Below are 121,896 nucleotides of genomic sequence, written 5' to 3'. Positions count from 1 at the left end.
AAAAAGTAATCAGAGGGTGACAAGAGGAATGGAATATTACAAAAAAAACAAAGAAATGAATTACAAGAGTAAACAGAAGATGACTTCCAGACACTTGATGGCCCCACATTTCAAATTTCTTTTACTAATACAAATGCTCTCTTCTCAGGACAGTTGTTGGTGCAGATGAATTTTTTACTAGCAGCATACTATACAGACACACCAACGTTTTTCTTAGTACATTTTAATTAATGGAAACACAAATTACATATGAAAGACAATGAAACACAAATTACATATGAAAGACAATGAAACACAAATTACATATGAAAGACAATGAAACACAAATTACATATGAAAGACAATGAAACACAAATTACATATGAAAGACAATGAAACACAAATTACATATGAAAGACAATGAAACACAAATTTTTATTACATTACACGTCAGGAACTTAGCTGAATCACTGTATACACTTTGCCACATATTATTCAGTTTAAAATGGTGGAATGATTATCTACACAGTGTTCACTATACATTTGTAAAATAGAAATAAATAATAGTAAAAAACACAATTTAACTGAATAGTAAAAAGTTATGATCTACAAGTACATTAACACACATGGAACAACAGTAAACATATTTACATGAAATGCAAAAGGGGTGGCGCACAATCCTTACTGTGTGTCCAGCACATCCGATTCATCAGTGCACATGTCACTTGGGGATGGCAAGTCTTCCCTGGAAAAAATCGTTTACATAATAATGGAAACAAAGATACACATTAATTATTCAGAAATAAATGTGTCTACACTTACCAATATTAACAACTGATTGTACAGGCAAAACAAGGCTTCAAGATGTATGTTTGGACTAAGATAGCACAAAGAATAAATTGGAGAGGGCAAGTTAATGAATTTAAAGTGTATCAACACTATGGCTGTTAACTCAATGCCCAGGAGGATAAGGAAAATGTTGGCCATGTTCTCTTTATCAGTAGGGTCACAACCAGTACTAGAGCAGACACCAGTGAATGGAAATTATAGCTAAACAGAGAGACGAAGCAAAAGATGGAGAGTGGACTTTGTGAAGACCTGACACACAACAACATTCAAAATCATTCATCCCATGTTTTCATTGCAAAAACATCTACAATTGTGTGATGTAGACAAGTATGTTAATTGTTTAAAGAATTATAATTTACATTTGAGAATGGCTACTAAGACAAAACTACATAGTAGTGAACAATATGAAATAAAAGAATGGTTTACTCAAAACACTAACTGCACAACAGTGATCTTATACAATCTGGACAGAGAACTCTGGGCAAAGGACTTATGCACACTTGGAGATTCTTGCTGCCTGCACTGTCTGTCTTACTGTCAGTAAGGAAACAGTTTCAATCCATCTGTATGTGATTAAGGAATATTTACTTATTTCTTGCAGTAAAAGTGTAAGAAAACAGAAATTACCAGATTAGTATAAGATTAAATTACTTCATTAGAATTTGTTCACATAGCCAGAATAATTCCTTCCATAAGATAAGCCATTATTTTTACACACTCTCTCTCGTGGTATCATTCCTGAAAATGGTAGAAAAAAAATTAGTGCTCCAGAAATATTTCAAGTTCTTTGTGTTTTCACTCTGTGTATCCCACAGAAACTGACAAGCATTTGCACAAGAAACCCTGAAATCTATTATTGGTCATGTTGTACATGTATCTCTGTTGTCAAATCACGCTATTTAATGTACTGTTGAGAGAAGATATTGCTGTGTTTGCAGTAACACAAATGTAATGGCAAACTTGACAGGTCTATGTGACATGTAGTGGTAACATTAATACTGAGCACTTGTTTAGTACATTCATAATTTTTATAAGCAGAGGCAAACCTGAGCAAACAATGTCAATTAAACGTCTATTTTATTTTCAACACTTGAATTTCAAACAACACATTCTTCAAATGTTTGGCCAATAATATAAGACACAAGTGCCATGTGCAGACAAGCATTGTCCTGTTGAGAAATGGCACATGACAATGACAATTATTTTGGATGCAGGGCACTCGACATCGAGGTCAACAGCGCCCTGATAAAAAGTTAACACACTATTCCCATAAGGGGAGGGGTCGGAGGGGGAGACGAAGGCTGCCTCATGTGTGGAGTGGTTTACAATAGTTTAAAGTCCATCTCCCCTCCCCAGCACTTGAGTGATGAAGTCTAAATGACAATTCACAAAATTTCATAGCCCGTGTGTGGGCAGATTTGCAATCAAGCCGATGGTTCCCTTCATGTTAGTAAAGACACAAGTAGTGACAATATTCTGAACTGAAACTGGCACCCCTCAAACCTCACAGAATGGTGGATCCTCCTGCCAGAGGACGAAAACCTGTTTTAAAGGACTATGTCCTATGCACAGTCTGGTTAGCAGCACTTCCTTCCATAGGTGAAGTTGGCATGAAGTCTGCCAAGCCTGTCTGGTTGTCTGAGTGACTGCAGTTTATTTTCTGCCACCTCCAACCATTGTTTCTCACTGGTGCACAATTTGTCTATTGGATAATGAGACAACGACTTACAATACCACCCAAATATACTTCTGCGTTATTGCTGGGTTGTTTCCATGTCCCCCAACATATCCAGATACCAGAAAAAGGTGTTCATCTATTCGTAAAGCACCTGTAAGGATTAATGGATGAGCTGAACCAACTGGTCTACTGGATACATTTGGTGCACTGAGCGAGTCAGAACACATCACATGCCTTGTTCTTGAGGTCAGATATGTTCTATCAGTACCTTAACAAGTATGACTGCCCTCTCATTCTCATCCAGTCCAACAATGGGCCACTGTCACACTCAAATGCCCCATTAATCTGGATTCTGCACAATTCAACCAGCTGGCCCAACTTTATCAGGTGCTTATAACACTGTCTCAAATGAATATGTGGCATCTCTGTGTCCTCCACAGTGATCTTGTGACATCTGCTGCTGTTCATGCCCCTTATACACAGTGCGTTTGAAAAGGAACTCCCTAGTTTTAATGTGTCCTAGAATCTGTACATAGTGACATAAACTATTCTAGTTTGTGGTGTCTGATTCATCAATTCTCCATGTTTGGCTCCCCTGTAGTTGGCTGGTCTGCTTGACCTTGAGATGGCACCAGTGCTGTTTTTTTCCTCTGTTTCCTCAATTCAGTCCAGGCATGCGTGCAGTGCAGTGCAGAGCAGAGCAACTCAGCAAAACTTTTTTTGTCACGTTGTGGAGTATCCAATTTATTGATCCACTGAATCTCATGGCACTGTATGAAGCAGAATCAATTTTTTGTTCATCCTGCGTCATCAAGCATTGAGAGCGGAGCACGTAGTATCAAGCACCATAGAGATACTGTACACTGTACAGCAAAGCAGTATCACGAGCAACCACTGAGATGCTAGAATGAAGCTGCGCATCCTGTGCCTCTGCCCTGAAGTAGCGGCACTAGAGGCCAGGTGTCCCCCTCTGTTCAAGGTTGGATCCTGCCCACTTCCAGGAAGTTTCTGTTGGAGTAGCACTGTTGTGCTGTCTACTCACTGTGACACAGCCCATGTCAACCATTGAAGAGTGAGGAGACCTCCGTTTCCTGTGAACTGTGTCTACTTGCGAATACTATCAGAACTGTGTCAGCAAGTGTCTACGAACTTGTGTTTTCTAGTGCCTGTAGTGATACCACAATAAGGCTGTTCCGAACTTGTATTAATTTGTCTCTCAGTAATTGGAGCTCATTTAGTGCATTCTGAACTGCAAGTCCACTTATGCAGTTCCATTGCTACAGCTGAGTCTGGCGAACAAAGATATGTTTTGTTATACTCAATAAAGTAATACTTATTCAGAGTACTTCTAATTCAATGTATTTTAATAGCTACCTTACCTCAGTGTCCAAGACGTGTTTAACAGAAACAAATGATGTATTGCATATATTCATGCTATTGTTATCTCATGTTATCTCAGCTCTCTTTTTTCTTTTTTTTTTTAAAAAGGACATGTTCCACATCCTCGAGGATCTCCTCAGCACGGATCATCTATGGAACGAAAAACTAATCTAATATAATCTAACAAGTAAAGTGATGCCAAGGATGCTGCTCATGGTTAGCTCACTGGGACATACTGTGTAACTAATGCTCTCTTACAGCAGTGCTATATTTCTGTTTGTGTGTGTTGATATATTGAGAGTTCAAAGAACTCAACAAACGGTTAGTGCCAACATTCAGAGTAACCTCTTGACGCCCCCCCCCCCCCCCCCCCCCATGACATGTTAGTTGACAAATTGTCAAATCATCTTAAATCACAAGTGTATGTAGCAGCTGCTTCTTGTAAGTTATTCAGATTAAAACAGCAGCCAGGACAATTCACTTTCAGTGTTCATGAGGGGTCAAGTTACAGTGACATTACGATGAGAGATGCAATTACTCAGCACGTGAGAGTCCCATATTTGTGCTGCCATACTGAAGCATCCAAAACCTGACTTTAGTATAATATTGCCAATTGCAGAGTCACAGGACATTGTCAATAGAACTGAGCATGCATGATTTTTAAGCACCTGTAGTATCTGCTGTCAAGAGTAAAGACAGTTCAGGGGCCAACAATATCCCCCTCCCCCCAGGTCAGATTTTGGCCGATGTCTAGGTCATACGCACAATAGTCACACCATCAGGCTGCAGCACAGCCTGCACAATAACGGAAGTACTGCCCATATTGCTTTCAAACATGTGATAGGGCGCAGTGCCTGTGCTGCAAAAACAATGTGTTTCACATGTGACAAACAAGGCCACACAACACAGTTGACATGTTTAAGTATACATGGTGAACAGCAGCTTTCACATTCCATGTCAGACACTGATTCTCATGTGCATGTTGTGTCTGCTGCCTTATGGTCCACTGATTATGATGATGGCGATAATTTTAGGTGAGGGGCTTTCAGCATCATGGTCATCAGCACTCTGACGAAAAGTCAGCACACCAATCTCAATGTGTGGGGATAAAGGCTGCCCATCATGTGAAGCAGTTTACAATGCCTTAAAAGTCTGTCTCCCTTCCCCACCAATTTAGGGATGACAGTTCACAAAATATCACCACTCTTGTAACACTGGAATCAGTATCAGCGAGGATGGTGGATAGATCTCCATTGAGACACTGAGGGCTGCCCTGATATTAGTATATAAGAAACGTGTTTAAAAATAAGCTGAACCAAAAATGGCACACCACATACCTCACAGAGTGGTGGATCCTGCCACCAGAGGAGGAATCTACGTGTTAAAGAGTATGTCCAATTCGTGGCCTGGTAAGCAGAATCTTCTTCCAGGGGTGAGACTGTCATGGAAGACTGCCTAGCCTGTGTGGTCAATTTGAGTGACTGCAGTTTGTTTCTGCCACCTGCAACCATTCAGTCTCCCACTGACACACAATGTGTGTGTCAGAAGAAGAGATGATGGCATGCAATGCAATGGGACACTGATGGTCAACACTTCATGACATGCTTCCTTGGCCACTTTGTCAACCATGTCATTTCCCTATATCCCGACTTGGCCAGGTACCCAGCAAAAGATCATTTATTTACCACAGAGTTGGAGCTGCTCTAAAGAATTGTGGATGGGATGAATCAACTGGTCGACCGGATACATTTGGTGAAATGTTTTTAGTGGACTAAGTGAGTCAGTATAGATAAGAAACCTTGTATGATAGCATCTGTGAATCCGCTCCAGTGCCACCATAATGCCATATAACTCCACACAGTAATTTTTAAATTGTTCCAGAAGACGCACTTTGAGAACCCTATCAAGGAAAACAGCGGAACAACTGAGGACATTCTCTTGCTGGGATCCAACTGTATAAAGAACTATGAAATTGTGGTGTGTACTTAAAATGGAAGAAAACAAAGCTGTAAAAACGTAATCTGGAGTACTAGTTTTCTTGTACCGCATCACGCTTAAAATAAATTTGGGCTTCTAAAGACATCTAGGCGGTAACGCATTCCATCCCTGGCTGTGTATTCAGAGGTCTGATGGCTCAAGATCCTTGAGACAGACAGCAGTACATATCCTAAATGGTCACATGGAACCGATTCTGGAACAGCCGTTCAAAGTTGGGTTGGATCACTGTACTAAATGTCAATAACAGGTGATGCTGAGATTTTTCAGTGTCTGTTGAGCCAAAAGGATACCTCACTGAACCCAGAATGGTGGTTCACCGTCCTCTGCACACATACTCTGAACTGGGCTGGTCCAGTCGATATCCAAATCCCTCATGGTAGACAGCATCTAACATCCTGAGGTAGGAAATATGGGCTGATTCATTAACCACACTGCCCTAATGTAAATGTGATCAAACAGATTCCCTATAAAACTGCAGGAGGTGAGACCTGTCAGCTGCCCATGCTTTTCCACTATGGCATTTCAAAATATTCAGTGACAAAGCCCTGTGTTTGTAGGTCTTTCAGGTACAAAAACGAAGTTAATTTCTTTCCATAAAACATAAAATATTGTCTCCCACTGTTAGTACTGGTTGTTTAAAACTTCAACAAGCATGGTTAAAACTGACACATGTAGTCTTCCCTGGTGAGAACTGAAAATCATTTGTCTTGGCCCAGGTTTCCAGCCTCCTGAAAGTCAGCTGTAGCTGCCTTGTCATCACTGTAAGGTAGGACGAAGAGTAGAAGATGGCAAAGTCATCCACAAACAAAGAGCATTTGACAGTGTTCCCGACTGTGGAAGAAATGCCATTGACAGGAATGGAAAAGAATGTGACACTGAGTACACTGCCTTGGGTGACCCCATTCTCTTGGACATAGCAGTCAGGTAAAGGATCACCAGTTTGGTATCTAAACTGCCGGTCTTTGAGAAAGGATTGGATAAGAAGTGGCAGAAGACCACGTAGTCCCCACTCTGGAAGTTTGTGAAGGATGTTGTACCTGCAAGTAGTGTCATATGCTCTTTTGAGGTCAAAAATGCACAGATCAAATGATTTCTGTGTAAGGATGACTTACATAGCACTATCTCCAGTAGAATTAAGTTGTCAAGGGTGGAACGGTAGTGCCTGAAATGGCACTGGAAGCAGCTCAGGTGACCTCAGGATTTGAGGAGCCAGATGAGGTGGCAGTTGACCATGTGTTCAAGAGTCTTACCTATACAACTGGTAAGGGCTACACCCCAGTAACTGTTAGGGGTGCTACGGTCCTCACTTGGTTTCCATAATGGAACTAATAATGCCTCCTTCCAAGTCGTGGGGTACTGTCCATCAAAGCAGATCTGATTGAAACAAGACAGGAGCTGTTCTTTAGCTTCGGGGCACACATGACGGAACATGACATAATGAATCTTAATCAGGTCCTGGAGTAGCATCTCTGGCCATGGACAGAGCTGATTCCAGTTCCCACACGGAGAATGGAAAGTTGTAGGCTTCCTCATTATGTGAGAAATGGAGCTTCCTCATCTCTCCAGTTCCGTGGGACACCTGAAACACAGGAGCTTGTCTGGATGAAGCAGTGACTGTAAAAAAATGTTCAGCTAGGCATGTCCACCAAAACCCTATTTCCATAAAGGGATGTGTACTACTCTTGTCTGAAATCTGCCTTATTGATTCCCAAACTTGTGCAGTGGAAGTGGACCGATTAGATCCTGTTGTTGTTCCATCAGATTGGCAGTACACGAACTCTGAACTTACTAATCAGCAATCCAATAAGTTGTATGTTTGGTTGCGGGTGTTCACCAAGTGTTACAGATTCCACTTAGATATTGGTGCTATGGTTACACTGCTCAACTGTGATATGTATGAATGGTTAGGTAGCCTACAGCTTCAGGAACCACATAGCTCATTGTCAGCATACAATGGACAACTTATTCCAGTGATTGGAGTGTGCAGTTTGCAGCCACATTCCATGGCACTATTAAAACAGTGTTATTTCAAGTGTTGTGTTTTCGTCAGCCTACTAACAGTTTCGGCATGGGTAGCTCTGACCTTTTCAGATTCTCAGTCGTTATAAATTAAGTCATCTGGGTTTCTGGCCAATAATAATGCATTATCTGACCAGAACTGTTGTCTGTTCCATGGTAGTTTAGGCAAGGCTCAAGGGTTCAAGGCCCATGCGACAGTGAAAGACAATGCGCAGCCCAAGCTTTTTAATGCTCTTACTGTCATTATGCATTAAGGGACTGGGCTGCACAGAGTTGCAGGACAATGACATCACGAGACCAGTGTCAACCATCCAATGGGCGTCATCCCTGGTGGTCCTTACTAAACCGTAAGGCAGGTTGAGATTCTGTGCAGATTTTAAATCAACTGTCAGCCCACAAACTACTGTTGATTCTTTCCTGTAGCCCCACCCGGAGGATCTGATGGACAAATTGGATCAGGGTCATTTCTTTTCAAAAATTTGTCTTCAGGACGCCTGCCTGCAACTGCTTTTACATGAAGAGTCAAAGAAGATTTTTGTCACACATGAGATTACTCCAGCTTTGATGGTTGCCATTTGGTAGCACTTCTGCCTCAGCTATTCTCTAAGGATACCTCAAGCAACTGATGTTGAAAGTGCCTTCGTGTTATAACTATTAAGATGATACAATTGTCTCTGGTCGTATGCCAGCAGAACACTTACAAAATTTAGAGGTATTGTTTCACGTTTTGTCCAATGCAGGACTGATGTGTAACCATTTAAAATGTTCCTTTTTTTTCACTGAAATCGAGTATCTTGGCCATATGATTATATGCACATCCTCCACCCATCATCACAGTTGTACTTAGTGGCCACTTATGACTTGACTGCATGAACCAACGTGTCTGAATTAAAAGCTGTAATGAGGACGCTAACCTATCACGTCCATTTTATCCTCAATGCCACTCAGATTGCGGTGTTTCTAAATCAAATGTGCTGCAAGGGCTTTCCAGCAGCTAAAAGATGCACTACTAAGTGATCGGTGTTTGGTCCACTTTGAGCCCAGCAAGCCTGTCATTCTTGCAGCAGATGCCTCACCTTATGGCATTGGTGCAGTGCTGCCACATTCTGACACTGCATTTGATTCCTCTGAAGGCTTCTGTCCTCACACTGATTATAAAGAAATCAGGCTTTTGGAAGTTTTTCTGGTCACTTTGCATTATGTGGCACAGGAGACTGAATTTGACCTGGCGTTGCAGAATGTGCTCAAGTTTGTCTGTCATGGGTGGCTGCAGAGTCTGTAGGAGATCCTCCAACCAGTTGTTCATTGCTACTTTGCTCATCAGCTTGCCATCTCTGTACAGATGGGCTTTGTCCTGGCACACACTAAAAGTAGCAACACACTTATCTTGGTCCCTCAGTCTCTCTATCAGAAAATTCTTTGGTTGTTGCACCAAGGGTTTGAGCCCAGAGTGTGCAATGTGTGCCGAGTCTGAATCTGCTCCTCCACAGTGGCCACGTCCTGATGTAACTTTGGCAACTTCTGCACATAAGACTTTGCTGGGCCATACTGGTGATGGTGTTTCGTTGGTGGGGTGCTCAACTGCACAGTCATCAGCACCTGTACAAAGACCCAATTTTTTCACAGTCCAATCTAGCCACTGTCACAAATGATGAGGAAAACAAAAACACCTAGTCCCCAGGTAGAGAAAATCCCCAGCTCAGCCAGGAATCGTACCAGGGACCCCGAGGTAGCAATGCCAGCCACTAGACCACGAGCTGTAGATGCTATGTCATACTGGAACATACACTGCCTAGTGGTTGTCAATGCATACTGCACGTTTCCCTTGATTGTTCCAATGAAGTATAACACATCACACAGCGCAGTATCAGCTCTTACATTGATCTTCTGCATGTAAGTCTTACTTGAGGTGATAGTCTCATAATGGGCAGCAGTTCACATCTCAGGAGTTTGAACAGTTTTGTGCAGACAATGGTACTCAGTTTGTCCTACAACGATCTTTCACCCACAGTCGAATGGTGAAGCTGAATAATTTATAAGGACTGTCAAATTACAGAGGGACAAGTTGTGAGCCACTCACACATGGGACCAGGCTTTGAAACTTTTTCTGTTGTCTTACTGCTCCCTGCCCAAAGATGGAAAATTGCCAGAGGAGCTTCTGCATGGTTAATGTCACAGGACTCTGCTCCACTTGTTACTTCTGCCACAGAGACCTTATGTTCCTACTTCTGAGTCACAGCTTTGGCCTCAGCGACCAGTGTTCTTTCGCTTGTTCAGCGGGGATCGGAGATGGGAATGAGGTGTAATGTCTGAGGTGTTGTCCTGTTCCCATGTCATCTCCAGCAGCATGGTTGTCTCCACAGCAGGAGACATCCATGGACGTCAGCCTAGCTCTAACGGCAGTGTTGCAGTTTTGCTGACGACTTGTGACACAGCCGGTAAAAGGGTCGGGCCTGGCTGGATGCCACGGTGGGTGGGTGGGCGGGCAGGTGGATGGGGGGCAGAAGTCGTCTCCAGTAGCCCACCTGTTTCACAGTCTGCCTCTGCGCCTATGACCGCTAAAGTGCACCCTGTGGTTGGTTCCCTAGTAGGTATTTCCTGCTGTGCACAAGGTGGATACTGGGCAAGAAGTACCTATCACTGCAAAGTTACTGCCAAAAAAAAGCAGTATCACAAAGTGCCAATTAGATGCTAGGAAGAAGCAGTTCCGAGGTGCCACTGCTGTGCCTCTGCCCTGAAATTGCATCGCTGGAGGCCAGTTCTGTTCGAGGTCAGATCCTGCCCACTTCCAGGAACTAGGCAGAACAGAGTAATGTCGTCATGCTGCCTACTCACCGTGATACAGTTCATGTCAACTTTCAGGGAGTAAAGAGACTTCTGTCTCCTGTGAACTGTGCCTATTCACCAACGCTGTTAGAACTGTGTCAACAGGTATCTATGAACTTGTGTTTTCTGCTGACTGTAGTGAAGCCACAGTATGGCCATTCTGAACTTTCATCAATTCGCCACTCATTAATCGTGCTCATATAGTGTGTTCCGAGCCTTATGTCCATATGTGGAGTTTCATAGCTAGTTTCATAGCTACAGCCGAGCCTGGTGAGTAAAGATAAGTTTTGTTGTAATTAATCAAGTATTACTTATTTAGAGAGTTGTAGTTAACTGTTTTATTAGTAACCAGATGTTGGACACAGGTGTTAGCCTGTCTCTGTCTGAATCTCTCCCATGTTTTGAAATTTTACAATAGAATTGCAACAGCATTTTACCCTAATTTTGCAATAGTTAATTTTTTTATCTTACAGAAGCAAGGTACATCTTTTATAGAAGGCTCATGTGGGTGTAGAATCAGAAAGTATTTTCCTTCACGTTCTAGTGTCACTTCGTGGACATCTGGTTGTAATTAGGCAAGAAATGAAATTGAAGGATCTTCAGCTGGCATGCTGAGATAGCCACATTTCAGGAAGTTATCTTAATACAAAGATGCTTCTTATGCATGGAACAATAGTACAGATTGATATTGTTGTTGTTGTTGTTGTTGTGGTCTTCAGTCCTGAGACTGGTTTGATGCAGCTCTCCATGCTACTCTATCCTGTGCAAGCTTTTTCATCTCCCAGTACCTACTGCAACCTACATCCTTCTGAATCTGCTTAGTGTATTCATCTCTTGGTCTCCCTCTACGATTTTTACCCTCCACGCTGCCCTCCAATACTAAATTGGTGATCCCTTGATGCCTCAGAACATGTCCTACCAACCGATCCCTTCTTCTGGTCAAGTTGTGCCACAAACTTCTCTTCTCCCCAATCCTATTCAATACTTCCTCATTAGTTATGTGATCTACCCATCTAATCTTCAGCATTCTTCTGTAGCACCACATTTCAAAAGCTTCTATTCTCTTCTTGTCCAAACTATTTATCGTCCATGTTTCACTTCCATACATGGCTACACTCCATACGAATACTTTCAGAAATGACTTCCTGACACTTAAATCAATACTGGATGTTAACAAATTTCTCTTCTTCAGAAACGCTTTCCTTGCCATTGCCAGCCTACATTTTATATCCTCTCTACTTCGACCATCATCAGTTATTTTGCTCCCCAAATAGCAAAACTCCTTTACTACTTTAAGTGCCTCATTTCCTAATCTAATTCCCTCAGCATCACCCGACTTAATTAGACTACATTCCATTATCCTTGTTTTGCTTTTGTTGATGTTCTTCTTATATCCTCCTTTCAAGACACTGTCCATTCCATTCAACTGCTCTTCCAAGTCCTTTGCTGTCTCTGACAGAATTACAATGTCATCGGCGAACCTCAAAGTTTTTATTTCTTCTCCATGAATTTTAATACCTACTCCGAATTTTTCTTTTGTTTCCTTTACTGCTTGCTCAATATACAGATTGAACAACATTGGGGAGAGGCTACAACCCTGTCTTACTCCCTTCCCAACAACTGCTTCCCTTTCATGTCCCTCGACTCTTATAACTGCCATCTGGTTTCTGTACAAATTGTAAATAGCCTTTCGCTTCCTGTATTTTACCCCTGCCACCTTTAGAATTTGAAAGAGAGTATTCCAGTCAACATTGTCAAAAGCTTTCTCTAAGTCTACAAATGCTAGAAACGTAGGTTTGCCTTTCCTTAATCTTTCTTCTAAGATAAGTCGTAAGGTCAGTACTGCCTCACGTGTTCCAGTGTTTCTACGGAATCCAAACTGATCTTCTCCGAGGTTGGCTTCTACTAGTTTTTCCATTCGTCTGTAAAGAATTCGTGTTAGTATTTTGCAGCTGTGACTTATTAAGCTGATAGTTCGGTAATTTTCACATCTGTCAACACCTGCTTTCTTTGGGATTGGAATTATTATATTCTTCTTGAAGTCTGAGGGTATTTCGCCTGTTTCATACATCTTGCTCACCAGATGGTAGAGTTTTGTCAGGACTGGCTCTCCCACGGCCGTCAGTAGTTCCAATGGAATATTGTCTACTCCGGGGGCCTTGTTTCGACTCGGGTCTTTCAGTGCTCTGTCAAACTCTTCACGCAGTATCGTATCTCCCATTTCATCTTCATCTACATCCTCTTCCATTTCCATAATATTGTCCTCAAGTACATCGCCCTTGTATAGACCCTCTATATACTCCTTCCACCTTTCTGCTTTCCCTTCTTTGCTTAGAACTGGGTTTCCATCTGAGCTCTTGATATTCATACAAGTGTTCCTCCTTTCTCCAAAGGTCTCTTTAATTTTCCTGTAGGCGGTATCTATCTTACCCCTAGTGAGATAGGCCTCTACATCCTTACATTTGTCCTCTAGCCATCCCTGCTTAGCCATTTTGCACTTCCTGTCGATCTCATTTTTGAGACGTTTGTATTCCTTTTTGCCTGTTTCACTTACTGCATTTTTATATTTTCTCCTTGCATCAATCAAATTCAATATTTCTTCTGTTACTCAAGGATTTCTACTAGCCCTCGTATTTTTACCTACTTGATCCTCTGCTGCCTTCACTACTTCATCCCTCAAAGCTACCCATTCTTCTTCTACTGTATTTATTTCCCCCATTCCTGTCAATTGCTCCCTTATGCTCTCCCTGAATCTCTCTACAACCTCTGGTTCTTTTAGTTTATCCAGGTCCCATCTCCTTAAATTCCCACCTTTTTGCAGTTTCTTCAGTTTTAATCTACAGGTCATAACCAATAGATTGTGGTCAGAGTCCACATCTGCCCCTGGAAATGTCTTACAGTTTAAAACCTGGTTCCTAAATCTCTGTCTTACCATTATATAATCTATCTGATACCTTTTAGTATCTCCAGGGTTCTTCCATGTATACAACCTTCTTTCATGATTCTTAAACCAAGTGTTAGCTATGATTATGTTGTGCTCTGTGCAAAATTCTACCAGGCGGCTTCCTCTTTCATTTCTGTCCCCCAATCCATATTCACCTACTATGTTTCCTTCTCTCCCTTTTCCTACACTCGAATTCCAGTCACCCATGACTATTAAATTTTCGTCTCCCTTCACAATCTGAATAATTTCTTTTATTTCATCATACATTTCTTCAATTTCTTCGTCATCTGCAGAGCTAGTTGGCATATAAACTTGTACTACTGTAGTAGGTGTGGGCTTCGTATCTATCTTGGCCACAATAATGCGTTCACTATGCTGTTTGTAGTAGCTTACCCGCATTCCTATTTTCCTATTCATTATTAAACCTACGCCTGCATTACCCCTATTTGATTTTGTGTTTATAACCGTGTAGTCACCTGACCAGAAGTCTTGTTCCTCCTGCCACCGAACTTCACTAATTCCCACTATATCTAACTTCAACCTATCCATTTCCCTTTTTAAATTTTCTAACCTACCTGCCCGATTAAGGGATCTGACATTCCACGCTCCGATCCGTAGAACGCTAGTTTTCTTTCTCCTGATAACGACATCCTCTTGAGTAGTCCCCGCCCGGAGATCCGAATGGGGGACTATTTTACCTCCGGAATATTTTACCCAAGAGGACGCCATCATCATGTAATCATACAGTAAAGCTGCATGCCCTCGGGAAAAATTACGGCTGTAGTTTCCCCTTGCTTTCAGCCGTTCGCAGTACCAGCACAGCAAGGCTGTTATGGTTAGTGTTACAAGGCCAGATCAGTCAATCATCCAGACTGTTGCCCCTGCAACTACTGAAAAGGCTGCTGCCCCTCTTCAGGAACCACACGTTTGTCTGGCCTCTCAACAGATACCCCTCCGTTGTGGTTGCACCTACGGTACGGCAATCTGTATCGCTGAGGCACGCAAGCCTCCCCACCAACGGCAAGGTCCATGGTTCATGGGGGGGGAGATTGATATTAAGGAACTGTTTCCATGCAAATATTTGATTTGGTGTTTCATAAAAATTTAATCATTTATTGTAACAGGTATTTCATTTTTAAAGTTTTGTGTGTGCTTGTTTAGTAATCAGTTATATAAAAAATTCATTCCATGTCAGTAACGACATTTATTAAGCACTCTATGACCGAGCAGAAATATTGGTCTAATTGGTACTGAATGTCCATCTACTTTGGCCACACTTATATTACGGACTGCACTCCTTTACTTGGACCTTTGAGACCACCCGTGGAGATGCTATGATGTTTATATTGGCACTTTTATCATCCATATTATTTTTGGATAACTTTTGAGTCTTTTTTGAATTTATTCTTTTGCTAATTGTGTTACAGTCAGTAAGCAGTTTGTGTGACTTTTTATTTACTTGCAGATGACTGAAATATGTTTATTATAAATTCCACATTTGGGAGCCATGCAATATTAAAAGGTCCCAACTAGGTCAAATTGCTGCTGGACAAAAGCTGTAATAATCAGGTAAAATAAATGTACCTTAATGTGTAAAGTCAGATGCATTTATTTAGACTGTTAAGTGTAGTAAAATAGTCTTACCAATGACAATATTTGGATTTCATAGATACCTTCATTACCTTAAAGGAATGTCACTTTGAGGCATAGTGTTGGTGTTACGTTCAGTGTGTACACAACTGTTAACGAGTATAGCTCTTAGATTAAATAATTTTATGGAAATCAGATGGGACTTTGGCAATGCTGTGTACCATTATCTGCCTTAGCAATCAGAGCTTATATCGCCTATTCCAGAGGAGAGTGATTTTTACATACATTGAAACACCCAACAAGGACCACTTCAAGTGACAGATTAAACAACTGAAGCATGTGTTCTAAAAAAATTGTTGTGGTGATGGAGACATTAAGACAGCACTCTCCTAGCGACAGAAGCACTAATGCGTTCAAATATGATGAACAGTCTGCATATTCTGTGCATATAAGACTTGAGACCAATTTCTGACTGTCCAAGAAAAACAGAGATTCCATGATCAGGAGGGTCTTGGCTTGGAATTTATGGTAACCTTGTTAGGGTGTATGCCACTGTATCTGTCAATTTATTAGTCTGAGTGCAGACTCGTGACTAATATAAAATTGTGTGTGATGAACAAACCTTGTCCTATGCATCAACCTACAGGGACTCCATCATCAAACACATCATGCAGATCAGAATATTCAACACACCTTAAACTGGAACAACAGCTATACTTTTAGTGGTACATGGGAGCAAGCTCCTGAAATGATGACTGCAGAAAAAGTTGGCGACCTGTTGCAAATGAGGTGGCACCACAAGTGACCCTGCATCACAGATATTGACAGTTTCTGGTAGCATGAATTCACAACCAATTCAACAATCACCGGCTATTTGTTTTATAAAGCTTTCTCTCAGCAGAGCCACGACAACTAACTGTTCCTGAAAAAGATAGGTGGCAATACTTTTGACCCCTAGTTTTTACCCTAATTTTACATGGGAGAAGACTGAGAATGTTTTACACAGTTACTGACAAGGTGAAACTGACATGTTTTACACAGTTACTGACAAGGTGAAACTGACATGTTTTACACAGTTACTGACAAGGTGAAACTGACATGTTTTACACAGTTACTGACAAGGTGAAACTGACATGTTTTACAGTTACTGACAAGGTGAAACTGACAAAGGTAGTACTGTGCATAATTCTGTTATAAAATTACATTTCAATGACAAATGAAGATGGTAGGATTCAACACATGCTGCAATTCCTCTGTTCGCACAAAAATAGTTTATTCTTTTTACACTTTTTAAAAAAATACAGATATATTTAAATACACTTTTTTGTTGAGGAGCATTTAATATTTACTAATGCTAATGGCAGTTTGAAACTTTTCTTATGAAGATTCATTATGAGCTTAATGCTGCTATAGACACTGATCCAGCATGGTATGTAACAGTGGTATGGGCGTCAGGGGCGTATAACTTACAGAACTCTCACTGAAACTGTAAATTATTGTTTGGTTTTCAATGTTTTGGTGTCGAGTTGTATAGTCACAGTAGCCTCTATACGTACACTCTGAAATTTTAACTCCTAATTTTTTCTACTCATCTTATGTAAAAATAAACTGGTAGACTTTAAACAACTGAATATAATACAAAATGTCAAAATTCTTCTTCAAGCATTGGCAGCCAGTCTGTAGAAACCTTCCTTGTACTTATCTGAATAAGATACAATATATTTATGCAATGATCATTTACTGTCCTAAAAAGTTGAATTATAGTTACTGAAGCTAAAGTATTGAAATATTACACAAAATGCTTACGTTTCAAGTACAGACGTGACAGTACACAACTCTGCAGAGGTTGTCAGTGTTCCTGACCTGCAAATAAAACATACCAGCAATTTCAGAACTTCAGAAAAAAAATTATGATTGGTGTTAATAGAAATTACATTGTTTGGTATTTATTAACAACAAATGAAAAAAGATGATAATTTTTCCCAAAGTACTATTCAATGACAATAAATCTGTGTACTAACAACAATCAGTTCTTGAAAATATATAATATAACTGAATAGATAAAAAAATCTACTGATGAAGTGGCAGCAAGAGAACACACACATAAAAAGATACTGAAATTTGCAAGCTTTCAGAGCCGGTGGCTCTTCCTCTTCCTCCTCCTGGCAGAAGGGTTGACGGGGAAGAAGAGGAGTGAAGGAAAAGAACTGGTGAGCTGTAGGAAATGGGGATAGTTTGGAAAAGTTACCAAGAACCCTGGGTTAGGGGAGACTAAGCGGACAGGATGAGAAGGCTAGACTGATGGTTGGGAACTGCACCAGATGAGATGTGAAAACCTGAGAGCTTAAAAGTGCAAGGTACAGTAATAGGCAAGACAGAAATTACTGATTAAACATTGTACAGGGGTTAATAAGAGTGGAAAGCCAAGTGCATTGCATGTGGTAGAGGTGGGGAAAAATAGAGGTGTGAGAAAAGATATAGAAATCTAAATGGGAGTGAAGAATGAAATAGTTATGGAGATGAAATGCTGAGACTGAAGAAATAGACATACATTATGGCTAGAACCAAGGACATGATGTAATGCCAGTTCCCACCTGTGGAGTTCTGAGAAACTGCTGGCTGCCATGGTGAAACAGGCACTGAGATCACAACTTATATGCTGTACAGTATGATATGCAACAGAATATTGTGTATTGCCAGTATACACCCTCTGACTGTGCCCGTTCATCCTTACTGATAACTTGGTGGTAGTCATGCCAATGTGAAAGGTCGAACATTGTTTACGTAACAGCTGGTGAATGACGTGTGTCATGTCACAGGTGGCTCTCCCTTTGATCGTATATGTTTTCACAGTCACAGGGCCGGTACAGTTGGTGGTAGGAGGGTGCTTGGGGCAAGTCTTACAGCGGTGACAGTCACAGGGAGGCCATAGGGTAGGGAAAGAGTTGAAGGAGCATCAGAGCTGACAAGGATATTATGGAAAGGACAAGGATATTACAGAAACTGGGAGGGCAATGTAAAACTGTTCTTGGTGAGGTGGGAAATATGGTGGGCAGACTAAAACCCATTCCAGGCCATGATTTTAGGAAGTCAGTATTGCTGAAGTAGCTGATTAATACATCCAAGTCTTCCTAAAGTCTTGCCCTGAAATGAGATCCATTCTGTCTGATATTCTGTCCACTGCACCTAGAATAGCTTTTCATTGCCCTTCCAATCTCCACAATATTGTTCTCAGACTCTATGCTCCCTGTGACCGTCCCTGCTGCAACATTTGCTCTGTACACCCTCCTATCACCACCTATACCATCTCTGTAACTGGCATAACATATATAATCAAATGGAGAGCCACCTGCTAGAAAACACTGTTCAACCTTTTACACTGGCATGACTACCACAAGGTATCAGTTAAGATGAATGGACATTGGCAGAGGGTGTATACTGGCAACACACAATATTCTGTTGCAGAGATGCTCTACAACATAACAGTCATGATCCCAGTGCCTGTTTCACTATGCAGGCTATCTGGTTTCTTTCCCCAGAAACCAGTGTCTCAGTAATTTCAAAGGTGGGAATTGGGATTACATGTCCTTGGTTCTCGCCTTAATTTACATCTATTTCTTCTGTCTCAAGTATTATTTTTCATAACTATTCCTTTCTTCACTGTATCTCTTATTTTCTGACCTGTCTATTTTTCTCCAGTCCCCCACCTCTAACACATACAATGCACTCATCTTTCCACTCTTATTACCTTGTTCACAATGTTTAGTCAGTAATTTCGGTCTTGAGTGTTACTGCATCTTTCACTTTTAAGCTCTTGGGTTTTCAAATCTCATCTCTTGCAGTCCCCAACAATCAGTCTATCCTCCTCATACTATCAGCTAAGTCATCCCCAATCCAGGATTCTTGGAGACTTTTTGTCGAACTCTCCCCATTTTCTAAATCTTGCCAGTCCTTTTACTTCACCCCTCTTCTTCCCCTTCAACCATTCTGCCAGAAGCAGCAGCCACTGGCTTTGAGAGCTTGCAAATTTCAATACCTTTTTACATGAGTGTTCTCCTGCCGTCACTTGGTGAGTAGATTTTATAGATATCTAATTACATTATAAATCTATATACTGGTATATAAAAGGAAAACCACTATGTGCCACCTTATCATCTGGTCCTAATACATAAAATTTGAAGGAAATCCTTTGTGAAAGGGGTTGTCAAAACTTTTTTGTGAATCTACATCAGGCCTTAATCACTGGTCACACAAAAATGAAATTTACTGGGAAAATTTATTGAACATTTCCAATGACAAAGGATTTTTATGTTTAGATGGACGTGAGTTATAATCAAATAATCAGTGCCTAGCCTCTAGCATTGGTCCTAGATACCATGATAGGACTTTACACATGTTGACTCACGCTAAGATCACTGCGCAATAATAGTGGCACATTACTAGAAGACAGTTGTGTGTTTGGCATTTCCTTCACAAACAGCGTTGCTCCAGTATGGATAATAGGTGCATCACAGTGAAAGAGAAAAATTGTGCGGCAACTGGAAACATACTCAAGTGGGACAGTACAATTATTGTTGACACAATATCTAAATTCCACACACATTCACAATGGAATTCTTGCGGTACATGGACCAAATGCAATGTTGCAGCCACATATACTGAATGGTGCCAATAATTTGACCAAGGCCACATAGACACACGTGATGCTAATTGGGAAGGAATTAAACACAGGCAACAATATCCAAGAAATTGAGGAACTACTTTGCAACAATCGCACATTTTCCAATGATGAGAACATTCACAAAGCAGTTCTCAAAGGGCTCGATGACCAAGGAGCTGATTTTGCATAGTTGATGAATTGAACGACTGGTAGATGTATACAGAAACTTGTGGACTACATTGAAAATTGGACACATCCCTGACTCTCTCCCCTGTTTCATGATAATACAAAATGTGCAGTACTTCTTTGCACTTTTTCGATATTCTCAGTCAATCCTATCTGATGCGGATCCCACACCACGTAGCAGTACTCCAGAAGAGGATCGACAGGCATGGCGCAAGCAGTCTTTCTGTAGACCTTTTCGGTCTTCTAAGTGTTCTACCTACAAAATGCAGTCTTTGTTTAGCTTTCCACACAACATTATTTATGTGATATCATTCCAGTTTTAATTGTAATCTGTAAGTACTGAGTTGAATTCACAGCCTCTACTACAGGCTGTGAGATTTATTGTGTAACCAGAATTCAGCAGACTGTTTTCTGCATTCAAATGGACGAGTTCATACTTTTTATTATTTAGAGTCAAGTGCCACTTTTCGCACCATATGGATAATGTGTCAATCATTTTGCAATTAGTCTCATGACTATGCAAGATGACAATGTAAGAGGGCTCCTCAGATAGTCTCCTACATTGTTTATATAGATTAAGAACAGCAGAGGGTGTATAACACGTCTTTGGAGAACCCCAGATATCACTTAATCACTACATGACTTCCTGTCAGTTACTACGAACTGTGACTTTCCTCACAAGCAATCATGAAACCGGTCGTGCAACAGGGACAGTACACCAGAGGCACAAAATTGAATTAAAAGTGGCTTGTGAGGAATGATGTCAGAAGCTTCCTGGAAATCTAAAATACAGAAAATCTATTTGAGATTCCCTACCGATAGCATTCATTACTTCTTGTAAATAGAGAGTTGTTTTGTTTCACATATTGATATTTGCAAAATCTGTGCTGTTTGTTAATAAATCATTTTCTGTGAGATAATCAATAATGTTCGAACACAGTATATGTTCCAAACTCCTACTGCACATACACATTAGCGATATTAGTCTGTAATTCAGCTGATTTCTCTTATTCCATTTCTCAAGTATTGGCGACACCTGTGAAGCTTTCCAGTATTTGGGTACAGATCTTTCGTCAAGTGAATGGTTGTATGTGATTGGTAAGTAGGGACTATTGTATCAAAATTCTCTGAAAGGAGCCAAATTAGTATGCAATCTGGACCAAGTTGTCAGCTGTTCTTGATTTGAATCCTCTAACAAAACTCAAAAACCCAACTGGGTTTCTCAATTGAGCATGTTGTTCAGAATAATTTGGACTTTATGGCTGCTTCACAAACTGCGCCATATGAATCCGCCCTCCTAACACTATCTTTACTGAATGGTGTAAAGGGAAACTGCTCCTCCAATGTATCGTTAATCCCTGTGAGCACCCACTGCCCATTTGTCTTGAGCTTTATCAGGCCCAATACTTCACTTTTCTCTGCCCTTACTCTTGTTCCCAACCCATTTCATCCTCATGTCCTTATACTAGATTCAGACATCCCCTAGTAGTTTTCTTCTGCATCACTATACTATTTTCTTAGTACTCTCCTATCCTGCCATCTGCTCTCCTGTATATCAGCCACTTCGTCTACAAACGATGTAAATATTCCACACTTGCATGATCTTTCTTAACTCCAAACCATATTTTTTCTTTACCAAACTCCCTTGTGCCCACCTCTCACCACATCAAAAATCACTACTGTCCCATTCAGCACATTTATGACAAGGAAATGAGAGAGTGACAATTATTTTTTCCTTAGTTCCTTTTACATTCAGTTGTCTACAAAATGCCAGAATTTTTAAGATTTCCAAACAATTCCCAGCAGCACATAATGTGAAACAAGTTACGTTGTATTAGTTTTGCAACATGAAAGTACTGCCATGAATAATAAATATCTACTAAGAACTCTCATTTTCGTACACACTTTCTGTAGTGAAATTGTTTCTGAACAGTATTTTGAGGTGTGCAAAAGTAATAAAATGACATCCCATTATAATAACTCTGGTGTTTCATATATAGCCCAACATAAATCAACAGTGAAATTTACTGTCAGTTTTATGCACTTCCATTTCAAAGATTGTATTCACTAAGTCCATTGAAAATAACTGTCTAGCTATTTGCCCTTATATTTTTGTTGAGACAGTCTCTGGAACTGTACCTCCAGAATAAGCATGTACTGCTCTCTCCAATATGCCTTTTTTATTGATTTTAGTTGCAGTCAGAAACTCAACAAACACAATTAAATACACAAATAGAAAGTAAACAGACGTATCATACTTGGCTGCTGTTGTCAAGTAGCAGTTTCCATCAAGTACACAACTAAACTTTGACACTTGGTATCCATTTTGTACAAAATCCTTACACAGAAAATGCATGCCTTCCTTATGCTGTGAAAGTGTCAAATGCATTTATGCTTGTGCAACGTGAAGCAGAAAAAAAATTGTGGCTGCAGCTTTAAATATTCAGATTGTTGTACTTTTAAGTCAGATTGCACAATTTTAATATTTGTGTTTGTATGAGGGCATTACAGAAGGTAAATTACACATTATTATACCAGACCAAGTAACTGTTATTGAATTGTGCACTGCACTTCAAAGTGATACAGATATGTGACAATGTTTCTCAACATAGTCCACAAGTTTCTCTACAACATTAGTTGGGGTGGCAATTGTTGAAAGAAAAGCTTTTCCAATGCGGCAGGATCTTTTCACGTAATTTCAGTCACTAAATTACTCCTCAGAAAGGGGTAACATTTTGCTGGCATCCACCAACAGGGGGACAAATTATCATTGTAATAAAAATAGGCGGAATGAGAGCTTGCATGGAAAGACTTGTGTGTTTGTCTTTCCTGCATCCTTTTCAAGAGTAGAACGATAGAAAATAGCTTGAAGGTGGTTCAGCAAATCCTCTGCCAGGCACTTCATTGTGAACTGCGGAGTACTGTAGTCATATAGGTGTAGACCACAATTTATCTGTGGCCATTCATTCATTTAGTTGGTTGGTGGACATAACCACACAAAATGCTGCACAATGGTTGCATCAAAGTTAGTGGATGACATGGTGGCCCTCCCAATGATATGGTGGGAAAGGCTGATCACAGAACTGGAATGGATGGTAGCTTACAGATGTATGGGATTGATCTTGTATATGGTTATTACACAGAGATATCATCTATGACTCAGGCAGTTGGAAGCAGTTTTGCAGTTTTACGACAAGTTCATCTAAATGTCGCATTGCAGTGCCCTCACCTCAATAAAACCAGCGCAATCTCCAACGCTTACTTCAGTTTCCCTTTCACCATCATTCTGTTGCTTTCATACCTATGGTCCACAGGCAACAATTCTTTAGAAGATCCAGGTTCAAAATCTGTCCCACAAAGCCAAACACTGCCTCCAATTACAGTACTATTACTACCTTTCTCTATCCTAATAGAGGGAGAGGCATTCATTCATACAATTCAGCAACATCTACAAATTTTCTCTAACCAATAAACAGCATTCTGTGTAAAAGAAAACACTGTTTGTTGCAGGCTGTATGTTTATGTGATTTATTTGCTGTAATATTGATCAATTTCAACTATCATGGCATTATCAAGCACTTATATACGTAGCTTGTTGTCTGGTGGACTCAAAAACATAATGACAGAGTTTTAAAGTTGACGTAAGTTAGCATACATAAACATCAACAGTATTCAATGTGTTAAACGAGATGTAGCATACAAATCAAATTGTCAATGTGCAGCCACACATTAGTAAAATTATGCTCTGAATTGAATACAAATGAAAGAGCAGTAAACTATGTAAAAACCCGTATACAGTATTACTTGAGAACAAAGATTCTGTCTTTTCACTCCAGGACCACATTGTGTCATGTATGCACCACAACTAATCTACCACTAACATCAACATACAGACTGAAATTGTAATCAACTGTTCTAACTTATGCCAGAGATACACTCAAAGACAATAAACAAGTCTATCAATAATGTATGCCCATGCATATTACATACTTTGCTGGTGTGTTGATTAATGGTAGTTAAATATAACATTCTAAAATACATTATATACAATACTTGTTACAATGTCGAAATGGTACAAACTCAAATGAATGGGAACAGTATTCACATATATAGGTAGAAAGCTGTGATCTATATACATTCCTATGAAGCAACCTTTTAATTCTGAACAGCTCCTACAAAGACACAGTGCTTCAGTATTACAAAATATGCAATATATTAGTCTAGTCATGGGTGAGATGGGAATCGGAAGGGATTGGAAATTACCAAACTGCTTGTCTACGTTGTAATGTACATAACATTGGCATGGAGATATATCATCAATGCAGTCCTAAAAATTCGAATGTCATTTGTGTGTGTCACATACTTACGTGTCTCATTTACTTAACTATTAAGTACATTTATAAGGGGAACTACAACTGAATATATAATAATATACGTTCCAAAAGTTTACAAAGAGTGTTACAGATACAGGTGAGGAAGAGACTTTCAGGTATAAGTGATGAATAACAATATCATAAAAATATTCTCAAATATTGTCTATTACAGGATGAATAAATAACATTTTCTGCATCAACGGTCTACACTCTCATGTAGTGCATACATCTGCAAATTTTGTTACTTCAGCAAATATTTGCAATTTCATTTTCGCGTTGCGTAGGTGGAATCAGCCCAATTACTGCTCGACATGTGTTTCATGCAACGCCCAGTGACAACAGAAAGCATCAGTTTGCTTCCCATTACAAACAAAATTATTTTTAAATTGGAGTACTGGTTATTCTTTGTGATTTACTGTTCCTGTCAATATATATTGACAAAACAAATACCAGATTAGACAATCTGGGACCACTCTATTGAATGGGTATGTAAAATTCAACTTTAAAAATTATATTGTTTGTAATGGGAAACAAGCCGACACTTTCCGATGACACTGGTCATCACATGAAAGACATGATGAGCACTACTTGTGTGAGTTGACTCCAGCTACACAACACAAAAATAAAATTAGAAATACCTGCTAAAGCACCAGAGGAAATGTGCCTGATGATTCTTAAGAGAGAGCTGCTGTATATATTGGTGATACAAAATTGTGCATCAGGTAACTGAGCAAAGGTTATTGAGAACAAAATGAACACTAACAAGTACAAAGGCAAATTCAACTTGATTATTAAGTGTATATTGTTATCAGGAAAACATTCTAGCTAAAATGTTATTAATAAAAATTTGTTGTTGTTGTTGTGGTCTTCAGTCCTGAGACTGGTTTGATGCAGCTCTCCTGTGCAAGCTGCTTCATCTCCCAGTACCTACTGCAACCTACATCCTTCTGAATCTGCTTAGTGTATTCATCTCTTTGACTCCCTCTACGAGTTTTACCCTCCACGCTGCCCTCCAATGCTAAATTGGTGATCCCTTGATGCCTCAGAACATGTACTACCAACCGATCCCTTCTTCTAGTCAAGTTGTGCCACAAACTTCTCTTCTCCCCAAACCTATTCAATACCTCCTCATCAGTTATGTGATCTACCCATCTGATCTTCAGCATTCTTCTGTAGCACCACATTTCGAAAGCTTCTATTCTCTTCTTGTCCAAACTAGTTATCGTCCACGTTTCACTTCCATACATGGCTACACACCATACAAATACTTTCAGAAACGTCTTCCTGATACTTAAATCTATACTCGATGTTAACAAATTTCTCTTCTTCAGAAACGCTTTCCTTGCCATTGCCAGTCTACATTTGATATCCTCTCTACTTGGACCATCATCAGTTATTTTGCTCCCCAAATAGCAAAACTCCTTTACTACTTTAAGTGTCTCATTTCCTAATCTAATTCCCTCAGCATCGCCGACTTAATTCGACAACATTCCATTATCCTCATTTGGCTTTTGTTGATGTTCATCTTATATCCTCCTTTCAAGACACTATCCATTCCGTTCAACTGCTCTTCCAAGTCCTTTGTTGTCTCTGACAGAATTACAATGTCATCGATGAACCTCACAGTTCTTATTTCTTCTCCATGGATTTTAATACCTACTCCGAATTTTTCTTTTGTTTTCTTCACTGCTTGCTCAATATACAGATTGAATAACATCAGGGATAGGCTACAATCCTGTCTCACTCCCTTCCCAATCACTGCTTCCCTTTCATGCCCCTCGATTCTCATAACTGCCATCTGGTTTCTGTACAAATTGTAAACAGCCTTTCACTTTCCTGTATTTTACCCCTGCCACCTTTAGAATTTGAAAGAGAGTATTTAAGTCAACATTGTCAAAAGCTTTTGCTATGTCTACAAATGCTAGAAACGTAGGTTTGCCTTTCCTTAATCTAGCTTCTAAGATAAGTCGTAGGGTCGGTATTGCCTCAGGTGTTCCAATATTTCTACGGGATCCAAACTGATCTTCTCCGAAGTCGGCTTCTACTATTTTTTCCATTTGTCTGTAAAGAACTCTCATTAGTATTTTGCAGCCGTGACTTATTAAACAGATAGTTCGGTAATTTTCACATCTGTCAGCACCTGCTTTCTTTGGGATTGGAATTATTATATTCTTCTTGAAGTATGAGTGTATTTCGCCTGTCTCGTATCTTTCTCACCAGATGGTAGAGTTTTGTCAGGACTGGCTCTCCCAATGCTGTCAGTAGTTCTAATGGGATGTTGTCTACTCCCGGGACCGTGTTTCGACTCAGGTCTTGCAGTGTTCTAACAAACTCTTCACGCAGTATCGTATCTCCCATTTCATCTTCATCTACATCCTCTTCCATTTCCATAATATTGTCCTTAAGTACACAGCCCTTGTACAGACCCTCTATATACTCCTTCCACCTTTCTGCTTTCCCTTCTTTGCTTAGAACTGGTTTTCCATCTGATCTCTTGATATTCATACAAGTGGTTCTCTTTTCTCCAAAAGTCTCTTTAATTTTCCTGTAGGCAGTATCTATCTTATCCCTAGTGAGATAAGCCTCTACATCCTTACATTTGTCCTCTAGCCATCCCTGCTTAGCCATTTTGCACTTCCCGTCGATCTCATTTTTGAGACGTTTGTATTTCTTTTTGCCTGCTTCATTTACTGCATTTTTATATTTTCTCCTTTCATCAATTAAATTCAATATTTCTTCTGTTACCCAAGGATTTCTAGTAGCCCTCGTCTTTTTACCTACTTGATCCTCTGTTGCCTTCACTACCTCATCCCTCTAAGCTACCCATTGTTCTTCTACTGTACTTCTTTTCCCCATTCCTGTCAATTGTCCCCTTAAGCTCTCCCTGAAACTCTGTACAATCTCTGGTTTAGTCAGTTTATCTAGGTCCCAATTCCTTAATTTCCCACCTTTTTGCAGTTTCTTCAGTTTTAATCTATAGTTCATAACCAATAAATTGTGGTCAGAGTCCACAACCGCCCCTGGAAATGTCTTATGAACCAAGTGTGATCTATGATTAAGTTGCGCTCTGTGCAAAATTCTACCAGGCGGCTCCCTCTTTCATTTCTTACCCCCAATCCATATGCACTTACTACCTTTCCTTCTCTCCCTTTTCCTACTACGGAATTCCAGTCACCCATGACTATTAAATTTTCGTCTCCCTTGACTATCTGAATAATTTCTTTTATTTCATCATATGTTTCTTAAATTTCTTCATCATCTGCAGAGCTAGTTGGCATATAAACTTGTACTACTGTAGTAGGCGTGGGCTTCGTGTCTATCTTGGTCACAATAATGTGTACACTATGCTGTTTGTAGTAGCTTACCTGCACTCCTATTTTTTTATTCATTACTGAACCTATTCCTGCATTACCCCTATTTGTTTTTGTATTTATAACTCTGTATTCGCCCGACCAAAAGTCTTGTTCCTCCTGCCACCGAACTTCACTAATTCCCACTATATCTAACTTTAACCTATCCATTTCCCTTTTTTAAATTTTCTAACCTACCTGCCCGATTAAGGGATCTGACATTCCACGCTCCGATCTGTAGAAAGCCAGTTTTCTTTTTCCTGGCCCGGAGATCCGAATAGGGGACTATTTTACCTCCGGAATATTTTACCCTAGATGATGCCATCATCATTTAACCATACAGTAAAGGTGCATGCATTTATATGAACATAACTGTGATTATGCTATGAAGTATGGAAACACATGCAAGTGTGGTATTACAGGCTACAAGGGTTAAAAAGAAGATGCAAATATCACATATACAAATGTTGGTGTTACTGGTGGATTAGGTATGGTTTGCACATTACACAATACAATCCTGGAATGGAAAGATGGAATCTTCATCCTCAAGTAACACTGTATTGGGATCTTCTACATAATTTACTGCACTTTTGTTTGTATTTGATACAGAGTATATGGTTACTCATGTGTGGCATCACATGTGGATTAATAATTTGATTTGAATGCCATGTCTTACGCGACATGGTGCATACTGTTACTGTCGGTGGCAGCTGGTAGTATTTGAAGTTTGGTGTTGCACCGAAATTTCAATGTTACATTTTTATAGCACACACTTACAATGGAGAAAATTCTTTATCTTTGTATCTGCCTCCTCACCCCCCCCCCCCCAAAAAAAAAAAAAAAAAAAAAAAAAAAACACACACACACCCATAGAATTCATGGTGTATCAAGATCACAAAATTTATAAGCTACATTCCTAGTAGAACTGAAATAAAATCATTTAACAAACTGGAAATACGACACAAAATATACACTTATTCTTACCTTACTTGTAATGAATATTTGCCCTCCAGACATTTTCCGATGCAAACTTGTCAATCACACGCTGACTGAATCTAAAATTTCCATCATGAGATCTCCTTCAATGGAAAGCATCACAATGCTGACAATCCATCTTGGCTTGTAGAGTTGCATAAGAACGATTTTATTCTTTTCAAAGTTGAAAAGCAACTTTCTGCTTCAACCGACGTCATGGGAATTGTGAGAATTAGCTTCAACAGTTTAGAGCACTCACTGAATGTCTACCCTAGGTTGTTGGCAATAACGAACCTTGCAAGACTAACAGCACAAGACAATGATCCAATTTCACATGATAGGTGGATAGAAAATAGGTCATGACAATAGAACATGGTTCATGAAGGAGTTTCACCATATCTGAGAACTTCAGGAAACTTAGAACAGTACGAGGGGAACTTTTCTGGAAGAAACAACGATGAAGGTACAAAATGACCTGAGAAACTAAAACAATCTTTAGCCTTGAAATTATACTGGATGCCTCCTCTGCTTCTATTTTCCACTCAGTCTTGTGCAACTTCCACTTCTTGATTGAGCAGTCAGCAGATTCATTGCCACCGATTAAATAAATTTCTTCTTGGATCTGGATATTATTTATTTCAGATGCTGAAACAGTTTTATGGTCTGAGAATGCATGTGTATCCACACTGTAGCTAACTAAAGAGTCCTTCCACTAATGACACAACTTTACTGAAGTATTACAACCAATAATAATTGAAGCTACAACTGGAAAGCATTTTTTATGACCAAGGGTCGGACAAATTATAGCTTCACTCATACAGTTATCTTACAATGTGTGTTTCAAGCACTCACTGTATTTCTTGCAGTCACAAACTGGGTTTATGGACTGAGGTTGAAAATTCCACCTAATAGAACAAGGTCAAGGCAAACACTTTGTCACCATTTCATCAAGGATCGCAGTCGGCTGTGGCTGTTTCAGAAGAATGCACGAAAAGAAGAAGTAGAAGATGAAGAAGAGCTATAATGGACACCCCCTCCCCACACACACACACACACACACACACACACACACACACACACACACCCTAGGTCTGTGCAATTAACCCTTCATTAGAAAGGTTGGTTCAATAGACCTTAAGGGTTTTACTTTCATTTACAACAGCTAGATGGAGCCCAGGGTACCGCTGTGGTTCTGAATTGCTATCCATGGCAATTACCCAGGCACATTACACACGTTTTCCTTATTTACACGCTAGAGGCTGATGACGAAACATCTCCGTTGGGGTTTATTGCATCCCGCCTTTCTGTGTTCTTCCTGGTTTTTCATCACTGCTGTGCTAGTCTTAAGTGACACATTCTTCTTGTACAACAATGTAGGAAAAGACAGACTGCTATGTACCATAAAGAAGACATGTTCAGTTGTGGACAGGCATAATTGAAGGACACTTACCTAGAGCTTTTGGCCATAGCCTTCATAGGCAAAATAGAAACATGCATCATTCATACATACAAGCAAGCAAACTTCATGCATACATGACCACCAATTCCAGCATCTCGGGCTACAATGTAACTATCACATGGGATGCAAGCAGCAATCCGGAGGGTGTGGGGAAGTGGAAGGGATGGCAATGTATGGGTGAGAAGAGAAACGAATGCTGTCTGGCGGAGTGTGCAGGGTCTAGAATGCCAATAGGCGTAACGTCAGGAGATTGTGGGGCAGGGAGATGGAGAAGAAAGGAGCAAAAAAAGGAGAGAAGCGGAGAAGGATGGGCGGATGTGTTGGCACAGAGCGGCAAGCAAAGAGAGTCGGAGATAAGAATGGGGAGAAGGTGATAGGACAGAGGAGGTGGAAACTGGGTGGAGGGTGTAGTGAGAGTAGACCAGGATAATTATGGGAGTGGAGAATGTGTTACAAGGATGACTACCATTTGTGCAATTCAGAAAAGCTGGTGACGGAGGGGAGGATCCAGATGGCTCAGGTAGTGAAGCAGCCACTGAAATCAAGCATTTTATGTTCAGCTGCATGTTGTGCTACAGGGTGGTCTACTTTGCTCTTGGCCAAAGTTTGGCATTGGCCGTTCAGCCTGGTGAACAGCTGGTGGGTAGTCATACCAATATAAAAAGCTGTGCAATGAGTGCAGCAGAGCTGGTAAATTAAGATGGCTGCTTTCACAGATGGCCCAGCCCCAGATGGGGTAAGAGAAACCTGTGACAGGACTAGAATAGGAAGTGCTGGGAGGCTGGATACAGCAGGTCTTGCACCCAGGTCTTCCACAGGAATGTGATCCTTGTGGCAAGGTGTTGGGACTGGGAGTGGCATAGGGATGTTGTGGAGGTTGGGTGGGCAACAGAACACCACTTTACGATGAGTGGAGAGTATTTCAGGTAGGCTGTCCCCCATTTAAGGGCAAGATGATAGGTAATCAAAGCCCTGGTGAAGGATGTGGTTCAGTTGTTCCAGTTCATGGTGGTACTGGATGATGAACAGGACACTCCTTTGTGGCTCATTCTTGGGGCGGTGCGAGGACTGGCGATGTGAGGGGAAATGGCATGAAAGAGATTTGTATGCAGACTAGGTCTGGGAGATAGTACCTGTCTGTGAAGGCCTAAGTGAGACACTCAGTATACTGGGCAGAGGAGCTCTTGTCACTGCAGATACGTCATCCTCGGGTGGCCAGACTGTATGGGAGGGATTTTTTTTTTGTGTGAAAGGGATGATACCTGTCAAAATGCAGGTACTTTTGGTGGTTTGTGGTTTTAATGTGGACAGAGGTGCTGATGGAGCCATCAGAGATGAGGTGGTCAAAGTCCAGTAAGATGGTACGCTGGGTCAAGGAGGACTAGGTGAAGCAGATGGGAGGGAAGGTGTTGAGGCTGTGAAGGAATGAAGATAGTGTCTCTTGGCCCTGATTCCAGATCATTAAGGTAACACCAATGAACCTAAACCAGACTAGGAGTCTGGCATTTTAGGAGGTTAGGAAGGTCTCCTCTACATGGTCCATAAACAGGTTAGAATAGGAGGGTGTGATGCAGATGCACATGGCTGTATATCTTCCCTTCAAAGGAAAAGTAGTTTTAGGTTAGTATAAAGTTAGCAAGGTGTATGAGGAATGCGTAGTGGGTTTGGAGTCTGAAGGACAATGGGAAATGTGGTGTCCAATAGTGTTAAGGCCATTGGCATGAGGGATGTAGGTGTATGGGGAGGTGGAGTCAACAGTGACATGTAGGGAAGCAAGAGATAAAGGGGTGGGGGTGGTAGAGTGTTGGTGAAGGAAGTGGTTGGTGTTTTTGATGTGGGAGGCTACATTTCGGGCAACTGGCTGGAGGTGTTCGTCAATGAGGGCTGAAATTCTTTCAGTTGAGGCATAATAACCACCCACAATGGGGTGTCCAGGATTGTTGTGTTTGTGGATTTTTGGGGAGCATGTAGAAGATGAGTGTGCAGGGTGTCATGGGGAGAGGAGGGAAATAGATTCTGGGGAGAGGTTCTGGGAAGAGCCTAAAGCTTTAAGCAGGGACTGGAGGTTGTGTACTGCTGTAGATGCTTCTTACACCTGTACTATTGTATCACAATACACTGAAGGACCAAAGAAACTGGTGTAGACATGCATATTCAAATCCAGAGATAAATAAACAGGCTGAACACGGCACTGGAGTCGGCAACACCTATCTAAGCAAGAAGTGTCTAGTGCAGTTGTTAGATTGGTTACTGCTGCTACAATGGCGGGTTATCAAAATTTGAGTGAGTTTGAACATAGTGTTATAGTCGACACACGAGTGATGGGACAAACATCTCTGAGATAGGGAATTTCCCGAATGTACCTTGAATATCAGGAATCTGCTAAAACATTAAATCTCCAACACTGTTACGGCTGGAAAAAGATCCTGCAAGAACGGGGCTTATGATGACTGAAGAGAATCATTCAACAGGACAGAAGTGCAACGGTTCCATAAATTGCTGCAGATTTCAGTGCTGGGCCAGCAACAAGTGTCAGCTTGCAAACTGTTCAATGAAGCATCATCGATATGGGCTTTCCTAGCCAAAGACCCACTCAGGTATTCTTGATGACTGCATGACACAAAGCTTTATGGCTCACCAGGGGCCGTCAACACCGACATTGGACTGTTGACAACCAGAAACACGTTGCCTTGTTGGATGAGTCGTTTCAAATTGTATCAAGTGGGTGGGTGTGTACAGGTATGGAGACAACCTCATGAATCCATGGACCCTGCATGTCAGCAGTGGAATATTCAAGCTGGTGGAGGCTCTGTTGTGTGTAGTTAAAGTGATACAAACACCTGATACATCCAGATACGACTGACAGGTGACACGTACGTAAGTATCCTGTCTGATCACTTGCTCATGCCCATTGTGCATTTCGACAGAACTGGCCAACTCCAGCAGGACAATGCGACACCCCACATGACCAGATTTGCTACAGAATGGCTCCAGAAATACTCTTCTGAGTTTAAACACTTCTGCTGGCCACCAAACTCCCCAGACATGAACATTATTGAGTACTCCTAGACAAATTGAAATTTTATGGGATTGGTGGTACAGCCAACCAATTGATCATGTCATATCTATCAAAAAGAATGCAGAAAGTTGCACTTTGTAGTAATTCAACCAACAGAATACAGGGATGTTCCCAGAATGAGATTTTCACTCTGCCACAGAGTGTGCGCTGATATGAAATTTCCTGGCAGATTAAAACTGTGTGCCGGACCGAGACTTGAACTAGGGACCTTTGCCTTTCGTGGGCAAGTGTTCTACCAACTGAGCTACCCAAGCACGACTCATGTCTCGGTCTGGCACACAGTTTTAATCCATCAGGAAGTTTCATAATACAGGGGCATAACTCTGACTGGGGAGAAATCACTTATGGGGTTCCCCAAGGCTCAATCTTACATCCAGTACTGTTTCTCATATATGTAAATGATCTACCATCTAATGTACAGCAAGAAGAATTAGTTCTTTTTGCAGATGACAGCAGTATTGTAATTACTCCCAGAATACACACAGAAATGTAAGAAATGGTGAATAAAGTTCTCAAACGTATCATTGACTGGTTTTCAGCGAATAGTCTGCCCCTGAATTTCACAAAGATACATCATATTCAGTTCTGCACCTCTAGCGGTACTGCACCAGTGGTAACATATGGTGATGAAATAATACATAGGGTGGAAACTTCAAAATTCTTAGGTGTCCTTATTGATGAGAATTTATATTGGAAGAAACACATTTTGGAACTTCTAAAACAACTTAGTTGAGCCACATTTGCATTTAGAAACATAGGAAATTTTGAGGAGACAGAAATCAGTAAGCTGACATATTCTGCTTATTTGCATTCAGTAATGCATCTAAGAGGTTTGGTATTCTGACTACTGCTTCACAGTATATATATTCCCTCTTGAAGTTTGTTGTAAATAATCCACTTCAGTTCAAAAGGTACGTAATTACAACACTAGAAGAAAACATGACATCAACATTAAGGTTGTCTTTAGCACAGAAAGGAGTGCAAAAACACTGCAACAAAAATTTCTGACCACTTATTCAGTGATATAAGATGTCTAACAGACAGCAAGGTAAAATTTGAATATAAATTGAAAATGTTTGTCCTTGACAACTCCTCCTATTCTGTAGAAGAATTTCTATGTTTGTAATGTGTAAAAGGTTGTGGGTAGGAATTGCTACCTCAATCTGTATACCCCGTTTTCATTTCAGGGGGGGGGGGGGGGGGGGGGGGAGGAAAATAATAATAATAATAATAATAGCAAATTATGGATACAATATTACTGGAACATACCCACACAAAATCACACATTTGCTACACATGGATGATCTAAAACTACTGGCAGCAACAAATCAACAACTCAACCAATTACTAAAGATAGCAGAAGGATTCAGCAATGATATAAGTATGGCTTTTGGAACAGACAAATGTAAGAAAAATAGCATAGTCAAGGGAAAACATACTAAACAAGAAGATTACATATTGGATAACCACAGCGACTGCATAGAAGCGATGGAAAAAACGGATGCCTATAAATATCTAGGATACAGACAAAAAACAGGAATAGATAATACAAATATCAAAGAAGAACTAAAAGAAAAATATAGACAAAGACTAACAAAAATACTGAAAACAGAATTGACAGCAAGAAACAAGACAAAAGTTATAAATACCTATGCCATACCAATATTGACCTACTCATTTGGAGTAGTGAAATGGAGTAACACAGACCTAGAAGCACTCAATACACTTACACGATCACAATGCCACAAATATAGAATACATCACATACATTCAGCAACAGAAAGATTCACATTAAGCAGAAAGGAAGGAGGAAGGGGATTTATCGACATAAAAAACCTACATTATGGACAGGTAGACAATTTAAGAAAATTCTTTCTAGAACGAGCAGAAACTAGCAAAATACACAAAGCAATCACTCATATAAATACATCGGTTACACCACTGCAATTTCATAACCACTTCTACAACCCTTTAGATCACATAACATCAACAGACATGAAGAAAGTAAATTGGAAAAAGAAAACACTACATGGCAAGCACCCGTATCATCTAACACAGCCACACATCGATCAAGACGCATCCAACACATGGCTAAGAAAAGGCAATATATACAGTGAGACAGAAGGATTCATGATTGCAATACAGGATCAAACAATAAACACCAGGTATTACAGCAAGCATATTATTAAAGATCCCAATACCACAACGGATAAATGCAGACTTTATAAACAACAAATAGAAACAGTAGATCACATCACAAGCGGATGTACAATACTAGCAAATACAGAATACCCCAGAAGACATGACAATGTCACAAAAATAATACATCAACAGCTTGCCTTACAACATAAACTTTTAAAACAACACGTTCCTACATACAAGTATACACCACAAAATGTACTGGAGAATGATGAATACAAATTATACTGGAACAGAACCATTATAACAGATAAAACAACGCCACATAACAAACCTGACATCATACTCGCCAATAAAAAGAAGAAATTAACACAACTAATCGAAATATCCATACCCAATACAACAAATATACAAAAGAAAACAGGAGAAAAAATTGAAAAATACATCCAACTGGCTGAGGAAGTCAAAGACATGTGGCATCAGGATAAAGTTGACATCATACCAATTATACTATCAACTACAGGAGTCATACCACACAATATCCACCAGTACATCAATGCAATACAGCTACATCCAAACATATATATACAGCTACAGAAATCCGTAATTATTGATACATGTTCAATTACCCGAAAGTTCCTAAATGCAATATAACACATACCGTACAGTTAAAAGGAAGTGACGCTTGATCAAGGTCCGCGTCACTCCATTTTTAACCGGACTTAACGTCTGAGAAAGTGAAGACAATAATAATAATAATAATAATAATAATAATAATAATAATAATAATAATAATAATAATAGATCCCGCGGAGGCCCGGGAAAAGAATAGGCCTCCGGTATGTTCTGCCAGTCGTAAAAGGCGACGAAAAGAACAAACCACTAATACGGCTAACCCCCCTTTTAGTGTGATTAGTTCGTTCAGGACAGAACTAATGAAGCCTCGGACAAGCGCCATCATGGTCGGGGACGACGCTTGAACCCTATGCCCGCCCACAATGGTAACGACACTGCTAACCAACTGGAAAATGATTAAAATCCAAATAGAGGTGTTTTGCAGGATATGCTTCCTGCAACCACCCTAGAAGGAAAACAAAGACAGAGGATGAGATGGTCAGATGAAGTTAATCGACACCTCATGTTCTGTTATTACCAAGCAACAAACCTAGGAACCAACACAACTGGATACACATCACAAGTATACACAACATTTATTACCAGATACCAAGAATTAAAATTTTTAACAGAACAACGACTAACTGATCAGATCCGTGTAATAATCAAAAATAACAGGATACCCCAGTCAGAATTAGAAAACGTCAAACAACAAGTACAACAAATACTGGAACAAAATAATGTGCAATCAGAAGAAGAAGAAAATACAGTAATGGACTCAAACATCCCAGAGCAAACAAACAAAGGACAACACGCATCAATTAAACAATCAGAGGAAAACGAAATCTTAAGACAGCCACCAGAACAAGCACAAATAGAACACGAAGTGACACACATGTTAGATATAGAAGAAAAATTTCAGCTGACATATATAAAATACAAAGACACAAATACAGACATTAGACCATTCTTGCATAGACCACCAAATAACCTACAAGTCGAAACAACAATAAAAACTATCAACACAATCATACACAACAAAATAAATGAAAACACAACTATGGAAGAGTTACAACTACTGGTTTATATAGGAGCACTCACTACACTAAATATACACACCAGGCAGAGATCAGAACCAACCAACACACAGAAGAAACCCACAAAACCAGCATGGCAACACAGGCTACAGATCAGAATACAAAAACTGAGAAAAGACATTGGACAGCTAACACAATTTATAAGAAATGAAATGTCAGAAAAAAAATGAAAAAGGTTAGGTAAAATCTCACAAGAAGAAGCGATAGAGCAATTAGATGAAAAGAAGCAGAAATTACAAGCATTGGCCAAACGACTTAGAAGATACAAAAAAAGTGAAAATAGAAGGAAACAAAACCAAACATTCAACACAAACCAAAAGAAATTTTACCAGACAATAGATAACACACACATTAAAATAGACAATCCACCAAACATAACAGACATGGAACACTTCTGGAGCAACATATGGTCAAAACTGGCACAACATAACAGGCATGCACGGTGGATACAAGCAGAAACAGACACATACAAGATGATACCACAAATGCCTGAAGTGATAATTTTACAACATGAAGTCACCCAAGCAATTAATTCTACTCACAATTGGAAAGCCCCTGGAAAAGATAAAATAGCAAATTTCTGGTAAAGAAGTTCACCTAAACACATTCACGTCTAACTAAATTACTTAACAGTTACATTGCAGACCCACACACATTCCCTGGTACACTTACACATGGAATAACTTATCTGAAACCTAAAGATCAAGCAGACACAGCAAACCGAGCTAAATATCGCCCCATAACATGCCTACCAACAATATACAAAATATTAACTTCAGTCATTACACAGAAATTAATGACACATACAACACAGAACAAAATTATAAATGAAGAACAAAAAGGCTGTTGCAAAGGAGCACGAGGATGTAAAGAGCAACTGATAATAGATGCAGAGGTGACATATCAAGCTAAAACTAAATGAAGGTCGCTACACTATGCATACATTGATTACCAAAAAGCTTTTGATAGTGTACCCCACTCATGGTTACTACAAATATTGGAAAAATACAAAGTAGATCCTAAATTGATACAGTCCCTAAACATAGTAATGAAAAATTGGAAAACCACACTTAATATCCAAACAAATTCAAATAATAAAACATCACAGCCAATACAGATTAAGCGTGGAATATACCAAGGAGACTCAAAAAAGTCCTTTCTGGTTCTGCCTTGCTCTGAACCCACTACCCAACATGCTAAATAATACAAATTATGGATACAATATTACTGGAACATACCCACACAAAATCACACATTTGCTATACATGGATGATCTAAAACCACTGGCAGCAACAAATCAACAACTCAACCAATTACTAAAGATAACAGAAGTATTCAGCAATGATATAAATATGGCTTTTGGAACAGACAAATGTAAGAAAAATAGCATAGTCAAGGGAAAACACACTAAACAAGATGAATACATATTGGATAACCACAGCAACTGCATAGAAGCGATGGAAAAAACAGATGCCTATAAATATCTAGGATACAGACAAAAAATAGGAATAGATAATACAAATATTAAAGAAGAACTAAAAGAAAAATATAGACAATGACTAACAAAAATACTGAAAACAGAACTGACAGCAAGAAACAGGACAAAAGCTATAAATACGTATGCTATACCAATATTGACCTACTCATTTGGAGTAGTGAAATGGAGTAACACAGACCTAGAAGCACTCAATACACTTACACGATCACAATGGCACAAATATAGAATACATCACATACATTCAGCAACAGAAAGATTCACATTAAGCAGAAAGGAAGGAGGAAGGGGATTTATCGACATAAAAAACCTACATTATGGGCAGGTAGACAATCTAAGAATATTCTTTATAGAATGAGCAGAAACTAGCAAAATACACAAAGCAATCACTCATATAAATACATCGGTTACACCATTGCAATTTCATAACCACTTCTACAACCCTTTAGATCACATAACATCAAAAGATACGAAGAAAGTAAATTGGAAAAAGAAAACACTACATGGCAAGCACCCGTATCATCTAACACATCCACACATCGATCAAGACGCACCCAACACATGGTCAAGAAAAGGCAATATATACAGTGAGACGAAAGGATTCATGATTGCAATACAGGATCAAACAATAAATACCAGATATTACACCAAGCATATTATTAAAGATCCCAATACCACAACAGATAAATGCAGACTTTGCAAACAACAAATAGAAACAGTAGACCACATCACAAGCAGATGTACAATACTAGCAAATACAGAATACCCCAGAAGACATGGCAATGTAGCACAAATAATACATCAACAACTTGCCATACAACATAAACTAATAAAACAACACGTTCCCACATAGAAGTATGCACCACAAAATGTACTGGAGAATGATGAATACAAATTATACTGGAACAGAACCATTATAACAGATAAAACAACACCACATAACAAACCTTACATCATACTCACCAATAAAAAGAAGAAATTAACACAACTAATTGAAATATCCATACCCAATACAACAAATATACAGAAGAAAACATGAGAAAAAATTGAAAAATACATCCAACTGGCTGAGGAAGTCAAGGACATGTGGCATCAGGATAAAGTTGACATTATACCAATTATACTATCAACTACAGGAGTCATACCACACAATATCCACCTGTACATCAACGCAATACAGCTACATCCAAATGTATATATACAACTACAGAAATCTGTAATTATTGATACATGTTCAATTACCCGAAAGTTCCTAAATGCAATGTAACATATACCATACAGTTAAAAGGAAGTCACGCTTGATCAAGGTCCGCGTCACTTTCCATTTTTAACCAGACATAACGTCTGAGAAAGGAAAGAATAATAATAATAATAATAAGACAATGTTTAGAATACAAATAGATGTACAAATTAATTTGCAATATGAATGTAAAATGACTCGTTCCGAATCATGACGATTTATCGTGCAAATGATCCATGGAACATGAAAGTAACTAAATAACTTATGCCACGTCATGTTGCAGCACTTCTGCAGGCTCGTGGGGGCCGTACGTGATATTAGGCAGGTATACCAGTTGTTTTGGCTCTTCAGTGTATATTATTCCAATATTATTACAAATTCATGTGTAAGTAACAATTGTTTTATATCTGGTTACTGATTTTCATGTATTATCTTATGCTACTGTATTGCAATATGTGAATTATTGTATAATAGTAAATTATAATTACTGTATTATATTACTTTAAAGATGTGGTTGTATGAAAAGGAAACTGTTAGGCTGATGGAGCTATTGCAAAGAGTGTAGGAAGAGGCTGCTGAGAGTTTGGAGGAATACCAACCAAGTGAGAGATCTGCTACCTGATGAAGATGAGGATAAGGAGTCTGATGGTCAGATTTCACTGAGGGAACATGACACTGACTCAAGTGAGGATGCCAGTGATGATAAAACAGATGTGGAGACTTCTACCTCAGAAAGGATGGGCTCACTCAGTGGATGAAGAAACCCCTAGGCTCACAGAACTTCCGGACCAGACTGTTGAGCATCATCAAAAAGGCTCCTGGACCAACAAGAAATGCAAAGACTACTGAGGAAACCATAAGTCTTTTCATTACTCTCAAGGTTGTCCAGACCACTGTCATCTGTATTGAAAAGCAGTGCAAGAAGTATACTGGAAACTACATGGCCAAGACTGGAAGCCTGCACAGAAAGGCAGACAAATCTGAAATCATGTCCCTCCTCTGGCTTCTCTGTCTAAATGGAAGGTTCTAAGCAGGAAGAAGGAACATTAAAAGCTTCTGGGCCAATGATGGGACTGATCATGAGAGCTTCCCTCTGACAATTACCATCACTTTATTCAGGTTCCTCCTGTGTTGTCTCAGGACTGACAATTTCAGTACTTGACAGATTTGGCATGCCCAAGATAAGCTCACTCTAATCCACTAAGCCCTCAACCTGTCCAGCAAGAACTGCCTGAACAGTCACATCCTTGATAACAACATCATGAATGAAACAGGAGAGTTTCCATGGCCTGTGCTCTTCTATTCAATATATCCTGTCAAAGCTGGCCAAGTTCGCCATCGAGAGGTTCACCGTGCAGGTCTACAAGCTGTTCTACACCTTCAGCATGAAAGTGTTAGTTGGAAAGCACAGTAACCTGATGGTGCTTTCCAGGAGAGCAGCTTCCCAGCTGATGCAGTTGAACAGCTCATAACCAAGATTTCCGGATCGGGAAGAAATCCAATGACAGACAACTGGCACACCAGGATCCCACTGACCGTTAAGCTCCTACCCAAGTGCAAGATGGCTCTCAGGGACAATCCGGAAAAACAAAAAGGCACACTCTAAGGAATTCACTGGGACTACTGGACTCCTAATCTGTAGCAGCACTTTCTAGTTCTGTAATCAGATCACCTTAGTGCCCCATTTTCAAAAAAGAAGAAGACTGCCATGATCATATTGGCGAATTGACTGAGGACAACAAGAAGCCTGAGGTGAGGTGATTACCTTCTACAATAAGCTCAAAGGCAGTGTCGACGCTGTTTATTAATTGTGGGGAACTTTCGAAATGAGCCTAACATGCAGAACTTAGCTGCTCAGAATCTTCTTCTTGCTACTCAGTGTGGCTGGAATCAATGTGCAAGTGGTCAACTTCTGCAACTTGCCAGGGGCAATCCTGACACATCCACAATTCATGAAAACCCTCATCCTCCTTCAAGATCAGTTTTACAAGTGCAAGGAGGCATACAGGTTACTTCCAAAACTGATGCAGCAGTGCCTCAAGGGCTTCGCTCCTAGTTCGAGCAGCCAGGCCATGACTCCTACTCTGCCGAAAAACATGAAGACGAGTCCAAGGTGTGTGCTGTGTGGCTGCAAGGACAGAAAGACCAACTACCAATGCACAAATGGCAGTCAGCACATCTGTCTCTCCAAGCTAGCAACTTTTCTTTGTCCCAACTGCATCACTGAAGCACCTGCCAACTAAATCCAAGGACTTTGTGAAGGATGAACTAAGGCATAAATATAGAATTTGAAATTTTCATTGTAAGTTGGGTTTATTGTGTAAGCAGTAATTTGCTCCTTGTAAAATGTTATAAAGATTCAATGAAGAGTAAAAAAGCAACAAAGAAATAAAAAACAATTGTAGGTAGTGCGGTGCACTGCACAACATCTTTGTATTGGTGGTACATGATCCACTTTTGTATTGGTGGTACTGAATCCACCTTTGTACCACTGGGATTTTTAGGGAGTCTCATTTAATTTTTTCTTGTCTCATTACTGTAGCAAACTCACAGCTAAGGTTGATATTACACTATCATATTTCTTTGTCAAAGTTGATACGTCAAAGAAATTTCACAGTGTAACAGGGAACTTTGTCAAATCTCACCTTTTGTCAAAGAAATATTATCATATCTAGAGCCTCGTCATAGATTTGATCATAAAAGTCATTTGTCTTCTGTTCACTGTAATGTGAAATGTAATCACTTGGAGAGCTGGCAATATTACAGCTATCTGACATCTCATTAAAGTGTTTGCAAACATGACTTCAAAGTTTGTGTGTTCCTTTAGCTCTTTTTAATAACCTTGCTTCATCTGGGGTGGAGAGTGAGCAAATGGCAGACTGCTCGCTGTTAATCATGTGTTGACAGACACATGGAATATGTTGCAGGTGACTTCATATGCACAATCACAGCTATGGCCATCCACCTACACATCTGGAAACATCCAGGCAGCTTTTCAGCAGGCTGGAATAGAGGATGTGGTCACACTATAAAATAAAAATTTCTAGCTATCCATTCCATTGCATCTATTTTTGAACTCTGGATGCCACAAATTAAAAAGCACTTCACTTGTTTTGTACTTCTTATTAATTTTGTATTTGTTGGAAAGCCAATTCTATTAATCACAAGTAAAAATAGTTCTTATTGCCCATATAGGTTACTAAATATTTATTTACCTTCAGATATTCCCCTTTCAGTACTTTATAAATCTCTCCACACATTTCTGGAATTATTTTGGTTACTGTACACTTTGGTATGCGAGTGCTGTATTGTAAACTAGAGTAGCTCTCTCCTGTATCAAGAAATCACAGTGTCATGGTGAGCCTGTCTTCTGCACATATAGTCTGCACAAACTGCATTTCTCTAGCGAGTCTTATTTCCTGTTGTATGAGCAAACACTGAAATGCACTCTCATTAATTTGTAAGTAATTTATATAAAGACTTGATGTCCTCCATTTAACTTGTAAGTAATTTATGTAAGACTTTATGTCCCCTCCATTTGCAGCTCTCTTAAAAAATTTTGCTGAATGCTTTTATTATCTCGACATAATGCCCATGGCTCCGCCCAAGTATGTTTCATTTTTTTCCACCACAATTCATCCAAATGCACATACAATGCAACTGTCATACAAGCAACTGCAGTGCAGAATAAGGTGGTGTTGACTGCCATCTTGAAATGTCATGAAAAATACTATAACTGAGTAATACCCCTTTTCAGCACCACATCAAAGTTCTTTGCAAAGGAATTGGATGAATATTTGATCATATTTCTTTATCCAAGAAATATGATACTGTAATACACGCCTAATGTCTGTGTATTATGTTTGGAAGAAGGTAGGAACCTCCAGTATGCAACAGCCATTTGAAATACATTTGGTATACCACTAGTTTCATCTGCTATCACAACTAAAAATTGTGATTCCCTTACTTGCTTTGAAATTTCTTCTTGGCATCCTCCAATATAATTTGCAAAAGCTCATTTTTAATTTCTAGACTTTCCTCTGAACACAGTTGCCATATACAACGATCTTTTAGTGCTGCAGACAACTCAGTGCTAAAATTAATCAAACCTCTGAAACTGCAGGGTTTAACGACTATTCAGTTTTGTCATGATCCCTTAAAGCCCATTCAAAAGAACCATGGAAATGAATACAATTTATTGAAATATTTGACACATACCTGTAATGTCTAACTTTATACTCCCCAATTTTCCATCTACATACAATATCCTACTGTTTAACTACTTTGATGGTTCTAAAAAGTGGCAGTCTCAAACAATTTTGTATGTAAACAGCTGAAGACTCATCCCTCTCCACTTTGGTACTAAGGTGACTTATGTCTGGAGCTCCCACTTTTGTCCGTGAGTTTTCCCTTCAAAGTAACAGGCAAGGGCAGCAGAACAATGCATTTTTAACTTCACAGCCACATAACAATCACTTTTCTATAAATTTCCATTTTAAATGCTCTCCTACAATGTCAATTTGTAATAATATTTTGTACAATATTTAGAACTGGTTTAGAGTCATTCATGCCCCTTTACAGCAAGCTTCTCCTCATCAAAAATGTGGGAAAAGTTTGTGCCTTGTAAATTATTTACACTATTAATTTTCACTCATATTGCAAAACCTGGAAGTTATGTGCCGAGCTAGTTCTAAGAGTCCAGAACATATCAGATTGCCACTTTCCCAACTGTCTCAATGTTAATTAAATCCAAGCTCTATGTACGACTAACAAAAATATAAAATGCAGTTACGCTGAGAGAGAGAGAGAGAGAGAGAGAGAGAGAGAGAGAGAGAGAGAATTTCTTCTGAGTTTTTAAACTCAAAACAAATTTGCAAATGAAACAAAATTATTGTGACTGCTATTAAAATATCAATTCTGGTAATACTGTGGATGGCGGAACGGCGTACCCTAGTGGCTAGGATAACAAGTTAATGTTGCAGCTGGGAGAAGTCTCCTATGTAGTGGTGCCATCTAATGGGGCATTTGGAACTGCTCAAACTACAATAGGCCATGCTGTCCACCAGGGAGTTGCCACAGGAATGCAAATTTTGAGTATGGTTTGAGCCCAGCAGCATTTTTGGGTCTGTTATGAGGCAACATGTCGGATGAACAAAGATCAGACTCTATCACTATTATGTTTTCACATTCTCTACACTCTTCTATGTTTGTATGTTCTTTTAAAAGTGCTTGATAATGAAATGATAAGAAACTAGTCAATAACACAGAAAGTAAGTGATATGGATATATGGCCTACACTGGATATTTTCTTTTATGAAATGTTTTGAGGCTGTGGACCTGCTTATAGACAAGGTTATCAAAGCATTCTCAGTGTTGTTGTTGTGGTCTTCAGTCTGCATACTAATATGATGTAATTCTCCAAGCTAGTCCATCCTGCACAAGCCACTTCGTCTCTGAATAACTAGTGCAACCAACATCCAACTGAACCTGCTTACTGTAGTCCTCCAATACTAAATTACTGACTCCTTGATGTCTCAGAATGTGTCCTATTAACTGAACCCCTTTTAGTCAAGTTGTGCCACAAATTTCTTTTCCCCCAGTTCTATTAACTACTTCCTCCGTACTTACAATGGTTCAAATGGCTCTGAGCACTATGGGACTCAACTGATGTGGTCATCAGTCCCCTAGAACTTAGAACTACTTAAACCTAACTAACCCAAGGACATCACACACATCCATGCCCGAGGCAGGATTCGAACCTGCGACCGTAGCATTCGCACGGTTCCGGACTGCGCGCCTAGAACCGCGAGACCACCGCGGCCGGCGTACTTACAAAATCTACTCATCCAATCTTCACCATTCTTCTGTATCATCACATTTCAAAAGCTACTATTGTCTTCTTGTATGAACTGCTTATCGTCTAGGTTTCAATTCCACACAAGGCTATACATAAATACCTTTAGGAAAGACTTCCTAACACTTAAATTTGTTATATGTTAACAAATTTCTCTTTTTCAGATTACTAGCTATAAACAATCTGCATTTTACATCCTTTTCTTCTTCATCGAACATAATTTATTTTGCTGCCCAAATAGCAAAACTTGTCTATTACTTTTAGTGTGTCATCTCCTACTGTGTTTCCCATAGCTTTGCCCAATTTAATTGGACTACATCCATTACCCATGTTTTATTGTTGTTGACGTTTACTCATGTAAAACACTGCATAAAGCTCTGGCTAGGAATCAAGAGCAACGTACCGCAAAGCGTGTTGCTTAGCATTATCTAGTTAATTTTAATAACTACTTAACAACCCAGGTCATCGGAATCCTTCACCTTGAAAATGATTTTCTGAACTGTGCAGGCGAGAGCTGTCTTAAACACATCCATCTTTCCTAGAGGCCCCCAGCCTCAGCACATAACCCTGTCTCCACTGCAACCTATTTCCAACTAATTTCACTTCACATTCTTGCAGGCACACAAACTTTATATGTGATATCGGCATTTCTCTACAGCATCCCAGTTCATTTGTACTGTTCTGCATCCTGTCTTATTTTCTATGTGGGCTCCAATCCTGTCACCTACACACTTCTGGATAGGCACTGGCTGCTTGTCCCATATGCAAATACAAATTTCAACATCCATACGATATTTCCTAAGCCCTATTTTATTATTGTTCTCTCACCAGTCCATACCTCTTTAATGTAAATAAATTGAGTCAAAACAGCAAAACCTAAGTAAGCTAGGGCTCTAAACAATGTTAGTTTCTCTATGAGCCCACCACCTTCCACTCACTCTAGCCAAAAGCATTGCTGTCTTCAATCAGCTGAAGAGGGCCAATGGCAGGAGGAGGGGTAGGAGCGGCATTGTTTGTTACCAGTACCAAGAATATCTCTGTTATTAAACTCAATTGCTACCAACCAGTCTTTTCTATGCTCCTGTGTGTTGCTCAATGCCTTACATATTTAATGAGCAAAATTAAGCTTCAACAACATGATTGCAGTTATAATTTATGGTGGTGCAAATAAAAAATAAATCTGGGTACATACACTATTACTGGCTGTAACGTATCTGCAAAAAACTGTATGACATTTACAAATAGTAAGACTTTGAGCAGCATATTTGCTGGAAATCAACTTTCAGTCTAATTTTTTCAATGAGCTACGCAAAAGTTTTTAAACAGATGAGGACCAGATAAAAATCATAGGATGGAGTGTAATGTTAACATATCTGTCAGCTTGGCAATAAAAGTAATGTGGTTTCATGGAAAATATTTGAATGTTGGGTCTTAACTTACAACAATGGAAATTTCTGGCTGGAATAATATATAAAACAAAAGAAATGAAACCACTCACATACAGTTAACTCACGTGTGGTGCACAAAGACACTCAACAGAATACATTACTTTTGAGCTCTTGTTCTTTCTTTAGCAAAAGTACACACATTCTCATACACAACCGCATAGACATCCAAATAATTGTACTGGCAGTTGCAGAGACTGACTGTCGAATATAGATTTGTGAGGGCAGTTGGTTGGGTAGATACTGGTGGGAAGGTAGTAGGGAATGACTGTGTGGCGAGGAGGGGACAGTGAGATACGTCTTTTGACAGACAAATCAGCTGCTGCACAAGATGAAAGGAGTTCAGAGGGTAGAACATATAAGGAAAGGAGAAAGACAAGAGAAGGAGGAGGAGGAGGGGGGGGGAGGAGAGGCAGAAAGAGCAGACTGGGGGGGGGGGGGGGACAGTGAGTGAAGTGAGAAGGGGGGAGAGGTGGAGGAGGCAGAGGCAGAGGCAGAGGCAGAGGCAGAGGCAGAGGCAGAGGCAGAGGGAGGGAGAGAGAGAGAGAGAGAGAATATATGCCCGCATGGGGGAGTGGGGGGAGGCGGAATTGTGGTGAGGAGGTGGGAAAGAGATTAGAGGAGGTTTAGACCACGAGGGTTGGGCGAGGACAGGATATGCTGTAGAGACAATTTCCACCTGTGTAAACCAGAAAAGCTAGTGCTGGAAGGGAGTATCCAAATGGCTCTTGTAGTGAAGAGGTTGTTGAAATGATGTGTGTTGTCATGCACAGCACTTTCGGCCACTCGGTCAAGTTTACAGTTTGCCGCAGTCTCATGGTGGCCATTCAAGCGAACAGACAGTTGGTTACTTGTCATACACAGAATGCGCACAGCAACTGCAGCATAGCTAATATATAACATCACTACTTTCACAGGTGGCCTTGCATTTTTTAGGATAGGAAATGCATGTGACTGGACTGCAGTAGATGATGGTGGGTTGGTGTACGGGACAGGTCTTGCTCAAGGGTCAACCAGAATTGGGAGCAGGTTCAGAGTAGGGATGGGCAAGGCTATTCCATAGGTTGGGCAGGTGGCGTAACGCCACTTTGGGTGATATGGGTACTGAAGTGTAACATGAGATCCCCTGAAATAATATGTTCTATTACCCTCTTAGACCATGAAAGGTGCTCATGAAAGTAGAAAACGTATTTTAGATAGTTTGTAGGTAGCAAACATACAATTGTGCATGGTTCATGTAGATATGTGTAGAAATGATCAACTAAGCATGGACACAGGACATTGGCAAGGCGCGATGACTGTCTCCACCTGCTGTGAAGAGACTGCTTATGCTTTGGCATCATGGCTTGGTGGTGTTATGGATGGCATAGAGAAAGGGGTGCTGCCTACAATGTCAATGCCCAAGAAAACAACTGAAATATTTTAAATCTAATATGTAATTTGACTCAATGTGTTCTTTGAAGCAGTGTCACAAGATTCACTATACACACTACTGGAAAAAAAAAAAAAAAAAAAAAAAATTATTATACCCTTTTAGAAGTCTCCAAATCACTCAAGATTTATTATTGCAACAGTGCATATGGACTACATCAAATGATTACATTTACAGATCAATAGCACAAGCAGTTCTGAGATACCAGATATTGACTCGTGCTGAAACATCCACATTAGTATGTAGTGTAGCCTCCACGGGTGGCAGGGCAGGCACTGACTGGCATCCAGTCTATTGTAAAGGGTGCAGTGTTTAATTCCAGACAAATTTCAAATTGAATTTCCAGCCTTATCGTAGTTCTGTTGGACGTCGCGATTGGTGTTCTTGAAAGCCATAGGCATCTAGTAAACAGTCAGAACCTCAAAATAGCTGAGATGCTATGGGTAAGTACAGAGTACAACTAAAGAGGCGCATTTATCGAAAGCCTTTGCGCTAGACATTTGCCCACTGAAACAGTTAGATTCTTCGGGTATTCGAGATCAACTGTTTATGATACTGTGACAAAGTATAACACTTTGGAGAAGTCTGGGGAAGATTCTGCTAACCCAGCAAGTAAACCTCATTGGATGAAACATGTGTCACAAACTGTGGCAGTCATCGAGAAGGCTCAGGCACTGATTTCTGAGGACCTGGGCAATCGCTGAGGATATTGGCATCATTATTGAACATCATTGAGCGAACAATGCTTCGGATGGCAGAGGAGGACCTCATAGGAGCCATTTAGTCTGAAACTGGCTCTCGGATAATGCTGACATGTTCTGGGCAAAGGAGTTATGGCCCCTGAACAGCCGGATTTCAACCCCCTTGACTACTATGTTTGGAGTGTAGTCGAAAGAGTTACTAGTAAGAAGAGGCACCATAATGTCACATTTCTATGCACTACTATCGAAGCAGCATTCATGAGTGTCGACAGTGCTGTTTTAAAGAGTGCATGTGATTGTATCAGGACAAGACTGGAGGCAGTAATTGCGGCTGAAGGGAGTTAAATCGATTAATGTTACTCTTGAAAGATATCACTACTTATATATAAAAGGATTTTCATTTTATCTGTATTAATAAATTTGCTTTTTAAAAAAGTTTCATTTGTGCGGATTTAAGTGACATGCTGTACAGCTGGTGAATACTGTCCTGGGATACATTATTCCACACCTTCTTGACCTGTTGAAGTAACAAGTCACAGGAGTCACTTCTTGTCCCATCATATCCCACATATGCTCAATTGGAAACAAGTCCAGAGAGTCTGCTGGCCAAGGAAGTGGTATATTGAGTTTCACGGGTAGTGTGTGGGCAAGCATTATCCTGTTGGAACAATGCATCACCTTCCTGGTGCAAGAATGGCAAAAGAATGGGTCTGACAACATTCTGCAGGTACTGGTTAGTGTTCTCTGCAGAAACACCAAATGCAAACAAGAGTGCTGTAACTTATGGCACCCCAGACCACAAGGCCTGGGGTACGGCACATGTGTCAGACTAATGCACTCTACGAGACAGCACTCACCAGGTCAAAGGCTTACACGCACATGACCACAACTTGCATGCACCCAGAATCTGCTTTCATTGCTGAAGACCACGGCACACCATTCCTTCTTCCAAGTGATCCTCTGTCAGCACCAGTCAAGCCGTGCATGTCGATGCTGTGCGTGTCGATGCTGTCATGTGAATGGAAGACAGGATAAAAGTGTGCTTGCCCATTGTCCACAACTGTTTTGCCAACAGTTTCTGTTGACACATATGGGGCCACAAGCCCTCTTATCTGTGCTGTGGTAGCTGTACGATATGCCACTGCTTCCAGAACCTTGTCTACGGGTGTGAGAATGTTCACAGGACCACTTATACCAGAATTGATGCAGCATGCCCAAATTGTGTGGCAATTTTCCTTGAAAGACCATCCTGCCACTTGGAAGGCCATAATTCGATCCATTCCAAACTAGCTCATTTGGCTGTAGGAAATACAAGTGCAGCTATTTGGTATGGATGCCTACTTGCTTCACACATCTGCATCACACCAAGCCTTCTGGCTATGAGCATTCCCTATTAAAGAGTAGGCACACATGGTGCTCTGGTAGCTGTGCCACTATGTTATCTGTGGGTGGATGCTGTTGAAACCATTATCAGTACATCTACTTTCCCCAGGTGGATCAAAATGGACCTCATCTTTCCGAGGGTACTAATTCTTCTTCTTTTTTTTTTTCTTCAGTTATGTATGTTGCTGGAGTAAATGTGAGATCTTTTCATCGAAATCTGTAGTGGTTTTATTTGAGTACAAAGACACAGACGAGTTCTTTCAAAAGACAGTTTCATAACATTCTGCAGCTAGTTGATGAATTCGAACTGTGTCATAACTGCACACAGCACCAGTATTTTCCACAACATAAAAAACATGTCATTTGGCACCCTAAGTTAAGGACATGGATAAGAGGTGTTATATAAAGAGAGCTTCAACAAAAAATAAGATGAAATTTTACAAAGTAATGGAAAAATATATGATGTTGCCTATAGCAACTGAAATAAACAACAATGGAGGTACAAGCAAACAAACCTGTAGTGTCTTCTAATATAAGTGTTATACCCAACAGAAAGTTATTTCATGATCTAATGAAAACCTCATAACTACATTTGCAACAAAGAAAACCAGTTGACCATAGCAACCCACTCAACAAACGGGATTATTTGCATACTTGAGTAATTTCTCAGTGTGTAAGTATGAAGAAATATTCCTACGACGAAATGGAAGATTCTAGCATGCTGTTTTTGAGCCTGCAAGTGCTGCCTCTACTTCTGGCAATATTGGCAGCGAAATATGACTTTGAATTAATATATGAAATTATTATTAAGCTATACATACATGTTACAGGTGGGGGAGACAGAGAGAGAGGGGGGGGGGGAGAGACAGAGAGGGTGGGAGAGACAGAGAGGGTGGGAGAAACAGAGAGGGTGGGAGAGACAGAGAGGGTGGGAGAGACAGAGAGGGTGGGAGAGAGAGAGAGAGAGAGAGAGAGAGAGAGAGAGAGAGAGAGAGAGAGAGAGAGGGTGGGAGAGAGAGAGAGAGAGAGGGTGGGAGGGAGAGGGGGGGGGAGAGAGAGAGAGAGAGAGAGAGAGAGAGAGAGAGAGAGAGAGAGAGGGAGGGTGGGTGGGTGGGAGAGAGAGAGAGAGAGAGAGAGAGAGAGAGAGAGAGAGAGAGAGAGGGTGGGTGGGAGAGAGAGAGAGAGAGAGAGAGAGAGAGAGAGAGAGAGAGAGAGAGAGAGAGAGAGGGTGGGTGGGGGAGAGAGAGAGAGAGAGAGAGAGAGAGAGAGAGAGACCATGAACAAAAGAAAAGTGCTTACAAGTACATTGTTGTTTATTGTTGTCGTGTTCCAACGCCTGGTTTGATGCAGTTACTCTATTCTGTGCAAGCCTCTTGCTCTCCGAATAGCTGCTTTACATCTTTCTCAGTCTGCCTACTGTGTTCATCTCTTGGTCACCTTCTACAATTTTTAGTTCCTACACTTCTCACCAATACTAAATTGGTGATTCCTTGGTTTCTCCTATCAGCTTATACCTTCTTTTGATCATGTTGTACCACAAATATTTTGTCTTCCCAATTCTATTCAGTACCTCCTCATTATTCACATGATCGAAGGATCTAATCTTCAACATTCTTCTGTAGCACCTCATATCAAAAGCTTCTATTCTCTTTCTGTCTAAATTGTTTATTGTCCATGTTTCACTTCCATACATGGCTACACTCTAGATAAATACTTTCAGAGAAGACACTCTAATGCGTAAATGTGTATTTGATGTTAACAAATTTCTCTTCTTCAGAAATACTTTTCTTGTCATTGCCTGTCTAGATCTTATATCTCCTCTACTTTGGCCATCATCAGGTATTTTGCTGCCAAAACGGCGACACTCAACTACTACTGTAAGTGTCCCATTTCTTAATCTAATTGCCTTAGCATCATCTGATTTAAATCGACTACCCCATGTATTTTACCCCCGCTTCCTACAGAATTTCAAAGGGACACTTCCAGTTAACATTGCCAAAAGCTTTCTCTAAGTCTACAAATGCTATTAACATATGTTTGCCTTTCCTTCACCTATCTTCTATGCTAAGTCGTAGGGTCAGTACTGCTTCATGTGTTCCTACATTTCTCCAGAATCCAAACTGCTCTTCGTCAAGGTCAGCCTCTATCAGGTTTTGTATTCTTTTGTAATGAATTTGTGTTAGCATTTTGCAACCATGACTTACTGAACTGATAGTTCAGTAGTTCTCACATCTGTCGGCAACTGTTTCTTTGGAGTTGGAATTACTAGGCCTACATTCTTCTGTAAGTCTGAGTGTACTTCACCTGTCTCATATATCTTGCACACCAGATAGAAGAGTTTTGTCATGGCTGGCTCTCTCAAGGCTGTCAGTAATTCTGACAGAATGTCATCTACACCTGGGGTTTGTTTTGACTTAGATACTTTAGGGCTCTGTCAAATTCTTCTCACAGTATCATATCTCCCATCCCATCTTCATCTACGTCCACTTCCCTTTCTATAATATTGCCTTCAAATTTGTGTACTTTGTGCGGACCCTCTACATATGCCGTCCATCTTTCAGCTTTCCCTTCTTCGCTTAAGAGTGGTTTTCCATGTGAGCACTTGATATTCATGTAGCTGCTTCTCTTTCCCCAAAGGACACTCTAATTTTCCTGTAGGTGGTATCTCTTTCTCCTAGTGACAACTGCTTCTAAAACTTTACACTTGTCCTCCAGCCATTCTGGCTTAGCCATTTTGCATTTCCCGTTAATCTCATTTTTTAAACTTGTGTATTCCCTTTTGCCTCCTACATTCCCTGCATTTTTTAATTTTTTCCTTGCATCAATTAAATTCAATCTCTCATGTTATCCAAGGATTTATACTATGCCTTATCGTTTTACTTGTTTTAATCCTCTGCTGCCTTCACTAGTTCATCTCTTAAAGCTACCCCTCCGTCTTCTACTGCATGCCTTTCCCGTTCTAGTCACCTGTCGCTGAATGCTCCCTCTGAACTCTTCTGCAATTTCTTCAGTTTTATACTACAGTTTGTAAATAATAAACTGTGGTCAGAGTCCACATCTGCCCCTTGAAATGTCTTAAAAATTAAAATCTGGTTCCTAAATCTCGGTGTCTAGCCTTTACATGATCAATCTGAAACCTTCCTGGTGTCTCCAGGCCTCTTCCATGTATATAACCTTCTTTTATGACTCTTTAACCAACTTTTAGGTTTGCCAACAACATTGTAGTTCTGTCAGAGACAGCAAGACAGCAAAGGACCTGGATGAGCAGCTGAACAGAATGGACAGTGTCTTGAAGGGCAGATATAAGATAAACATCAACCTAAGCAAAACGAGGATAATGGAATGCAGTCAAAGTATATAAGGCGATGCTGAGGGAACTAGATTAGGAAATGAGACACTTAAATAGTAGATGAGTTTTGGTATTTGGGCAGCAAAGTAACGATGATGGTCGACGTAGAGAGGATATGAAATGTAGACTGGCAATGGGAAGGAAAGTTTTTCTGATGAAGAGAAATTTGTTGACACTGAGTAAAGATTCAAGTGTAAGGAAGTCTTTTCTGAAAGTATTTGTACGGAGTGTAGACATGTGTGGAAGTGAAACATGTACGACAAATACTTTAGACAAGAAGAGAACAGAAGCTTTCAAAATTTGGTGCTACAGAATAATGCTAAAGATTAGATGGGTAGATCAAGTAACTAAGGAGAAGGTACTTATTAGAATTGGGGAGAAGAGGAATTTGTGGCAAAACTTCACTAGAAGGGATCAATTGGTAGCACACATTCTGAGGCATCAATTACATATTGGAGGGAAGTGCGGAGGGTAAAAATCGTGGAGGAAGACCAAGGCATGAATACACTAAACAGATTCAGAAAGATGTAGGTTGCAGTAGTTACTCTGAGATGAAGAAGCTTGAATAGGATAGAGTAGCATGGAGAGCTGCATCAAACCAGTCTCTGGACTGAAGACTACAACTACAACAACAACAACAACAACAACAACAACAACAACCACCACCCCACCCCGTAAAAATTCTACCAGGCAGCTTCCTCTTTCGTTTCTCTGGCCCAGTCCATACTACTACTTTTCCTTCTCTTCCTTCACCTACTACCAAATTCCAGTCCCCCATCACAATTAATATTTTATCTTCTTTAAATATTGACGCAGACATAATTTCCTTTTCTTCACCTACTACCGAATTCCAGTCCCCCATCACAATAAAATTTTTGTCTTCTTTAACTATTTATATACACATGATAAAAAGGTGGTAAATAATAATTCCTCACGTGTTTCCTGATGATTGACTGGTCTGAACTTATAACATCAACCAAAACAGCTTGCTGTGCTGGTACTGTGAACATCTGAAAGGAAGGAGAAACTACAGCCATAATTTCTTCTGAGGGCAGCAGCTCTGCTGTATGGCAAAAACGATGATAGCACCCTCTTTGGTAAAATTTTCCAGAGGTAAAATATTCTCCCATTTGGATCTCCATTAGGGACTACTCACGAGGATGTAGTCATCTGGAGAAACTAAACTGGCATTCTATGGACTGGAGTGTGGAACCTTAGATCCTTTAATTGGGCAGGTAGGTTAGAAAATTTAAAAACGGAAATGAATAGGTTGAAGTGGGAATTAGTGAAGTTTGGTGGCAGGAGGAACAGAACGTTTGGTCAGGTGAATATAGGGCTATAAATACAGAGTCAAATAGGGGTAATACAGGAGTAGGTTTAACAATGAATAAGCAAACAGGAATGTGGTATACAACTATGAGCAGCATAGTGAACACATTACTGTAGCCTCAATAGGACAAATTAATATGGCAGCATGTACGTAAGAATGCAAATACAAAATGCACTGAATACTATGATGATGCAACAACTGACGGCATTGACAATTCTGCACATGTTTGCTTATCAGCTGTCTTAACAAATGATGTGAGAAATCACTCTAAAAAAACTTCCATTAGCTACAGGGACGTGTGCTAGTCTATGAAAGATTTATATGTTGTTGTTGTTGTTGTTGTTGTCTTCAGTCCAGAGACGGGTTTGATGAAGCTCTCCATGCTACTCTATCCTGTGCAAGCTTCATCATCTTACAGTACCTACTGCAACCTAAATCCTTCTGAATCTGTTTAGTGTATTCATCTCTTGGTCTCCCTCTACAATTTTTACCCTCCACGCTGCCCTCTAATACTAATTTGGTGATCCCTTGACGCCTCAGAACATGTCCTACCAACCGATCTCTTCTTCCAGTCAAGTTGTGCCACAAACTTCTCTTCTCCCCAATCCTATTCAATACCTCCTCATTAGTTATATGATCTACCCATCTAATCTTCAGCATTCTTCTGTAGCACCACATTTCGAAAGCTTCTATTCTCTTCTTGTCCAAACTAGTTATCATCCATGTTTCACTTCCATACATGGCTACACTCCATACAAATACTTTCAGAAATGACTTCCTGACACTTAAATCCATACTCCATGTGAACAAATTTCTCTTCTTCAGAAACGGTTTTCTTGCCATTCCCAGTCTACATTTGATATCCTCTCTACTTTGACCATCGTCAGTTATTTTGCTCCCCAAATAGCAAAACTCCTTTACTACTTTAAGTTTCTCATTTCCTAATCTAATTCCCTCAGCATCACCGACTTAATTCGACTACATTCCATTATCCTCATTTTGCTTTTGTTGATGTTCATCTTATATCCTCCTTTCAAGACACTGTCCATTCCGTTCAACTCCTCTTCCAAGTCCTTTGCTGTCTCTGACAGAATTACAATGTCATCGATGAAACTCTGAGTTTTTATTTCTTCTCCACGGATTTCAAAACCTACTCCGAATTTTTCTTTTGTTTTCTTCATAGCTTGCTCAATATAGAGATTGAATAACATCGGGGATAGGCTACAACCATGTCTCACTCCCTTCCCAACCACTGCTTCCCTTTCATGCCCCTCGACTCTTATAACTGCCATCTGGTTTCTGTACAAATTGTAAATAGCCTTTTGCTCCCTGCATTTTACCCCTGCCACCTTTAGAATTTGAAAGAGAGTATTCAAGTCAACATCGTCAAAAGCTTTCTCTAAGTCTACAAATGCTAGAAACGTAGGTTTGCCTTTCCTTAATCTAGCTTCTAAGATGAGTCGTAGGGTCGGTATTGCCTCACATGTTCCAATATTTCTACAGAATTCAAACTGATCTTCCCCGAGGTTGGCTTCTACCAGTTTTTCCATTCGTCTGTAAAGAATTCGCATTAGCATTTTGCAGCTGTGACTTATTAAACAGATAGTTCGGTAATTTTCACATCTGTCAGCACCTGCTTTCTTTGGTATTGAAATTATTACACTCCTGGAAATGGAAAAAAGAACACATTGACACCGGTGTGTCAGACCCACCATACTTGCTCCGGACACTGCGAGAGGGCTGTACAAGCAATGATCACACGCACGGCACAGCGGACACACCAGGAACCGCGGTGTTGGCCGTCGAATGGCGCTAGCTGCGCAGCATTTGCGCACCGCCGCCGTCAGTGTCAGCCAGTTTGCCGTGGCATACGGAGCTCCATCGCAGTCTTTAACACTGGTAGCATGCCGCGACAGCGTGGACGTGAACCGTATGTGCAGTTGACTGACTTTGAGCGAGGGCGTATAGTGTGCATGCGGGAGGCCGGGTGGACGCACCGCCGAATTGCTCAACACGTGGGGCGTGAGGTCTCCACAGTTCATCGATGTTGTTGCCAGTGGTCGGCGGAAGGTGCACGTGCCCGTCGACCTGGGACCGGACTGCAGCGACGCACGGATGCACGCCAAGACCGTAGGATCCTACGCAGTGCCGTAGGGGACCGCACCGCCACTTCCCAGCAAATTAGGGACACTGTTGCTCCTGGAGTATCGGCGAGGACCATTCGCAACCGTCTCCATGAAGCTGGGCTACGGTCCCGCACACCGTTAGGTCGTCTTCCGCTCACGCCCCAACATCGTGCAGCCAGCCTCCAGTGGTGTCGCGACAGGCGTGAATGGAGGGACGAATGGAGACGTGTCGTCTTCAGCGATGAGAGTCGCTTCTGCCTTGGTGCCAATGATGGCCGTATGCATGTTTGGCACCGTGCAGGTGAGCGCCACAATCAGGACTGCATACGACCGAGGCACACAGGGCCAACACCCGGCATCATGGTGTGGGGAGCGATCTCCTACACTGGCCGTACACCACTGGTGATCGTCGAGGGGACACTGAATAGTGCACGGTACATCCAAACCGTCATCGAACCCATCGTTCTACCATTCCTAGATCGGCAAGGGAACTTGCTGTTCCAACAGGACAATGCACGTCCGCATGTATCCCGTGCCACCCAACGTGCTCTAGAAGGTGTAAGTCAACTACCCTGGCCAGCAAGATCTCCGGATCTGTCCCCCATTGAGCATGTTTGGGACTGGATGAAGCGTCGTCTCACGTGGTCTGCACGTCCAGCACGAACGCTGGTCCAACTGAGGCGCCAGGTGGAAATGGCATGGCAAGCCATTCCACAGGACTACATCCAGCATCTCTACGATCGTCTCCATGGGAGAATAGCAGCCTGCATTGCTGCGAAAGGTGGATATACACTGTACTAGTGCCACCATTGTGCATGCTCTGTTGCCTGTGTCTATGTGCCTGTGGTTCTGTCAGTGTGATCATGTGATGTATCTGACCCCAGGAATGTCTCAATAAAGTTTCCCCTTCCTGGGACAATGAATTCACAGTGTTCTTATTTCAATTTCCAGGAGTGTATATTCTTCTTGAATTCTGAGGGTATTTCACCTGTTTCATACATCTTGCTCACCAGATGGTAGAGTTTTGTCAGGACTGACTCTCCCAAGGCCGTCAGTAGTTCTAATGGAATGTTGTTACTCCCGGGGCCTTGTTTTGACTCAGGTCTTTCAGTGCTCTGTCAAACTCTTCACACAATATTGTATCTCCCATTTCGTCTTCATCTACATCCTCTTCCATTTCCATAATATTGTCCTCAAGTACACTGCCCTTCTTATGACCCTCTATATACTACTTCCACCTTTCTGCTTTCCCTTCTTTACTTAGAACTGGGTTCTCATCTGAGCTCTTGATATTCATACAAGTGGTTCTCTTTTCTCCAAAGGTATCTTTAATTCTCCTGTAAGCAGTATCTATCTTACCCCTAGTGAGATAAGTCTTTACATCCTTACATTTGTCCTCTAGCCATCCCTGCTTAGCCATTTTGCAGTTCCTGTCGATCTCATTTTTGAGACGTTTGTATTCCTTTTTGCCTACTTCATTTACTGCATTTTTATATTTTCTCCTTTCATCAATTAAATTCCATATCTCTTCTGTTACCCAAGGATTTCTAGTAGCCCTCGTCTTTTTACCTACCTGATCCTCTGCTGCCTTCACTACTTCATCCCTCATAGCTACCCATTCTTCTTCTACTGTATTTCTTTCCCCCATTCCTGTCAACTGTTCCCTTATGCTCTCCCTGAAACACTGTACAACCTCTGGTTTAGTCAGTTTATCCAGGTCCCATCTCCTGAAATTCCCACCTTTTTGCAGTTTCTTCAGTTTCAATCTACAGTTCATAACCAATAGATTGTGGTCAGAGTCCACATCTGCCCCTGGAAATGTCTTACAATTTAAAACCTGGTTCCTGAATCTCTCTTTTACCATTATATAATCTATCTGAAACCTGTCAGTATCTCCAGGCTTCTTCCATGTATATGAAAGATTTAGACAGACATAAGAAAAATGCAAAAATTTCTCACATTTTTTGCTATAGTGAAAGTTCTAAAGGGCAATTAAGTAAAGGAATTAAGATGGAAATTAATAGCTAAGAAATGCAGACTGCTTTTGATCTAGCACCAGTGAAGACTGTATGATGCAAAATCATAAGCAGTCTGCACTGGAACATAATGGCACAGACTTTTCATTGTAAGTAACCGAAACATCTTCCCTTTAATAATTTGTTTACATCACTTAAAAAGGTTGTGAAGCACAAATGCACTTAAAAATACATTGTCTCTCATCTTGTTTTGGCTGTGGAACACCACCAGCCCCAAGAAATTTCATCAGTTGGGGAAACAAAAGGTGAAAGCTAACATAAAATGTGGACTAGCCATCTGAAGGTGAACCTGTCTGTTCTAAACCAGTAATGGTGCTGTTTAAATAAATAAATAAATAGCATTGTAAAAAGTGGCTGGTTGTCACCTTTTATGTAAGAGTCAACCTATATATTGTACACAGCCACAGGCATAAAATGTCCGTTTTTGATTAAATAGCATTAAGAAATGTTCTTTAAGGGATTTAGGGAGCCAAGTTTTCATATACATACAGAGATAGGAAACTACTGCGAAAGCAAAGAGAGCTTCACTCTAAGTTTAAACGCAGCCAAAACCTCTCAGACAAACAGAAGCTAAACGATGTCAAAGTTAGCGTAAGGTGGGCTATGTGTGAAGCGTTCAGTGAATTCGAAAGTAAAATTCTATGTACCGACTTGACAGAAAATCCTAGGAAGTTCTGGTCTTACATTAAATCAGTAAGTGGCTCGAAACAGCATATCCAGACACTCTGGGATAATGATGGCATTGAAACAGAGGATGACACGCGTAAAGCTGAAATACTAAACACCCTTTCCCAAAGCTGTTTCACAGAGGAAGACCGCACTGCAGTTCCTTCTCTAAATCCTCGCACAAACGAAAAATGGCTGACATCGAAATAAGTGTCCAAGGAATAGAAAAGCAACTGGAATCACTCAACAGAGTAAAGTCCACTGGACCTGACGGGATACCAATTCGATTCTACACAGAGTACGCGAAAGAACTTGCCCCCCTTCTAACAGCCGTGTACCGCAAGTCTCTAGAGGAACGGAGGGTTCCAAATGATTGGAAAAGGGCACAGATAGTCCCAGTCTTCAAGAAGGGTCGTCGAGCAGATGCGCAAAACTATAGACTTATATCTCTTACGTCGATCTCTTGTAGAATTTTAGAACATGTTTTTTGCTCGCGTATCATGTCATTTCTGGAAACCCAGAATCTACTATGTAGGAATCAACATGGATTCCGGAAACAGCGATCGTGTGAGACCCAACTCGCTTTATTTGTTCATGAGACCCAGAAAATATTAGATACAGGCTCCCAGGTAGATGCTATTTTTCTTGACTTCCGGAAGGCGTTCGATACAGTTCCACACTGTCGCCTGATAAACAAAGTAAGAGCCTACGGAATATCAGACCAGCTGTGTGGCTGGATTGAAGAGTTTTTAGCAAACAGAACACAGCATGTTGTTATCAATGGAGAGACGTCTACTGACGTTAAAGTAACCTCTGGCGTGCCACAGGGGAGTGTTATGGGACCATTGCTTTTCACAATATATATAAATGACCTAGCAGATAGTGTCGGAAGTCCCATGCGGCTTTTTGCGGATGATGCTGTAATATACAGAGAAGTTGCAGCATCAGAAAATTGTAGCGAAATGCAGGAAGATCTGCAGCGGATAGGCACTTGGTGCAGGGAGTGGCAACTGACCCCTAACATAGACAAATATAATGTATTGCGAATACATAGAAAGAAGGATCCTTTATTGTATGATTATATGACAGCGGAACAAACACTGGTAGCAGTTACTTCTGTAAAATATCTCTGAGTATGCGTGCGGAACAATTTGAAGTGGAATGATCATATAAAATTAATTGTTGGTAAGGCGGGTACCAGGTTGAGATTCATTGGGAGAGTCCTTAGAAAATGTAGTCCATCAACAAAGGAGGTGGCTTACAAAACACTCGTTCGACCTATACTTGAGTATTGCTCATCAGTATGGGATCCGTACCAGATCGGGTTGAAGGAGGAGATAGATAAGATCCAAAGAAGAGCGGCGCGTTTCGTCACAGGGTTATTTGGTAACCGTGATAGTGCTACGGAGATGTTTAACAAACTCAAGCGGCAGACTCTGCAAGAGAGGCGCTCTGCATCGCGGTGTAGCTTACTGTCCAGGTTTCGAGAGGGTGCGTTTCTAGATGAGGTATCGAATATATTGCTTCCCCCTACTTATACCTCCCGAGGAGATCACGAATGTAAGATTAGAGAGATTAGAGCGTGCACGGAGGCTTTCAGACAGTCGTTCTTCCCGCGAACCATACGCAACTGGAACAGGAAAGGGAGGTAATGACAGTGGCACGTAAAGTGCCTCCGCCACACACCGTTGGGTGGCTTGCGGAGTATAAATGTAGATGTAGATGGTATTGATCCTGATAATTGAAAAGAAACTTAGAAAATCAAAGAGAACAACCACTTTATTTCCACCTGATTTTAAAAAGTAGGTGGTTTATAGCTCTGTTAATATTATTTTAACACAACAAAGTATCGTAATCCAATAACATCTCATAGGTTCTGACTGAAAAAAATTCTCAATAAGCGTATGAAAGCAAAGGGCTAGGATGAAATACGTTAATAATGTATGTGATATGGTGTGGTGAAGTGCATAAAGAATGTACAACAAAGAAGGAGTCAGGAAACAAATGTTTGTGATATCTGGGTAAAGTCAGTATGCTACGGCAAAAGCTTCTGGAGGAAAAGTTATAAGAATAAGGATACTAAGTTGTGCATACCATCTCAAAGACTTAAGATGGGTGGACATTATTTTATGTAGGTTTTCGAGAGTGAAGGATAGGTGGACTGCAGAAAGAGGATGGTGGATGGTGTTATCTGTGGTCAGGTGTATCTGTGGAAGGAATGGCCTATGCCTTATAATGGCTGTGGGAGGGTGAAAGGGTAGGTGAACCCAGAAGAAAGGGTAACCAAAGCCTTGGTTAGGTGCACCCATGTAAGAAATGTGCACCCATGTAAGAAATAACCTGCACTGTTCCTTTTTTTTTGTATAGTGGTAAGGAAAGGGACACCTGTGTCACAAAGATGACAATGTTGGTTAGTTTACTCCTTAAGGTAAAATAAAACTTATTCTTGTTTCTACCTCAATAAATTTGAGAAACTAGTAATGTTAAATAGCATGTTTTAAAGAGAGCACAAAGCTAATTACCTTGGAGCAAAGCAAATGAAATCATGGTTCAGCCTGATGCAATAATAGATTGTTTTTACATATACAACAAGCCCTGGATGAAATAAATTTCTATTAGTATGTTGAACTAGGCATGTTAAGAAGGAAATTAGAAACAAGACTCTTTGTACTTTAATTAACTGAGAATGTATGCTAAATACTTACATAAAATGGAAAGGCAAGCTATAAGGCTTAACCCTGATAACTGAAATATTAGTGAGTGAAAATGACTCAACTGAGAAATACACTCACCCATTTGATATATATATAATACCCTCCATAAGTTAGGAAACATACTGCATATTACAACGGAGCAAGATGGGGGTGATCTACACAAGTTATTGGTTAGAATACAGAATAGCATTCACAAATAATGAATAATCACGACACTTACTGTATTGTACAGATAATTACTGTACATATATGTACATACTAAGTACTACTCAGTTTCATACAAACTGACTTTACCTGGCTGAGCAGTTCAACTAAACACATCATGCAGTGCCAGCAGATGGCACAACTGTGTTGCAGAAGTACTCAGTTTGTAGTTCTGTCCAGTTCTAGTTCCATTTGTATGAGGGTAGGACACACTGCAAAAGGAATTGAAAACGGCCCTAGAGTGCCAGATTCCCTATGATTCATGGATAAAGAAGCTATACAGGCTGGCAAATGTCAAAGAAATTTCCATGAGCAGGAATTGTCAAGACCATGCACTGGCATCGAGATACAAGCTCCTACGATGACTGTCCGTGAACTGGTTGCTGAACTAAACACAAATATACCAGTGAGCCAATAGTGAGATGGTGCCTAGAAGAAAACAACCTCCAGGATTATGTAGCAGCAACAAAATCATTGTTGTGCCCGGTCAATAAGAAGAAAAGGGTTCAGTGGGCTACGACACACCAAGAGTGGACAGCAGAGGATTGGAAGAGAGGCATATTCACTGATGAATCCAAGTTTGAACATTTGGAACAAATGCCATCAACATGTACACCACTTACCCTGTGAATGCTTGAATCTTCACTGGATTATTCCAACTGAAGCATGGAAGAGGTTCTGTGATGGTATGGGGATCTCTTGGAGGGAATAAACTTGGGGCTTTGGTGAAAGTAGATGGAAAAATGAACCAAAAGGATTACCATGCAATCCTCTAGTGACATGCTAATACATCTGATTTGTGTCAGATTGGAAAAGGGCTTGCTTTGCAACAAAACAATGTCCTGAAATGTACATCTAGCTTGTGTCAGAACTGTGTGAAGTCTGCAGAGGTTCAGAAAACTTTGAAAAACTTGGAATGACCTCCCCAGTCCCCAGATTGTAACCCAATTGAACTACCATGGCATGAGTTGGACATGAGGATCTGAAAAATGGGATTCATGTGGGACATACTTTAAAGTCCTGAAGCAATAACAGAGACTAGTTACAAGGCAAAATTTACCCATTACATGCTGAGAATACACAAAGCAGTGATTAAAGCAAAGGGTGGCTATTTTAAAGAATCTAAAACTTAACACTTGCATTTACCTGTGTATTGTTTGAGCGTAATAAACATTTAGAAGACAATAAAATGCAATTTTATAATGCATTTCCTTTCCACTGTCCATAATTACTTGGTGTTTCAAGCTTATGGGAGACAGTGTGTTGTAAAATGAAGTTTTTTCTTATGAGAGTTTAAGTTGAAGAACGACCTTTTAATGAAACCTGCAGTTTGGAAAATGATTGTAATTACTTACATAAGTTGAGCTTCACAAAATCTTTAGCCTAAGTGGAGGAATCGAAAGTGTAACATGAGTTTATCTGGTATAACATGTTCCACTATTATCATCTTAGGCCAATGAAAGATGCTCGTGAAAGTAGAAAATGTATTTTAGGTAGTTAGTAGGTAGCAAACATGCAACTGTGTGTGCTTTACCAAGTGGAACTAAGCAGCAGGTCCACAACTTCCAAGAAAATACAAATGGCAACGGTCAAGATTGAAAAAGGTGATTCTTATTTCAACAGATCAATTGTGAGGTGAGAACTTAATCGTAACCTGTAGGATATTGAGTAAGGTAGCCCCCTCTCAAGGCACAACTAGTGAAGGAAGTAGTTGAGCTTTTCAAGGTCTGGGTGATAATAGATGATCAGAGGAGTGCTGGTTACAGAGCTGCCACAAGTTTCCCCAAGGCGAAATTCCCTGATATTTCTCTGATTTCTAGACAAGTTTTAGCATTTGACCCCGACAAATTTTGATATATCAAGGTTAAGTAAAGACATAAGTTAACAGAAAACTTCAAGGACTTCTGTATTTCTAAATGTATGAGCAAGAATCTGAAGTATTAACACTAAAATCTTTTGTAATGAGCTGTTTTTAGTTGGAGTAAGCAAGCCAAGTGGTGTATATGTTTCATTAAGAGCACTGCTGTTATTTTATTTCAATAAAATGAAATATTTGGTGAAAAATTTAAGATATCTTCACTGATTTCAGAAATAACCTTAAAAAAAAGTAGGCCTTTTGAAAGAAGTGTATGACAGGGAAGAGTTGTGTAAACCAACACCCATAAAATGTTGGTTCTACTAGGTTTGTTATTGTCAGTTATTACCCACTGTGTTATGTGTATTATTTTACAGGAACTGTATGGTTTTTCTTTCAAGACATGCATGGGCACATAGCGTACAAACTCCCAGTGACTGCCGCAATTTTCTTCTCCTTATTGTACATACTTTCTAATGTATAAACTACTTTTGAAGTACCACAATGCAGTACAATAAATAAAATGGCTATAAAACGCTGCACTGTACTATGTATATTGGGTGTTCAAAAAGAAATGAGCCGGAAGCATAATTACAGAAACCGGTACCTGTATGTTAGAAGTATTGACCTGGCTGTTGAGACACTTGTCCCACTGTGACACAAGGCGGTGAATGGCTGTCACATAAAATTCCAGGGATTGTGATGTTAACCAGTTCTGCATGTACAGGTGGACGTCGTCGTCCGTGGTAAATCATTTGCCCCTCAAAGCCTTTTTAAGGGACCCAAAATGGCATAATCACAGGGAGAGAGGTCCGGACTGTATGGAGGTGGCCAAGAACCTCCTATTTGAATTTCTGCAGGAGTGCCGTGACTGTGTTGGCCTTATGAGGCTTTGCATTGGCATGGAGCAGATTGACCCCACAGGTGAGATTGCCTGGTAGTTTTGATTTGATTACCTGGCGAAGGGTAGTTAAGGTTGGTGAGTAGTGCTGGGCATTCACTGTTGTCCCATGCTACAGGAAGTGAATCAGAAGGGGGCGACCTTGGTTCCCTTAAAAAGGCTCTGAAGGGCAAATGACTGATCTTGGATGATGACGTCCAGCTGTGCAGAACTGGTCAACATCACAGCCCCGGGAATTTTATGAGACAGCCATTCACCGCCTTCTGTCACAGTGGGACAAGTGTCTCAACAGCCAGGTTCAATACTTCTAACATACAGGTACTGGTTTCTGTAATTATGCCTCTGGTTTGTTTCTTTTTGAATGTCCCTTACACTTGCAGTGAGACAGTTGCAATTCCTGAAATCCACTGCCCGTGGCCTCTGGACTGCCGAGGAGCACAGAGTACGCGAAAGAACTTGCCCCCCTTCTAACAGCCGTGTACCGCAAGTCTCTAGAGGAACGGAGGGTTCCAAATGATTGGAAAAGGGCACAGATAGTCCCAGTCTTCAAGAAGGGTCGTCGAGCAGATGCGCAAAACTATAGACTTGTATCTCTTACGTCGATCTCTTGTAGAATTTTAGAACATGTTTTTTGCTCGCGTATCATGTCATTTCTGGAAACCCAGAATCTACTATGTAGGAATCAACATGGATTCCGGAAACAGCGATCGTGTGAGACCCAACTCGCTTTATTTGTTCATGAGACCCAGAAAATATTAGATACAGGCTCCCAGGTAGATGCTATTTTTCTTGACTTCCGGAAGGCGTTCGATACAGTTCCGCACTGTCGCCTGATAAACAAAGTAAGAGCCAACGGAATATCAGACCAGCTGTGTGGCTGGATTGAAGAGTTTTTAGCAAACAGAACACAGCATGTTGTTATCAATGGAGAGACGTCTACAGAAGTTAAAGTAGCCTCTGGCGTGCCACAGGGGAGTGTTATGGGACCATTGCTTTTCACAATATATATAAATGACTTAGTAGATAGTGTCGGAAGTTCCATGCGGCTTTTTGCGGATGATGCTGTAGTATACAGACAAGTTGCAGCATTAGAAAATTGTAGCGAAATGCAGGAAGATCTGCAGCGGATAGGCACTTGGTGCAGGGAGTGGCAACTGACCCTTAACATAGACAAATGTAATGTATTGCGAATACATAGAAAGAAGGATCCTTTATTGTATGATTATATGATAGCGGAACAAACACTGGTAGCAGTTACTTCTGTAAAATATCTGGGAGTATGCATGCGGAACGATTTGAAGTGGAATGATCATATAAAATTAATTGTTGGTAAGGCGGGTACCAGGTTGAGATTCATTGGGAGAGTGCTTAGAAAATGTAGTCCATCAACAAAGGAGGTGGCTTACAAAACACTCGTTCGACCTATACTTGAGTATTGCTCATCAGTGTGGGATTCGTACCAGATCGGTCTGACGGAGGAGATAGAGAAGATCCAAAGAAGAGCGGCGCGTTTCGTCACAGGGTTATTTGGTAACCGTGATAGCGTTACGGAGATGTTTAATAAACTCAAGTGGCAGACTCTGCAAGAGAGGCGCTCTGCATCACGGTGTAGCTTGCTCCCCAGGTTTCGAGAGGGTGCGTTTCTGGATGAGGTATCGAATATATTGCTTCCCCCTACTTATACCTCCAGAGGAGATCACGAATGTAAAATTAGAGAGATTAGAGCGCGCACGGAGGCTTTCAGACAGTCGTTCTTCCCGCGAACCATACGCGACTGGAACAGGAAAGGGAGGTAATGACGGTGGCACGTAAAGTGCCCTCCGCCACACACCGTTGGGTGGCTTGCGGAGTATCAATGTAGATGTAGATGTAGAGCACTGCAGTCCTGGGTCAATAGATAAACCATGAAAGTCCACCACATTACGCCACACACAAGGAGACCTGGCCTGCAGGCAGATCGGTGAGGTTAGATCCAGGCAGAGCCTTCACTTTAGTGGGAAACGATGGCCTGTGATTTTGGCTCGCCATGGAGTCCACTCCTGAGGGCAGCTATTCATGTGTTACAGACACCACGTTGATGAAATCAGACTGCAGTGATCAATCCATGCTACAGATAACTTGCGAAAATACTCTGAGAATCAATATTAATGAGGATAGGTAGCAAATCACTGTAAAGATGGTTGCCGAGTCACAGACAGGGACATAGAAAAGACAATCATACTCTGAAAAATATTTAGCCACAGCCTTTGTCCGAAAACACGCACACACGCACACACACACACACACACACACACACACACACACACACACACACACACTATCACTGTCTCCGGCCACTGCATTGACAGTCTCTGAGAATCAGATCCAAAAAAAACCACTCCTCACACCTCCCTGTCCCTCGTCAGCAGCTGCTAGGCTAGCAGCAAGAAGTGGTGGCAGCACTGACTGCAAGCTGAGGGGAGTGGTAGAAAGGGGAGAAGCAGTAAGAATGAGGGAGTAGGGAAGCGGTGCACATACTAGGTTGCGACCAGCCAGCGACTATGCATGACATTTCAGTAAACAAACCATTCCATTTACCGAGACAAAAACAAAATTTTTCCAGTGTTTTTTCAAATTTCCCTGACACATCTGAAATTCCCCGATTTCCAGAACTTGTGGCAACCCCGGGTCAGTGGCTGGTTAACAGCTTGACTGGTTTCAGAGAAGGAGATGGCATGGGAACTCAGTTTGTGGGTAAGCTGTATAAGACACTGGCTGTCAATAAAGGCTATGGGGAGGTTATCGATATATTTCGACAGCTCCTGCTTCCCACTGCAGATGTGACGTTCATGGGTGCTAAGGCTGTACGGAAGATACTTATTGACACAGAAAAGGTGACAGCTGTCAAAGTGAAGCTGCTGTTGACGGTTGGTGCACTTGATATTGAACAGATTGAATGGCTCTGAGCACTATGCGACTTAACTTCTGAGGTCATCAGTCACCTAGAACTTGGAACTAATTAAACCTAACTAACCTAAGGACACCACACACATCCATGCCCGAGGCAGGATTCGAACCTGCGACCGTAGCGGTCACGCGGTTCCAGACTGAAGCGCCTTTAACCGCACGGCCACACCGGCCGGCGAATAGATTGATTTTGATATTGAACAGATTTATTTGTGGCCTCTCACACCATCCTGCTATGCCTCCTGTCCCCATGAATCCTTCCCTGCCTCCTTCCCACCTCCATCTACCCATGCAATTGCCCTCAATAATTGATAACTGTCAATCATGCCATGGATGCTGGTTTGAGCATTTGGATGCCTGTGTGGTCATGTGTGAGAATGTGTGTACTCTTGCTACAGAAAGAGCAAGAGCTTCAAAGCTAGTGTGAATACTGTATTCTTTTGAGTGCTTCTATGTGCCACACAGTAGACAAATTATAACTATGTTAAAAACCTTACCCAGCAACATCTGCCCTTTCTTCATCACCACTACTGGCAGCAACATCTGATTCCGGCTCCATTTTAACTGAGTTTTCTTCTTCCTCTTCTTCTATCTCATCATCTTCCTCGTCGTCATCATCATCATCATCTTCTTCATCATCCATTACTTCATCATCATCTTCGTCATCATCATCGTCATCATTTTCTTCATCATCAACTGCTTCCTCATCTTCATCTTCCTCCTCTTCAGCAACTTCATCTTCATCTTCTTCTATGTCATCATCCTCATCCTCCTCTTCATCATCTTCCATTTCCTCCTCCTCTTCCTGTTCCCGCATATCGACATCTTGTTGCTGCTGAACCTGAAGTTGTGGGCGTCGTTGCTCCTGCTGTTGTTGCTGCTGTTCTGCTACTTTGACTCGCTTGGCATCCTCATTCACTTCTGTGACCATAGCATTTTCCTCGGGTCTTTTCAAGGAACCATACTTCTGCTTTAACCAAGATTCCATTAAGGCAGCACTCGCACCTAGTTTAGGGCGACTGAAACATACATAACCCACACTGTATAATATAAAATAGAACATGCACATAACCAAATTTACAATGTTGTGGATTACAAGTCAATAAATGAAAACTTAATGATGGATTCATTACTTGCTTACCTGTCCTGGGTTGTTCATATACAGAAAGTGAATGCTTAAGAATACTTAGTAACAGGTTTTTCCCCATAATGATTATATATTCAAGCACACTTGATTATCAGCTCTGCAAAACACACATCCATTATTTTCTCTATAAATGAAACATTTGGTTTGCATAATGGATTGTCATGTACAATATCTGCATTCTGATAGCTGCCATCCCTTCTGCACCAAAAAGTCACTTATACAGTATATAGTGTGGACACTGCTGGACGGCACATATGCAGTGATTGAGATATCCTCTGCCCCCTACGCTGAAGGTATTACTAATGCCTTCACAGAAAGGCATTACTCACCAAACTTAGTCCGCAAACAGATTTCCTGTGCCATATCTGCGCGCGCACACACACACACACACACACACACACACACACACACACACACACAAAAACAAACAACTTTCTTTGAATTACATAGATGGGAGTTATCATAGCAACACAATCTTTGTTCCCGTAATTCTACTTGCCTTAATATCCAGAAGCCCCACATCAACCTCTACCCCTGCCCACTCGTCATCCAGCATGCACATCCTGTTCTTCAGTTTCCCTCTTCATCTTAATCTCATACCCTAATGTCGTCATATTGTCAGCACAAAACTCTCTGTCTGTAATCAGGAATGAGCTCACAGGTGCCACAGTCCTATCTTGGACATCTGCTGCCTTGACCTCCCATCAGCCACCCTTCCTCAACCCCCCTCCTCATCCCCTATCCTTTCTCCTCTCACCAACTACACCCGACACAACCCCCCACCACAGTCAAACTATGTAGACAACCAGGACAATGTAGTTGTTCTGGTGTGTATGTGTGTGTGTGTGTTGGAGGGGGAGTGGGGCGGCGTCACATACTCTACAGCTCTTAAAACCCATTGACCCGAAAGCTAGCATGTTCTAAATCTTTTTTATGGGCCCTTCGATTACTGAGGGAATAGTATATTCATGTATTGATGACTGATGAGATGTGTTTGTGGGAGATGGATGAGGAAGGAAACAGGTCATGTCCTTTCCACAGAAACGATCCCGACATTTGCCTTAAGCCATTTAGGGAAATCTTGAGAAAACTAAATTTTGAAGGCTGGTAGGGGAATTTGAGTCACTGTCCTGAATGAGAGTCCAGTATCTTTGCTCATTTAGATTATATCATCTCAATAACCATATTACCAGAGCACCCTTTACACCAGCCAAAATCCTGATGGTCCCCCATAGAATCAAAGGCATAGGGGAATTATCTGAGAGAAGGATTTCTGGAATAATCTCTTCTTGGTCTCCTTAATAAGTTTGTGGCCTCTGGCCGAACTACTCAAAATGCTAAGAGGTTCTCTGGAGTTGGACTGCATTCGAATCCATCAAGTGTAACTCATTTTCTTCCAACTGTAGCACACTACGCCTTGTTCCACCATGATACAGTGTAATATCACCCCTGTCTCAACTGGAATGTAACATAATTCATTGTTTCAATGTAGTGTTATTGTAGATTTTTTTTGTTTATCTCCTTTGCCATTGATTAGAGACTCACTGGAGCAAAATGAATCTCTGTCGCCAGGCCACTTTCACTTGTTACAAATGAAAGAAAGTAGATTACTTTCTCTCATATGGTAGTTGTGGTGTTGAGTGGACACAAACTGAAGAGTTGCTCACGTGAGTATGTGTTTGAGTTACAAATAAACATAAGTATTATTATTTGCATTGCCTGCATAATTTCACCACCTTCACTTATCATTCAATCCAATTATATGTTCAAGTTTTTCCACAGTAGCCAGCTCGGCACACAAGAAAGCCAAAAAGAATGGAAGAAAGAGAAAATTTTTATATTAGAGCCAGTGGTCTCTGTAGTTGTCCTGAAGGATTTCAAATACATACACAAGAGATGTAATGGATCGTATCTGTAATGTGATCCAACCATCTGGATACTGTGCCCACTATCCGTTTAGCATTGCACAATCTACTGAATGCACTAAGACTGGGATGTTGTCACTAGAGTGAAAATTGTTGGATACTCTAACAATAGGCAGTGTCAAAGAAGGGAAACAAAACAGTGAGAAACCAATGGTGGAAAACTATCCTGTACCAGTGGTTTAGAGCATGCACTGATTCATGTTCAGAATGCATAGTTCTTTTTTCATTATTACGCTGTCTTTTCTATCACAGTGGCGTGCAGTGGCATAGGTCCATACACACAAAGGAAGAAATGAATGGTCAAGGAATTGGGAGGAAGTGGGTGTCTGATGAGGCTGTTGAGAATCTCCTGGCCTAAGGCTTTAGGAGATGACGGTCACTAGCTTATAAGGCACAAGCACTGTAACATTAACATCTTGCAAGATGGAGAAGAGGCAAGGAGGTGTATATGTCTCTGATAAATATGACTTCTCCTCTCAACACTTCCACACAATGAGTTCATCTTTGTTGGGCCTACAAACCCTTTGCACAAAGGCATCACATTGTTAACTCTTGCTTTTATTATTAAGGAATCTGAAATTTCATTTAAAAACTCTGCTCCTGTCACTGTGTCACACCATGTATGTTTAACTGGTCCCCTTGTGTTTTTCTTTTATTCATTAAATTACCATTTTAAGCTATCCAGGACATTCCAATGAATCACTATCCGTTTTGCATTTAGGGTACCAATTATACAGATGAGCCATTTCTAGTAAGTACAAAGACTTCAGCAGAGAAAACAGCACAGTGGGGTGTGTACCAACTACTGTGGCTAACTGACTAGAATTATCCAACCCAAAAGTGTCTGCTGGCTATAAACACAGTACAAGGTGTTTCAAAAAGAACTTTACAACTTTAAATATTCACATAAATTTATTGAAAGAAGATATAGAGATGGGTTTAGAGTTACTTTGTAGGGAAACACAAAAAGTGTTTTTTTTTTTTTTTACCTTAAATGAAGATGATGTATGTGGCTTCCATTGGTAATCATGCACACATACCATTGGAAGACAATTTCTTCCCAAGTTTGCTGTAGCATTACAGATGTAAATTGCATAGTGGTGGCATAAATTCTTGCTGTAAGTTCAGACAGAGAAGCCGGCATAGGAGGTACAAACACTATATCCTTGATGAATCCCCCCAAAAAAGGTCAAGTCTGGGGAACAAAGAGGCCATGCAATTGGCACATCATGGCCAATCCATTGACCTGAAAAGCGGTCAAGGAGAAAATACCGGACATCGGCCAGGTAGTGGGGTGGTGCACCATCTTGCATTAAGTAAACATTTCGTTCTTGGTCATCCACATCGATCTGTGGTATCAAAAATTATTGTAACATATCCAGGTACACTATCCCGTTAATGGTTGCCTCGTGGGAAAAAAAGGGGCTGTACACTTTGTTCTTGCTCAAAGCAGCAAAAATGTTCAGTTTAGGGCTATAATGAACATGTTGCAATGTTTGATCCTACAGTTATGTGTGTTAACCTTGCCACTTAAGTGAAAAGCTGATTTTGTCCAAGAAATGTTCATCCTCATGTAATTTATTCAACATATCTGCACAAAAGTTCTTGCGAGCAATTTTATCAGTATCTTCTGTATGGTTTCAAATGCAAACAGGTTCTCAACACATGCCAAACACTTGTATGTGGGATTTGCAGTTCGCGAGATGCACAATGGGTCGATTTAGTAGGGCTGTTGACAAAATGTTGTCTCACTCACACAATGACGTCGTCAGGTGAGCTTTGATGACCCGATGATTTCTCATGTCTTACTGAGAACCCTGTTTCTACAAAACATTTATGCCACTCATAATTGTAGGAGAATCTTTAGCGTACTTGGTACAGAAATTACGCTGAACTGTTGTTGCTGGCTTTGATTCTTCAAACCAAAACACACAGCAAGCGCACTCGGGTCCAGTGAAGGCAGCCATCTCTAACGCAACTGCCACTAGCGCTCCTTATGTTGTGATTCGACAGTAGCAAACTACATGATACAAAACTTGATGTATTTCCCTAAAAATTGACACAACAGTCACCTCTGTAGGTACTATGAATTAATTTATATGACTTTTCAAGGTTGTAAAGTTCTTTTTGAAACACCCTGTACACTCTCCTTTCAAAGAAGGTAGTGTACAGTCCAGTTTTCTATCAATGGCATGGTCATTAGCCTAAGCTATTTGTCAGTCAGACACAGAAGAGGAAACAATTAGCCACGGTCTATTCACAGGAACCACCCTAGTGTACATTTTCAGTGGTACTGTTAAACTGTGGAAAATCTAATCCTGGATGGCTGGATGGGGATTTATTCAAGGGTTCAATCCTCATGAACAATATCCAGCCTTTTAAACATGTTCGTTGGACAGCATTCTTAATTTGAAGTGAAATGACCTGTTTTAATAACATGGAATGCTCCACTGCTTCATGAAACATGATCTACATAGGTGTCACAAAAGTGGAGCCAGCTCTACGGTTTAATCGATATAGTGTAAGAGGTACTCCATTAGACTCAAGAGTCCTTTTTTACTAATGACTGGTTGGCTTTTGAGTTTACAGTTATCTGACAATCTGTTCCACTGATGATTAAAAGTGCAAATGGGACCTGATCAACTCTCTAGGAACTCACGTGATACCACAAAAAGTACAGCTTAATTAAAAAATGAAAAACAAATGAACAGATGAATTTGATACAGTAAGTAGCTACTATAATGCTCTATTTTATGATATCTTCTCATTAATTATTTACATTCAACACCTATCTATGTAATAATTATTTAAGCATCAGTACAATAATAATCCAAGGACAGTAAAAAAAAAAAATAAAAATAATAATGAATAGGCTGCTGATTTTTTAGTGCATAGTATTAACATTCAGAATCAGTACTGTACAAAAATAAAGACATGTTGACACAGTTCCAAGTGCATACATTAACAATTTGACAGGTTTTAAGATGCACTACTGCAGTGTACACTTTCTAAGAAATAAACAAGACTGCCATAACAGATAAGCAGAAGTTTAATATTGAATTCCTCTGATGCACCCAGAGGTTTATGCAACTGTAATGTTATCTATAAAGTCACTGTAATTTCCCCACTCTATATACCATTGAAGGCAGAAAAAAATGTGTATGGATAGTAACTTCACTTTCATGCATGAATTATTCCACTTATAAGTAGAAGTTTACCAACTAAGCTGTGTAAGGGGAAGTTATGCCTAAGTGAGGAGAATTCAGTTTCAGTCAACTCTTGGTGTGATATGACAATGAAAGTAAATAATTTTGAAAGTAAAAACCGATAATCCTCAGATGCTACATAACATTAGAGAACAAAGTTTGTACAGACAGAAACTCTCACTGTAAAGACGGACATCCAAGCCTTATTAAATTATTAAAGTTCACAAATACGCGGCTGCACTTACTTAGGATCAATAGGCTTCATGCACTCATCATCTTTATTACGTGAATTATTCACAATATTTGATACAGGATGATAAGCAAGCAACTTTGGGGCTTTCAACAATGCCACAGCATCAATTGGCGCCTTTCCCGCTACATCGAGCCACATCTGTGTAAATATAAAATTTATGGTAAATTTTTCACAAAATTATGATCAACAGATACACCACAAAAAATATTTAAACAAGGGTTAATAAAGTAACACTAAACAAATCATAGCAGATAATGAATACTGATACACACAAACAGATGCAACTCAACCACAACTAGTCTGCAAACACATTCAGTAATAGTGGGTAGGAAGAATTGACAAGTTATGGAGGGAAAAAAAAGCATTATAATTCATTAGGATATTTCTGTGGTTCTCAGAAAGCCATCTGATAGTATGTTTAGTGTTGAAATTTATTTTATTTTTCCCAGTTGACTGTTTTGGATGACTAATTCAAACCTGACCATCTGGGGCGAATGTCTAAGATTAAAGCTGGGAATAACTGCAATTTATATTGTCAAAGTCCATCTAACCCAAGATCTAGGAGTCTTGCATGTATAGTGACACTACACATATTGTGATGTGTTAAGACGAAACTTATTACACAGGCTATCAAAAATGATTATCAAGTTGAAACTGGTATAGCCACAGCATGAATTTTGGCTATAAGAAACTTTAAATTTTAGGAAAAGTTACTAACTGCTGACAGAAAATTAGCCACATTTTTATAATTTGCACTTTTGAGATGGGATGTCACAGCATCAAAAGCCCTCATATACACAACAGAAGTGGTTCATGATTTTTTTTTTTTTTTTTTTTTGGTGTTTAGTCTGAGAATGGAAAGGGAGACACCCACCAAACTTCGTAAATATTTTCAAAGTATTTCACTGACTGTCGATACACCACTGCCACCAGTGAGAGTTTTCCAATTCTTTGGATCAGGATAGACATAGGCTGCTATCATGACCATTACACAAAAGTATATGGTAATTAACTTCCGATATTTATTCTCTCCTTGGTGTTCTTTATTGCATTTAGACAAATGATTACTACTACTTCATGTGGATGGTAAGGAGAGGTAACCTGTCAATGTTCTTACAGTCCTATGCTATGAAGAAAGATGAGTATCACTACATTGTTATGGAGAAACATCACATTCCCGGACAACATATTCCGTGTTTTTTCTTTCTAATAAAATTTTGTATGACGCTATATGGGAGGAAGATGGGGAGGGGGGGGGGGAGGGGGGAGAGAAGAAAGACAGTTAAGAGTTTAATGTCTCATTAACACGGAAAGGATAAATTGCTACTCACTTTAAAGATGACCCACTGAGTTGCAGACTGGTACAATGAAAAGTATCTTACACATTGTATCTTTTGGTCAAATCGTTCTTCAGCAAACAAAACACACACACTCATCCACACATGCAAGCACACGAGGCCACTACCACCAGCACCTCTGACTCTGACCAGCCCTGTGTGCATGATGGGTGCTTGCTTATATGAATGAATGTGTGTTATCACATCTGTGTAATAGTCTCTAGCAGGAAATGCTTTGATGAGCAGTTTCTGAAGACAAAATTTAGAATTTCGACCTTTTTCATTATCGTCTAGCTTGGCACAATAATGATTATGCAGCATCTGATACATAACTTTGTCACATTAGGGCCAAAATTTTATTTGACACTTTAGCAACTACAATTTGATCATGGTGTCAATGAGTTTTCCCACTAAAACACAAGTAGTTAAGATGCATTCAAGTTCTGACACTATCAATCATCTAAAGAGTACCTGTTATACCATCAAACTAACACCTCAGCAACTACAATTTAGTCATGGTTACAAAATATACGGAGTGACAAAAAATACAGTTTCTTACACAAAAATTTATAATTGAAAGCTCAAACCTGAGTAAAGAAACCCTTTCAGTTAATATTTATAGAGAAAAGGAAATACTTTCTGCTTACCTCAATGGCTTCATCATTCTCCAAAACAACTGGGATCCTGTGATGGATGTATTTAAAATCATCATTTGGTGTGGTCGTGAAGACAGAACAACTGTATACTTTATCACCCTGTAGGATTGAAACACTATTTTTAATGCAGTACAAAATTTAGAACAGAACTCCTAAAAAATATGGCATAACAATAACATTTGCAAATTTCATCACCAGCCAATATTACCCAATTATATTGCTGCTTACAGAGAAAGGTTTCCACCACCTAGTACATAGTACGTAATTTTGACACTTCAGTCTCTAGATGGTTTTAGTGAGAATACCAATGCGTAGGGACAGAAAAATTTCACAATAACGCTAACAAGAAACTATTGGTTTTCAACGAAATAACACAAAATCGGTACTTTTTTAAGATTTCACAAAATTTGTAACTTTGCTATATAAAAACGTCATAAACCTGAGGAAGCCAGTTTACTAATATTTGTAACTGACAGTTACTGAATGTTAAAATTGCATTTTGTCTTCAAATCTTCAAGATTGAGGTTCGTGTATAATCTTAAAAATAACACTTCATTTTCCACCTGACAAACTTTGATGTTACAACGAAAATAACACCAAATTTGGGGGGAAAAAAATCACTGATTGTAGCAAAATATAGCATTGAATTTAGCAAAAAACCTCAAACTTGGTCAAAGTAACACCAAATTTGGCAAAAAAAAATAATAAAATAAAATAAATAAATAAATAAATTTGGAAAAAACAATGAATTTGACAAAAGTTACAAAGAATTTCGGAAAAATAACACAAATCTAGTAAATAATAACACTGAATTTGACAGAAAATCACACCAAATTTGCCAAAACAACACTGACTTTGGCCATTAAATAAAATGATTTTTTCCTGTCCCTACAAATGCGTATCTTGTATGCAATGAACAGTCACAAAGAATGGATAGACTTGCCACAGCCTGTGCATTAAACAAAACTGATATATTTCGGATCTGATGTGGTTACGGAAATAAGAAACAATCACTATGCTATCAGAAAGGTCACTATACAATAAGACTGTCTGTTAAATGTTAGTGGTCAGGTGTAAGTAACGCATAACAACATTTTGTAAAGTATCTTATACTTACGAAGGGCTTGTTATTTCCCATTTTGGTAACAAAAGAAGAGTGAAATACTAGCATGGAAATATATTTATTCTGACATTACTATAATTCTTTTGCAGTTAATACATTTCAGACAACAAAATAACCAATATTTTGTGTGGAGAAAGATCCTAGACAGCTGGCAGCACTGCTGCAAGGTTTCAAGTATGAAGTGCAAAAGACTACCATCAGTACTGCATGAACGCTTAAGTCACCGATAACTGTGGAAACACTGAGGTGTTGCATAGAAAAATAAACATCACATTACACAGTGAAGCAGCTGCACAAAGCCCACTTGACAGTCATGGATCTTCTCTAATGGTACAGACAAGAGGCTTCAAATACACTGAAAAATCTAAGGGAGGGTACTGACAACATTATTGAAAGGACAGAGTGCTACTCACTGCACAGCAGTGACAGCCACAACAGAAAGACTGGTACACAAGTAAGCTCTCGATTACAAGGCCATCTTCTGAATTGATCAACATACACTTATTTGCTTAGCAGTCTTTTTGTTGTACCTGTCCGTCACTCAACATCTCCACTATATGGCGAGAAGCAATTTTTTCATAATAATAATAATAATAATAATAATCATTATTCCAGCCTAGATTTACCACTGTTTAGGTGAAGGTACTAAATGATATTGACACTCTGAATTTTAGGATCCAACATTAGACAATTATTCATAACACTTATTACCTCAGGAGACACCCAGATATTGTAAAGTCCTGCTAGGGCCAAAAGCCTTGGTCCTTTCCAGCCTCCTTCTGCAGTCCACTCAAGATTCCATGTTTTCCTGTCATATATATCAATCTGCATTAAATAGAGAGATGTATTATAAAACCACAGAGCCACTGTCATAAATAAATCTGAACAACACATTCTGTTCCATTAGCTGTAATTTTAAAATTATAAATTTAATTAAACATATAATATCAAAAAAGATAATCACGTCTCAAACCTACATGGAGCTACTGACAATAAAAAATAGAACCTCAAGGGTGACAAATGAATATTTACATTACAGTTACTTTCTACAGATGACAAACATGTAGATAGAGAGAGATAGAGAGAGAGAGAGAGAGAGAGAGAGAGAGAGAGAGAATACCGCCTCCTGACACAAACGTGAAATAACGAGACAAGGAAGGAGTATCAAAGAAAAATATACTAACACTAAAATGTTACAGAATTAATGTGTGTTTCAGAACTTGGTGCATGCAGATTCTGACATAGTTTTCTGAACTAGTAAGGGACTGTGAGAAGAACTTTTACAGGGTGTACAAACGGACAAAAAAAAAAAAAAAAAGGTTTCTCAGATTTTCCCTGGATTTCCCAGTTAAAAATACACTTCTTTCCATATGGAAATATACTATAACACTGGTGAAAGTAAATTTTTTTCTGTGTTAAGTGACAATATACTTTCCCTTGGAGCTGTAAAACTTATCAGTTCTTTGAATAGTGAAGGTTCTATACACTGGCATAGAACTTCCCAGCACATGCACTGCACATTTTCGCGTTATGAAAGTATAAACAAGTATTCCAATAAATACAGTACGGTAACTTCCAAAGCACTAAAATCAAGATTGTGATGCACTTTTGTCAGTCAATAATAGCTCAAGTTACGTGGTCTCACCAACCAATAACAGCAGAGATTCAGAGCCTAGGACACGTGATGTAGTCAGTCAATAGCAACGGCACTGTTTAGTAGTGCGGTCACACAAATAGAAAAAAGTTAATGGATTAAATTAATATATGAACAGTATAGGTACAAGAAAAGCTAAGCTTTCACATATAACATTGGTCTTCAAAAAATTTTCACCCTTGAGCAAACTTCTGATTACTTATTACCCAGAGGGGCCACCTTTCTACATGGTACAATATGAGGAAGCTTATAGATAAGGCCTTCATTCCACACAATGTTGAATGCAGTAGTTAGATCAACAAATTCTACAGATGTTTTCAGCTTCATTTGGTCTCCTGCCTCTATTAAGGATGAAAGAGAGAATACTTGGTCGCAGCAGCTACACCCTGATTTGAAGCCTACATAATTAACTATAATATGCTATAAGCTAGCATTGATTATTCTGTTATAGATCTGCCAATCAAAAAGCTTTTAACAGCAGCTAAGAAGACCGATAGCTTTCTACCTTGTTGCTAGGTTTGCCTTGTTTCAAAATAGAGATTTTCTTTGCATCCTTGAACTACAATGGAAGCTGACCGGTCAACAGGATGTTGATGAATAATTCTGCTATCCATTACTTAGCACATCCTTTTGTATGGATCAGGAGTTCTGGGTGTATACCATCAAATCCCTGTGCCATAATATGTTTGAGGTGCTTCAGTTTGGTGTCAATGTCTGAAACTGTTAAGTGACAAGCACATTCTGACGAGGGAGATGCCGTCTCTCTTTCACAAAGTTGCCGTTTAGTATGTCTGGTAAGTTTCTCATTGGAGGGATTCCTGATGCAATAATGATGTGGGTAGCGAACTGCTCAGGTGTTACTTCTGGATGTTTTCTGTGCACTGGTACACTTCCTCCCAATATCCTCAGGAGTCTCCATGCATTAGAGAAACCTAATGTTGGAAGTTAAAGGTCACGGGGGAAAAAAATGAGAAAAAGAATAGTGCGAGGTAAGTGTTTAACATTCCATTGATTGTAAGGTTTTTAAAGGAGGAGCACGATTTCAGTTTCGGGAAGGTTAAGGAAACAATTTGGTTGTGCCCTTTTCAAAGGGATCATTCCAGAATTTGTCTTACACAATTTGGGAAAAACCAATGATAGACTAAGTCTGGATGGCTGAACAGGGATTTGTGTTGCTCCTTCCTGCACAAGTCCTGTGTCTTACCACTGCACTGCTTTGCTTGGTAAAAGAAGGGGAAAGGGAAAAACCCAGAGTGTCTGTAGTCTGGGCCACACAGTAATTTTAAGTAGTTGACTCAAGTTACAACACCGGTGTGTTTTGTCTTTACACACAAACTCTAGAAGTCCCATTACAGAGTATAGTGAAATGTATCATTACTGCCTGGTTGTCACAATATTCTTTCAAAAAGAAGAGGAATGAGCATGTACTGTAAAATGAAACTTATCTTACAAGGGGCAATCAAAATGTTTCTGTTTGAAGGCTGTACAGTCCAGAATCGGTATGCAAATCAGACAAAATTGCTGTGAGCTTGGAGGCAATCATCCTACTGAAACACCAGGCTGAAGATACCTGTGTGGTAAAACACTGTGTCCTGCTGCATGAAGGAGGGTTAATGGCTTGCTGCACATCCACCTGGGAAGTCTCCTCCCAATGCTCTCGAATGCATCCGAAAAAGTTTTTATAATCAAGATCCAAAGTTTCACATGGACTCCACAAGTTGTCAGAAGTCCCCTGAGGAAATATTGAGCCATGTTGCCTCTATAGCCATCCATAATTGTGAAAGTGTTGCTAGTGCAGGATCTTGTGCACAAACTGACCCTCGATTATGTCCTGTAAATGATCAATGGGATTCGTGTCGGACAATCTCCGTGGCCAAATCATTTGCCTGAATTGTCCAGAATGTTCTGACAAGGCGCATTGCAAACAATGGTGGCCTGGTGACATGGCGCACAGAAATTCCAGTGTTGAACGGCTACAAATGGTCTCCAGGTAGCTGAACAAAACCATTTCCAGTCAACAATCATTTCAGTTAGACCAGGGGACCCAGTCTACTCCATGTAAATGCAGCCCACACCATTAAGGAGCCACCATCAGCTTGAACAGTGTCTTGTTGAGAACTTGGGTCCATGGTTTCTTGAGGTCTGCATCACACTCCAACCCTATCATCAAATCTTACCAATCAAAATCGGGACTCATCCGACCTGGCCAAGGTTTCCAGTAGACTGGTCCAACCGATATGATCACGAGCCCAGGAGATGCATCGCAGGTGATGTCATGCTGTTAGCAAAGGCACTCACATCTGTCGTCTGCTGCCATAGCCCATTAATGCCAAATTTTGCCACACTGTCCTAACAGATATGTTCATCATAAGTGCCACATTGGTTTCTGTGATTATTTCATATGTGTCGCTTGTCTGATAGCACTGACAATGCTACACAAATGCCAGTGCTCATGGTCGTTAAGTGAAGGCCATTGGCCACTGCGTCATCTGTGGTGAGAGGTAATGTCTGAAATTCGGTATTCTCAACACATCCACTCACTCTTGACACTGTGAATCTCAGACTATTGAAGTCTAACAATTTCTGAAATGGGACATCTCATGTGTACAGCTCCAACTAATATTCAGTGTTCAAAGTCTGTTAATTCCAATCATGCAGCCATGATCTTGTAGGGAACCTTTTCACATGACACACGACACACCTGTGTACAAATGACAGTTCTGCCAATCCACTGCCCTTTTACATACCACCATCTGTGTATGTGCAAATCGCTATCCCATAACTTTTCTAACCTCAGTGTACGCAAACAATCTATCTCTAAATATAACATGACACTCAGTTTTATTTGTCGGCAACAAATCTGTACTCACTGAAAATAAGACTGCGCAACTTATTCCCCAAAGAGTCACTGACACCCTAAATAGTTTGGAATAGTGGTTTGAGATAAGTGGATTAAAATTAAACATGAAAAAACAAACTAACAATTTAAAACCAAGCAATCCAATTTAAGTAATTTCTGGATAACCCATAAAAATCAGGAACTTATGGAAGCAGACTCTGGCAAATTCCTGGTATTTCTAGAAAAAAATTATCCTGGTCTTCTCATATGAACTACTTGGCAACCTAGCAAAATAGTCTTGCATTCACAATGACAATATTGTCCTACACAACTGACACTAAGAAAGTTGTGTACATAGCTGTTTTGAATCCATAGTAAGACATGGAAAAATCCTTTTGGGGAATGCAAGTTGCGTAAATAGGATATTATTACTTCAAAAATTTAATATGTCTGCTTGTGTCTGTATGTGTGGATGGATATGTGCGTGTGTGCGAGTGTATACCTGTCCTTTTTTCCCCCTAAGGTAAGTCTTTCCGCTCCCGGGATTGGAATGACTCCTTACCCTCTCCCTTAAAACCCACTTCCTTTCGTCTTCCCCTCTCCTTCCCTCTTTCCTGATGAGGCAACAGTTTGTTGCGAAAGCTTGAATTTTGTGTGTATGTTTGTGTTTGTTTGTGTGTCTATCGACCTGCCAGCGCTTTTGTTCGGTAAGTCACCTCATCTTTGTTTTTATATATTATTAATAAATTTGTAATATAAGTCCTGAGATTCACCCCGACCTTTATTCAGGGATCTAAAAATTTTAACTATTCCTTGTATTTACATTTATGAACTGTTTATCCACGGCATTCCAGAATTATTTACAGAAAACCATTTTCAATAATTGTATGACAAGAAAAGACGATAATTTCATTTTACCATCTCATAGACAAACTTCACTCTCAGACTGCACAACACATGGCTATGAAAATAACAATAAATTGAAAGTGAAAAAAGTGTGGAACTAGGTTTACTGAAGGTAAAATTGTATGCTATGCTAGTGCACGTAGTTTAACATATCGCTTTGATGAAGTGATGTATTGAACAAGTATTTTTTGAACCAACAAATGATGATTGCCACGGTAAAAAGTTTATTTTCGTAATGTATAAGATAATCTACAACTTGGATGTATGTTTTATTTATGCATATGTATCATGAGATTGATGGATGCAGCTTATCTTCAAGCCGGGATAAAGATGGACAATCATATCACATTCAAGTTACCTGCTGGTCAGGCAGTTTATTCTGCATCATCGGTGCCTACCTTGAAGATATGGTGTACACCATAGAGGAAGAGTGGCCATGACAATGCTTATGATGTCACAAGGACAAGAACTTGTGATGTACATACATTAAATTGAAATCTGTTACTTAGGACAGAATGTTTTTGGTCTTTGATCAATGTTTTTGCGACATTCCACATGATGTAACAACTTTGTAACACTCAGTTACTATAAACAAGAGTACAACATGAGATGTACTAGGTGAGAAGGCTCGTATTTATTTTGAGAGTTGAGTGTTGGATCTGTACTCTTAACCTCCAGCAGTAAATGCAACACATCTAGAACAGAAATTCAATCAGAAGAGGTTAGTGAATGTGCTGAAAGAGTAGGGTGAGCAAGATTAAATATCCTGAAGTCATAGCTCCTGATCATACTTTACTTAGCCATTCAATATCATCGTAAAGAACCAGGGCCACAGAAAAAATACGGCTGGGAGTAAATAAAATTTATGAAGAACAACAAGAATAGTGAACACAAATTTGAAATTTTAAACATAATTGATTAACACAAAGTATGTAGCTTTGTGGGTGTTGATATCTGTTGTCAACGGTAATGTAGGTCAACAGCTCATACTACACTACAGTGCAGCGCCAAATCAACTGCTAGTACTGCAAATCATGAATTCTGAAGAAGTATGGGCAGTCGATGAATCGTTATTAAATCCTTTGACTAAAATTACAAAGGCAAAGAGAGTAGTTAGTACACAAATCTGAAGATTTCAACCATGTCTACCGAGGACTTCAATCAGCAGTCATGGATCACAGCTGCGGCATGTCGATCGATAATGGTGGCAGTACCAAAGGCGCATTCATAGTCTGTGACGCGGCTCCCTACACACCGATCTAGCTTCCTGTTGATGCCTATGCATAACGAGAGTCTGTGTGAGCTGTGTACAACCCATTTACTGGTTTCCAAAAGTTTTTTGCGTGTGTTGGGGTGTGTTGTAGGGTAAACTAAACTGATTTTGAAACCAGAGTTTGTGGGTGTAGCACAGCAGTGCACCTAGCCTTGTTACAATTTTAAATTGAGATCAATTAGATACATGTTACTGTAGACACTGCATGCCAGTTGCAATGAAAATACTGAATTCAGATATCCCAGGGTGGTTTAAAGCATTTAGTGAACAACTGGACAATGATACAAAAAATACCAAAACACTTTGTTGAATCTTCTCTCTCTCTCTCTCTCTCTCCTGTCAATCCTACCTGGTAAGATCCCATATTGATGGACTATACTCAAGAACCACTGGACAATGCCTTATAAGCCACTTCCTCCATGGATGACCTGTACGTTACCTACCTATGAACCTCAGTCTGGCACCTGCTTTTGCTACAGTTTGTTTTATGTGGTCGGATTGCTCTGGATGCTTTATTTTCATACCTATGCACAATACGTTACATTTCTTTACTTTTAGGGTCAAACAGTCATTCTGCAAATGGATAATGTCTTTCAGCATTGCTACTATGTTACAGACAATGACATCATCTGCAAACAGTCTGATAAAGCATCTGACACTTTCTACTAAATCAATATACATTGTAAACAGTAATGGTCTTATCACACATCCTTCGATTACTCTGGAAATTACCTTTACATCTGTCAGTTTTGATCCATTAAGAGTGAGGTGTTGAATTCTACCTGCAAGGAATTCTTGAGTCAATAAGCTTATATTTTTTTTCACTAAACTGCATTGTGGGATGGTGTCTAATGCCTTCCTGAAGTCAAGGAATGTGGCATCAACCTGAGTGTCATTGCCTACAGCACTATAAATCATGGGTCGAAATATAGCGAGCCGAGTTTTGCAAGATCTCCATTTGCAGATTCCATGCTGACTTTTGTAGAGGAGCTTTTCATTCTCCAGAAAAAACATAATTCTTAAGCACAAAACATGATCCATAATTTACAACAGATTGACACCAACAATATAGGTCTGTAATTGTGTGGATCTGTCCTACAGCCCTCCTTGAAACAGACTTGTTTCCAATCGCTAGGTACCATTCACTATTCCACAAATTTCTGGTAAAACTGCTGCTAGCAAGGTAGCAAATTCTTACAAATAATCTTTGTAGAATCTTTTAGATATCTCATCTAGTTCTCATCTACTTCCCAGTACCAAGTTACAGTAGTTGCTTTCTTTCTGTGATCAATTATCTCAATACCTGCCCTTTCGACATTCATATGATGGTTGAAAAGAGGGACTGTATTAAGATTTTCTGTAGTGAAACAATTTCAGAAGATTGAATTCATTATTTCAGCTCTCTCTCTGTTATCCTCCATTTTGGGCCAATATGTGCCCTGAATGAATGAACAGATGATTTCAAACTGCTTACTGATATTATGTACGACAAAAGCCTCTTACGATTCTTACTGAGATTGGTTGACAAAATTTTACTTTCAAAGTCTTTGAACACTTCTCTCATTGCTCCCCTTATGCTCAGTTTCGCTTCCTTTCAGCTTTTGTTTGACAGCTAAGCTTTGACTTCTCTTGAATCTGAGATGAAGCTCATTTTGTTTATGCAGCAGTTTTCTAACCCAGTTAGAAAAGTACAGTGGGTCTTTCCCATACTTTAAGAACTTGCTTGGAACATACTTGTCCCAGGCATATTGAATGGTGTTTTCGATTTTTTTCCATTTGTGCTCCACATCTTTGCCCTCACTGAATATTTGTTGCTGAGTACTCAGATACTCTGCAATTTGTTTCCTGTCACTCCTGCTATGCAAAAGTATGTTCCTACCTTTCATAACATTCCTTGTAAAACTCAGTCATAGCTGCTACCACAGCCTTAGGATCACTGATGTCTTCCTCTGTATTAATTGATTTGACAAGTTCAGATCTGTTTGTTGCTAGATCTAAGACTTGGTTGTTTGCTAAAAGTAATTTTTTGACAAGACATTCAGAATAATGTGACAAACCTTTCTTTGTCTTTGGAACCAGTTTTGACAGCATGACTTTCCCAATCTGCACCTGGTGCACTGATGTCAACCCATTTTTAGATATGTGCAGGCAATGTCTACAAAGTTATTTCCACATATATACAGAGGGCACAGCTTGTATAATTAACAAACAATTTACCCTTTACGTAACCATACACTGATCATACATAATAATTTTTAAGAAAAAGTTACTAAAAATATACATCCTCATGTATACACTAATAATACTTTCAACAAACTTACTCTATCACATATTTTTTCTCGACAATCATCCATTTATAAGCTCCAACATCAAACTTGATAATAACTCCATTTACAAACCATTCATCTTTCATATAAATATTTGCATCAGAGATAGTGAGAACATAAATTTGTTCTGGTATCACTATTATAATATATGTAATGCAAATGTTCTTATGAATATATCTTACAGCATGCACAAGATATTTATCAACACACTGTATTTGCCTCATGTAGATTAAATGGTTTCTGGATCCATTCACTATGAAATGATCTTGCAAATTAGTTGTCTGTCAAGTTTTCCAACAGCTGTTCAAAGCACTCAGTGACACAATCTATAATGAAAATGTATGAATAATAGAACTGAAACTTCCTGGAAGATTAAAACTGTGTGCCGGGCCGAGACTCGAACTCGGGACCTTTGCCTTTCGCGGGCAAGTGCTCTATCATCTGAGATATCCATGCACAGTCCACGACCCACCCACACAGTTTCAATTCTGCCAGTACCTTGCCTCCTACCTACCAAACTTCACAGAAGCTCTTCTGCGAACTTTGCAGGACTAGCACTCATTCTGGAAACATCCCCCAGGCTGTGGCTCAGCCATGTCACCACAATATCCTGTTTTCCAGGAGTGCTAGTTCTGCAAGGATATAAGTAACATGAGACGATATGGAAGTTGAATGCCACATGCAATATTGTTCCATAACTGTGCAGAAGTTAAGAGGGGCCAAACATTCAATAGGGAAATCAAGCAAGTACTACAATCCAGTGTCAGCAACATAACCTTGCTAGCCCGAAACCCTACAACCATCACAGTATCTGTCATAGTTAGAAATCTTGTGGTCTTCATGAGGTTGCTCTGTGTGCTTGACCATCCAGCAGAAGCATTTATCTCAAACAGGCACAGCACGGCTCAAATCACCATGACAAGATCTACAAAAAGTTGGGTAGTGTCCTGTTCACAGATGAGTCACAGCTTACCCTTGAGAGAAGGTCTTAGAGTACGTTGATCTGCTATGTCACTGGGACACATTACAACCATGCCATATTATGGCGAGGGACTGATACAACAGTGCCATGGTAACTGGGGTGGCATCATGTTAATAGCAGACAATTTTCTATGGCATATGCCTGGCCTGCAGTTTTTTTCTTTTTCCTCCCCTTCCTTCTTCACATAAAGACATTGAGAGTCTGAATATGAATGCAGAAGTATGGAACATTATAGACCAAATAAATGCACCACTAACACTTCCACAGCCGAACAATGATTATCTCCATAGGGTACTTGTTCAGCAATAGGAGGCACTACCACTAGGCACACTGAGCAGCCTATTTTACAGTATGGTGAACTGTTGTACACCCTATACAGCTGTACAAAGGTATCTAACACCGTGTGTGTTCCAGCTTAACGTCAAGTGCTGGCATAATGATCAAGAACAGAAGAGCAGAGAGGCAGTGAGACTGTCAGCCAATAGTATGCTGACGGACCCCTCTCCTGGACGACACAAAGACAGGAGCAACCTCTACCTGAAGAGAATATAAGCGCCGCGTTGCCTAGCTGCTGCCCGAGTTGAAGAAGAGCCATCCTCTGAATGCCACAGCAGTGACTTATGAACTGTGTTGTTTTGCTTGCATTGGAATTGTATATCCTGAAGGACACCGATTATTTGCATGTCACCATTTGCTTGCAACACACCTGTGAATATGCAAAGTTAAGTATTGTAATTTATCTTTGTTGTGGGTTGGCAGGAGAGCCAACACCGATTTACTAGAGGAAGCTGAAAGGCACGCGTTTTAGCTCACGCAGGCTGGCGTGAGGTATGATTACAGTATCAATAGTAACTGGTACTGGCGCCTTGCTAGGTCGTAGCAAATGACGTAGCTGAAGGCTATGCTAACTATCGTCTCGGCAAATGAGAGCGTATTTTGTCAGTGAACCATCGCTAGCAAAGTTGGTTGTACCACTGGGGCGAGTGCTAGGAAGTCTCTCTAGACCTGCCGTGTGGCGGCGCTCGGTCTGCAATCACTGATAGTGGCGATACGCGGGTCCGACGTATACTAACGGACCGCGGACGATTTAAAGGCTACCACCTAGCAAGTGTGGTGTCTGGCGGCGACACCACAATCTTACTGTAGTAAACACCATTAATACAATTTGCTTGAATTGTTGTCTAGCAATCCAAAAAAGCAGGTTACCTAAGCACCCTATATTGTACGAGTGGGCAGAACGCAACAGTATGTCTCTGGCAAAGAAACATCATGTATGTTCAGTACTAGCCACCTTGTGTAATACTTCTCATTCCACAATGGTGCCGGGAAACATTTCAGTGTCCATAATAATTGACTAATTTTGTTCAGGAGTCTTCAAGATACCTTACCTTATAAGTGTGACTGTGTTTTACACCTGGAAATGTGTGATGCAGTACCAGAAAAATAGTAATCACCAATGAAATCCCTGTGTCACTCCAGTTCTGCACATAAATCCATTTATATCCTTACAAGAAGTTGATTTTTGCAATCAAATGTTAATTTACTTTTTCACATTTCATTTACCATGTTTACCTTCATATCAATAGACGCACAAATCTACATTTGGAACACTGCAGGATGCTTCTTTCATGCAACTTTCTTATCAACTGTGAAAGTTTGCAGATGAAATTCCTGCTTTTCAAATTATTATACTAAAATTCTAATTTCCACTTCATTTAAGGCATTACATGTAAATTTTTTAAAAAAACTGGAAAAATCTCTATTCAGCCCGTTTTTGAATGCAGCTCTTGTTGCTTCAAAATTACACTTACATGAAATCATTTTCACAAACTTTAAAATATTCTGATTCACACATCAACCATTTATTAGCAACTACTATAAGTGAGATACAAACCCCAAGTGACTGTGGCATGTAGATAAAATATGGCTGTTTACCACGGCCACCCTCCTCTTTCTTCCATTCATAAAAACCATCACAAAGAACTACACAACGATTACTCTGTTTGAAGACTGGGAGGTACAATTTTGATAGGAAGAGATTATCATCACGGATGTTATGAGTTGTCAGACCATGTGTTCTGTAGTCACCCTGAAAAGAACAGACAGACCAAAGTGAATTAATTCATTAGGGGCAAAAAATCATTTGTCTCTGTAGAAATGGACTACGCATTTCTATGGACAGCTGGAGAGGCAATACTGGAACTACTTAATAAAATTGTTAACTTTAAGTACCGTAAAATCATTCCTGCATAAATGGTGATGGCAGAAGAACTCACAAACTACCCAACTATCAGAAACGTCCTGCCAGATTAAAACTGAGTGATCAGACTGGGACTAAAGCATTTGCCTTTCTCAGGCAAATGCTATTTTGACTGAGCTATCCAACCATGACTCATGAACCACCATTACAGCCTCAACCTGTCACTACCACATTCTCGAAACTATTCTATAAGCAATACAACTAGATATCAGTTAAATAATACATAAAGGTTCTGGATGATGCTGCTGCTGCTGCTGATGATGATGATTGGTTTGTGGGGCGCTCAATGGCGCAGTCATCAGCGTCCGTACAAAGTCGGAATTTTTACACAGTCCAATCTAGCCACTGTCACAAATGATGATGATGACAACACAAACACCCAATCCCCAGGCATAAAAAATCCCAAACCTGGCCGAGAATCAAAGCCGGGAAGGTTCTGGAGTGGGTAGTGGTTGGAATGCCTTATTTACAAGAAAAATGACAAGTTGCATCATGGTTTGGAGTTCACATTAAACTGTGGATCCTCCGTATAACTAGCTACGTGGGTCAGTTCAAAAGTCAGAGGAAGGTAAGGGATACCATCTGCATTACAAGCATGCTACAATTTCTATTCGACAAGGTTACTGTTTACTTTATACACATCCAGGTACAAGCTAAATCCAACAGCCAGAAATGAGCCTCCCTGTCAAAAACTTTTTTAAGTACATGAGAGTATGCTAAATCTGTTACAAGAGTTAGAGTTTTTATTACAAGTGCTTTACTTCAAACATGAAGTACTGGATTTCATTATTTCTGTCTGAACCTTACAGTCATGAAAAGACATGAAGACTGTACTTTGCATTTAAACTGTTTGTAAATACATCTTGTGTTTCATGTAACCCCAATAGTTTGAAAAATTGTAATGGCAGCTAAAACTTATTTTATGAAACTACTGTAACATGTGTCGTACTGTTGTGAATTACAGGAAAAACAACATTAGCATTTGACAGAGAACTGGAAATAGAGAGCCAATGCAGTAAATCTATACCTAATACAATTGCTATGTTCAAGGGTTAACTGGGCAACATGATTTCTCCTTTCTTCCTTTCATTTTTCAGACAATATTGATCTAAATGTTTCAGATATTATTAATAATGAAAAGTAATATGTATCTCAGAGCTTTAAGTGGTTCACTGAACAACATGAGTAAATGCCAAACGAACACATGGTACGAAAAATTACTTGCCCCTATGAGAAATCCTGCTAACAGAGAGTAAACAATCTCTTGCCTTCATAATGACATCACTTCAGAGATAACAATAGTGTATAAATTCTCTGGACATACTGCATCTCAATGAAGCCACTCACTAACTATCAAATTGTGGGAATGGCAATTGCTACATTTCATTGCCAGGCATTCTTACAATGCGTGAAGTCCACAGGGAAGACTTCCACACAATCACAGTCTCCTTAATGACACACAGTTTGTTGTGTATAATGTTATGCCACTCCGTCTCCCAAAGCCGAAAAACCTTGCGGCCTAAGACAGAACGCAGGTTAGTTTCAGAGATGCCCATCTCCAGGAGCGGTTTCCACATATCCTGTTTGGCCAGCCTGTCAGCAAGTTCGTTGGCTGGGATTCCGATGTGTCCCGGGGTCCACACAAACACAACAAACTGGGTTGGTTGGTTTAAAAGGAGGGGGGGGGGGGGGGACCAAACAGCTAGGTCATCGGTCCCATGTTCTGAATAAAACAATGCCACGAGGCTGAGAATGAAACAAGCAAGACTGACGACAAAATGGAGAGAAAGGAAAAAAATCACAAGAACGACGGAAGGGCAACAAACACTTTAGTGGAAAAAAGGGGAGAAGAAAACCACAAAAATTCAAGAAACAGGTTAAAGAGATTAAAATGACAAAACAGATTACCATGGCTGGTTGACCATGAGAATAAAAAGGAGAAGCCAGCCATTCTGCGACACATTAAAACCTCTACCCTAAAAGCACTAGGGTGGAGGACACAGAGTGACAAAGGACATGCGCTAAAATTTAGATCAAATGATAAAACCCACCCTCACAAATAAAATGTAAAACTACATCAGCCGATGAAGTGTTGTCAGTTAAAATTAGTGGCAATGAGTCCGTTAACCGAAGATTTCATTGCAGGGCAGTGCACCAGAATATGGACCACTGTCAACCGGGCACTGCATCGACACTGAGACAGGTCTTTACAGTGCAGGAGGTAGCCGTGGGTCGCCCAAGTGTGGGCAATGCGGAGCTGGCAGAGAACCACAGAATTCCAGTGAGAGGTCCACATGGAGGACTGCCACACATTCAGTCTCCTTAATGGCATGCAGTTTGTTGTTCATACTGTGACTATGCCATTCCATCTCCCAAAGCCGAAAAATCTGGCAATGTAAAAACGAACACAGGCCAGTTATTGGAATGCCGATCTCCACAAGCGGTTTCTGTGTACCCTCTTTGGCCAGCCTGTCAGCAAGTTCGTTGCTTGGGACTCCGACGTGTCCTGGGGTCCACACAAACACCACTGAATGACCCGACCATTCCAGGACATAGATGGACTCCCGGATGGTCGCTACCAAAGAATGACGAGGGTAGCACTGGTCGATAGCCTGTAGGCTGCTCAAGGAGTCAGTACACCGAAGAAATGACTCTCCAGGGCATGAACGGATGTTCTCAGGAGCACAAGATATAGCCACCAGCTCTGCAGTGAAAACACTACCACCATCAGGCAAGGAATGCTGTTCAATATGTCCTACATGGACATACACGAAGCCGACACTACCTTCAGCCATTGAGCCGTCGGTGTAAATCACTTCATGGCCTCGGTACATGTCAAGAATCGAGATGAGGTGACAGCAGAGAGCCACAGGGTGAACTGAGTCCTTTGGGCCATGTGAAAGGTCCAGGCGAAGCCGTGGCCTAGGTGTATACCATGGAGGTGTACATGATTGGACCTTGAGTATAGGTGGTAACGGCAAGGACTCCAGTTCAGATATACGGGATCGGATGCGAACTGCAACTGGAAAGCCCTGACCTGGGCCGCCGATGCAGGTGATGAACCGCCTTGGGTGGGAAAAGGAGACTGTAATTTGGGTGAACAGGAGAACTACAAACTTGTGCAACATAACTTGCGAGCAGTTGTATACCACTGAGGGCGCCGCCGAACCATAAACCAGACTCCCATAGTCAAAGCAGGATTGAACGAGGGCTCTGTATTGCTGCAGCAGCATAGAGCGATCAGCACCTCAATTGGTGTTGCTCAGGCAGTGGAGGGCATTGAAGTGCTGCCAGCACTTCTGCTTAAGCTGACGAAGGTGAGGAAGCCAAGTCAACTGGGTGTCAAAAACCAGTCCTAAAAATCGATATGTCTCCACCACCATGAGAGGATCGTCAGTAAGGTAAAGTTCTGGTTCCGGATGAACGATATGATGCCAACAGAAGTGCGTAACACACCACTTTGTGGCCGAAAACTGAAAGCCATGTGCTAGGGCCCATGACTGTGCCTTGTGGATGGTTCCCTGTAGGTGCCGCTCAGCAACACCAGTAGTGGTGGAGCAGTACGAAATGCAGAAGTCATCTGCATACAGAGAGGGTGAAACAAACGGTCCTACAGCTGCTGCTAGACCTTTAATGGCCACTAAAAATAGAGATACACTCAATACAGAGCCTTGCGGGAGACCATTCTCCTGGATATGGGCGGGAATTATGGGAGGCACCAACTTGGACATGGAAAGTACGAAGCGACAGGTAATTCTGGATAAAAATTGGGAGCGGGCCTCAGATACCCCACTTGTATTATGTGGCAAGGATACAATGTCGCCAGGTGGTGTCATACAAATTTTCGTGAATCAAAAAAGACGGCAACAAGGCTTTGGCACCTGGATAACGCTTTCCGATGGCAGACTCAAGGGTTGCAAGATTATCAGTGGTAGAGCAACCCAGGCGGAAGCCCCCCCTGGCACAGAGCCAGTAGGCCACGTCACTCCAGGACCCAACCCAACCGCCGACACACCATACATTCCAGCAGCTTACAAAGAATGTTTGTGAGGCTGATGGGCTTACAGCTATCTACATCAAGCGGGTTTTTGCTGAGTTTGAGCACTGGTATGATGGTGCTCTCCCGCCAGTGCGAAGGAAAGACGCCATGGCATCAGATCCAGTTGAAGATCATGAGGAGATGTCGCTTGTAGTCAGACGAGAGATGTTTTATCATCTGACTGTGGATCCAATTGGGCCCAGGAGCTGTATCAGGGCAATGTGCAATGGCACTGAGGAGCTCCCACTCTGTAAATGGGGCGTTATAGGGTTCACTGTGGCATGCAGTGAACAAGAGGACTTTTGCTTCCAACTACCATTTGAGAGGGCAAAAGACTGGGGAGTAATTCTCCGATGCAGAGGCGTGAGCATAGTGCTCAGCAATCGCGTTTGTATCGGTAGATAACACACCATTTATGTTAACACCGGGGACACCTGTTGGGGTCTGGTACCCAAAACCTCATTTGATTTTTGCCAAGAACTGGGAAGGTGACGTATGGCATCCAATGGTCGAGACATACCTCTCCCGACACTCCTGTTTCTGCCTTTTGATAAGATGGCGAACGCAGGCAAGGAGCTGTTTAAAGGCTATGAGGTGCCCCTGGGAAGGGTGCTGCTTATGCCGCTGCAGAGCTCGCTGACACTCCTTAACTGCCTCAATGTCTTCCGGCGACCACCAAGGGACTGTCTTTCACTGGGGGCACACTAAAGAACAAGGGCCTGTGTTATCCGCTGCAGAAACGATTGTTTTAGTTACCTGCTCAACCAAGCTCATCTGGGCAACCATCCATGGTCCTGACGCCGGGGCAGTGACAGGAAGATGGGGCAAGTGATCACTACCACACAGGTCGTCATGTGCTTTCCAGTGGATAGATGGGAGAAGGCCAGGTCTGCAAACCGAGAGACCAATGGCTGAATATATGCCATGTGCCACACTGAAATGTGTGGCGGCCCCATTATTTAAGAGGCAGAGGTTGAACTGAGACCGTAAAGTTTCGACATCTCTGCCCCAAAAGGGGCTATTAGTGTAAAAATCTGCCAAAAGTAGGAAAGGTTTAGGGAGCTAATCAATCAGTGCAGCCAATGCATTCAGGGGTACTGCACCATCTGGAGGACAATATATGTTGCAGATAGTTATTTCCTGCATCATCCTTACCCTGACAGTCACAGCTTCAAGAGGGATTTGAAGGTGCACAGGTTCACTGCACACCGAGTTCAGGACATAGACGCAAGCTCCACCTGACACGCTATTATAGTTGTTACGGTTCCTGTAATATCTCTTATAGCCATGGAGGGCAGGGGTCCACATTGCCGGGAACCAGTTTTCTGGAGGGCAATGCAGAAAGCAGGTGTAAAGCTTAACAGTTGCTGTAGCTCAGCCAGGTGGTGGAAAAAACCACTGCAATTCCACCGGAGGATGACGTATCTTGAGGCTGGGAAGGCATGAAGCGCGCAAGGAGGCAGGTTATGCCTCAGTGTCACCTACTGCTTCCAACTGAGTATTTGTAGCCATTTCTATGGTGGATGAGGCATCAGTGAGATCCAGGTCCGCAGGGGACACTGAGATCTCGACTGCATCCTCAGATGCAGAACTGATAGGGAGTGGTGGTGTTGGAGCCACCAGAGCGTCCTGTTCCTTAGCAGTCTTCTTCTTAGTTTGCTTGCTGGGAAGATTTCTCCAAAGCAGCTTCAGACACGAAGGAAGACCGTGAAGCTCTTTGTTGTGCAGCTTTTGGCTCCTTGAGCCACTGGTGAGTGTCAGTCCTGGCATTAGTGGAGACCTTGGAAGAGAGGGGCCCAAGGGGCACCTTCCGCACAAGAGGAGCAGGAGGACTGAGGGGGGGCGGGGGGCCTTGCTCCCGGAGTAGGTGCTTTGGGAGCAACAGAGGAAGATTTGCCTCTTACCACCAAGGGAGCGGATGTATTCTGGTGGCCCGGAGGGCCCACTGTTCGTGGCACAGAGTGAGGAAGCACTAGCACTTGGGACGGTGATGGTGATGTAGCTGCAGCGTATGTCAATGTCAACCACATGGGGGTAATATTTCAAATTTAGGTTTAGCGTCTGTGGAAGTCAACTGGTCTAATGTCTTGCACTCCATAATTTTCAGCTCCTTTTGGAGTACTAGGCAGTCTGGCGAGCAGGGGGAGTGGTGCTCTCCACAGTTGGTACAAATGGGAGGTGGCACACATGGAATATCTGGGTGCAGTTGACGTCTGCAGTCTCGACATGTGGCACTGGAAGTGCAGCGGGAAGACTTGCCCAAACTTCCAGCGCTTAAAGCACCGCATAGGGGGAGGGATGTATGGTTTAATGTCACAGCGGTAAGCCATCACCTTGAGCTTTTCAGGCAATGAATCACCCTCAAAGGCCAAGATGAAGGCACCGGTAGCAACCCTGTTGTCTTTGGGTCCCCTGTAAACTCGCTGGATAAAATGAACACCCCCATCATTCTAAGTTGGCGTGGAGGTCGTCGCCAGACTGCAAGAGGAGGTCACAATGGAAAATAATCCCCTGGACCATGTTGAGGCTTTTATGGGGAGTGACAAACAGGAATACCATCCAGCTTGTCACAGGTGAGTAACGCTCGGGATTGGGCTGGGGATGCTGTCTGAATCAAGGCTGCGCCGTTTCGCATCCTGGACAGCACCGTCACTTCTCCTCAAGGTGCTCAACGAAAAATTGAGGCTTCGTCAGTAGAAAAGAGTCCCCATCGGTTCAGCTAAAGACTAAAAACCGAGGTGAGTATGGCTCTCTCATTTCTGTAGCTCTACGTTCCTCCCATTGTATAGCGAGGGAGGGAAACTATTTAGGGTCATACCTGTCAGCCTTGTATTCTATCTTGCCCTTCTTAGAGACTGCTCGTGCCGTACAGTCACCACCAAGAGATGGCTTAAGTCCACTTCATTGCGGGTTATCCGCCCTGATGCCCACAGGTGCCACCCAGCCACAGCAAAAGCCAACTGGCATGATGGCCGTTGTCAGGAGTCCTGATGCTCCAGGAAGGCAGGCATCTACTTCTTGGCATACATGGGGAGTTTACAGCTCAGGCATCAGCAGTGCGATACCTGTGTTGTCAGGGGGCTACCACCAAATGGGTACATGATGGCCCCACCACAGCGGACTGGCTACCGTGCTGGATATTGGGTGCAGAGAAATCCAATATTGTCATGGGGGCGAAAGAGGACAGGAGACAACTCTTGTACCAAGCGCTGCGGGTTTTGAATCTGTGCCAGACAGTGTGGAACTCGATGACTACTAGAGGTCTCTGTAGCAGTTGCACCATAAGCTGTGGCTGCGCGCGCTCCTGGACCCGAGTCTAATGTGAGGGCGCCACTGTGGAACACGTGGTCCCAGTGGCCAATAGCAAAATATCCTGTCGTGTATTTAGGCTGCTGTCTCTCACTCAGCAAGGCAGTCTGGTATTCGCATTGAGTCTGTTGATATCTCGCTGACAGACATCGTGTTTACTCCGCGTGTGCGTACTTCCCATTTACGAGTGGACTTTTTTTGATTTTGTGAGGTTATCTCTTGTGACCCTATTGCTTAATACTTTGTTCTTGATCTTGATGCCTTGATCGGTTATCTGTCATCATTCTTGTCCTTCCATTCCTGTTTGTCCGTCTTGTTTGTTCGTGGGCCGCTCCCGTTTGGTCCCGCCGCGTTTTCATTAGCGGCAACCCCGTGACCGTTCCTGTCGCAGTTACATCACAATGGAAGATGACATATCCCAGAAAGTGTCCTCACCCAAATACTTGATTTGCAGGTGGAGATGCAAAGCCATGACAAGAGATTCAGGAGATCGAATCTAAGAGCACTTGTGCACCACGTAAGGCATCCTTCCCTGTATGGCTTGCACTTCTGTAGAATTTTGGAAGTGGCAGGTCAAACCATAGAATGGGACCTGAACTCATAGGGCTGAAAAGTGTGAGATTCCTTTTAGTCACCTCGTACGACAGGCTGGAATACCTCGGGCCTATTCTAACCCCCAGACCCGCAGGGGGGAACAAATTGGGAATTACTATAATTTTTAGCACTGTTTGAAGGCCATGCGAAGTGCTGAACATTTCAGCACACTTATCTCATAGGAATGTGATTACAATGCCAGCCACTAAGACGACTGGATACATTTGACTCCTGAAGAACAAGAGATTGGCTGACGGTGGTCCTTAGGGGGGGGGGGGGGGGGGAAGTTTTTAGAGTAAGCACAGAAGTGTCAAAATGTTTACGAAACTTTAAAGAAAAAGTACGTAAATACATAAGCAAATAAATGTAGTGACAGAAATGAAATACAATCACAGTTGAGTTTCAATTTGAAGTTATAATCAATTATATATATAAAATTTGTTTCTACATGAGCAAATGACTCCGAGGCTCCATCGTGACAAGTGAGCTACAAAATAGCTTCCAAATCTGCAGGTAGTGCCAGGCTGTATTGAAAGTGAACATTAAAAAACATATAATAGAGGTAGTGTAGATTTCTGTGCAGCGTATGTGTTTAAGATCGAGCAAGTCACACATCTTTGTCATACAGTGAAAAACTGCATTGCCAATATGGCTGCAGATGAATAGCATCAGTTGACACAAGGGGCATCAAAGTTCAGCATATCCCATTATACTCGATTCCACTCATGCATTTGATTCCATACTGGTGAGTTTCATGCATGGAGTAGACATCGACTCAACTGCACGTGGGGATATTTTTGGTGCTGTGGAGATAGTAACTGGTTTCTTTGGGACGGAAGGGAAATGGCTGGTAAGCACAACAGATGGTACACTATCAGTTTGAGGAGAGCAAATTGGTATTACTACCTTGATAAGGGAGAAACTGGAACCTGCCTTGGCCTAACTGACAGCTGCATTCATTGGCTGATACATCAAAAGGTATTATGAGCTGAGTCGATTACAGTAAGTGAATCACAGAGGTTGTTGTCGGTGCTATGAACTATATTTGGGCACTCGCATTGAGACAACATACATTTAAGTAACCCTTGGCTGAAGTTAAAGCTGAATGTTCCGATATTCCCTACTATTCTGAAGTAAGGCAGTTGAATCATCAAAAAGTCTTCAAAAGGTTTTGAAATTTGCAAGAAGAGACTGAAATATTCCTATAGGTAAGTCGAAAGAGGGACACATGATCCTTGTTGGATTGTTGACCTCTCTTTATCATCGACATCACAAATTATTTCTTTTCATTTGGCCTCTCAATGCACAGGGAAAATCATTTGGTAACATGTATAGTGGACATGACTGGTGCTTTCCAGCAAAAATTGAACTTATGGAAAAATCAGTTTGCATAGTTCATATCAATTCAGGCAGGCTAGAAAAAATTTTTACCTTCATAGTCTCGGATGTTATTGAATTTAGCATATATTAAAATGAAGGACTAAGTAAGGAACACACATTTTTTGTTTTCTCTAAAAAAAATTCTGCTCTGAGATACAGCCCTCCAAAGATGACACTGCGCATACCATTTTGAAGATTAAAATGTTGTATCTCTGGAACAGTTCTACTTTTTTAAATTTGAAAGATAATTGCTTTATGACCACAAAGAAATACTCCATTTGGACTCTTATCTGTTAAAGTTCTTTCACTATATTGTTCTGAACTTTATAATTTCCATAAATTATATATATATATATGCAATGGCATTTTTGAAAAAAAAAATTTTTTTGAAAAAACAATTTCCATAAATTAAAAGTTCAGAACAACTGTTGACTAGTACCATATAGTTCTGAATTCCCTGAAAAGGAGAGCAAATAAAACATCATTGTATGATGATCCCTGGAGAAATACATAAACAGACAAAACTGTCAACCGATCCTATTGATACCAACCATAGACTAACCTGTGATATAGTGATTATGTGGCCTGTGACCAATGATAGGCCTACTTCAATGTCAGCTGCTGGTTTGTAAACAAAAGGTGTTTAAAACTTGCAAGAAGGATATGCTGACAAGACAATTCTTGTTAAAATATTATATTTATGTGTGTATCACTGTGTAGTTATCCTAATAACAACTACTACTTATTCATACACTTCCATTCGGAAATGTTCCAATGACAAATCTGATTTGCTAGTATATTGACAGAATTTTCATTACAAAATTAGCACTTTAGTTAAACTGACTTTTTGGGCCTTCAAGACCTGTCTGGACTTTTTTTACACTGACATAAGGTAAGAAGGAAATTGTTAAACAGTTCTATCTGGTCCTTACCATGGCCGCTATAGTAGCAAACATAATACATTCATTATTGTGTCCTACGAACACCAATAATTTCTTCCATTTTGCAATGTTTAGTTAGTGACAATACCGCGACCGATAATAAATGCTAAGTTACACATAACTTTCGACCTAATTTACCTTGTGCCATGGTGGTATCATTCCCCAGATCATTGGGACAATTATTCTATCGGACGTTTTGCCCAGCTGATGTCCTGATATAATAGCAGGTAAAACTTCCGTTGGTGCAATGTTTGTTGATGGTCTGTAGACATGGTACTTGTCATCCATGTGTTTCCACTCTGGAAGACAATAAGTGTTCGAGTCCTTCCTACGATAAGTAGTTGCCTTGCATATACATTCTGGGTCAAGTGTACTGAAATCAAATGTTTTTCACGAATGAGATTCAATTACATCACTAGTTACGTTTAACAGCAATTCATTGCAGTAAGTAATGGAAAACAGGACACAGTTCACTGCACAAAGGCTCACAATGCAGATATTTAAGTAAATTATTAATTAAAAACATCATATACCAAGCCGTTCTTCCACACATTTCTGACGAATATGAACAGTGTACAAATTTTCACATAACACAATATTTCCGCTGTCAACAAATCAACTTTCAACTGCGAAAATTACCGCTTTCTTCATATTATCTTTGCCTCGTACAGTAAAGCGCTGCCAACGCCATAAACTAGAATTGACCTTTAAAGAACTTAATTTTTCGTTTCCCGGTAAGCTGTAAACCAAATATTACAGTAAGATTCTAGATAGTGCACATATGTTAGCTGACTGGTTGTTATATGATTCACACAGTACGTTCACTACAAAATTTTAACGAGCAAGCTGTCGCCTGGACGACAGTTACCCAGATTTAATTAAATATAAAATATTATCATCTTGTCATTTTGAACAATAATATACGTAAGTCACGTTGTAAAGATGCATATCATCTGGAATACAGAATGGGAATAATATAACATAGAAATAAATATGTGTCTTCAATATAAAAAGTACGTATGGCTAAATCTTTGCCATTTACAGGCACTATTGACTTCTCTTCAAGTAGTTGTCTATTGTGGATGAAATGTTTTCAGAATGAACAATTTTAATTTGTGTTGTTTAGTTTACCAAAACAACTCCAGAAACCTTTACTCTCTTGTCTATTTCTTATATTGTGTGTCTGTGTAGTCCGCAGCTGCCCTACTAAACTCACAAAGGCTCAGTTCACGTGATGTAGTACCTCAAGCTGCAAGGAAACGTAACACTGGGAGAAGGACTCAGTGTGTGACCAGTTTTTCAGCGAGTTTTCGGTGTGAGCATAATTTTAAGGCTGTGTGTTATGGGAAAACATAAGGCGAAGCGCTGTTGCTAAGATAAAGTACAGAATGACTTGCGAAAACACTGAGTAGCTGATGGGAAGAAATGCTGAACAGAGAGATCAACTGAATACGACCATTTGCTGTAAAAGAATACGAGATAAATTCAGCAGACCTGTTACAACTTTATTTTTTGTTTATTTATTAATACGTATCGACTTGCATAGATTGTATTGTGATGATTCACAGGGATGCGAAATGAGTCAGTTTAACATCATTTTAGTGCTGCAATAAATAAATGTAAAATAACAAAATTGTAAATTATTGCTAATAACTTAACATACAGAAAAGAAGAATATTTGTACACTGGCCATCGTAAACCAGGAAGACGAATAATGGCTACCAAATTAGAAATTGAAAGTCTCAAAACATAAAAACAAATGCAATCCACATTTACAAAAACAACAATTGATTAATCTTCATGTACCAGTACTCATCAACAGAGAAAAATGCCTCATCCATAAAGGATTTTCTTAATTTAGATTTAAATGTAATCAGAACATCTATGCAGACTTTAATATCCAATGAAAGAGAATTGTAAACTTTTGTGGCAGAATAATGAACACCCTTTCGTCCAAGACTTAGATATGTTAGATTCCCATTTAAATCATTTTTAAACCTTGTGTTGTGGTCATGGTATGCACTATTAGATGCAAAAAAAGAATTGTTATTACAGAAAAAAACATCAAAGAAAATAATAACTGAGATATGGTCATTAATATTTGGAGCTTAAGGAACAGATTTCTTCAAGAATATCACGGATCAACGCCATTCATGAACCTAACTGCTGTAGTTTGTGCAATGAAGATATTTTTGGCTAAATATTGATTATCTCAAAATAATTATACCATATGAATGATACAGGGAAAATAGCCAACATAAGCAGCTTTTATACCATTCATATAATTACACATAGGGCATAAGTTGACACACACAGTCTTTTTTGAAGGTCTAGGAATGTCTCTGTCAATTTAACTTGCCATCAGTTAGAATGCCCAGGAACTAGGCATATTCACAATACGTTATATTTTTGGTCATTGCAGTTCATTTTCTTGTCAAGATGCATTAAATTGTATTATTCAGTTTTTTCAGTATTTAGAGGCAATCCATTATACTAGAACCAGCGCAAGATATCTATCAGTAAAGCATTACATTTATATTCTAGTTTACTGGTTGTTAGATTTTCAAACAAAATGGTGTCATCAGTGTCAAGAGTAAATTTGCTCTCAGTGTTCATACAAAGTGGGAGATCACTGATGAATAAAAGAAACAGTGAAGGCCCACAATCGATCCTTGTGGCACTAAACAAGATGGGCATCAGTATAATTAAGTATCATCTTCTGCTTTCAATTTTGCAGTTTGATTCGGTCCTGATTTGTCAATGAAGTATTGTATATAAGACTTTTATAGTTTTCTGTAACTCTAGTGTGGAAGTTTGTCATAGTGAACAAATTATAGGAATTCATTAAATGTTCAAGGTCAGTCTTACAGTTGCTTTCATTGAAGAATTTAAGGTTAAAGTCCCCAATAACTATTAAATTTCTGGTTTTGGAAAAGTTTAGCCAAAAGAGATTCTGACTTCTTCATAAAAATACAAAACTTCCCTGCCAGATCTGCAAATTATAAACATTGTAACTGACATGTCGTTTGCAGTTATTTCAAAATGTTGAGCTGCATAATATTTGTTCAAATCTAAAGGTTTATAAATAAACGTGTTATTAATATAAATTACAGAACCACCTTTCTCTCTACTTGTTCTACAACAGTGAGTCGCTAAATCATACTGATCAAGCTGCAGCTTCTCAGTTCCAACTGTCATATGGTTCTCAGTAAGACATAAAACATGTGCATGATTAATAAGATCCACATCTTTAATAAGACCCAGCATTAACAGAAAGAAAAATCTATTTTACTATTTTATGTCTGAGACCTCTGATATTTTGGTGAAATGTAATTAGATTGTTCAAGGTACCTTCATTATCATGATGTTGGTCCTTTTGCATATTCGCACAATATTTCACTGTTTCACTTAGAGGTAGGTTGTTTATATTGTGGCCGACGTCACAAATTAAGATTTGTCCACTAGATGATGTCACTGAGGTCGTGAACATGCTAGCCAAAATCACTGCTTGTCTTTAGATCTCATCTTACTCGCTTTCAAAGCAATGGTGCAGCTTTTTCAATTGTGCATGCAGCAGCAGAAATACTTTCAAGCTCTTGAGGTTCTTTGGATGAAATATCGTATAGCACTGATGTTTCTGCAGATGGTATTGAAGTTATGTCAATAACGCCTACAGATTTTTAAGAAGGCTTTACCATGCATCCAGGAAGTAAGCAATTATTTCTAGACTTACTAGTGTTAGCGTGGGGCACAGATATACATCTATTTCTTCATTTCATATTTGTTACCTTGGTATGGAATGGCTTCTGCAGTTGAAAAAGCGACTTTTCTGATGAAGCTAGTTGTAGGTGTTTCTTATTTGATTCTGTTTCCATATGTTTGCTATTATTGTTTCAATGTCTTAGCAAAGTCCAAACTTCCTTATTTTGTTGAGGTGTCGCTAATGATTAGTATAGTCACTTCTTTCCAAGGATACATTGACATCAGTTATATTGACATTAGCAAACATTGATGATATTTTCATTAAATATCTATTAAACTTACACACTGTTTGGTTCACTTCTGGTATGACATAACAGTAAAGAATAATACATTCCAATATGTTTGTGTGATCCAGTTTTGAGATCACTTTTTCTAAATCATCGAAAAAGTTGTTTTAGTTATGTCTGTCATTCATTCCTGCAAATATTGTAGCTACATCATCACATTTGAAACCACTAGCAAGTTTGGATACTCCCTCAGTCACTTTGTTGAGGCATGTATTTGGTTTAATAACAGATGTTACACAATACAAAAGTTTTACAAAGTCATTTAGCAAGGATGCCTATTTTCGACAGTGACTGTCAGGTGGCAATAAATTTTTTTCATTAACTGACTCCTAAGTGTTTTTTTATTGTTGTATGTCCAGAATTCTGTCTTTATTTGTTACTTGAGTGGAGTTTTCTGTTTCATCAATTTTATCCACTAAGGCACTAACACAGTTGTTGGTAATCACACGATTTAGTTCCTGAGAAATGAGATTTTTGGTCGTCTTCTAGGCTGGTGCCACACGTTCCTCTCATCCTGGATTTTACGTTTACATTACTGATGTATCTACAGTTTTTATATGCCTTTAAAAGGCATTCACACCATAAAAAGGCATTGCTGTTAAGACCAATAAAACCTGTCAATTGGAAATTAAAAAATCCATATCACACAGTAAAGCTGCAGGCAAATGCTAATTAAATGAAGCAATTTTAAACAAAGGTATTACGGTATTTATTTATGAGAAAAGTAATAAAGCTAAAACTTCAGGTAATTATGTGTTATTAAATTACATAATTAATTATATTATTTAGTACAATATTATAATGTTTTTTGTTATTCTTTGTTTAGACTTAAGTGTGTGATACTCTGGAATTTAGCTGTAACTTAAGGTTATAAGTTAATGTAATTTAATAAATGACAATAATGACTTTAATTCAAGGCAATACATTCAGCATTTTATGTCTTATTGCTAACTTATTTATAATTTCTTCAGAACCAAGTTGTTCCACCAGATTACAATGAAGAATCATTAGAGCAAGACCACTAAGTTTTTCACCTCAATTTTTTTTTCTAAATTAAGTAGCCTATTTTGAGTGGAAAAACACCTTTCAGGAATTGCACTGGACACTGGGAGTGTGGCTAAAATGATAAGAAGCTTGTTTAACAAAGGAAAATAGCTGTTTGCCACATTCATCAACAGTTTCAATTATAGTGGCAGGTTTCTGCTCTCAGGTTTCTAGTGATAGTGCCATATCTTATAATCATTCTGAAACATTTTGCCTACATTTCTACCCAGAAATATTTATGCTATCTTTATAAAATTTTCTTTTGTCCTGGAGTCATTACTGGTTAAATTTTTTTAAACATAGCTTTTGGAAATGTCAGCGCTCATAAAACACTGTTAGAATATAATAAAAATAGTCTAACTCATACAAAATATTTTTTAAAAAAGGTGACTGGTTTCGATCATTGCTTGACCATATTCAGATCGTTACTCGTTGCTGACTGCCAGAGACAATGGCAAGGATTGTGAACTGCTCTAGCATGATGCAAAGAGCAACTGTGCTAGATGCTCTTCATGCCATCCTAGTGGAGTTCGTGCTCTTTGCTCCATCTCCAGTAGTCAGCAAGGAGTAACAGTCTGAAGATGATCAAACATTTATCGAAACTGGTCACCTTTTTCAAAATAAATTTATTTACACAGTTAAGCCTGTATTTATTATGTATTTGAGGTAAGTGGTTTTCTCAGGCAGAATGATCTGAATTCCTTTGATAATTTCTTTGTGTAGTTTAAGACAAGCATCGATTTGTTTAGTTACATTTTCAGTAAAGCAATACAATACATTTCAATAGTAATACGCAGATCTCAGCAGGTGGCGCAGTGGTTAGCACACTGGACTCACGTTCAGTTCAGTCCAGCCATCCAAATTTAGGTTTTCCTTGATTTCGCTAAATCGCTCCAGGCAGATTCTTGGATGGTTCCTTTGAAAGGGCATGACCAATTTCCTTCCCTATCCTTGACACAATCTGAGCTTGTGTTCCAGCTGTATGACCTCGAAGTCGATGGGACATTAAGCTCAATCTTCCTTTCTTTTTTCTGATATATTACTGGGCTGGATTTGGCTTCCAGTCACTCTTGGAACAACTATCCCCTTAAATTCATCTGCTGTGTCTGTTGGAAAAGGACTCATTCTGACTATTTTGTAACACTGCGGGTATTGCACAGTGCCTGTCAGCACTGATTTGTTTAGGTTCGCAGTGTACTAAAAAACGTTTCTTAATATAAATAGCGACATCAGAAACTTGCTGTTTTGCATCTCTCCTGGCAATATATTGGGCTGGCCTGCCTGTTGCAGGTACTACATAAAGCATTTATGTCTATATTTCGATAATCACGTGCTTTTCGGTCCATTGCATCTCATTAAGGAAGATTAGCATTGAATCAGATAATTTAATGTTATACGCAGCTTCCTTCAAAAGACTGTCCAGGAAACAGAGAAATTCGAGAAACGTTTACCGTACTTTTTATCGTTCTGATACAGTTCCATGTCATAGGTATCTCACATGAATGTGTTAGTACTAAATTAAGAAGGTGTGCCTCACTGTTTATCAACCGTTATCCTGGGTACTGTTCTGCAGTTAGTGTAAGAACACAAAGGCTGTAATCTGCATTTCAACTTGCCATGCTATCCAGTGCACTTCTATGCGCCTCTTGGTGCACACAGAGAACGCTGGTTAGGCCACTAGTTAAGGTGCAGCAGCGCCATTATGACTGGGACATTGCATGAGCTCTCTTAGCTCTGTAGCCTTTCTTGTATAATTTTACATGAACTGCTTGGTAAAAAATGATTTTCGCTGTACTTATAGCGTTATATGTCATCTTCATGGTGAAGTGCCTATCATTTCATTAATGTTCATGTTTATCGTGATATTACACATTTACATAAGACACTGTGGCAAATTTGAAACGATTGCAACAAAAAACAGAGGTCCCTATGATTTGCATTTGGTGAATATTACATAATACATTGCTGAATATGAAATTTATTTAATATACTGAATTGTTCTTGAGACTTGGAAGGAGGTGTCTTTCTATCTTCTTGAGGAAATAGATTTTATGTGGCGCACTAAATTCCGATAGCTTGTGCCAAGGTTAAAGGCAGAATAAAATCTTCATAACATGCCTCGTATCTCATAAACGATCTGAGATATCGAAACGAAATTTTACCAAGTGATATCACACAAAGAGAAGAATATTTTTCCATATGCTTAACATGTGGAGCTTTCTTATGAATTGTGACATAGAGTAACTACAGACGTTTTCAATCGAATAACATGGTTATTTAAGAGTCATTAATAACTGGTGAAATGAGCATTGGTGTAGCTTCACAAAACATTACACGTTTGTTTTTATACTAAGGGTGTGCTTTTTCATAAGTTGTTGCCCTGATTTGTCCTCAGTTCCTCATTAAATAAACCACTGATTCAGGAGGTTTGAAGTGTAGAAAGAAAATACTTTAGTAAGCTTCAGTACCAGCTGTTCATTATGAGAAACAGATTGGGTTATGAGATACCACTGAATCTGCAACAAAAGGGAACTAGATAAATGTGTGTTACTCAAAACTCGTCACTGATGATACTTTTCTGAGCAAAAACAGTTTAACTAGTCAGATGAAAATAAAGCGCCAATTCTGTTTCAGTTTCATGGGAATCCTGTAACGCAATGTATTTTTAATAATGAACAGCTGAGAATGAAACCTAACGAAGGATTTTCTTTCTACAATTCAATTATTTTTGAGATATGAAAAAATACAGCAAATGGCGGACCGTCTTTCCGTTCCTATCGCTGTACAGAGTGAAGAAGTGAAATTTTTAACTACAAATGTATTTCAGTTCATCAGCGGTATTGACTTTCATGAATAGTTGGCAAGGTTCTGTAAGTTGTTAGTGTGTTCATAGATTTGTGTCACGAAAGAGTTTTGTTGTGTCATTTCTACTCTATAGCATAAATGTAGCATTATTCTACTAGAACTAACAATTGTGATGACTGTTTATCTGGGGATAACAATGTGAAGAAAACATGATAGTTACTTTGTGGACAACTTGAGACTATCCGTTAAGATGCGAATCGATTATAGATATGTATAATCCTCCTTAACACATCAAAAGATAATCAAGGTGAATAAGTCCCCCACTTCACACTGAGGAGGATAGGAACGAAAAGATAGTACACTATTTGCTGTGAATTATTTTCAGATATCCTAGCTCCTTGATGTACAGGAAGAAAATTCTTTGACAAACTTTCACTTCAGTCCTTAATATTAAAAAATATGATGGGTTATGGAATCTCCCAGAACTGCAACAGCATTTGAATAGTCACCATCAGTTATGAGTAGCATCTACATTTTTCTTGTTGCCAGATTTAATTATGGCTCTTTTGGCAAATACATAGGAATAAGCACAAACTCACCATCCCATCACACTATGGCATCTATGCAGTAGTTACTGCGATAGAAACCTGAAACAGGGTGTCTTATTAACCAAGCAGCTGATGACCAGTGAAACAAATAGCTTACAGAAAAGCTCGGACTCTCAATTTGTAATACCATAAGAGAAGAAATTTCATACTGATTTTCATACTAGCGAATTCTCTTTTCATTAGCTTCAGATCACTCTTAAAAAATTACAGTATGGCACTGAAAAATAAAATAAAATAAAGGCTACAGGCTCTGCTATATCGCCGTAGATAAGAAAGTTATGTGTGTTAGCCCTATGGCAAAAGACTCTCCTTACTGCATCCTATTATTTGCGAAATCTCGTTTTGATATCTTAAAGCATTTATAAGACATGCAGGACGCTATGAAGTTTCATTGTGACTTTATCACTGGCTCGCATGATCAGAAATGAGTGAGATACATAAAACTGAATTTCTAGTGAATGGAGATAGGCAGAGATTTCCTCGCAAACCCAAAGAAAAATTCAGTATGTTAATTAAATTTCTTAAGCAGTAATTTCTTAAGCAGTGACTTTCCTACCCAGTCTGGACAAATGCAGAGGGTGGGTATGTTGTTCATTGGGAGGTCCAACGTAAGGGAATTAGCGTGCATGGCAGGAAAGAATGCCAGTGTGCACTCAATATATTTGTCGAGGGATCTCGTCCGTGGTGTGGAAAAGGCTCTGACGGCAGCTATTGAGTGCACTAGGTGCATCTGACTGCAAATAGTGACGTAGCCCCATAATACTGCTCAGAACTCGTTTATAGAATTCGGAAGGTTTTGTGACCAGTGATACCACTGCCAATCTATACTTGGTCATTCTTCAGTAGCCATTACACAGTTAACTACTTATTGTTTGAACTTGCACTGTGGCCTACATTCAGATTTCATATTCATTGAAATAAATATGGCAGGCGAAAATGAATGTCGTTGTAAGGCACTGTGGACGAAACCTTGTTATTCCTATGCATCATTTCTATCACAGCAAATGATCAGAACGTAACACTAGCAACAGATGTTATCGAGACTGAGGCAGATCCTCGCTCGTGTTCCAGCCAGCATTCCGTAGCTTCAAAAGCTCACACCGTTTCCTCCTCCGCATACTGCACATCTCATATCTCAAGAAAAGTTGGACTGTCTATAACTTAACTTGCCAGTAGCTTCGCCACAGATACTTTTGAGCCAGTGGAGAGACAGCATTTTGGTGCAGCGTCTCTGGCACAGAAAACAAATGACACCTACCGCTGGTCTCTGAGGCGATCCTAACTCCTTTTGGCAGATGACTGATTTGGTGAAGGCAACTAGCAACATGCACAGGGTGCAAACTAAACAGTCTAAGTCTAGCATCATACCCAGGGTTAGTCGCTGTCCTCTGGTTTGGAGCGGGTGGAAGGGCTAGACTAGGGGCTCAGACAACTGTGAGACGTCATTGGATGAGAATTTTTCGACTTCCGCTATTGGGTGGAGAATACAGGGTTCTCAATAATAGGTCAGGCATGCACCACATGCAGGAAGGGGATATTGGTAGGTGTGACTTGCACATGGGGGTTCTTATGTTAGAGAAACCCCTTCTTGTAATCAGAGATGAACTGACTGCCAAAATCGAATTTACATCAGGCACAATGTTCTCAGAAAATGCTAGTCCTCGCACATTGTAAATAGAAAAGAGTAATGCGATATTAGTAAACTGCAGGAGTATCCAAGGTAAGGTCCCAAAATTAGCATCTCCTATTGAAGGTTGTAATGCTCAGACAGTCTTAGGAACAGAGAGCTGGCTGAAACCGTGAAAGTGAATAGCAAAGAAATCCTAAGTTCAGATTGGGATATTTATCGTAAGGATAGGTTAGTCGCCAATATTGCAATAAACAACTCAATAATATCTAGCAAAGTTATCATGGATCCTGAATGTGAACTAATCTTCTGAAGTTAAGCATCAAAAGTCGATCAAAACTGGTAATCGGATGCTTTTATAGACTACCTAGATCAGAAGCTGTAGTGGTAGAGCGCCTCAGAGAGTATGGTAATAATTTTCCTGCTCATGCTGTTGTGATTGGAGGGGGGGGGTTACTTCAACTTGCCAGGTATAGTACCAGAGACAGGGATTCGTGTGACATTTTTCTGAATAACTTGTCCGAAAATTACTTTGAGCAGGTAGTTAGAGATCCATCTGGTTAAGACAACATCTTAGACCTGAACTTACCGAATCCGTTAATACAGAGAAGGGTATCAGTGATAAAAAGGTCGTGATAGCATCTACAACAAAGTCTTACAAAGAGTATTAAGAAAAGTAATAATATATTTTTGTGCTTTCTAAAGTGACAGGCTACAAAATGTGGAGTATCTAAGTAGTCAACATCAAATATTCAGTGAAGAGGACGAAGATGTGGAGCACAAATGGAAAAAAATTGAAAAGCATCGTTCAATAAATCTTCCACAAATATGTTCCAGGCAAGGTCTTAAAGGATGTGAATGACCCACACTGGTTTCATAGCCGTGTTAGAAAATTTCTCCAGAAACAAAGAGAGTTTCATCTAAGATTCAAGAGAAGTCAAAACCTAGCTGACACACAAAAGCTGAACTAAGCGGAAGTGAGTGCAAGGAGAGCAATCAGAAAATCGTCCAGTGACTTTGAAAGGAAAATTTTGTCATTTCATCTGAGTAAAAACCCTAAGAGGTTTTGGTCTCACATAAAATCAGTAAGTGGTTCGAAATCATCTATTCATGCACTCACAGACAGTACTGGCACCAAAATGGAAGGTAAGAGAGAAGGCCGAAATACTGAATTCAGTTTTCTGAAGTTGTTTCAGTGAGGAAGATCGTAACACTGTTTCTCCTGTCAATCATCGTACGAACCTCGAAATGGCAGATATTAAGATAAGTGATCATGGAGTAGAGAAGCAACTACATTCACTTAGTAGTGGAAAGAGTTCAGGACGAGATGAGTCACCTATAAACTCCACCCGAACAGGCCATGAAGGCCCAACAGTACCGACTGGCTGCCTTGTCATCCTCAGCCCACATGTGCCACCGGATGATGATATAGAGGGGCATGTGATCAGCACATTGGTCTCCCAGCCGTATGTCTGTTTCTGAGACTGAAGCCGCTACTTCTCAATCAAGTAGCCCCTCAGTTTGCCTCACAAGGGCTGAGTGCACCCTACTTGCTAACAGCACTTGGCAGACCGGATGGTCACCCATCCAAGTGCTAGCCCAGCCCGACAGCGCTTAACTTCAGTAATCTGACGGGAACCGGTGTTACCACTGCAGCAAGGCCGTTGGCCAGTCACCTATAAGATTCTACAAAAATTATGAGGTAAATTGATCCCCTTCTAGCAGCATTTCGTTGTAGATTGGTGAAAGGATACCTAGCGTCTGGAAAAAAAAGCAGAGGCATTACCATTTCCAAGAAAGGCCACAGGACAGATGCACACAGTTATAGACCTACATCAGTTACATCAGTCTGTCGTTACATCCCATTCGTCATTACGAGCTGAAACTTTACTTCATAGGTACATGCATGTGGTATGATGTGCATGTCCCCTTTCAGCAAGCAATTATTCACTAAGGGGTCCCAGGTTCGATTCCCAGTGCGGTCTGGGACTTTCACCTATCTCGAGATGACTGGCTGTTTATGTTGTCCTCATCATTTCATCATCATTCATGCAAGTGAAAAAATTGGACTGAGGAAAGGTGGATGACCAAGAACGAAATGCTCATATTAAAAGGGTGTAAGACAGGGATGTAGCCTTTCGCCTCTACTGTTCAATCTGTACATCGAGGAATCAATGATGGAAATAAAAGAAAGCTTCAGGAGTGGAATTAAAATTTGAGGTGAAAGGATATCAATGACACGATTCATTGATAACATTGCTATCTTAAGTCAAAGTGAAGAAGAATTACATGATCTGCTGAATGGAATGAACAACCTTATGAATACAGAATATGGACTAAGAGTAAATGGAAGAAAGACAAAATTAATGAGAAGTTGCAGAAATGAGTACAGCCAGAAATTTGATATCAGGATTGATGCTCACAACCTAGATGAAGTTAAGGAATTATGCTACTTAAGCAGCAAAAAAACCAGTGACAGATGGAGGAAGGAATAAATCAAAAGCAGATTAGCACTGACGAAAAAGGCATTCCCTGGCCAAGAGAAGTCTACTAGTATCAAACGTAGGCCTTAATTTAAGGAAGAAATTTCTGAGAATGTACATCTGGAGTACAGCATTTTATTGTAGTGAAACACGGACTGTGGGAAAACTGGAACAGAAGAGAATCGAAGCATTTGAGATATGGTGCTACAGACAAACATTGAAAATTAGGTGGACTGATAAGGTAAGGAATGAGGAGGTTCTGCACAGAATTGGAGAAGAAAGGTATGTGGAAAACCCAACAAAGAGAAGGGACTGGATGATAGGACATATGTTAAGACATCAGGGAAACACTTCCATGATGGGGCTACCTTCGATCTGGTGCATTTTGTTAGTGCGGGTTGCCTACATCAGGGGCAGATATGAACTCAAGGGCAAACCTATGGTTCTCCTTTGATTTACAGGTCCTTAGCCTATGCAAATACCGCTTACATACCATGTTCCTTAGCCGAATCACTTTCAAAACGCGGTAATTTTATCATGAGGTTGCATCGTGGGTTACGTGTTGGACTGATAATACACATTCCTATGATCACCATCATGGTTTGTACAGAAAAAAACCACCTCATTCAGAGGTAATGTCATACCTCGATTTGTAAAGTGGGTACAGCTTTTAACATGGACACTTGTGTGCACCTGTAGAACCACGAACACTTGTGACGGTAGCATACAGTAGATGTTGCGATCCGGTTTTTTTAACATCTGGCAGATTACATCTCTCTTTCTAAGACACAGTGGTAGCACTCACAAGAAAAACCTAAAAGACGTGTCCACCCATCGTTGATTTTCAGTCAGTATTATTTTGCATCGTGTGGAATCATTTATTGGTCAAGTATTATACTTAGCAGTAGCGGGGGGTGTGTGAAATGTTTGAATTTGAACATCAGGCTTTTAATGTATGTGTTTGTGTTCTGACATGTGTAAAGGAAATGACTATGTCCAGTCACAAGTAAAGTACAGATATTTCCATTTCCAGAGCCACAGATTTCAGCAGGGTATATTTCTGATACTTCGTTCATTGTCAAATGCCATTCAGTTGAGACTGCGATTGTAACATTTAGTTGTAAGTACAGGGATAAAATTTATATTTGACCGATTTCTTAGGATGATTGATTCTACCTGTGTGTGCCCGGCCTGCAGCAGCGGTGACCTGTACGGAAATGATTCACATTTCCCATTAATGGCAGCAGCCGTCTGAATGCAGAGGCCTGTTGGAGTGTAGAAATGTATGTGAGTTAACTTTGTCATCCTCTAGACGATTGAATAGCGAACTAATACTTCGTATGTGTTGGGCAGGCAGCTTTCATGATTAAGGGGAAATTTGAGGAGATTGTGTATGGAGGTTCGTTTGCGCTGGACTGTTGTTCCATCTCATGTAAACTGTTTGGTCAACTGCTTCTGCACATTTCGCATCTTTATTTAGTCGACAGAAGATCGATTGTGGGGTGTGCATCTAGCATGTGGAAGACATGTTTGCCGGGTCTCTAGACATGAGAAACACCTTAGTTGAACTTGTAAATTATAGGGATGATTTCGAATCTGTCACATCACCGAGATCGGTGCTCACGGGTGGAAATATCATTTTTCATCTGTTTGTTTCTAGTTACTCAGCGGTCTAGAGCATGCGCCACCTAGCTAAAGTTGCAGGTTTGTATAGAAATAATTCCCAGTCTATGTCTTCGGAATTATGTTACATAAGCGATCGGCAGGATGCTGTCTAGTGCTTGATATCGAGAAGTACCGCGAAAATGGTATAATATTATGGCGAACGTGTTTGTGCTGAGGGGAAACGATCCCAAATTTGTAGAACAGTTCTGAGAGCAACTTCTGTTCACTGAGGGTGCTCTGATCGCGCATTGGAGGTGGATGACCTGTGATCGTCGTCTGCGGGAAATATCTAGACCTGAGAGGAGTATACATACAGTACTGCAGTCTTTGTGGTATATGTACCAATGATGTAGAAGGGATGATTCTGTTTGGCGCAGGATACAAATTCTATGTTTACTACATCGACACGGTATGTGGTGATATATTGCTGGATTGGAGATTGGTTTCACGCACTAATATTCAAGCTCCTGTCCTCGGTGGGAGAGCAGTGTAATTGAGTAGGAGTCTTTCTGTATTTGACGTTATGTAGGGCACTCGGTGATATATTGATGGGTCACAGGTCGGCTTCACATTATAATACTCTAGCTCCTGTTCTCGGTGGGAGAGCAGTGTATATGAGTATGAGTCTTTCTGTATTTGACGATATGTATGGTAGTTTGAAAGATTTAATTGCCAGTGCAATATGGGGAGCTGTGTAAAATAACCACTGAAAGTCTCGTCTGCAGAAAGAAAGAAAAGGAGGATGGTGGTTTGATACCAGTGGCATCAGTAATTTGGTGGGTAAATTCGATAAGAGCCAATTATAATGCTCGATTCATTCACATCCTTTGTGCTGTGATATATGTGGCTCTACATAGCAGAGGGAGAGTTTGTGTGTGTTGAAAGCAGGAAGGGTAACACATGATGGACGGGGTGCCACCTTAGGTCCACGAGGAAGACTGCATTCGACGTTATTCTGCGCTATTTTCGTAAACAGATTCTGTTCAGGGCAAGAATTTCTGTGCGCACAAACTGAGGCATCAAGAAAGTGTGCGTTAACTATTTTTGGGACACTATACAATTTCCGCGAGGTCGACTCGATTCTTATTTTTACATAGTCATGTGACATCAGTATAAGATTGAGAACCTTGTTAGATGTGCTTGCGAGGGTTTGTAGCTACACACACACTTGACGGCATCGCGTCAGTCACGCTGGGAATTTAAGCATGGTTAGACGCATCTCTCATGTTGCACAAAGAACAATACACCCTGTGCTATTCTGGGAAGCACTGGAACATCTCTCTCGGTGCTGGACCATATCACAGCTATGCGACATTGCGTATGGGACCAGCATGAGCACGCCTTGGAGTTCTGTGATGTCAGTATAACACTCCAAGAATTCAAACTGTATACATAAAAATAGACCCAACTTTCACCTGCAGTGGTGTGAGAGCGATGGCTAATGCTGGCTTGCATCCGACAGTGGCTCGCACCAGCGGCAGCGTCTGGTGTCGAGTGGCAGGATGTGTTTTTTTATTAGCAACTTTTGTTTAAACAATATTCCATCGATTTCCCCAACCAATAGAATGCTGAGAATTAAGAAAACTACCCCATACATGCGAAGAACTCCAATTTAATTAATTTGCATAAATTTTTTATATCAATGTGGTGTTAGGGGTACACTAGTTAATGGAGGGAATGTGTGAGTGGGTGACATGGAGCAGGCTAAGTGCAGGACACTAGGTTTATTTGAATAATTTTTATGTAAAACGCAGTACATATGTTTAAGGGCGTGTATGTCAAAGAAGAATGCACCAGAAATGGTGTTCAAAAGCATGTGAAATTCGAAAAGTGTACCAGTAAATGGTGGGAGGACATAACTAATTACTTAATTTGGTATCAATGGCGGTAGAATATTTTAAGCAAAATGGGGGTGACATGGAAACCACTTAACAGAACAATAGGTTAAGTGCCAACATAGGCCCAAACTTTAGGTTAAGACAACCAGAGTATAGTGCTGAACATTAGGTTATACATCAGGCTTGCTCCATGTAATTCCCCTTACAAGACCTACATGTTTGCAGACAGCAGGGAATGATGAGCAAGAGAAATCCAACCCCCACAAAATGATTTTTCTTATAAATAAACAACATACCCTTGAATTTCCTGTTATAAGATCCTTCCTCTCCACCAATTTCCGTATATTCAATACAATGACTTGAATTCCCAAAACTGTTTAAGTAAACAATATTCCACACATTTTCTAAGTTGTTTAAACAATATTGCATAGACTAAAATCGAATACCCTCCAAGTGATCGATCAACTGAGTCTTTTTCCCACCAATTCCTAGGAAGAGGTGGTGGTTGGATGACTTAAGTTAGTGGAGGTGCCCTTTTTTCCCACCATTTTCTTAGGTTAGAATAGGTTGCATTGTCCTGATGGAATTTGAATTTCCCACCAGGGGGGCATGGTACTTTCCCACCAGAGAGGTTAACTAATTGATCAATTTAATTAAGTAGTCAATGTGACCTAAATTATCTTCCCACAATTTTCTTAGATTAGTAGTGGTTGCATTGTCCTGGTGGAATTTGAACTTCCCACCATTGGGGTTGTGACAGGGGGGCATGGGAGTTTGCCACCAGAGAGGTTAACTAATTGATCAATTTAATTAAGTAGTCAATAAAATTGATAGTAGTGACAGGACCTACTCCAATAACTCAGATATGAAAGTGTACCTCTAGCAGTGAGAGGGGAGGGGGCTGGGGGAGCAATAAGTTAACGGTGGTGACATGGAAAACTACTTAACAGGACAATAGGTTACGTACATGTCAATCAAAGGAGAACAATGGGTTCGCCCCTAAGTGCATACCTGCCCCTGATAAAGGCTATCCACACTACCAAATGCACCAGCACCCCCTTCCTGAGTGGGGAGGGGAGTGAGAGGGGGTGGGGGGGGACAATAGGTTAAGTGCAGTGACATGGAAAACCACTTAACAGAACAATAGGCTAAGGACATGTCAATCAAAGGAGAACAACAGGTTAAGTACCTGTCAATCAAAGGAGAACAATAGGTTTGCCCTTGAGTGCATACTTGCCCCTGATGTAGGCAACAAAATGCACCAGAACGAAGGTAGCCTCACTACTATTGAAATACAGCCAGCATATAACTGTGGAGGTAGGTTGCAAGTGCTACTCTGACACGAAGAGGTTTGCACAGAAGAAGAATTCGTGGTGGGCTGCATCAGACCAGTCAGAAGACTGATGACTCAAAAAAAAAGTAGTGATGTTTCTCTCCCTTGGAGAATAAGGAATGGATCTATGTTTTTGGGATGCTGACTGGCTACTTTGGGAAAGTAGAAGGGTCTGACAATGTTGTACTTTACATCCTTTTTGTTCTGCACACTGTGCTCATCTTTTGGCACGCTTTTATCCTCTTCCAGATATAAATATGAACACTTATATTGGGATTCTGTCTTTCAAATTTATGTGTATCCTGAAGTTTAATGGGGAACATTATGCCATTATGCCACTGAAGTTATGACACTCACAAACCTTAGATGTTGGGTATGTAATTGTACTCTCTGCATGTTCCACGTAATTTCTCTCGCAAGTCAGAAGCAACCATGCAAAGCAAAATTTGCCTTCCTCATAAGAAGTTCGGACAAGAATACAGGTATGTTTAGCAGCAATATCCTTCAGAAGAGGGACAAACCTGAACTTCTCATATACTGGATCATAAACCTGCGAGTGTATGTTGAGGTGGTGAACACGACTGTGTGTCTTACTGGACCCTCTTGCCTGTATTTCAGAAAACTGACCCAGTAGTGCACTCAATAACAATGTTTTGAACATCTACTGAATTGCTCCACAGTATCACACCATTTTCCTCCCAGATGTAGATAACGATCAGCGATACCAGAGCTAGCAACATAGAACTGAACTAGACTTAGTGGTGGAATTACTGTGGATTGTTAACTATGTTGGGATGCTCCACTTCCAAAATGGGTAGACATGCATTGCGAAAAGTAGCAGGGTCTCAGTAACATGCAGAAGTGTTATCTATGTGGGCATACAAGATCCGGTCCCAAAAAGTGCCTCAACCACAGAGCATTTTAAAGCTTGCCTGTGACTAATCTGATGCTTGTTAAAAGGGTGGGCAAGTGCATTGCTGCTAGCTGTATTCTTACTACAACTAGGTCCAAGACAAGATGATGACCATGTTGAGGTGAGTGTGAATTAACATGATGAGGTAACTGCTTCGTCAATTGGCCTCAGCGCATGGATTATGGTGTGGACAGGCCCATGTGATGATAGATTCCATTTCACGATCTACTGGCATGTTGCCTCTTAGCATGCATCAGTCAACATGTCATAAGCATTGTATGCAACTGTAAATAATAATTGTAGAAGAAGAAGTGTGATTTACTATTACTTATGTATCTACCCCTCACAACTGGCGTCATATCCAATGAACTCACCCTGGAGAAAGGTGTCATGGCCTGGGATGGGGTGAAGAATGAGTCATTCTATTCGACCTCCACAGCTGTGGTGTCAATCTGTCTAGTCGAACTTCTGTTTTAGTGGCCTCTGTCTGTCTGGATGTTGTTCGTAGTATTGTATTTCATACAGTTCGCAAGAGTGGAAACTTAATAGCAGCTGAATATCTGAATTCAATACTCATGAAAATTACGAATATTCCTCTTCTGTTACGGAATTTCTGCAGCTGTTATATCGAGTGATACCACTGCGGGGATTCAATCCCGCTGATTTAAGGAATTTGTAATTCTCCTTCCATTGCAAAGTGGTGTACTGATGGCTGTGTGTATTGTTTTACCCATGCTGCTTCAGGTGTACACTTACCACAACTTTCTCTCCTCAAAAATTGATTAGATTCGCATCTTGGTCCACAATATTCAACTCGACAAGGTATAATGTCTGAACAGTCATAGGGAGGTATGTGGTGTTGGTTGGCTCGTCAACGAGTTTATATCTTGGTCATACTGAAGGGAAGCACCTGTAGATTATGTGAATTAATCTGTCGTTGAGATACAAATTTGGTGCAATATTACTCTCAGCTGGAATCATGCTAACTGGCAGTATATCTACTGGATGAACTGATATATAAATATTATTAGAATTATTCTCCAAAACTTGACTCCTTCAGAAACCTAGTAGTGGTTCTATGGAAACTTCCCATTAAACTCTATTGTCTGTGTTGTCGTTTTTATTGCTGTTCCATATGTATTAACATCTGCACGAAACTCGGACTTTTTACAGATTAATTTTTTTTTGATTCATCAATTTTATGACTGGTCTGGTGCGACCCACCTCCTCTCCTGTGTCAATCTCTTCATCTCAGAGAAGTACCTGCAAATTACATCCTCAGTTATCTGCTTGATGAATTCCAATCTCTGCCTTCCTGTACAGCTGTTAGCCTCTACAGCTTTCTCTAGTACCATGGAAATTATTCCCTGACATTGTAACAGATGTCCTACCATCCTGCGCCATCTTCTTGTCAGCGTGCTCAGTGTATTCCGGGCCTCGCCGATTCTGCAGAGAACCTCCTCATTCCTTACCTTATCAGTCCACCTAATTTTCAACACTCTTCTGTAAAACCACATACCAAATGCTTCTGTCTCTTCTGTTCTGGTTTTACCACGTCCATGTCTCACTGCCATACAATGCTGTGATCCAAACGAACATTTTCAGAAATTCACTCCTCAAATTAAAGTCTATTTTGATACTAGGAATGTCCTTTTTTGCCAGTGCATGTCTGCTTTTTAAGTCCTCCTTGCTCCATCCCTTATAGGTTATTTTGCTGCCAAGGTAGCAAATTCCCTTAACTTCATCTACTTTGTGATCACCAATCCTGATGTTAACTTTCGCACTGCTCACATTTCTGCTACTTCTCATTACTTTCGTCTTTCTTCAGTTCACTCTAAATCCATATTCTGTAATCATTAGATTGTTCATTCCATTCAGCAGATCATGTAATTTTTCTTTACTTCCACTTAGGATAGCAATATCATCAGTAAATATGATCATTGATATCCTTTCACCTTGAATTTTAATTCCACTCTTAAACCTTTCTTTTATTTCCAGCATTGTTTCTTCGGTGTCAAGATTGAACTGTAAGGGGGAAACACCACATCTATGTCTTACACCCTCTTTGATCTTGTTCTTGGTCTCCACTCTCGTTATTCCCTCTTGTTTCTTATGCATATTGTATATTACCCGTCTTTCCTTACAGTTTACCCATATTTTTCTTAGAATTTTGAACATATTGCAGTAATTGACATTGCTGAACGCTATTTGCAGGTCGACAAATCCTATGAACGTGTCTTGAATTTTTTTAGTCTTGCTCCATTATCAACCGCAATATCAGACCTGCCTCTCTGGTGCTTTTACCTTTCGTAAGGCCAAACTGATCATCATCTAACACATCCTCAATTTTCTTTTCCATTCTTCTTTGTATTATTTTGTCAGAAAAAAATGGCTCTGAGGACTATGGTACTTAACATCTGAGGTCATCAGTGCCCTAGAACTTAGAACTACTTAAACCTAACTAATCTAAAGACATCACACACATCCATGCCCGAGGCAGGATTCGA

The 121,896-nt window shown here is 40.3% G+C and overlaps 1 protein-coding gene and 1 pseudogene across 2 annotated transcripts; both read right to left on the bottom strand.

Annotated features, from left to right (window-relative positions):
• Positions 1-372: 372 nt before the first annotated feature.
• Positions 373-101,687, bottom strand: LOC124789701 (abasic site processing protein HMCES-like). Of its 2 annotated transcripts, none has more exons than XM_047257152.1 (9): positions 101,558-101,687; positions 101,163-101,397; positions 90,396-90,590; positions 79,232-79,345; positions 77,389-77,496; positions 75,397-75,542; positions 69,371-69,892; positions 17,070-17,126; positions 373-724 (listed from the first exon to the last, which is right to left on the bottom strand). In XM_047257152.1, exons 1-9 carry the CDS (start codon positions 101,575-101,577, stop codon positions 661-663), a joined length of 1,461 nt encoding a protein of 486 aa, XP_047113108.1. In that variant the 5' UTR covers positions 101,578-101,687; the 3' UTR covers positions 373-660. The 2 variants fall into 2 exon arrangements, with proteins under 2 accessions (XP_047113108.1, XP_047113109.1); XM_047257153.1 differs by lacking the exon at positions 373-724 and adding an exon at positions 16,560-16,965.
• Positions 101,688-112,708: 11,021 nt separating this feature from the next.
• LOC124791172 lies at positions 112,709-112,826 on the bottom strand (annotated as a pseudogene).
• Positions 112,827-121,896: the final 9,070 nt, after the last annotated feature.

This window comes from Schistocerca piceifrons, chromosome 3 (assembly GCF_021461385.2).
Source record: "Schistocerca piceifrons isolate TAMUIC-IGC-003096 chromosome 3, iqSchPice1.1, whole genome shotgun sequence".
NCBI lineage: Eukaryota > Metazoa > Arthropoda > Insecta > Orthoptera > Acrididae > Schistocerca > Schistocerca piceifrons.
The sequence above is the reverse complement of the archived record's forward strand: the minus strand, read 5'-3'. Positions and strand labels throughout refer to the sequence as shown.

Bases quoted from the DNA above. Each gene is read 5' to 3' on its own strand.
- LOC124789701 (XM_047257152.1), bottom strand. From the start codon at position 101,577: ATGTGTGGAAGAACGGCTTG. The intron at 75,543-77,388 runs GTAAGCAGAAAG...ATATTTACACAG, and splicing joins AGAATGATGAAGCCATTGAG to ATGTGGCTCGATGTAGCGGG. The intron at 725-17,069 runs GTAAGCATTTTG...GATTTTTTCCAG, and splicing joins GTCACGTCTGTACTTGAAAC to GGAAGACTTGCCATCCCCAA.